Source organism: Gallinula chloropus (genome assembly GCF_964237585.1).
Source record: "Gallinula chloropus genome assembly, chromosome: 3".
Lineage (NCBI taxonomy): Eukaryota > Metazoa > Chordata > Aves > Gruiformes > Rallidae > Gallinula > Gallinula chloropus.
The window spans coordinates 42,740,887-42,858,623 of NC_140087.1; the positions used below are offsets into that span (position 1 = coordinate 42,740,887).

A 117,737-nucleotide genomic window follows, 5' to 3' on the forward strand; every position below is an offset into this window, starting at 1 on the left:
CGCCACGGTCCCGCCGCCCGCAGCGCTGCGGGGCGCAGTGCCCGGGGTGGATGACCCCACGCTGGGGTTCGCGGGCGGGAAGCATCGTTCCGCTGCCTGTGCCGCCCCTTCCAAAGTAACTTACCCTGAGACAGACCTCGGAGAAGGTTAGAAAATGCCGAGGGGAGAAGGGGTGCAAAAAGCGCCCAACCCAAACGATTCCCGTGACCTGTTCCTCTGGAAGAGGCAGCTTCGACGAGATGGGCTGTGAAAGAGCCCAGAGCCACAGGCAGGGAAGCAGTTGGCGCTTACACAGTCTCTAAGTTATCAGACCACCTGAGAGATGATCCCAAAGCATCACTTTGGGCAGTCTCCCTCTGGGATTTGTTGCACACGTACCTGGGATCTGCACCCAGCAGGCTTTTAAAGCATGTAAGGACTTACCAGAAGAAAAAAATCACCAAAACCCAGTACTTCTTTGGGGCGTTCAGGAACCTGTCCCCATGGGCTGCAGAAGAGGAGGAATAAACTGTACCTTTCCCCCCACAGCTGCTCTCTGCAGCCAGTGGATCACCTTGCTGCAGCAGCTGCGTGGCTGGGACTGGATAAGTGATCTAACTGGAAAAGACCCTTTTTTGTTAAGATTAACTTTCTGACTTTTTATTTGCCAGGCCACAGCATAGCGAGCACGCAAGTTTCATCTGTTAGTCTCTGAAATTGAGCACCTAACTGGGATCTGGTTTTAGGACTGCCTGTCCACAATGTAATTTTAAGTGCTAGGTGATGAGAATTGGAAAGGCAACAGGAAATTTCACAGCATGATGGAAACCACACAGTTAAATACAAATGTCGGTGGAGGCTCTAGATAAGGGGAGTGGGGAGTAACACGCACAGCCTCCAAGCAAGGCAGGCGTTCCCTCAGCATGTGTGGATAGTCTTACACTCAGGGCTGTTCTCACCACCATCTATGCAGAGACAGGCAAAACAGAGCGAAGGTGTAAGGGACACAGGAAGGGCAGTTTGTCTCGCTCTGCCTTTCAGGTCAAGGCCCGATCAGGGAGACTGCCTCAGCTGCAGGCACGGTGTGCCTGCCAGGCAGGGCCCACAGCCACGTTTAAAGCTGCATCACAGTGTGTTACCTGAAAAGCAGCTGGGATTTGGCTCCCTGGAAATGGGATAAAGCTGCCTGGCTAACAGTTTGCTGAAGGTACCCTCCTTTGTCCCCACAGGGACACAAGTAACATGAACCTGGAGAGGACCACGCACAGACACACTTCACAGAAGAGGTGCAATATAAAACATCCAGAACAGATTTTTTTTTTTGACTAGTTGCTTAACTGCATGAGCAGTACAACAAAAAATAAATGATCTCTGTATTAAACAGCAGCAAAAATCCTGTTTATGGTAAGTTTGGGAGTGGGGAGGTGACTAAACAAGTAAACATACAAGTCCTCTCATAGAACATGAGAGCCAGCAATAGCGACATCAGGGGAAAAATGCTGGCATTGAAAAGGGAGGGCTGATCAGGAACTAGTAGTAAGTGGAAAGAGGAATTTGCTCTTGTTTGTCCTGCTGCAGGTCTCAGTTACATCAGTACCAGTTACACCTACTGAGCCTGAAAGGCAGAACTGTTCTACAACTTGGATTCTGCTAAATTTAAACATACGTAAGTATCCTCCGAGTAGCCCTGGTGGAATTGTTAAAAGTCCTTCTGTCAGTCTCAGATCATTGACAATTATTAACACAGTCAGTGCTTCCAAGGCTAATAGGCTGCCCAGGGAGGTGGTGGAATCTCCTTCTCTGGAGATATTCAAGACCCATCTGGACGCCTATCTGTGCAATATGAGCTGGGGAGCTGCTTTGGCAGGGGGGTTGGACCCGATGATCTCTCGAGGTCCCTTCCAACGCCGTCTATCATTTTGCAGGTGTGGCAGCATTTTGGTCAACTGCACTAGAGCCAGACGTGTGCACAGACAACACTAAAACTTTATTCCAGCTGCACTTCCACTAAGTCTGAACTTGAGGCAGTCCGCGTCAGAAGTCAGCAAACGTCTTCAGGATTTGTGTCTACGTTTTCACTACCTGAATTAACGCCAACCAGAATTGGTCTTTACTTCAGCCGGCGCCGCTTTAAAGATCTCAGGGAGCCAGCCTTTCTCTTTCTGCTGAAAAAGAGGACAAATTCGGTTTAATGGCTAAGAGGAAAACTAGACCAGTGTATCTGCTCTAAGCTTATCTCCATATGCCTATTAGATCATTTGCTAAACTGATTCTGCAGCTCGATGTCATTTTAAACGAAGACACTATGGTTGCTTAATTAAACTGTTAGAAACAAAATCAGGGATTCACAAACTATGGCATTTTATTTCAGAGGCCTTTGCTTACATTTGTACAATATATTACATAATTCTCCATTTTCTGCAGAACCTAATATATATTTTATAGCTTTTTCTCTATAAGCTTTTCCTTCAATGTTTGTCAACAAATTTTTACAGTCCTGTACAACTCTGAATACTTTGAAACCATTTTCAATAAAATCAGTTAACCTTAAGCACACACTACGAAGACTGAAAATGCTTTTCTTAGAAAAGTCAAATGTAAAGGATTCCGACACTCTAGCATCTACAAACAAAATGCTTCGAATTCTTACATGTCGTATTGCCAGAAAACAAAGGAAAACATGCCAGCCCCTATTCCCCCAGGCAAAAGAAGTACACGGAACTACAATTAAAACAGTAAAACAATCTGTACAATAAAGTACTGTGTATTAACAGTGCCAGGTATTAAATAGCTTGAATGAACACTTCCGCAATATACAAATGTCTTACAAAGGTATATAATTAACAGGAGAGAGCTTGGGATCCATACAACATAAAATCAATACAAGTGAAAACAGTTTGAAGTTGGTTTTGGAATTTGTACAAGGCATTTAAAAAATTAAATGTCTACCACTCAGCTAGCTATTTATTTTAAAAACAACTACCCTTTTGTGGCAGTGTTCATACCAGCAACCACAAATTATAGCCTCACACCTTACTCCGTCCAGAAGTCCTCTCCTTGAAGCTCGTAATAAAATAAGCATTACAAATGAAATATTTGTTGCTTTAAGGGAAAAGAAACATTTACAAGAAAACACAAAAATATAACTGTTATAATCCATTATGAATAAATATACACTTTAAACTGGCTAAATACAATCTTTATACATTAAGATTTAATACAGTTTGTTAGCCATTTTCTTCCTTTTTCATAATGTATTTTATCAAAATTAAAAAAAAAATACTGTTTTATAGAAAAATGGCAAAGTACAGTAGTTTCGTTCCAATTAATGGGTTCTTAAAACCCAGAGTAACCTATTTATGCCTAATTCAAACCTGTAAACATTAGTCAGTCTTTTTTTGTTGTTGTTTAAAGGAATCCTCATTTGGTTATCAGGACTGATGTCAAACATCCTACTAACTGCAGGTTTTGAATTGAATACATGTGCTTGACGTATACAATTAAAGCCACTATAAGGTGACTTAGCAGTTAAAAAACAATTAGCTTGTACAAAGGAAAATAGGTTCAATATTTGTCATAAATAAATGGAAAAATATCAAATGTTCCAGCTTTAACAAAATACCAGGGAATACAGTAAGCCTTACCACATTTGTTTAGATCAACCCAACAACTATATGCTTATCGTACTGTCTCTACAGGCAGTGAACAGCCTCCATTTGCCACAGTGGAAGGCCTTCGAGTCACCGGACTTACAATTCCCAGACAAGTTGGAAACAATTATTGCTTGAGGAAAAGCAGTTTGTTGTACTTTTTCTTCATAAAAGTGCACTTAAGTGCAAAGTTAGCTTGTCAAGAAACAACTTTAAATACAAAATAGTGCTTGTCTGAATTTTGTGCCACTGTGCAGTATAAAAAAAAAAAGAAAAAAGAAAAACAAAAAAAAGAGTGGCCCTCAGCAGCCATTAAGTGCAAAGTGCTTTGGCAAGTCCTGCTGTCACCTGCACTCAACTGACATTCCATTCTGTGATGAGCTTGACATTGATGGCTCTGCTAAAGTTAACATAACTGCAGCCGTAATGGAACTAGAGGAAGGTGATGAGGAAGAAGATGATGTAGTAGCAGCACCTGCAGAGGAAGAGGAAAACACAGGTTACCAAAATTTACCAATTAAGCAATGAAAATTTTTTCCTGTTCAACAACAAGCACTGGTAGATGCCAACTCCAGCAACTGATGTCAAGAAATAAAGAAGAAAAAAGGTGCCATTCCCTGTTTTTTGTGGGAAACACTCCAGGAGACACAGCAGCACGGCACTGCCCCTCGCGGCCCTGCTTCACTGACCGCCCAGGACAAGGGCCCAGCCTGAGGACACCAGGTTCACTCCTCACTCACAAGCAAGGGCAACTCTTCCCCCTCTTTCCTGGGGGCACAGCATGGGTAGGACCTTGTCCCAGCCCTGAATCTGCACACACGCCCTGCTCTGGCAGCCAAGAAGCAACTGCAGTTCCCGTGTCACGGCTGCAGCCATAAAGCCTTACTACACATGGCATTTCAGCCTCTCACACTCGGTGAACTCTTACATGTGCGTTTGTTTCCACAAGGCATGGAGAAAATAATTCCTTTAATGCTGCTAGGAGTGGGCATGCTAGAGCATTCCCTACAACAATAAGTAAAGCAGCTTTGGGGAAGTGAGAGATTTCACTGGTGGTCGCCCTTATACTCATAAAAATAAACCACTTACCGTGAGGGGGAAGCACTAACTAGACACAAGCAAAACTACAGTAAGTTACCATGACAGCTGAAGAAAAGTCATGAGTCATCAATAACCTTGCTTTGCTAACTGCTCCAAAACAGAACAGGCTGCATGCCTTTTTATGTTTTTCCCCTGGCACAGTCACTAGGTACCTGAACCATACCTTCTGAAGATCATAAGTTAACTCTATACAGTGTTTAAAGAAAACCAAACCCAAACCCCAAACAAAACCACCCTGCCAATGACACACATCATGACCCAGTAAAAGTGACCCAATTCTTGTTAACCCCTTAACATAATATGCAATTTAGGCCTCTAAAAGCAGAATTCAGTTTGCAGCACTTACTTTCCCGCTCTTTTTTCTTTAAGCGCTTTCTCCTCCGGTCAATGGAAGCCACCTCAGATTTCAAGGACAGGTAATGTTTCCTGATTTCCTGCAGTTTCTCTTGGAGAACTGTGATGCGCTCAGCGCTAGTCAAATTTTCCAAGTCGGCTGCAAGTTAAACAATCTCTGTTAACTATTGTATTGCAGCATTTCCAAAACTTCTGAACTCCAGTGAAGTTGGAAGTACTCAAATCTTAGTGATGTGCTTTGAGGTAGCAGACAGCAAAACCAAGAATCACAGCAACAGCAGCTGCTGTTTGTCATCACAAACTTTGTTAATTTTTAATTCTTTTTTTACAGATACCACCTACACTTTTTTTTTTTTAAAAAAAAGGACATGGGAAAGGAAGAAAATAGATGCATTCCCCTGTCTGTAGACAGAAAAGAACAAACAAATAATATTAAGACAACTGGTGGAAAACCAAAGGGCCAAAACTAGCCTTGAGCCTGCTGTTTTCAGTCCTTGCTAGAGCTCAGTTAGGACTAATTGACCAGGAAGGTCAATCTTGTCTCTGCTATACAAAACAAGCAGGTTACAACAGGCACCTGAATACCTGCAGGGTCCTTCTAATCAAGTCCATGGCATATGGGCCATACGGTGCAGCTATACAGGACCTTCTCACTGGCATCTCACACTGAGGTGTCGATGAGCAGGGCCAGCACAGGAACTGCCCCACCAGCTGGGACCATTCCACAGCATCGCACGCAGCTCTGGGGCACACAGGCAGGAAGAGACTATTTTGGTTCAGTCCCTTTCAGCCCCAGGTAAGCCACGCTGGAGACATTCCCTTCAAAGACATTTAAGAATCATTTAAACTACTGCAGGGTGCAGAATGCACTTCATCAGCTATAACGAAGGTAGCACCAAAGGACCAACTACATTAGGCTGTGGGAAGCTGAGGAAAGCTCAGAGAGGTTGCAAGTGTCTTAATCCTCTGAAGTGGCAGGAAAGGTGTTAAAAAACACTCCAAAGCCCAAACTTTTGCCAAGCAAATTTAGCATGCACAGCATATCCATGGTAGAAAGGAAGAATTAAAAACTCTTTAAAAAATGTCTCTCACAGGAAATCTGCCCAATGAACCTCAGCATGGGAGTAAGTGACAGTAAAGGCCCATTACATCACACCATCCCAAAAAGCAGCAGAAAGTAAGTTGACAGTGAAGAAGTAATAGGAGAAAAAATACTTCTAAAGCAGAGTAACACTGAGATTCAGGGCTGAAGTGGAACACTGAATACTATGGATTACTTTAAGAAGTAATTTAAATCAGCCACACCACACAGTTTCAGCTTTACCTTTTCAAAGAGAAAGCAACTCATGCAATGCTATATAGCCATGGTCAGTACTAAGACCAACAACTTATTGCTGACTAGACAAATACCCAGATGTTTGTTTGCTTAATGTTATATTGATTAAGAAGGCTTCCGTCACCTAATATTTTATCTTACTCCTTTTTTCTCCCTGCTGCAAGTAACACTGCAATAGCATACACACAGAGAAGCAACTAAGAGGTTATATTAACACTGATGCATTAATAAGCTACTGAACTGTTGTTATTCAGACAAGCAAATGCCTGATCCCTTCACCACTGCTCACCCCTAGCCACATATGTTCCTGTAAGCCTACTGACACAACCATACTTCAGGTTCTTACTGCTGGAAATAATAAGCACGTCCTGGTTTGCTAAGGTAACACAGAAGGGGAAAAAGTTGCAAATCAATCGTGTAAGTGCCTGAGAAATAGCTAGAGAATAAGGAGTAAACCAGCAAGAAAGTGTCAGCATAAGAAGCAGGTAACAGTGGATATCATTTGTGCTAGAGTGACTTGGATGGGAAGAACAGCAAGTCAGCACAGAAGCCGTATCTAAGAGCAGTACTGGAAGAGTGCAATATAGGCTGCTTCCTGCACTGCAATTAAAAAAAAAAAAAAAAAAACAGAAAAAGATTTTAAAAAAAATAGGATTTATCACTTAATTAAGCAAACTGAGGATGGAATAATTTTATGGGAAAAAAATAAATCAAGACACACAAAAAGCCTTCTTATACTATACTGCAAGACCACACTAGGCATGTTTTGAAGAAAATACTTACACATTTGAAAACTCCATTTGTAAACTTTGGGCAAACGATTATTCTGTTCTTTGAGATCAGACTCCTTCTCTCCATTTTTCCCACATTTCCCTGGAGACTGTGTTCTTGCAGGCGATTTGGTTTGGTGAGATTTCATGCCAGTAGAAACCGATTTTGCTGACTGAGACTTGGTCACGCTCTCACCAGCAGATAGTTCTTCACTGTCACTGCTGTTTGCTGAAGAAACAAGAAGATAATTTTTTAAAAAACAAAGCAGCCTTCCTGCCCAAAATGAAGCTCAGCAGAAGTGCTGCATTTTCACTTAACAAGAGCTTATGCGACCCAACTCCTTTTACTCTAAAATTGCATCATCTGTCCTGGTGTAGAAGCTTAGCACACAGCTGTCTGCACCACTAGTGCCTAAAGATTGGACCAAACCCCGCATATGTGATGGGGTCCCACTAATTCTGGCATGCTGTGAAAGGGAAACCTTGTACTGGAAACACTGTCCAGTTAGTTGCTGTGGAGGTAGATTCACACCTGAGGGACACACTCCTTGTAAGGAGATTTCTGAATGCAATCCAGCTGCTCAAGGTCTGTATAGGGAACGTGCACTCTACTCTCCAAACAGCCCAAGACAGCATCACACTTCTTGCTTTAGAACCATATCCATAAGTAAATGTGTCAGTGCACCTACACTTATTTACTTATGTAAATGTATCACTGTAGGTGCACTTCCTGGGGTCAGGGACAGAATAAGGATTATGGAAGAGATCAGTAAAATGGAAATAAAAAGGATGAAAGAATGTGAAGAGGAGATCAATGCACAAAAAGGACAGGTAAGGTTAAAGCAAGTACCAGACCAGAAAGTAGAGACTTTTAGTAAAAGCTGTTAAAAAGAAAGAGAAAGGGGATGGGTGGGGAGAGAAGGCAGGAAGAAGAATGAGGTAAAGTGTCTTAGCATATGCTTTCTCCCCTTGCTTTAACTGTGGGATGGTTTTTTTTACAGCTATCCACCCAGCTTCACTCTCCAGCTGACTGTTCCTTGTTTGTTTGGGTTTTTTTAAACAGTGAGATGAGGCAGTAATTGATCTTGCTGTCTCCTGAGCACACGTGCATATATGGGTCTAATACACCTCTGCTTTAAGTTTCTCTTCCCCAGTACAGTGGTTTCTATTCCAATTAGATTCTACAACTAGAAAAATACTGCAAAAGCTGCATTATTTACTAAAGACATAACAGATGATAAAGGAAGAAAATAGAGCCTATATTTTTCTGGAATTATTCTCGTATTTGCTATTGGAAGAGATATGGACCTCTAAAAATTCATGATGCAGAAAACACAAAGTATAATTTTATTCAGGTCCCCTCCCAAACATGCAGCTATCCTGCCACAGATTCCCATCCCAATTCTACCAAGTGTGAAACACTCACTTTTTGGTCTTCTACACATTATTAAGGACCTCTTAGAAATAGGCTCAGCAGTAACACAAGACATTTAAAACCACTTTGGCATTCAGCAAGAGTAGTTTCTTCCTTTAAACAGTACTAAGGATTCCCCAGCGGGAACATTTTGTCTAATACATTTTTATTTCCAGACTTCATCTCCTACAACTCTTCAAACAAATGACATTGAGCTGCTGTACTTACTAGTTTTACTCTTCTTTTTGTTGTTCACAGATGTTTTGTGGCTTCTTTTCTGCTTTTTTGAGGAGCTGCCTCCTCCCTGAGCATCTTTAAGTCTTTTTTGGCCTGTACAGACTGTAATTGGAGAAAGGAAAAAAAAAAAAAAAGAAAAAAGGGAGAAACAGAAATTAAATATTTGCATTCTGTGTCTTTTTCTCAAAGTCTCAAAAAAACACTTCAGAGCTTAAGTTTGTAGACAACAGTGTGACTGTTCCTGCCTTTCCTTAATAGAGCTCAGCTTCCTACTTATGTTGGCAAGAGGTGGTGAAGGAGGGTGGAAGGCAGACAAAGCTTGTTGGTTAAGAGTGCACATCTAAGATGACTGCAAGTAACTTTCCCATATGCATCATCAGAATTTCTCTTCAACCACGTGGATTTTTATTTTTTTAATACTGTAAATAAGAATATATTTATTTGAAAAACTTAGTAACTACTGGAACTGAAAAATGTTTAAAAAAGCCTGTCACATTTGGAAGCTGTGAGAAAAAAAACCTGAAATCATCAGTTGTGATCAGTAATTACATTAATTGAAAGTACTAAAAAAAACAACCCCAACCCTTAGATCATGTTAAAAAAAGAAGGCAACAATAAGAAGAAAAAAGGCAGCAAACAAAAAGCCAAGGGAAAGTGTCTTCTGGCATTTACGACTACAAGGGGAAAAAGTAGAAAAGGAAGAATTCTAGCACACTTGTTAAAAGAGCAGGTTTTAGGAGTTGTTCAAGCGTTGTTCCACAACCACCTGACTTACAGATTAAAAACGACTCCTGTAACAAAGCCATTTAAATGAAGAAACCCAATTTTCTGAAACAGGTAGCATGCCAACACAATCAGAGCAGAAGTTAAAGTCTAATGCATGTAGAAGTAATATTGTACAATAGTGGAAAACTCTGTCATGTGCCAATAATTTCCTCATATAAAAAAGCAAACAAAGTAAGTTCTAAACCTAGACATCTGTAATTAAGAAAGCAATGCAGGTGTGTCACTGAGGGCTACATATTCACCTCTTCCAAACTCCCTCCTTTGTTTAAGGCATTGAGAAAACTCAGTTAATAATTAACTGAAAACTGTTGAGATTAAACAAACACTTCTGTTATCTCAGGATTATATTCTGACATGTGGGGTTTTTCCCTTTGTATTAGTCTTTTATGCACTTTAACACAGTGCCAGTAGCTGTACTTTCGACGGAACTATGGAAGAGCCAGTGACTTTCACAAAAGCTTTTGGACCCAGCCTTGGAAACAGCTAAATAGGCAGCAGTACACTGACATCACGTGAACAAGTGTTGGCAGTGCTTATTATCCACTGTTCTTTAGTGGTCACAGGATAGGAACTTCCATGTGCAAAATCATAGCTGAAAGCAAAACATAGCTAATAAGTCAGTGTTTGTTATCAGTTTGACTTGGGGGTTTCATAAAACACAAGTTTGAAATGTTTGCCTAAGCATGCACTAATGTGAACTTTCTTCTCTCCAAATAAAGAGATTACAGAGAATCAAAATTTTCTGCAATAAACAGTTATCTTCTACTTGTAAGCAAGGTACTAAAAATGTATCTGTCTTGCTACAACAATCATTCCTTATACAATGCATTACAATTTGCACTGGGCTTACTTGCTGGTCCAGTATAAACTTTATTCTTATATATTTTATTCCTCATTGAAATTATCATGATTCCTAATGAAAAGCCAAGAAACTTCCTGGCAGATATTTTATTTGCTATATGATTGTGGTATTTCCACACATTTGAAGTAGACAGCAGGCTATTACTTCCTCCAACAACTAATTTTCCAGCAGTGTAACTATAACAGAACAAAAATACATGAACAATGCTAAAATGGGAGCTGGTCATATTGAAATCAGCTCTCTTTACCCTTTCCTTTACCTTTTTCAGTATGCTCTGGCTCTGGTTGATTACTACTACTGGAGCTGACGCTGGCATCAAAACCTGTTGGAGAAATATTTCCCTCTGACTGGAGGTCTTGCAACTCCCCCGCAACACTGTCCACCTCTATTGTGCTATCTGTTTCGCTTTTAATGCTTCGTATCTCTTCTTGATTCGGTGGCAGCGTCTCCGAGACAGTGACACTGGACTGATGTCTACTGGACTCCGTTACGGTTACAGATGAAGGCGACTCAGGAGTTGTAGGTGGAGTATTTAGCACTGAATTGCTGCCACTGCTTGGAAAGTCAACTTTCTTTTCACCCACTTCAGTTGGTTTCTCCTCAGTGGGTTTAACGTCCACACTAGCCGGCAAAGATTTTTCAAGTTCAGAGCTAGGCAAAGAAATGTCTTCTTCTGCTAGAGTCTGAAGCTGCTCCTCTGCTGCAGCATCCTCAGGAGCAGCATGTGGAGGGGAGGCAGCAGCTTCAGTGTCAGAGTCAGAGAACAGTTCCTTCAGTGTTTTCTTCGGCCACTGCCCCTGAATACTTGACCAGACATCTTTTCGATCCTTTGCTCTGGTGTTCTGAAGTCTTTCATCAGAGTTATTTAGAAGCTTTATTCTTTTCTCTCCCACTTCAGAAAATCCTGAGTAGAAAGTACTTGTCCGTAAAGACTTCCTTTTCTCCTCTAGGCCATTGTACTTTTTCGTTGGAGTGATTTTCAGTTTAGATTTGTCTTCCTCATCATCATCTGAGGAGCTGTTACTGCTGTTTTCTAAACTAAGGGTGTCTTTGTTTTTGGACTTCTCGTCCTTTCTGTTAGGTGACACAGTCTTTAAAGTTTCCTCTGCAACACCGTATCTTCGTTTACCACGTTTTACCTGTGGTTTTGCTGTTTTATCCACTACCTCTTTTTTTACATCCTTTCTCTTCTTTGTGGCTTCGTCTTCTCCATCAGAATCAGTATCTTCAGATAACTCTTCCATCTCTTTTCGCAATCTTTCAGGAGACTTGGATCCAGACTTGGGCACTACTCCATCTGTCAGAGCTTTAGTTTCTTCTGGAAGGGATGAACCACTCTGTTCTTCTTTTAGACAGAGTTCATTTTTATCTTGGCTTACAGCTTCATGTTGAGATTCCTCTTTGCCATCAGTATGTACATTCAGGGCACTTTGGTCATCTTCCTGCTCACTATCATCAGAACTTTCAGAAGCTAATTAAAAATAAATAAATAAAAAAAAGTTTGTCTTGATTTTGGTCACAAAGAATTCTTAAGAAACCCCCACAACTAAACTCTACAGACACGAACACAGGCTACAGGAATCTCTAGTATTATATATTTTAAATGGCACCCCCTGAAGACTTGAAAAACTTATTTGGTGTTATAGTAGAAGGTATCAAGCCTAGGAACTAGGAAAATTCTGTATTAAGCAGTGCATCTCCAGGAATTTTTGAAGAGGTGGAGAAATCACGGAGTGCATCAATCCATAAAATACCAACTTATGCATAATTTACCAAAACAGAAGACGTGCTTAGCAAAAACCTTTAAACATTCCTTATGGGTTAGAAATACTACCATTATCCACCCTGTTTTCCAAAGCTCAGAACAGAGACAGTATTTTCTGTGGAGAATCCACAGTCTAAAAGTGACAGGACAAGAAAAATGCCCCTGGGTAATCTCTAACAAACCAACCCGATGACCACCCTGGAAAAAGAAATTGAAAGCAACAGTGAAAGGCACTTGGAGGAACACTGAAAGTGTAGGACAACGCTAAGAAATTTCAGGTTCAGGAATAAAGAAACTGTGAAAAGAAGAGCAAAGATGCAACAAAGAAGTAATTAACAAACCCATTCAATGGGAAAAGATAGGTATACAAGGGGAAACAACGAGAATTGGCTCAAATATAGTAGAGGCAACTCCTTGATTTGTAACTCCTCCATTTTTGTTGGCATAACTAGTTTAACTCTTCCTATCTCATTCTCATTTCCTCACTAGCTCACCACCTCTTTAAAAGCTGCTAATGTAACTAATGACAGAGAAGAAAAGCAACACTGTCAACAAAATTCACAAGATTATTTGAAATAACTTATGTTTAAAAGGTTTAGTAAAATACAATGAACTCAGAGAAGAGCACTGTAACAGAGAGAAAAGGTGTACACAACAAAAATACCTCGAGACATGTCACCTCAGGTATTTTTCTTGTTTGTTTCTTTTTTGTTTGTAGGGGTTTTTTGTTTGCTTGTTTTTTTAAGATAGGCAGAATCTTAAATTCTACTCTAAGATTCAATACACAACACTTTCAGTGCTGTTTGTTTTTCCTAATTAAACATTTATGGTAGACGTTCTGCCCTAAAGTTCCAAGCACTCTGTGACTTAAAATGGACTTGCCCTTCTCATGCCTTACAGGATCAAAACTATGCTACTGAGAGGTATAAAAGTTTGCCATTTGAAGTAAGAGCCAAGAACAGCACATTTAAAAAAACAACAAAAAATCAGTCAGGTCCAACAACTCTTCCTCTCAACCTATTTACTTGGCTGTACCCTTCAAATGAAAGTTGAATACAATTCCATTAATAATTCCAGTTCAGTTTAGGAAGAGAAAAAAAAAAACAAAACACCAAAAAAACAACCTGTAAAATATTTTGAGCAAGCAGCTCTGAAATTGGAGGGAAAATAAATAGTAAAACATTAAAGCATTTCATACTCAAAACCCCAAAACCACAAGTAATAAAAAAGTTAAATCCCCAGCATGAATCCATGTAGACTTAAATGACAAAAGAATGGCATACGATTAAAAGCATTTCTGGAAATTAATTATGTAATATGGAAAGCATTTAGCTTTCCAAAATATTAGAGGGTGCGTTGCAAATTGTGCTTTTGTAATCAGAAGTTAATTACAGAGTAATTATAGCGCTAATAATAGTGTCATTATCATCACCACTAATTGCTTTTTTGTTTCTCATTTCCTAAGGAAACGAAGCTTAATAGATTATATTGACTGTTATTCTACCAACAAATTTGGAACCCAGTTGCCAGTGTCATCCAAGTCTGAAAGATTATTAAATTCATACAACTTTCGCAAAAAACTGGTGGTTACCCAAACTACCTACTTTATGTTTGATGGCCAAACAAAGGATGCAATTCTGAAGGCTGTTAAGATACACCGAAACCACACCACCAGTTTTCAGAAACTACAAATATTGCTTTGGTTCAAGGTTTTTTTCTGAAGATGATACAATTATCCAGACCCAAGCATACAGTTCCATCAGTTGTTTTACATTATCATTTCCTACTGTTTAAAGGCGATTTGTAGAATTAGAAAAAGTTGAAGTACAATACCTTGTAGCCCATTAATGATAGAAGTAATTTCTATCGATTTAACTGGAGCTTGTTCAGCATTTTTGGCTTCAGTGCTGTCAAGTTTGGACCCAGTCTCTGGCGATGTGCTGGTGTGAAAGGGTGGTTTTGACAAACGTCGCAATTTACAGTTTTTAGGGGAATACTTCTCTTCCTTCTCTTTGTCAGTTTTATTCTGTGTGAAATAAGATCAAAAAACTCTCCTCATTCAAGCATTCATCTTAACATAGATTACAACTGAGCAATGCTTACAGCTGTCTTAAACATTTTAACCTGAAAAGGAAAGCTCTTCCCCTTTAAAAGATTATAAATACCTGTTCCATCCCAGAACATTTATACTGAACACAGGAACTTCTGTCAACACTACAACAAGCAGGAAAGCAAACACAGCCAGCATTCTAGGAGCAGTGGTATTGCAGGACACCAGACTGAGCAGTGGCAGGGCACTGGCACCAACGCCCTGTGCTGTAACCACAACGGATATGGAGCCCTAGAACAAAGCTCAGGTTCTAGTCCTGGATATGGGTGCTGAGATCTGTGGCAGAACGAAAAGCCTCCGTGCACCCCACTGCCTAAGGAATATATCATAACCTATGTCTCAATATTGGTTTTAAAATAATGAACTTTGAAAGAAATGATATGAAATAAGAACCATGAGAGTCACATATACATGGACTAGGCGTAGGTTTGCTCTTCAGAATTAGCAGATGGAGCTCCCTAATTTCATGCCCCAGACCTGGTTCCCACCACTGATAAAAATTGATCCTTCCCATTTATTTGGGATAAGTGTATACGTAAGTTCCACAAAAAATAAAGGGAAGTAGGAAAGAGAAGCTTGTCCTACTCACCCCAAAGTGGAATAACAAAACCTTGATGAAAAAGGTTCTAGTTTCTAAAAGGACAGGAAGTCGCTTTTACTGTTAAGCATTTGGAGGCCATTCAAAAGGTTACAACAGGGTGTCCTTAATATACTAAACTATATTTGGGGGGAGCAAGGGATAAAAAGGGAGAGAACTTACCTTTATTTTCTTTCGATGCTTAATTTTTGGGACATTTTTATCAGCTGGTCTCACTATCTTGTCTGCTTTTATCCATTCATCATACCTAGAAGCACAAAAAAGGGTACACGTTTATGGTTAAAACCAGATAACCACAAAATCTTAAGAGATAATATCAATGGAGGAAAAATAAAAGTATTAGCCATATAAAAACTGAATTGGAATGTAAATAAAGTAGTCATTGGTGTCCTTTTCAGTATCTGGAGTTTCAGCTAAGGTTCAATTCTTCATATGCTGGGACATACAGGACAAAGTTTTCTAACACTGGTGAGTGAAAGCTGGTATTTTTCCCGTCCTCCCTGAAGAGCGGGGAGTCCATATATACAGGTAAAACAAACTACAAGAAGGATAATTCTGTGTGGATCTTCAAGATCTATACAAATACAACTGTTTGCATACAGTTGTATATAAACTGTAAAACCTTGACATTAAAATAAATTCTTACAGCTACATAAAATGTGACCAGTTAACAAAAATAAACTTTTCTGAGCCAGAGTGTCAGCGAAGTGGTATTTGGAATGACTAACACTTAGGAGTCACTACCTTTTGAGTCAGTAACTTATCACTAAACACTTTTCAGCTCAAAGTCTTCTATTTTATATCAGAATGATACTAAACAAAAACCATACTAAATAGCACCAACATATTAACAACAGGTGTCTTATTATCGAAAGCTGGACATAGTAAATAGAAAACTAGAGAAGTATGTTCTTAGTAAGAATACACTGTAACTGTGGTACTGCACTTTCTAGTTTCACTATACATTTCTGAAGAACCACAAGAATAGATTTAAACAACTTTTTTTTTTCTCCGTCTAAGTATAATCTGTTGTCCTACTTCAACCATGAATTCCAGAACCCTCTGAGTAAGAAATAGGTCAGTTAAAAATGAGTATGTATTAACTTTTGCCCCAACGTACAACTGCACAAAATTCTGCCTCCCCTAAGCTAAACATGAAAACAGAGGGGAAGAAACCAATTTATTAAAAGACCAACAAAACAAAACACAACCACAAGCTACAAAACAAACCAAACACCCCCCCCAACCCAAGAACCCCCACTAAACAAAAAGCATCACACCCCCAGAGAATGAGTAAAAGATGGAGCTGAGTGTGAGGGTGGCAGTGCACTGGATCAAGCTGTCTGGAGAGGCTGTGGAGTCTCCTCCGGAGACGGTCAAAACCCACCAGGACACTGTCCTGTGCAACCTGCTCTAGGTGATCCTGCTCTAGCAGGGAGCCTGGACTACATGATCTCCAGAGGTCCCTTCCAACCCCTGCCATTCTGTGACTCTGAGTGCAAAGCACTCATGTCTGTGCTGGCTTTCTAGTGGGCTTACTTGACCACCATTTTCCCGTATATAATAGCTGATACAGTCCTAATTCAGCTTCTTCACAACTACTGTCCGTTATATCTACAATACTGGCAAATTGAAAAGGTTTAGAGAAAATATGCAAGTTTCCAACTTGCTTTCTGGTATACTCTGTTAAGATCTACACAAGGGATTCTAGAAGCTAAATACTCTATCCTATTAACTTACATTTCACATGATACAATGAAAAACGAAGTAGCAGTAAATAGCCTCTGGTAAATAGTTTTCCAAAACAATTTTGAGTTGTTTTTTCTTCCCCTCCATACGACAAAAAAAAAAAATCATCACAAAATCTATCAGCAGGCCACACAGGCTACAACATCCCAACGTTACTTATACCATTGCCAACACAGCAGTAATTGTACTGTTACCAGGTGACACATAGGGTGAACAGGCTCAGATTTCTCTCCAAAACCAAAATACAACTCTGCAGAGTACTTTCCAGTATGGAAAAATCCCATATTCTGTGAGACTCTGAGAAACCCTATTTGAAGTAACCATTCTTCAAGTCAAAGATATGTTTTCCAGAAGGAATACTGCTAAGTAGACTTCCAAATGGACTTTTCAACCCACAGAAATGAAAGAATATTTCATTAGGTCTAAATGCATGAAGAAAAACAGCACTGGGGCTGGACAAACACATGCTGGAAAGTAATTGTTCTGACAGTGTCCCTTCTGCCTCCACCATGTTGCTGTAATACAGAATTTATATTCACTCATTCTATGCCCTTCCAATAAGAACACAATCTTTTCCCTATCTAAAGTCTGTGCACTGCACATACAGTCTGTGATGCAAGGTAACTCTAAGTGCCTGTCAGGGTGACAGCTGACAGACTAAGGGGCATACTGAAGCACAGGACAGAGCAAATGTGGAACCTTAAAAGAGTATCTGTAAACCCTACAGGGTCTTAAGTGTTAAGAATTAGAAGCAGTGGTCACAACTCCCCATATCTCAAGGAGGACAAACTGAAAACCTATATGTGACAGCCACAGATCCTGGACAGAGCACATACTGCTCTACTCCGGACTGCACCCAGAACAGCAGTTAGATCCTGCAAGGAGACTCAGGTGTTCACACTTCACCCCTTTGAATGGCACAGCTGAGACAGATTCTCCCAAAGGGACACATCCTGAGCCACAGCTGACTACCAGACCCTAAATTACATACTCCTCTTCTGCACAAAGAAGCCCCTGAAGGCTGTACAGTGCACCAGATGCCAAGCTGCATCTGCATGGTGTGTGTGTGACTCAGACCAGAGCCTTTCTCTACAGAACTGCACCTTATTAAAATAGGAAAAAAAACTTACTTCATCACTAATCTTGCTTTAGACAGCATGTTCACAAAACAAAAGAAAACCAAAATCATTATCAAACAACTTCTTTAGCTCTCCTTGTAAGTAGTACATGCTTCCAGAAGACCTGGGTTCTTTTGCTGCAGTCCTGCCTTCCACATTTGCTTACCTAAACTCCCTAAAGTGGGTGGGGAGAGGATGGGGAGGTGCTCCTAAGAGTCTGCACAGACTTGAGTACCAAAAGGAGGAACTGTAAAAGATTTCCCTCCACCTTTAAATACGGTTTCCTATCAACACCTGGAATGCCTTCAGAAGAAATGTCCCATTTGCCTTACAAAAACGAAGACAAAGAGGAGCCAAGAAAGCAAAGAAGCTTTCCTGCCTTGCTGGTTAAAATGAGTGCCTGCCAAAGGGTAGGGTTGAACAGGAAGTAAAGAAAAAAGGAAGAAGGAAACAGCAGAAAAAAAATTGGCATTTTGCATAAGAGTATATGCTGATTCTATTACATCCACATATACTTACTGCACAGTAAAATAAACCACAGCATATTCTCAAGATTGTATAGTTGATCTTCCACAGAAAACACTAGAGGGGAAGTCAAGAAGAAAGCCTACTTTTCGAGCCTCTAGATTTATACTAGCAAAGGTGCTGCTTTCTCAGGAAGACAAGTGACCTCAAGGAACTCACATGCCTTGGCAAAATCACTGAAAAGTTCTCATATACTGTCTGTTAACAATGAAGAGTCAAATGTTGTCTTTGTGATTGAAGAAAGGTGGAAATTTAATCTTATAACTAAATACTGGAGTGTTACATGAGGAGTCTGATTTTTTTAGTTTTATATATTTTTTAATAACCACCCCCCCCCCCCCCCACGAGACACACTACTTTCAAGAACCTGAAGTGTGGCTACACATGTTCCTTTCACTTCAGGGGTTCACTGCTAATACACAAAATTTGTATATTGTTAACACTTCAACAAACCGATACAGAAAATGGCACTTTCAGATTTCTGAAGGGCAGAAAGAAACATTGAAAATAGTAAGTCTTTGTTTGAAACACTTGAAATATTCAAGGATAACATCTTGTGGTATTGTACCATACGACACACAGAGTTAAAACAACCTGAACTTATTTTTTAATGTACACCCTCTGTCTTCGATTACTGGGAACAGACTCCAGAAGAAATTCACCTCAAAACACACACTTAACTTTTCTTTGCACTGGCAGATGAAAATTAAAACTATGACAGAAGGAGCTGGCACTATAGGCCCCAGGGAAGTTTAAGTTCCCCATAAAGCATATATAATTCAGAACATGACTGGCCTGATAGAAGAAATAGAGTTTCTCTCATAAGCTTTTTCTGGTTAACACGTGATAATGTAAGCAGTTTTCTCTAAGAGGGTAGAGATTTTTACCATTCCCTTTCATTACACATCACACTCTACTGAACTCTACAATTCTTCATCAGAAACACTTATCACCTGAATCTCAGGTGCTAACAAGATCCTTTATCATAAAGTACGGCAGCTGTACAACACTGTATATTGTACACAACACTGTTAAGCTATATTCCATTTCTGTATTTTCTATTAAAAAAAAATCCACAGTGGTTAGTCACTGGTTCCAAAGAATTTAAAAAAACAATAACAAAGCTGAATACTAAGTTTACCAAATTCCATTCCAATTACAAACCCCCCCCCCCACACACACACACTTGTTCTGAGTCCCTGAAGTAACTGAAGTTACCTCATGATAAGAAATGTAAGTGGCTATTTAGGATTTCTGCTCAGACTTCTGTGTTTGAAGTACAGGCCATTAAACAGCTTACTGACCAAAAGGGGAAACAGGGAAGTTGACTTTAAGGGGAATGGCAGAATTAAACAAATCCTGGACAGTTAGAAAATTCTAATTCAGTACTTCCCCTGACCTAGTGTTACAAGACTTGTAACACTAACCTAGAGTACTTGTACTAAACACTAAATGTAAGGACTGTAGTTACAATGAATAAGAGGAGGGAATTGACACCTATTCAAGTATAGGGGTTATTTTTCTAGGTTGCGACTGACTAAAAGCCAAATCAAGTTCTTAAATCAAACAAGTATCATCTTCACAATACTAAGTATCAAGGATGCTGCCTTAAGCTCAGGTTTACCGACTCATACTGTCAAATCCAAAAATTTAGACTAATTTAATTGAATAAATTATCCACATTTAGCAGAGTCCATGCACAGTCCCATAGCTAAATCTCTATGACCAATGTATTTTTCAATGAAAAACCCTACTCTCCCAGATCCTTTTAGAGGGCTCTTTTGAAATCCCAGGTAAAACTACAAGTCCTGCTGCCAGAGACATCAAACAACTCCCCTCACCTCTCAAATGACTGCAAGTATACTAAAAATGCTTTTCTGATTAAATATATCCTACTCACAGAAATAATGCCTCTGATACCAATCCACGTATTTGTTTAAAATTGCTTTAAAAAAAAACAACAAAAAAACCCAACCCCCCCCTCCCCCCAAAAAAATAACCCCCCAGAATCTTGATTGCTCCTTTAATAACCAGGGTTCTGGGATCACCATGATGAAGGCTCATTTTTGGCTTCTCAGCAGATTTAAAGTGGTACTGCTCAAATAAAACACTGATGATCATCTCACCTCATAACATGTATGATAGCATAGTATTTACTCAAAAAGAGAAAACAGCTCCTATGTTTCCACACGAATTCCACAAGAAGAGTTTAAAAGCCAGACACCTTTTTGAATGGTACACAGTAATCCTCAGCAAGTAGGATGCAAGTTTCAGCAACTCATCCTCCTGAGGCAAGTCCTCCCCAGTTACGACCAAAACGCTAGTCGCATTCCAAATTCCACCCTGAGCAGGTTGCATCTGCCCCCAAACATCCTGATTTCATAGCTAACCATGCTTGCAAATGTTGCCTGAAGACAGTTTATGTGAAAGATCATATTCTGTAGATCAGTACATAAGTAGATCAAAATTTTACAGAAGATTGGTATGAAAACCGACAGTATCAAGGTGCTTCTCCTCAGCAGTGGCTTAAGTGGTCCTGGAAATCACCAGGCCTAGATAGGAAGAGGTGTATTCATGGGAGAAAGAGAAGCATCATGCTTCTGTAATTGTGACCTTTGCTAGCAGATCTTGCTAGCACTGAAAAAATAAGATTTGTCCTGCCCTCTTGGTCAGAGGTAGGATGGTAATCAAAGTCCAGATGACAGAAGAAGGTCACAAGAGCCTCAATTTTCCAGAAGAGGAAAGATAAATAAAAAGCACAGCAGATTTGCCTCAGACTCGGTTTCTTTGTTTGTTTTTAACAGATCTATAAATACAGTAAAGTTTAAAAGATGATAGCTAAGGACCATGAACAGATAGGCTGAAACTGAGGAAAAAAGCAGGAGAGTTGGTAATTGGCTTAAGAGCCACTCAGAAGCTTTAATTTTCTCTACTGTTTTCAAAGTTGCTTTAGTTGTAATGGGAAAAAAAATGTTCTGAAATAGCAGAAAGTATTAACACTTCAACTTATTTTTATTAATGCTATATTAAAGAAAATAAAAAGCACATACTCCTGCATATTTTAAGAAAAGCCTAAGAATCCACTAGGCTAAGAAGAATCTCATTTGGAAGCTTGAGGCTGCCAAGGGGGAAGGAGGGGTGGAAATCAGATCTGAATGAAATGCAATTGCATGTATTTGCTGTGCAGTGATTTATCACTAAGAACCTTGTACTTCTCTTGTTAAATATCATACTGCCAGTGTACTCACTGCTTCACTGAGAAGAGTGTGTATACAGACTCAGCTAAGAGCACTATTCAAATATTGTATGAGATAAAATTGGCTTAAGAGAGCCAAAGGAGGAATTTGTGAAAGAGCGAGCTGTCACCTTTTGCAGGGAGAGATCTAAAAATAAGATGGGGAACGAAGGAAGACTTCTTTGAACAAGTCATTTAAAGATGATTTTTAAAGTAACTAAAGTACTGCATCTATTTAGTGTTAAAATCCTAATAGTTTCATACAGTACAATGACCTTCACAGAACACCAATACTGAAAGTTTAGGACTTCAGGCGTCTATTAATTTAGTTTTTAAAATACACGAGTGTATTTTAGAAGTAATTCAAGAAGTAATCACTAACTAAAACTCAAGTTACCTCACGTTCCATCCACAGTAGTGCACCAAGTAAAGGACTTCTCCACCTTCGATGTCAGAATCTTTAATACTAGCTTCATACATTTTTTGATTTTTCCCTCTTCCATACCGCACTTGGACTTTCATGCCTGGTGGATAGCATTCAAACTCTTCTTCCTCATTGTTATTGTTGTCTTCTTCCTCCTCCTCCTCCTCTTCCTCCTCCTCTGCTTCTTCTTCATCTTCATCTTCTTCCTTATTCGTGTCATCTCTTGAAAGGTTTAAAAAATTGTAGAGTTAATATGAGATACTTCATAAGCTTTTCAGTTCCAAACCACATATATTGATAAATATTGTGGATGCATTAGAGACTGGGAAACAGCAGGCTCCAAATACGTGAAATTGCACTATGGCTGAGTAATATCACCAAAATAGGATATAGCAATACACACAAAATCCAGTGACTGTAAGGTGCAAAAAAATGACTTGACTAAAAGAAAAATAAAAAATAATAAAAAAAATCCATCAAAATCTGTATGAGCAGAAGTTGTTCAAACTCATCTGTATATGTTTCTTTCATGCAGTCCCCTTTGATTAAATATTGCTTTTTTCACAGTTCAAACTCATCCTTCTCAATACAGAGAAAGTTTCCTAAATTCCATTTCCATTTTTCAACAAACAAGTTTCACAAGTGCTTCTTGAAATTTGCTTCCCCAAAAGATCCTTGCTTTACTATAATAAATAATCTCTATCTCAACACCTTGAGGTGACCGCATCCAAAACCAGACTTTCGGGGGATAAAAAAAATTATGCAAGATTATTTAGCAAATCAAGCAACCTGTGCTAATTTATGACCCTGTCACTCCTTGCCAATTATGCTAAAAGTCTTCTAAATATAAGCTGAACTGGTATTTAATTATTATATAAATACACAAGCAGGTGTTCACTGTTTTCGAAAGTAAGCTGTTTTCGAATACATTTGAACTCATTTTCAGGAGCACTAAGAACCCACAAATCTTGCTAGCCTCAGCCCACGGCATATATGGGATACACTAAAAATTATCCCCAACTAGCTCAGAGAGGTAGAATACATTACAAAAATTAATGGGGAAAAATATCTTTTAAATAGCTTTACAACACAATGCTATTTGCCCTCACTCATTCTAATCCCACACTCTCTGCAATACAGAACCGCTAAGGGCTGCTTAGTAAATTCACAATAACCACAGATGACTAACAATTTATTATTTCCCAGTATTATGGATTGGGAAAGAAAAATGCTGATACAAGTCTGATTCACACCAATGTTTAAGTTAACTTCACAAACACCGAAGTCACTATTACTTATCTAAGTATTTTCATGAAATCTTCATCAGAGAATCCTCAGATAAGCCAAGCTACTCTCCCTCCAAGAAAGGACCAAATAGCATTTTAATTATTCAAAGGTTTCTTTGTAGAAGTAAAACTACAGTATTATTACCTAACTAGCTGGCAAAAGAAAATTCAGACAAACTACACTCAACTTTAGTGTAACCACACCGATTTAATGAAATTATTTGAGAAATTAGTGTTGCCACATATACACACACAGATATATAAATCCATATATGCGGATGCGCATACACCACAAGACAAATGCTAAAAATAAATATCTCTGTTGGTGTATTAACTAAATCAAATCATGCAAGGTGCATCTATTCAGGTACACATGGCAAAGACCAGACAGCTTTGTTCTGGAAGGCCAAGATTTTCAATGTACTTTCAGTGGGCTACTTGGCTAGTGAAGTTAAAACCAGCAGAGTTAAAAAGCAACACAAACGAATGAGCTTTGAAAGCTCACTTCATGTCCAGTACACATCATATGGCAAAATCCACTTCCCAAAGAAATCACAAATAAAGGTCACCAAAGACTCAGACGAAAAGTTCCTGAACAGAATTCCACCAACCAGCAATTTAAATGCTGTTAAATTATACCCTCTGCTACACTGAATCAAAAAATTCTAGCTAATTTCAGGATAACAGTTATTATCATATAAAAGCTAAAGATAGCTTGGTGTTCGGAGCATAACCACCACTGCTCCAAGAACAAGATGAGCTTGTGATTCCCCGTTACTAACAAGACTTTTCAAAGTTGTAACAAACCTAATTTTGCCAGAATTCTCCCCCACACCCCCCAGCCAAGATCTAGTGGCACAATCCTTGAGTGCTGTCTGCAGAGATAAGCACGTCTACGAGGGAGATTCAGCATTTTCCAGACTGGCAATTATGGTGCCGTGCCAGTGGCTCTTCAGAAGCCGCACAAGTTTGGAGTCTCTCTCACCTCAATTACCCTATGGTTTTCTTGGTGTCCCAACAGATATTCTACAAAGACTCCATGACTGTACCAGAACTTCTCTGGAAGACTGTATGAAGAAACCCTCATTGTGAAGTTGAGTAACCTGGATGGTCTAGTAGATGTGAAGAACAGACTGTACATAGGTGGAGGGAATGTCAGGAAGCAAAAGCATGATGGAAGCAGAGATGGCTGCAATTAAAAAGCATTCTAAGGAGTGATTTGGTTAGCGATCATAAACTGGAGGTTTTAGGAAACCAAACACCATTCATCATTTTGGAGCTGAAAAAATGGTGTACTCTTATAGCTCCTGGAACAGAAAAGAACAAACTCAAAACATACTCCAATGGTTGCAAGGAAGAAAAGATATCACAAAAAAGATATTACAAGGCCATATGAAGCTCAAACCCGGCAGTGCAGATGAAGAAGCAGCATAACTGCCATGAAACAGAGGTTTGTAAGAGATAATTGTGTTTGTTGCCATCCAGCATGCACAGTCATCATCTCATTTGTCCAGATATATATGCTTGAGAACACTGTATTTCTTTTAATGCTGTTTAGTCAAAATCCTATTTGGAGAGGGAAGGAAAAAAAAATAATAAAAAGGGGGAGGGGGGAGGCAGGGAGGGCGGGGAAGAAACAAACAAGCCTCTTGGCAGCAGACAGTAATTGTCAACTTAAAACCAGTCCAAAGCAATATTTGCCACAAAGCTGTAACAATGTGAACAACCCAAGCAGCAACTGATGAAACAAAGCAGCAGCAGATGTGCATGCACACTGTCAAGAGACATGGCAATACAAATATAACTGTGTTCCAGAAACCAAGCAACACCAGAAAGCTTATAAGGAGGACTCAAAAGCATTTCCAATTACAGCTGCAGACTAAAGAATACCCTCACTCCACCTTCCATGGAATGGGAATATAAACCTTCAGAAGCAGGAAATTAATGAATTAAAATGCAAAAATATTTGCTAATAAAGTAAAACCATTAAACCATTTAGATTACACAAATATTGCATATCATTAGTTCCAAAGCACATTGTGAAATTGTTAAAAGGCTACTGCAAGTGTTCAAAAACACACACGTGGCAGGTAACTCTCTGCCAATACCAAGATTTAACACCACCAAGCCCGTAACCAGGGTAAGCATACCAACAATACATGTTGTTAATAGGTAAAACAGCACATGCTATTACACCACTAAAGGAACAGCAATATGATGCAGATCTCTCAGCCCACAGTCTCTGGCACTAAACCCACCTATGAGACAGAGTGTGATTTGGAGCACTAGATCTGTCTCTTAGGATCCCCATTTTGCAGCAATCCTAACCCAATACACTTCCCCCGACACACCGTGCTGGCACACACAACAGGCGATACAGCAAATTCAAGACTTATCCCCACCCTCCCCCCGGTTATTCTAAAAATTGGGGAAGCAAGATTATTTCAATTATTGGTTCAATTAAGTCATTACAGTTAATTGAACCACTAGCAGAAATAAACTCCAGTGTAATTGACACTTCAAGTTTAGCAATTAGCTTCTATTTTTGTTTCCCTCCTTTTTCCCCTTTTCTCATCCTAGAGCATTATTTAACCTCTACTTCACACAATACAAAGCTGGAAGACACTGAGCCTCCTTCATACTCTGATTTTCTCAAATCACAACTGTATTAAGATCCCCTTGAGTTTTAAGCCAGAGAGGCCATTAAGACCTGTACTTACACCACAACATTAGAGTCTCTCTCAACTTTAATCAAATAACAAAGCTCAAAAAATTAACTGGCATTTCTCTTCCCTCCAAAGTTGCAAAGAAAACATTAAAAGAAAAGCTCTGAAGTCTTCTGTCTACACACACAGAAACCCTGAGTAAACGCACAGTTATAGTCCATCACTCTGAGGGAAAGACACACCTGAGAGCTGTACAATACACTACAATGACGTGATCATGTACTCTGTAACCAGTGTTTTCCTCTGCTGCTACAGAGAAGACAAACGAAGGGACTTCTTGTTACCACTTTTAACCATTCAGCCAAGTTTGTGGGATTGCTAGGTATTTTGAAACATTCTTCAACAGGATAATGGATGGTTCAGAAATCTGGCTGAGGAGTACAGTGCTTTTCAGTTTTATGGCGCTGGTTCACACTCGGCTTGAAAACATCTAGGATCTGATGAATGTTTAAGGGCTCCCTCACACACATAAGTCTCAGTGACAGCTACTATGGTTAATAACGCCCGCAGTGACCATAAGCTGTGTAAAATGTGATGACAACCAATTTTTCCACATCAAAAAGACACCTCCCACCCATTCAATGCAATGCATACATAGGACTGGTACATTTATCCTGCCACTGCACACTTTATTGCTGTGTCATTAGCAGCTTACTGACGTATCAAAAGGAATTCTTATGAATATCTATTGGTACGTATTCTATATTAAGAAAAATACCCAAACAATTAGACTGTTTCTGAAAACATGACTATACAAAACTTTCCTTCCCAATATAAAGGCAGCTGGAATACAGAAATAGAAGACACATCACAAATAAGAGCATAGAAATATGTTCCTGTAAATGAAACTACTGAAGTATGCTTCTTAAAAATGTCCAAGATTCAGAGCAGATGTTCACACCAACTGTGCAATGAACACAACGCACTTCTTTCCCTTCTGCCAAGCTAATCAATTCCATATAAACCTAAATCAGCCTGGAGAAAGCTATCTCAATGTATAGTTCTTCGCACTAATCCAGAAGCGAGAAGATATGGTTTCTGTATCAAATATCCTTCACTTTAAAACATTATAACCTTCCTGCTACTATTTTAGATTCACTGCCATAAAGCTTTGATATGTCATTTTAACAGATAAAGAATTGAAGAAAACATTGCCTCTAACAATCTGCTGTCTCCTGTATGTGAAAGGGAGCTTCTGACTATTACATAATCCCATTGTAAATTGCGTTCAGAAAATCCCCATCAAGTGTTTCCAGAAAATTTAACTCTTGTACAAATAGAAGTCATCACCAGCACAGGCACAGCAGGTAGTCACCCTATCCCACAAGGGTAATAAAACCTACTAAAACCCTTCATGTGTAACAATGCCCATCGTAACCTAGTTTTCAACTACTGCTTTTATTACTCCTAGCTCCCTCCCACAGCTTATAGGAGAGGAAATGCTATCACTGCATGTAACAATGTATGTAACAGCTTTAAGATTAAGATTTTTCCCTTGCACGGGGATGAATGGTTTAACTCCATGCAAGACTACTAGCCAAAGCAGTTTAGCATTTTCTCCTTTTGATACTGTCAAAATATGACAGTATCAATTCCCAGAAAACCATGCCATGAAGACCTAAACTGGCAGCACGAGACAACCAGAAAGTGGTTTGGTTTGCTGAAGTATTCCTTTCACGCATTCCTTGGAGGAAATAGAAAAGCAGGCAGTTTTCAAGAAGTAGTAAAACCCCTACATCCAGTAAGTTTTATAAGAACACCTAAAAACTACCTGTGAGTACTGAAAGTGGCAGCCTGGTAAGAAAAGGTAAGTTAAGGATCCAGAGATGCAACCCCTCCTGATGTTAGTGTTAAGGCAACACCTCAGCCAAAAGACTTAAAACACAAGAAAAAAGCTACTTGCAATCTTTCTCTACTGTAACTGAGATTGCTTCCAAGAATCTTGCCTGGTCATTGCAGAAATCTAAGTCTTACCAATATACAAGCCTGATGCAAATTTTTGTTGGAAAAAATTATCATCTGGATTCCGAGCACTTAACCTGTAAGTTCAGTATAAAGTTATTGACAGTGGTCTGTCCCAGATGATTTATTTACAGAGCAAAGTGTCAACAGAACAAACAAAAACCCCTAAACCCAACAAACCAAACAAAAAGCCCTGGAGTTAAATTAATCACCAGGGGAAAAAATTCTTACTAATACTGGTTAATTAGCAATTGACCTAACACTTCAGTTCACAAACTGTATCTACTATGACATTTTTAAAGACTTGCTTTTTATTTTATTAGCTTATATTAAAGCCCAAACAACCTCACATCTTTTAAAAACTCTGCCAGGCTCCTGGCCCCAGTCTCTTGGGAACATATTCAATTGTCCACATTGTTCATTGTCTGGAAAACCCCCCTGGTTCTCAATTTGTTAGCTTTGACTCCAGTCTGAATAGCTGTTACAGTTAACGTTACATGCTACAAAGGAAAACTGCACCAACTATGCAAAGCTACATTTCAAGACCATTACTTTCCCAACCTGAAGTTAGCAGTAACTTCAAACTTTTAAACTTTGTTGTTTATTCATCATCTAAGAATGAGGGTTTTTTGTACATTAGGGAGAAGGATGGGTGTACAAAGCTGTTTTTGTAAAAAGACCTCTGTGACAGGCCCATGAGAAAACAACACTACTGGCCTTTTTTGACAAGATTTTTATCACTAGAAGTTGCACAAAACCATATTTAGTGCAAGCACCTTCCACTAGCCACACAAACTCAAGAAAAGCATGTGTAGAGTAAGGAATAAGCTGCCTTTGAATCTTTATTCTCAGCGTTCACAGACACACGGGTAAGGAAGGAACAGGCACTCTGGGGAAGAAAGGAAGAGAACCACATTCAGCCTTTCTTCCTCTTCATCATATGCAGAAGTGACCAGAGGATTCAGGAGGTAACAACCTCAAAGAGTTGAGACATGGGCTTGCAAAGAGAAATAAAAACAAACAGAGAAAACAAACAACCCTTGCTTCCAGTAATGCTTCCTGAAGTCTGGAAGCTGGGAATTAGATCCAGTCCACCCAACAGACCTTCAGCAAAAGAAATGCTGAAGTTTTTCTGTCCTCTTATTTCATTGTGTGTACCCACAAATAAGCTACATGAAGATGCTCAAAGTCCTTCAGACATAAATTCAAAAAGCAAACTCTACAAAATTGCCTTATATTAGATTTGTTTGGCTATTTGCTTAGGACCACCAAAGATATATTGTCCATAACTCAAAAAAGGTTTCAGGAATTCATTTTAAATACACCAACAAAGATTCCGACCACAGTGATCTGTCCTGATGACATTTCGGGTATTTTCTGCATGATTGGTTTCCACCTACAAAAATGTGGTTTTCATTTATTATTTCAGTTCAAGAAAGAACTTGAACCACAGCATTTTTCCCCTCTGTATAACCTTTGCCACTTCTAATCCGTAAGGTTGGGGACAGAAGAGTACAACCTCTAGTACAACATCCCCACCAGCATACCAGGCTCACAAAACCCCTTGATGGTATAAACACTGAAAACATCGTTTAACATGTAGGATGACAGTGGCATTTTTAAAAACTCTTCAAAGCTGAGAGAAATGCATTTTGTACTTCCTATCCATCTTTGAAGAAAGAAAACCACACTAACAGCACTACTGCTTATAAATGTTTACAGACTATTGACTGCTACACGTTTCATTTCTCCAAGTTATTCCTCCAAAGATATCCCTAGTAATGATCATATCACCACCTACATCTAGTTTTAGAGCTAGAGCTTCCTATTCTAAGCAACTCGTTACAATCTTTCATAGATCACAACAGCAAAATACTTGTTAGAAGATTGTTTAATGGATGAGTGAAGAGAAGCAGAGAGAAAAGAACTCAATTACAGTAATATTAATTGGGGAAAGCTAAGAGAAAATGGCATTTTCTACAGTTTTTTGTTGTTTCCATAAAGAAAGAATTAAGAAAACTCGTAACGCTTTTTAACGTCATAAATAACTCAGATGGACATGAATTAGGATAAAAAAACCCCAACAAACAAAATAAAAATTTTAAAAAATCAAAACCCCAATAAAGGATAAGGCAAATGTAAGCACTATGCTACTCTACTTTCCAAGTACATAAATACAAACTAGTATCACAAATGTACACACATATAAATACACACTTTAGGAATCTTTAAAAACTGCTATTCTCTAACCCCTGCAAAGCTTTTCATCTTGTTATATATTTTGAAAGTAGCATTGCAAACCTGTTACAGTACAACTCAACTAGTTTACCTTTAAAACAGCAAATGTAGCAATTCCAGCAATTTATCTTTTAAAAGAGAAAAACTGATACAGGGTACAAATAAAATCAAATTCACAGAGAAAAGGCTCTTCTAACCAAGTTCAGTTAAACTCAACTTTTCCTTATTGTGCATTTCTGAGTTACAGAAATTGCCAAAGTAAATCACACTGAAAACATTTAGGAAGACAAAAACTTTTTACAGAAAGATCCTTCCAGAATTTGTTATATGGAAATTAATGCCCTTAATAAAACAAAAAGAACTGTTACGAATTAATAAAAAATCAATATACTGAACTATGTCCTTCTGTTACAACCCTTAATAGACCAGAAAAAGCATTAAGAGTTAACAATACTTAGAAAATTAAGAGTTAATGATATTTAGACAGAAGATTAAAACAGCTGATCTACTAAATAGTGAAGATTGCTGGAATGAACAAGGGAATTACGGGTCAGGCAACAGCTGGTGTTAAGTACAAAAAAAAACCCATCCCCAATATACAGATTGCTATGAAAGTCTAAGGAGGTGTCATTAGCTGCTTTCCCTCTTGTAATAGCTTCTCCCTTAAGCATCTGTTACTGGTTTTTGTTGAAGACAAGATACTGTATTAAGAGAGACCTTTGACCTGACCTGTGATGGCCACTTTTATGTTCTTACCAGGTGAAATTTTACTGTCTGAGGGTCCTAATTACAAGAATATAACTTGTTAACACACTTGGTGTTAGAGAAGACTATATGCTGTTGTAAACTTCATTTTTTTGTGCAGCTGCCTAGAAAGGCTTGATTTTTATTTTTTTCACTGAAACAGGAAAACCTGCCCATTCCATAAAGGAAATGAGAGATCAACTGCACATATCCATTACTTACACAGCCTTGAGCATCACTATTACTTCAATCTTACTTCCAAAACTCTTGTCTGAAGTACTGCACAAGAGACTCCTGTCAGTGCCATGCCGATTCAATGACAAAACTGTTACTGAGCTATGCAAGGTACTTCCATTTTGGTGTTACCCATTAAGGCACCATTGTCCAACGGTAAAAGCTGAAATGGACAAATACTACTGGCAATCACTGCAATTTTTTGTCTTAAATCAAAAAAGTCACCTATACTTTATGTGTTTGTTCGCTTGCTCAGATTAAATTTTGGCCTGGACCCTGTAAAAACTTAAGCTGCTCTTTTCTTTCTTTCTTTCTTTCTTTTTCAAATTACATCCACTAACTTCAACAGCATTAACCACGGCAAATTTAAGAACACAGAGGTCTCCGGAAAATACAAGTCTAATTCACAACAGGGATGTCTGATCTGAAGTTCAAATTAGAAGAATAAAATTTAATGAGTACAGATCAGATGCCTTAGGTCATTACAAACAGAGTAACTTACCCTGATTTTTCTTTTTCTTCAGCATCTGCATTTACAGTAGGATTTTCCATTTCTTTAATCTTCTCCTCTTCTTTATCTTCTGGTTTGGTTTCGTCTTCAGTTTTGATTACACTTAAGTCCTTTTCTTGATCAGGTTGAGAACATGCAGAATCTGGCAAATTTTTTTTGTTTCCCTAGGATAATACAACCTTCAGTTAATTTACAATGTGAAATAAAGATACAAAAGAAAAGGCAGACAGAGCACACTGAAGTTATATGAGGGGCGAAAAAAAAAAATCTAGAGTCTGGGGTGTTCTAAAATTACAGCACCTCCACTGTTTTTTCTTCTGAAAATCTCAAGCCTGATATAAACTTGAAACCTGTAGCCAGTGTCCTAGCTAATTTCATCACAATAATACAAGCACACAGCGCTTAGACCTGAACTAGAAAGCAATCCCCAAGATGAACACTTCATGGGGTATTCTGTCATTTAGTACGCAGCAGTATCAGCACCAGCCCAGGTGGTATTCATCCCCGAGTTGGTACCAGCAGACAGACCAGGCTGTCACATGTCACAAGCACTACAGCTGTGTTGCACGCTGACTTGAGGTGCTACACTGCTTCCCAAGCAAACTGCTAAGCCTGCACTACGCAGCACTTTGGCTTATGCCTTGGACTTCCTTTGCTAGAACCACTGAGTCAACATTGGATTTTGAAGAGGTATAAACATGTAACACAGTGGAAGGGACACACACATTAGATCACTGTGTACATCATATGGCCCAGGTCTTTGTAGAGCTTCACAAGCAAGATTTATGAGGGCCTAATAAAGCATGGCTAAACGCAAAAGAAAAGTATCAGCACTGTAGTGAGTTGTGAGCATGCACTGCCCAGACTGAGATAAAGCTGCACACTAATTAGTCTCCATTTGACCTTGGAGGCCCCCAAAGAAGCGGAACATCGCAGCTGCTTCCTAACAAGTCAGACATTTTGACACTGTGAGTCCCTAAAACAGGCACCTAGAAATAAACGTGGCTCAAATGTGTTGTTCTGAATTCTGTTTACACCATGTTTTTGTTTCCTTTTAAATCTATTATGGAGATTTCAATCTCAACATGTATTCATGGTTATCAATACACCGCCTGACTTTACAAACAGGATATAACGTGAACATTAAAATATTTTACCAGGAGAGAGGGCTTATCATTTTCTTTACTTTCATTATCATTCTCAGCTAACTTTTTTTCTTCTTCTTGTACTATTGCTACTTCCTCCTGCTTGCGCTCCTCCTTATCCACTTTTATTTCTTTTACATCCTGCTCTGGTTCTTCACGCATCTTCAATTCTTTTTCTTTTTCACAGTCTTTACAAGGTTTGCTCGTCACTTTCTCTGGCAGTGCCATTTGAAATTCAATGTTAGCTGATGTACAATACTCTTCAAAACCATAGAGATATCTAAAAGAAAAAAATTGCTTGCGATAAGCAAGTTTGTTTCAAGAAAGAACAGGCTACCTAGCAGAAGCTAAAACATGAACAGTATGTTTACAGCCTAAAAAAGTGTATTATAACCAAAAAGTTACAGACTTAATCTATATTACCACTACTACACGATGACTTCAGTACTTTCTAATGCTATTTTAGAAGAAACTTCATAGTTTGGGGGTTTTTTTACTTACTTTTTGTATGCACATTTAACATTATATCCTGCAGCTGAATTCAATACAGGGATTCCAAGATCCTGATAAACCTGCTTCCACACTGCTCCACTTTCAATCTGTTAAAGAAAATGAAGTCATGGGTTTGGAATTAACTTTGGAAAAGAATTAATTTCCTCTGATCTACAAAATTACTATCTATCCCCCCCCCCCCAGTATTTCACTGTAATGCAAACTGTAGTCTAATGTAACTGCTTTAAACAAATACGCATTTCTGTGTTTCAGTAAGCCACAGCAGGCATTCCTCTCCAGGTGGTAATAAAACAAAGGAAAATTAAGCATCAGAAAAATGAGTACATCATTTTTATTTTATAATTTTAAGTCATTCTTGACTATCAGAGCTAGAATTTTAATTAAATTAGAAAGAAAAAATGCATTCAAAGCATTAACTATACTCAGCCCTAGCAGTACTGCACCAGCTACCGTGGCTACTGGTCTTTCATTACGTCCTTAATATGGCCTTTGGTGACAAAGTTTTGTGACAGTGTGATAAGCTCATTTCTAACCATCTGTGAAGGTAAAGCAGATGTACTGCAATACACAAGTACAAGATCCTCTCTCGTACATCAGAAAGGTGTCACTGCACAAACACACCTCCTCAGCACACAGGCAAAATTTATGGGAAGCCATCCAAAGCCGTAACAGAATCTGCTTGGCCATGAATTCCATATGCTTCAGTTACTACTCCAGGACTATCCCACTAATCCTGGTCAGCACATTCTTCTACATAATGCTCAGAATAGACAGGAATTTAAGGGCCTCACATCAAACCTTAAACTAGATTACTTGTCTTTGGGATTTTATTGAGCAGTAACTCTTTTCACTTTCTGAGCTAACAACTTTATTATCAGACAAACATTTCTTGAAATATTAGAAAACCACACATGCTCACTGATTTTAAGCAGCAATAGTTAAACACAGAATATAATTAGTTTCTGTTTCCTGTTAAAGCTTGTTTTTCAAAGCTGCAGAGTGTCTTACATAGCTGTAGTACACCATTTTCATATGTCTGAAGCTCCTGCATCAGACTCTTCTTTATCACTACTTCAACAAAACCAAACATCATACCCTCATTTCACAGCTCTGAAATACCCCTCATACTAATACTCACATTATCAAATCCTCCAAGCTTGTGTACAAGTCTGAATAGTTTGAAGAGATTCAAATTTCTGTATCCTAATACAGGGCGTTTGTTAATAGGAGTCCCTGTGAACAAAGAGAATTATTACAGTGTTTTGAAATCTATTTTTTCAGAATAACATGAAATCCACATCATATGCACTACTACGCTATTATATATGGTACTGTAAAAAAACCCCTCCCCCTCTGACCAGCTCACACATCTGGTACTTTCTCTTTATGAAACTAAACAAACTCAAGATTGTGTCTTTATAATTCATTTTCCCTGTAGTTCAGTAATGTAATTTAATTTGCACATATACATTCTTCCATATATTACTGAACATGCAGAAATGATGCAACTTTTCTTTTGCTACTTCTATTATACACATTTTTATTTCACCTACTGAAACAATTACATCTAAGAATAACAGCATAGTCCTTTCACTGCACTAATAATAATAAAAAAAATACTTCCCAGGAACAAGTCCCACAGTCCTTTAAAGAGCTGGAACTTCCTATGCCACTCTACTAGCAGTAGCTACCACACTGTCATCTCCTGTAAACAGGTCCTCAATTTATCTTCACATGTAATTAAAAAGACACTAACTTAACTATTTATAATACTAAGTTAAATAACACCTTCACCCTTGTCTCCACAGACATTGTACTCTTCTTGCAGTGTAAAAATACCCAGTACCGATTTAATATAATAAATGGCATTGGCTTTTAAAAGTGTTCCAATCTACCTTATTGACAATGCTCATGTGTTTAAGTGATCAGGATTCACAGGAGAAAACCAGCACAAAAGTAAATGCTTTTTTCTGTGATCCTAAGAAGTGGGGGTGGTTAAATTTTGTTCTATTGAAGTACTTTAAAGTTATTAAACCGAGAATATATATTAAGATGATTGAGGATACCGACTGCTTGATTATGCACACTGTAAGTACACAATACAAAACATACTAGGATATATGTGGTACTATCCATCTATTTCTAATAGCAGAAATAGGTGACTGTATTTTAAGCGTCAAGTGACAGACATTTTCTAAATAGCAGGGAAGCCAGGAGTGATGAATAGTCTTGCTGTTTCCAAAAGTGAACTGCAAAGCACTACTAGTTTACAGGCTCAAATTTTTACAGTATTGCTAAGCAATACATCTATCTTCAGCTTCTACAAGTGAAAACTTAAAATGCCTACCTCTGTCCTCCATGAACTTGTATAACTGCTGAAGAAAATTCTCTCGTTCTTCAGGAAATGGCTCAATTTCCTCCTGTTTAAAGTAACACACACAAGAAAATCATCACCATTTCGAGTTCCAGTCCTTCATTAAGAAACATAGGGCAGTGATAATTTAGGTTCAAGTCTGTTTTACTACTGTCAGCAACAGGGTACTATACAGGGAGACACATTCTCTGAAGTGCTATGCCACATGGAAGTAAGTTTCATAAACTATGAATAGTTTTTCAAAATATGTAATAACTGTAAAGACACATTTAAATTGGATTTGTGATTGATCACTGAAGTATCCTAAGTGATATAATCAATCAAGATGCATTCTCAATTTTTTGCATTAATGCAGAAAGTCTAGGAGACACCACTATTAATGACTAAGAGAGAATACCAGAAATGTCAGGTCTATTTCTACTTCAGTTAAGTGACTCTTTGATGTCTGGATACACTCTCACTTGCAGGGATGAAGTGAAGGCGAATAAGGTGCTTGCACTTTCTTAGGAGTTCTAACCCACAGCCAGTGGTGCTGTAAGCATGCTGCCAGGGGGAACCCATGGTGAGCGGATCAGCCCCAGAACTGAAATGACGATGGGTATTTGGGATAGTCAGTTCATCGCACTAATAAAACTTCTTAGCTTAAGACTTACATAGGTTAATAAACAGTGATGATTCATAACAAAGCACTCTGGCTTATTCTATAACACCTTATAATTTCCATAGGAAATGGAACTCGCTGCAACCAGTAGCAATAAGATGCTTATAGAAGTAGAATTCTTAGAAATTATGGTCATTAAGCTACTTCAAAACAGCATGCCAAATATAAACTGATTTCCTGCATACTTTTTTAATTTTACCTGTAAAGTTTCCAAAAAACTAATAAAAGTTATTCAGCAAATCTAAAATATTTTTTCAGTTTTCCGGTGTTTTTTCATTTCATGTTTATCTTTTCCATTCTTTAACAGTATCCTTGTACTAAATATTAAAGCTTCACCTACCCTGAAGCCAAGGAACAAAAAGTATCACCTTTAAAGTTATAGCAAGCCAGTTCAGAAATCAACAGAAACAGGTATCATTATTATACACATCAGGAAAAACAAAACAACACAAACATAAATACTCCCAACAACTTCTGATGAAGCTATGTAATAAAGAGATGGATGGCTGAAAATTAGGTCAAGGAAAGCTGTATCTATTACCAGTGAGTAGGGTTTTCTTCTTATTCATGGAGGACGTATCAGCAAATAGGTAAAAAATGAACCAATATTCACAACATGCTGAAACAATTGTCAATTAGGTACAATTCTTGATAGATGTGCAATGAAAATATTCAACAGCTTTGCAAAGAGAGTGCAAGAAGGCGGTCTCTGCCATGGGCATTACATGATGAGCATCTGGCTGATACCTAGGGGCCCAGTAGAGCCCAGAGCAGGCTACTTCAATGAGTGAGGACAGGCTGGGTAGAGACCTGCAACCAGTATAGTGAATACATCCTCAAAAAATCAGGTACGTGTACCAGTTCTTCACTGATAGGAATGACACAATGCTACAGCTCTGCCTACAGCACAGACAAACACCTGGTTAAGAACTTTCACTTTGCACAGGCAATGCTGGTGAAAGGAAACACTGATAGCAAGCAAGCTTGCACACAGAAAACCTGAAAGAAACAAAATTTAAAAAAAAAAAAAAAAGCCTCTGTTTTATAAATCCCCTAGTTCAGTAGGTGACTGAGACACTGGATACCTGATAAGGAAATATCACAGATATCACAGCAAATCCCAAAATATTTGCCCGAGATGAGAACTTCATGTCTAGCACATGGAAAGACTGGCTCAGAAAACATCACATGCAACTAAAAGGCGCTAGAGAGAAGGTGTACAAAGGTACAAGGTCAAATATTTACAAACAATGTAGATAAAGACTGAGTCTTTCACCTACAAGTGGTGAGGGAATGATCACTGTTCAAAGATAGTACGTCAACTTAAAACAGATAGAAACCTATGTACGTTCATCATGCCTGTGGCTGGACATGAACTTGCTCTGGAAGTTCAGGAATTGCGCTGAGCCCAATAAAGTACTCCTTGCTTTTCAAAACACTAAGCAGAGCACAGGTTCTTATAAACTGGGCTTTACAACTCTTGATCAGAACTAATCTCTTGTGCACTTAAATAAGAGGCCGAATGAATTCATCAGCATGGAGAGGTGGTGAAGTTTTTACTTCACAACTTTGACATCTCTAAACAAATCTTAAAATAAAGAAATGAATGAATAAAAGATGGAACACATCTTCTGGTACGCCGGAGCCACAATCTCCAGGGAAAATATATTGAAAGACCACAGCAGCCATTTAAAAGACCCAAGACAGTTCTGTTTCTCCTTTACAGTTCCACTACTGATGAGAATTTCAATTTACTGTGTTACTGGCAGATGCATAAACAAATTAGAGATCAATTCTCAAACCCTGGTAACAGAAAAGGTGATTTTGAGTACCACCAGAAGGTTCAGAGGAAGTAAGATTCAAAAGCTCCTCTTTCAGCCTCACAGCCATTCCCACAAATTTCCGTGTCAGCCAGCTGGCAGCGAAAAAGAGATTATTAAAGAAGCAAGCATGAGGTAGGACTCCATACTTCCAGGACAAGGAAAGAAGTGGAAGAGGAGTGCATGGGCTAATGCCTTGACTGACAGCTCTTTTGCTTCTTTACATCAGGGTAGCTAGAGAGAGTGAGCTTGTTGCAAACTAGTTCTTCAGCAGACCAGGATGAGAGAGGTCCCACTCAGATTTCTTGGTAATTATGTAATGGTTTCAAAATCTCAGTTTTCACCACTCCAAAACCAGTAAACTATTTTCTAAAGATAAGAAACAGTGAAACAACAGTGCAAACTCCTTGCAATACCTACTTTGCAAGAAGACCTAGGGCTGAAGGCCTAGCACAGCAATGTGCAGGCAGAAAAGGGTAAGGTAGAAGGGGAAAGAGGACAGGGTGCCAGAGACACAAGGAAGGAAGTGACAATAGCAAGGCCATGCCAGCTTTGCTTGGTTTTCTTTTTTGAGTATGCCAAGATTAAACCAGCCTCCTCGGAAGGAGCTCCTGTGTAAGAGGTAGAAAGCTTCGCTGCATCTTGGAACGCGTGGTAACTCATCACAAGTGCATACTGGGGGAACAGCTCTATAACCAGGAGAAAAGTTTATCATCGCTTATGCGAGCAGCTATTTACAGCTGCCTGATTTTAGCATCTGAGCCAGAGGATTATAGCCCAGGAATTAAGATCACCCTAAGAAATGTTAAGTTCTACATCAGTGGGAAAAACCCTCCTTTGCTTTCCACCACTAAAACAGTATGTGCAAAGAAAAGGCCAGTCTGGGTTTACATACAATTAAAAGACAGAATAGTTTACGTTTTCAAAGAAAACAGAAGATGTTTTTGTTTCAAAGTTATTAAAAAATAAAAATTAAGCACCACATATCCTCTATCAGAAATAGCATTTCTTTAGCTACACACATCTTCCCATTTAGAAGATAGCCAGACCTGTAGCAGCTAGCAGGTGGGTTCCATTCAGAAATACACACAAGTAAATAGAAGCTTTTTTCCTTTAGGAAAAAAACCCAATATGAACGTGACAGCAGACACCAATATCTACCTTTCTTCATCCTGCTCAGACTGTAGCAGGTATTGCAACCCCTTCTGCCACTGCATTAAGATCAGCATGGGAAAGATTCTAAAACAGGGTCTTCCTTTGAGTCTTAATTTATATTTTTCAGTAGTCCCTAATGACTCAGTCTTTTGACTACATGTTTTTTACTTAGTGAGTCAAAGATATTTTTTAGATTTTCAAGTTGATATTTCCACATTAACTGATCTTTGTTGAATAAAGATTCTGAAAGCTGATAAGCAGTAATGTTGCCTATAATGTGTTCCCACAGGTTTAAAAGATCTACTTAAATATTGAAGTCTTGCTAATTTTCATCAGGTGTGTATCTATACCCTTTACTGACTTCACTTGCCTCTTCCTCACTGCTGTTATCCTCTTTTTCTTTTTCATCCTCTTCTTCCTCTTCAGCTTCACTGCTGGAGCTGTCTTCTTTCAATTCTGTTTTCCAGTTACTGGGAACGGTTCTGTTTTTACGGAATTCAAGGGCTTGTTCAAAAGCTGTAAAAGGACCAGCATTTGTTAGCACTGCAGGAAGTATCAGTTTGACCAAATGTTTTAATCAAAAAAAGTTGTTGGAAGTGGGGGGGGGGGCAAGGGGAGAAGGAGGAAAGACTACTAATTAACAGTTCCACCCATAAATATAATGAACCTCACCTCACAACCATCCTGCATTATCCATCCTCATTTGTCTTACCCATCCAAAATGGCCTAGTGTCCCCTGAACATCAAATTATTCAGAGCTGTTACTAGGATTATTACCATGTTACTGTCTATAGACACAAATAAACATCTTCTGTATTAGGGCATATATGAAAACTTAACTGAGAGAACCCCTGTTCCAACAGCTTTACACTGTGGTTTATATATATATATTGAAAAGGGAGGAGCAGGAAGAAAAAATAAGCACCAGCTAATTCTAAGAATTTAATCACACCAACTTAAACTTTCAAACTAATCCACAATTTCCATTTCTTGAGAGCACATAAAGGAAAAACTTGTAACTATTATGGATATTATGGTGAACAAAGCAGGTGTGCTCTGCATGATTATAACCCTTTGCCATGTCTACATCCAAAACAAATGTGATAGAGTGGTGCTGAGGGGGTGTTGTTTGGGGTTATTTTGTTGGGTTCTTTTGGGTTTGTTTTAAAAAGATAAAATAAAAAAAGTTCCTCTAGATTGTCAGAAGTGTTCTTCAATATATTATGCTATGTGAATAGATCCTGTATTCTAGCATTTATAAGACATGAAGCAATCTACCATAAATTTGGCCCAATTTACGTGACTAAGTAAATAGATACGTGTTTTCTCATAGACAGTTATTTTTACCTTGTTTTAACAAAGCATCAGGCTTTGGTGAAGTTTCACTAATCTCACGAACATCTTTTCTTGGCACAGAAATGCTAGATAATTTAGAAAGTGTTAAAAATAAATATTTTAAAGTCAAATTAACAGCATAATACAGAGCTATCACTAAAACTATAACACAGTTACTAAACATACAGAACAAGCATATGAAGTATATCTTGATAATTCTATAGTGTTTGTCTGGTACTGTATTAGTGGATTAAACCAAAACTTCTACATAAATTTAGTCAGACCATCCAGGTGCATTCACTGCATAGTAAAGAAAGGCTTCTTCCACTAACAGGTAGTTTCTGGAATCTCCTAAATATATTTTACCTAACAAAAAACTCACATAAAGTTAGCAAATAACTACTCATCCACAAAAAAAACCCCACAAAACCTACCTCGACAAAAACATAAGTAAGTATTAGTATTAACTGTCAATATGAAGGACTTCCAAATTGAAAGAACAAAGCACTTTTTAATTTATACTGTGGCTACATGCAAGGAAGCAAATCTGCACTGCAGCTCTGGTGGTGGGATGGGATATGTGTGTACATGCTTACGTGTGTTTCTCCAGTGACATACACTGATGCCTGAATAACTAACAAATGCAACCAAAAAGTGATGGCTCTTAATTACTTAGTAATTAAACCACCATGAAACTCAAATATTTTTATATCCTTTCTGTAAAAGCATTGTTAAATTGAACCAAGCAGAATAAACAACTACAACCTAAACAAAACTGGAATCCTAGAAAAAAACAGTTCTATTGTCATCCATCAACCCCCCTTGCCTAACCAACATGAGCTTAAGAACATGGAGTTCCTTATTCTTTTGCAAATACCATACAGTCTGGTTTTCTAGGCTTCTCTATTTTCTTTCCTGCTTTGAGTAGTATCACAGCTCTCCCCAAAGCACATCAGAATATGCATTTGTAGTCTAGATTGAGATAAGAACATACCTGTGCAAATTATCTTTCTTTTTTGAGGTAGTGTGTGGTATATGTGTACACACACACACACACACACCCCCTTCACCCACCCCTTTGAGTAGCTGAGTAAGCTTATGGCTACCTCTCTGAAAAGCAGTGCTCTGCTCCAGCCTGAGCAGGAAAGTCTCTCAGGCCATTCTCCAAGTCATAAAATAGTGCTTTGTGTCCCACCGTTGTAACAATGAAATGAAAACTAATAATGAGATGAATAAATCTGTCTTAATAATGACAAAGTTCAAGGCTAATTTCATCACAATGTAGGCTGTCAACAGTTTTCTAAACACCTGAAAAATCTTGGCAAACAGTTACTGAGCTTACTGATGTTATTAGTACTTTACCCAACACATTTCAAATTACATTTCTCTTGACTGGTATGTTTTTCATTCAAATCTCAGCCTCTACATTCCTACTCACAATTTGCCATCCTTGAAAGAGCGAACCAGAATATTGTCTTTTTTCACTGCAATATCATCACTACAATCTGGACAAACCACCTGCAAAGATATTACAAATGCAAAGTTTAGAGAGAAAAAGGAGGGGAAAAGAGTAATAGTATATACTCAAAAACCTTTTGGGCTCATTTCTCTAGCAACACTGAGAATGAGAGCAACTGTGATCCCTCAAAACACAAGAGCGATGACCTCCTGAAACTACCGAATGCACAAGCTCATGCTGGCATCGTGGAGGAAACCGATGGCTGCTGCCAGAGACAGAACAGCTGCATTCTGACAAAAGTGAAGTACCTGTCATGCCACTGCACCTGATTCTACTCCTCACCCTAAAAGGGCAGAACTTCCACTACATGCTGCCACCTAAACTAGGGACATCTGAACAATTTCCAGAAATTGCAATGATGTAATCACCCACTGGTTCAAAACCAGAGTCAAACAAGATTTACAGTTATCTACCTAGAAGAGTGCCTCAAGTACAAGTATTATGATAGGTTCTTTAATTCAGTGAATAGACTAATCAAGTCTAGCACTGAGCAACAGCCTAATTATTTGTTGCAATTTTAAAAGATATTTAAGTTTTGTTAAATTAGTATACCGAATTGCTAATTAAAAAGCTTCCAAGAGTTTAATAAAATATATATTAGTGAATTTCCAGTGTTACAAAACAAAAAGCAGCCTTCTCCATCACTCACTTCTCTTCTCTCAAAACATCTCTAGATCCTTGAGAGTTAAGTTCTCTCTGAAAACCCCAAGGAGCAGCAAATGTCTGCAGCCCTAGTTTGGTTCTGGTAAATATGTCTCCTCTCTTACACCAACTGCTTTCAGTCCTACTTTTTTTCCACCAAACACACAAAGATACTGCATGACAAAAGTTTTCTTCTTCCTTGCATAGGTCAGCCATACAGCATTTCAGAAGCTAAAGTCAAAAAGCTCCATCTAATTTACAGAGTTGTGGATCCCAGAGTAAAATCTAAGAATGCTTCCCAAGAAGAAAAAAAAAAAAAAGTAACAGCTTAAGTCTCCAAATTCAATGCACTCTACAGTCTCCAAAGAAATTACTTTGCACAAACTGCAACTTCTTAACTGAAATGTGGTTTTTTAAGATACAGTTTGTAACAGTGTTTTAATATCAAAGCAAAAGACAGAGGCTGGAGAACAGCTTACCACAACCTCATCTAGTCTCTTTACATTAAGCAACATCATCTCAATTTTGCTTGAATCAAGCCTCCTTGATTTCCTCACAAAATAAACTCTACTGCAGTCACAGGAGGATGAGAAGAGATGATCTTATGTAAACTCAATTTTCTGAAAATGCTGCATGTAGATTTCCTCACTACACCTTCCAAAAACCTTTAAGCACATATTAAAACTAAGCAATGCCACTAAATCACACTATTTGCCATATGAAGCAACTGCCAGGCGTTTTTACAATTACAAGTAGCCATTGATCTCAACCCGCCTCACCCCCCAACCCAACAAAAAAACCCAAACCCACAACCCAAAAATCTCATGCATGCAGGGTTAAAACTATATAGTTAATCACTGAGACCTCTACCGTTTTACAGGCTATCTGGTTATAGGACTGATATCCAAAGTAATCAGTTTCTACTACTAATCTTAACTGTTATTTGCTGTAAAGGTTTAGACTAATCCCTGAACTTCTTTTCACATAATAAACTTGCACAATGTTCTCTGAGCTAATACACAAAATGTATCTGTACACAATATCATTAATAACAAAGTCATTCTGGGATACATATTCTTCAGCATATTAAACCTGAATTTTCATTTCATTATTCACATAATTACTATGAGCATAATATAAAGCTAAAGCAAAATTTATCAGTAATAAGATAAAATTACTTTGTTGATACAGTAGAGGTAACCTGCTTACAATAACTACAGGGGAGGGGATTAGAAAAAGCAGCAAGCTATTTGGGACATAAATCTATTCTTTGGCACAACTCTTCAGGTTAACTGCAATATGATGTTTATTTTCAAAGCTATAAACCTGATTACTAAAATAACAGTTAATCTAGGATAAACTATTTCAATTTTACGCAGCTCCACCCTCAAACTTTATCCTCCTATTGCTTCTCATTCATTGCAGGAAGCTTTCTAGTGAAGAATAAGCTATTCCAATCTCCAAGTGAAAGATAAAGAAATAAGAATATCTTTCATATACCTTGGGAGAGTAACTTTAGGGTCTGACCCACAGCTGTCCTGAGCAGCATGACATGAGCCATATGCCCACCTAGCACCTACCAGAGATGCTGCCACAGAAACTACCCTTTGTCATGCGCCTGATCAGAAGGGATAGCCCAAAAGTGGTACATAAAACAGCTTAAACCAGTTCAACCAACCACTTCTCAGGGTGCAACCATGAGGTATGTGATATTGCATTAATCTTGATGATGACTTTCAGTAAAGAAACAGCTCGATTTTCTCATCTATTACTGCAAACCTCTCAAAGCTTAATGTCATTCACATGGTATCTCCTTGCTGTATATTCTACCTTCTTCCTTGTTGTAAAGGACACTTTAATGACTCATTCCCTCACACCAACTTTTCCAAAGTAAGTCCTGCTGGTAAGTCTCTGGACTGTATTACAAGACACAGGAGGTAACAAGTAGAAAGTTGCAATTGAAAGCTATTGCACACACACTGAAAAAAAGAATTAAATGTTACTATATGGCTTCTTTTCAAAAACAGTGCAAGTCTTCCTGAAATTAAACTTTTGAGTTCATTGCCAGGGAGAAAGTATTCAAATATTTACAATTAAGAATAAAATAAAAATTCAAAAGCATTATACTAGAAGGTACCACACATGGAAAGACATTAGTTTACAAATATATCAGTCATCCTTAGAGTAACAGTGATATTTTATTAGAAGCTTATTTGTAAAAAAGTGTCTTCCAACGAAAATAAAGGAAGATAGAAAATATTTGTACTAGTGGCAATTCTCTACTACCTGCCATAGCAACAAAGGAAAAATATTCCATTCTATTATTCAATGTGTTTATATTGAACCTAGAAAAATAGTAACTATGTAAACACTAAACCCCCTCTTCACACTCCTTTTTATTTTCTTCCTTGATGAAACTTGGCAGTTCCAAAAAACAACATGCAATCGCCTAGGAAAAATAGCCCTGACATTTTAGTTCAGTAACTAAACATGCTGTTGAGCTGGATTTAGGTCAACTAGGTCTGACTTTTTGGAAAAAACTAAAGCCATGTGAACAATCGCTTTTTGTAAACAAAGATACTTATTTATACACTATTTCCTTAGACTTGTTATAATAGTCCCATTTGAAGAAACATATTAAGTTTCAATACAAATTCATCAAAAAAGAGAAACTCCACTTTTCTTTGATGCCTATAAAATATAACTTTACAAAATTAAAATAAAGATGAAACTCTTACCAAGGCTGGGAACCACAGAGCTTTCTTTTTATCCACACTGAAGCAGTCCACACACACAACTTTTCCTAATAACTCATCACTTTGTTTTCTATCATCTTCATCTTCATCGCTGGAAGAGGATGAAGATTCTTCTTCAGGACTAAACAACAGAAAAAGACTTAAAACTCAACTATTCAAAACTTGCCTATTATAATTACAGGAGATCCAAAGGTAACTGTCAAAGAGGCATAAGTAATAACGGACTTGAATTGCCTGTTAAATACTTTAAGATAAAACTGGAGAGTCATATTTAGAAGAACAGTGTAGTAACTTAAACCTTACAAATTCACATTTACATGTAATACATGCAAATGCCAAACAGAGCACACCACGCACCCGTACAGAGAATCCGTACGGAAATGCACTGTCAGGACATTCAGAATGAGAATTCTGCCCCAGTGAGGCACTGTTCAAAAATACTGTTGCAGTTTTGGACCAGCATTAAACTAAACTGGTTTGGTTTTCCTCTTAACTTCCTATGATTTTACTTTAACAGCCATACAGAATAAAAAGCTACTTTGAGAGAGTACAAATCTCTTCTGAAGAAGAAACATCAGCTATGAAGATGAATAGCAAAGAGAAAAAGTCGTCCATTTATCCTGAAACAGTTCTTTAAAGATGTGCAGTGAAGCATTTCAATGACTCTTTCAATTTCACATTGCATGAAGTGTTGTAAGTAAGTAGATGGGCAAAGGTGCAAATATATTTTGATTAAAAACAGTTCTGGCTCATTGTTTTGACTGATCCTGTACAAAGTTGCACCTGGTTTTAACCATATGGATAGTCTAAATGTACAAAACTACTCCAACCAAAACTACCTGCCAAAGATTTAAAAAATAATAATGAGCTATTCTGACTTTCTAGATTTATATTTTTTTCCTAGTCAGTCTTGAAGGTTAATGCTCAGAAAATACAGTGTGTTCAGTGAGCACAACAGGCAGAATTTTAAAGGCTATTTGCTGCTTTTTACATAACTACTTTTGAGTATGAAGTTCAGTATTAACAGAAGAATCACAGTTAGTATTTGTGTAACAGAAGACAAATGGTGTACAACCTAAGGCGAACAACGATGTTTCATTTTCCACACCCTAATTTTATGTTGTCATTTGCAGTGCTGAAAAGCATTGGTGGGTTTTTTTTACCCAAACACCCTTTTTTAAAGTAAAGATTTCTTTAAAAATACAATAGGAAACCCTTACAGACAGTCTTTTGGGGTTTGAGAATCTCTTCTGGGAAGAGAACAAAGTCAAGGACTATTTTAGAGAGATTACCACTTCACTCAGTTATACCACTATGTGTGCAATCTGGTTTTTTTACACAGATTAGTCAATATTAATCGTAAGATAAAGATAACTGTGTTGTCTCTGCCATAATCATGTCCTGTACAGTTAGGAAAACAGAGAAGATAATGCAGGGATGTTGCAATCACATTCTCTGTGATATATGCCAGCTTGTTCCTTCAAAACAAATTAGTAAATCAATAATTGAGTGAGTTTATAGTACCTCTACATAACACAGGGCAATATTTATTTCAAGCTATCAAAAAAAACAGTGCAGGAAAGCGTAATTCAAGCATGAAAATTCCCCTCCCACCCCAGCCACCACCACTTCAAAATTTTAAAAACAAAAACGAAACATCAAAAAAAGCCACAAAGGAAACCACCCGCAAACAACAAAGAACAGTCAGTGGTGTGTTTCACATTGGTTTTCACAATCAGAACTACCAAGAATTTTGGCACACAGGAAATCAAGTCACTACTCTCAAATTTGCTTTTCTATCAGTAAGATTTGCTGCAAACCATAACAGTGTTCACCTATTTCTAAAAGCCCTTCAGAAACCGTGTAATGAGAAACCAAAGGCCTCCACAAGGATTCTAGTACCTTCTACAAAGACTTCATGTCAGCTGGACAAAGACTGCATTGTAATAGCTTCAGTTTGAGTCCAACACTTTTATAATACACTTTTATAATTCTACTACAGAGAGGCTTCTGAGTATAGCTTAAGAACACATTTCCTCTTAGTATCCCACTTTCTTTTCTTACTTAAATAACAAAACAAAAAAAAAACCCTCTTGCCTATATGTGGTAGTATTTCAAATACCGATTACATGAAGACTACTTGTAATTCTTCAATGCAAGAGTCACTTGAATGAGAAAAGCCTAGACATATAACTAGTAAAACTCCACATCAACTGAAAGCTTCAGAACTGAGTAACAGCACAGATATAAAGGTGTTAAACTTACATATGATTGGATCTCCTCCCTCTGTTTGTTTTCTTCCCTATAACAGGAGTCCCAAAGTGTTCCGGGTTTGTGAGTGGAAGCTGATCTAATGTCTATTGAAATGAACAGATGCAGATACATATAAATATAGAAAAACTAGCGTAAACTATTCACCAAACCATACTTTTGTATAAACTGGTTACAGAAAATTTTGTCAATAAAGAGACTTTTTTCATTACATAGGATTGCATGTAATGACAACAGAACCGGCGTTTTCAATATTAAAAGTAAAGGCACGATCATGTTTGAGGGAAGAGGACACACTAAAAGATCCCACACTCTTGGGAAGTCAGACTAAGCTAAATGTACATCAGAAGATTATAATCATGTGGCACTAGTCTAATTACAAAATAAACCAAAAATGCTGTTCTCCCTGCTGAGGAGCTATGCAATCATGAGATAATTATTAGAAATGCACAACATGAGTTTCATTGAGGGCTGGTGACAATGAGTTGCATGTCAGTGACTTTTGGAAAACCATCGAAAGCTAAGAGAGTAAGAGCAATGCTAAAATAAAAGGTAGGAGTCACCTGAACATAAAGTTTCTTCAAGTCTAACAAAATAATCTGAAAATACTCTCATTCAGCCTAACTGCTGCAAAGCAAAATATAAAGACAAAAATTTCCAACCTGCTTACTACAAAGTAATACTCCTAAAACCATATTAAAATAGTATTTATGGAACAGAAGCAAACTAATTTTCAGAAGTGCTGATCATTAATAACAAAGAGCTAATCAAAGGAACTACACAATCTTTAAAATTACAGCATTTATTTCTGAATCCAGATGTAGGCATCTAATTAGGCCCTCTTCTTTATATGTGCTTAATCCTGACTTAGGATTCTAGGAGGTCTCTGAACATTCACAAGAATGCAGTAAGCAGACAACAAGATCAGCTATGCAATAAGAAATACTTATGTAGAGCAAAAAGACCCTTGTAGCCTTCCAGTAAGTTAACGTGGTTACACAGATCTGCCCATCAGTCCGACTGTCTTAGTAAAAGGAATAACCCTCATTCTGAAATTTCAGCTCTTTGAAATTTGCTCCAAATGTCTGACTATTTTGGCTCATCTCCTTTAAGACATGGAACAGCTTCAAAACACTGGTAAGTGTCTTCAAATGAACAGCAACTTATAATTTGGCTTTTAAAAGAAAAGTATTATCTTTTAAGTTTATTAGCTATTACAAAATAGACTCGATCATCTACCTAAAATCCTACAGAAGATAATTGTATCCAAAAAGGTACATTATTTTTTCATGTAACATATTTTGATTTTTTTTCCACAATAAATATTTACAGGGTTTTTTTGATATAAAGCAAAGTAGTGTGATTGCAGACTTTAGTGTGACCTACAATCTATATAACATTAATAATATAAAATATGCAAAATATAAAATGCTGAATTGCATTTCCTAACTTACACAATTTGGAGAAATGTAATTGTATTTCTTGATTTAATAAAGGTTAGGCCAGACTGTGTAGACTGTGTTTTATATAATTCCCTTTTTCAGTATCACTGGTGCATACTGAAGAGTGAGGTACTAAAAATATCATGACTAAATTTTTCTAAATAAAAAGTTGCCATATAGAAATTCTTCAATTACCTCGCTTTCAGCAAAATGTCTTTCTCCTTTCAAACACAGGGAAGAGCGTCTGAGAGTCTTCTCATCACCATCATCAAATACTGTCACCAGGCAAGTAGTGAGACAAGAAAAAACAGTTTAAAATCAAGTATTTACATCTCAGAAAGCATGAGATCCATATTCCTTTAGCCAGTCCTTAAAGCAAAGCTGTACTGGGATACTGCTGCATATCCAGTAAAGCACTCACACAGATTGAACACATACATAGCTGCTGTCTCACCATAGCTACTCCAGGCTTGCATACATTAAATGGAATCTTAAGTGATCTGTAGTTGAGCAGACTATTCATGGATCATGACACAAAATTAAAAATCAATGCTAGCTAGAACTGTTCTTCAAGCATTTTCAGTTTTTACAGAACTCCATTACATAACCAGAACTCCCTTTCAAATGGAAGCTACGCTGACCATGGAGGAACACAAATAGGTATCTTGAGGAACAAGTTAATTTAATGTTACATGAGAGTTCAACTTCTTTGTCCACTGACTCCATTCAACCATGCTGCAAGACAATAGTGATATCAGCTTAAGGATGATGACAATCATTAAAGTGCACACAACCATCAAAAACCAGCTGTAGTGACAGAATGTGATGCTCCTTGTTTTTAGGCTTTGCACCACCTCTCCCATCACTGATATCAACTGAAAACACATTCATAATACATCTGACTTCAGCTGCATACTTTTGGATGCTTTTGAATCCTGAAATACACTGCACACATTCAAGGTGGGATCTTCAGTAGCTGATAAACTGTCCATATAAAAAGCAAACTTTGTCAAATCTTCTACAGGTACAACAGATGAAAACTTGGTGACAGGTTTGAACCCTTGGCCTATTCTGGCAATGTTCAGTGAGACAAGAACTGCCCTCCTCTTCCCTACCCAACAGGGGCAACAAATACATTCTTGTCCCCACACTGCAGTGACTTTAATTTTTGTGGGCACAGTAACTACCAAGATTAGATTAAAATACTATATTAGAAGTGAAGCATTTCAGCAATTTCTTAACATGACTTTCACCTTCAGTAACTGTTGAGTACTGTTTGGTGATAAAAGTATTGGTTATAGATGCACATCTGTCACCTCAAAATTTGTTGAAAAGTATTGAGAGCAAGAACTGCATGAGAGGGCAGTTGGAGCTGCAGAGAGAGACTTAGAGCTGCATCTTAAAATGGTCAACGCGTAACTAAGCCTCCCTCCTTGGTTAAGTGAAGTAAAAGACAGCAGGTCCCTAATTTGTTTTGTGTTAATTAACCTAACAGTCTCCTTACATAATGAGAGATTAAAAAAATAAATAAATCTATCCACTTCAAGGGATAAGCTGACTACAACAGAGGTAAACCTATTCAGAGCTAGGTAGGTAGCCATATTATGTATCCTATGTGGTAATCTGCTTGTGGCCTCTTCCCTGCCAGAGGGATTCTTAAGCTTGTTCCATAACCTGAACACACTCAAAGGAAAAGCTTCACCTCCCTGAGAGACCTGTGTGGCCAGCACAGCATATCTGGCTGTAACACATGACATTCCAAATTCTTGGAACATCCTCAAAACAATCATCAAATTATATGAACAGCAAAATAGTATCAAGTTACCAGGGTTGGAACACCTTAAGCTTTTTGAAGAGTTTTTATAGGACAGACAAAAAACAATGGACATGTGATGTGTTTGTATAGCCTTTTAAAATTAGTATAGCATAGTTATACCAGTTGGGTTTTTGTTTAGGTTGGTTTGTTTGCCTGGGTTGGCTGGTGATGAGGTTATTTTCTCTTTTTTAAAAATTTAATTTAGTTCTTATCTTCCTTTAGAAGGAAAGCAGTAATACAAAAAAAAAAAGTATAAAACTGACGTACAATTTCTATTCAGAAAACACCATACAAATATAAGACAGACTGGGATGCTCTTAATGCAACTCAGCCTGTACTTTAGAGCTAAAAGTTCTCAAGGAGCCCCCAGCCTGTAATTCCTCTACAATCCACATGCTACTGTTGCAGCAGCACAAATGGTCTAAGTAAAACCTTCTGGAAAGGTACTGTTTCAGACATATCTGTCCCTTCACAAAGTTTTTGACCAAATCATAGTACTTGTATTCACAAAATTATTAACAATGCAAGTAATTAGATACTTCTCAACAAGTGCTAGGACAACAATAGATAACTCTGCTAGTTAAGATATATGCTAGTTCTGAAATCTGGTGAACTGAAGCTATCCCTTGAAGCAGGACTTTCACTCAGATCTGCAAAGTCATCATTGTCTGTGAAGATAATTTCAGTCTCATTCTACTCACTCTCCTGACAAAGATTATTCTAATCATCCACTGCTAGAGTCACTTGTCTCTCAAAGTGCATTACACAGCCAGCAGCTGTGCTACTTTTACTGATTCTGCAAGGTCAACATGCTTTTATCTACAATATATGGTTTTCACTCAACTCTTACATCTCATCTTCCTATTCTTCAAGTTCAAGATTCTTCACATCTATTTTGATTTACAGACTGCAACTATGTGACATTTACCTTCAAAATTTATTCTGCATGGACTCCTATCTTCTTGCTGAACTGCTCACCTCACACTTTCTCAGAATCATAAACATATATATACACAACATAGGTTTGACACCAGCCATACCATTTTGTTCTTAAAAAGGTCTCATATCTGATCCACTTTTATAATAATTACCAAAACATTATCTATAGTGTTAATTCTTGTTATTCTTGAACCTCCTATTTCACCCCATCCTAATCTGATACTTCAATAAGACAACAGATAATATTTTCTGCCACACTTACATGGAAGGTCTTATCTTAACATAACAGCTCTATTCCTGTCTAGAAGGACTAAGGCTAGGGCAAGTTAGTTGTTAAACATCACTTCATTAATAACAACCCTTAACATCTCAAACCAAGGAAATCTTGATAAAGTTCTTTCAAGACCTGGGCTTCACCTTCTTGTGTTACATGCCAAGGAGAGAAATACGTACTTTCTAAAGAATCAACACATTTCATGCAATACCCTTAAGACTACCAGTGCACAGATGGAATATATGCTATCATTCTGTAGTTGACCAGTTTTCCTCAAGACAGAAATAAATACTGGGACATAGCATCAAAGAGAAAACCCATATATATAAACCCTTTAAAATATTTAAAGGGAAAGAAAAAGGCAACTATATTTCCTTATGGGTATGTGGATACATCACCTAAAGTCTGAAATGTCACATTAGAAAACGGTGAACAAAAAAGAAAATGCTTTTTTAGAAAAGAAACTGTTTTTATAGCACCTAAGTCTCAAAATAAGCAAAAACGAATATTTCAACTTGTGTTTTAAAAGCAATTATTTTCCTTTTTTAAGGAAGCATGACAGCATATTTTCATTCAGAATGTGTAACAACAGTATATTAAATATTTAAGAAGCAGTTACCAATTAGAGAGCAATTCATTATTTCCTCATTTAGGGACTCAATTTCACATTGTGTTGGGTACAGTTTCTTATAAAAACCCCAAATAACAAGTTGGGGGAGGAAGGGGGAAGTTGTGTGTCTTTGTTTGAATACAAACTTTAAATACCTAAGCATGTCCAAAAAATTTCTCCTTCATCACGTCCAGGTCACAGGCACAAGTGAGTCATGTAAGTCATAAGTTTTGTTCAAATCTGTAACTATTTCTCTTACCTACAGTGTACCAACTGGCATCTGTTAATTTGTTGATAACAGCTTCCTGGTAAGTTCCATCTGGATTCTTCACTTCCACAACAGTTCCTACCTAAAATATAAAAGCCACTTAGCACCAGAGAGCCTCTAAAACAGTCAATAAAGTTAACACTTCTGTATTTATCAGTTAATTTCTAACCTATTTCTACAATAAATATACCATGCTTTTCCACTTTCACTTGAACATATTTGTACTCCTGAAAACTTTCATTCCCCTAAAATAAGCCAACTAACTGAGCTGATTATTTCCTGCCAGCAGGTGGGGAACAAGAACCAATTTGAGTGATGTCATTCTCTTGTATAAGAGCTTGCCCATCAAATCCTCCAGCTGAGTTTTCCAAAGCAACAGTGACTAAAAATCAGAGCCAGCCAAGCTTCTTCGTTTTAAAGCCAAAAAGAATAAAGAGGCTTGCATCAGCCTATGTGCTGCATAGCCTTGAACTACAAAGGAAATAGTTAACACAAAGAGTATACTAACTCCAGCTTCACAGCATTACCTTTTGCACTTCATGACCCCATCTGGCTTGTATATAAATTAAACCTTCCACTTTCACATTTATGTCAAATACTGAAAAAGAATGCTTTTCAAAGTGTTAGCAAAATATAAAACAAATCTATTACCTTTAAGGGACCCTTTATGTGGTCATCCTGCACTTCCACCGTTGAAGAATCATGTCTAAAAGTTACCTAAAAAACATAATTCAACTGACAATCACTTGATACAATTGAGCAGCATAAGCACATGCAGATGTCAATAGCCCTTCTCCTACTCTCTTTTTACAGTTAGCTGTCAATCATTCTACTTGCTGAAACCCGTTTTCATTCATGTACTTTAGAAATGAGACTACTACTTCGTTTGCAAAGCTTCTGAACTATTTTTTTATCTTTCAGAACAGAACCATTACCTCTAAAATGAAAAATAAGTTTACCAACAATGATTAATGGCACAAAACAATCTCTGCGGTCCTCTTTATGACTTGAGTACTGCTCTGGTACCACACAAAGACAATATTTCAAGAGTTCTATGCATAAATAATTTTTAGAAAACCATTATATTTCAAACACTTCTAATACCTATATCTACCCCCACAGCAGGTGGGTTTTGCTGTTGCTAATTCAAGTGCATTTCCCTGCCTCACAGTTAAAAGTCACACATAAAAGTAGTTCAGGGCACTGCTGCCAACTAACCAAATTGAGCAACCCAAACAGCCTTTACAGTTAATGTCAGCCTAGACTGCCCACTGCTAGTTAACTGGAAGCAAACGCACCAACAGCTAACTTGTCAATCTTTCAAAACCGGAATAAGTAAATCCTGGAAGTATTTCCAAGGGTTTTTCCCACATATTGGTTGTGTCTTTAATCCTACACATACTGTCCTCAGAATGAAAACTGTCTATGTTATCTGTATCAGATGCTACAGATGTTCAGCATTCATTTCACTCAAAAATGAACTTGGTCACATTGAAAGTCACAAGATTCTCCTATCAATTACACCTGTAATTTTATTTCTACTCTGGTCTTCAGATTCAAGGGAACCAAGAAAATTCTAGCATTGCATTTCATGTACATGTGTACATTTTATCAATACACACAACTGACGTTCTGATGTTCAGCAGAACATACTCATTTGCTGTAAGTATATGATGGGTTATTTAGCATTCACAGTAAGTAAGAACGTAACATGAGATTCTGCCATGTAATACAACCTCTCAACTACAGCAACCCTTCATTTTATCTGAGGACTTGGTTCATGAGTATACTTGAGGTTATCTTCTCACTATTGTTGAGTTTCCCTGTAGCACACAGCAAAAGCAAGATTTCATTTGTAACAACAGTGTTGTCTGACACCTATTCTCCTACTTAGCCTCCTCAGGAAAAGAGTTCGAAGAGTTTTGTAAACTTTAAAATAAGCAAACATCTGAGAATGGAACCTACAGCCAGGACTGAGCTAATTAGAAAACAAATGCACTAAAATACTTCATTTAACTGCCTTGCCTTCCAGGTGCTACTTCAGTCATTTGGTCCACCTCTGTCAGAGCCACAGCAAACTGTTGTGAAAGTGTGCTCTTTTTAGAGCTGCATCATCTCACCTACTGACAGTGAATGCTCTCTATTCACCAGACAGACAAAATTATACTTTGTAACCTGAAAGCTGAAAGATTCGGGCTAGGAATTAATTGAACAAAGACTACCCTTCCGAACTTAAGCCTGAACAGGTAACAGTATTTTATCCTCTCTTTTGGAGGATCTATTTAGAAATCAAAAGTTCAGCAAAGGAATCTGAAATCTGTGGTCATTACTGACTCATATGAAATACCCAGAATATCACTTCTGATTTAGACACATCTGTTACTTACCTTATGTAATTAACTCTAAATGTATTTTATAACAAAAAGTAACTCTATGCAAAACCATGAGCCAGCCACAATGCATTATGCTGAAAGGTAAACAAACCAAATTGCTATTGTGTATTCTAAAATGTTTTTTTCCTTTTAGAGATGCCTTGGAGCTTTGACTCTTTTGGGGGAGATTTTTGATATAAATTATCGTTTCTTGAGATATTCATACATAATAAAAAGATTACTGGTTATCAACAGAAATATTCAAACTCCAAACTGTGCGACACCACTGTTCTTTCCTGAAGCTGAGAAAAGCGATGTCAGAATTTGTTAGCTTAGGTTTTAATTCCCACAGGATTTGTCAGCATGAATCCTTTCCGTCTTGGGCAAAAAGATGGAGACATCCAGCACACCATCAACTTGTTTAGATTCAGTTGGAATTTCCCTTTTCTTCACCATCCTGAAGAGACAGTCCTGGTAGTATCTACACAGTAAATGCTTCCCTAGTTTCTGTTTAACAGAGACCGGCACTGAAAACAATTTCTGCTGAAACTTCTGTGGAGGGTACCCAAATAGAAGTGGGTGTGGATGACAGTGCTAATTGTTTAACAAAACTCTTGTCAAAATACACTGGCTTAAATAGCTCTCTAAAGCAAACTATGACAGATCCCACGGACTACCACTCTTCTAACTCAGGAAGTCTTGCCCTTAAGTTGTATTCATACTGCCTTTAACACTTTTCACAAGTACAGACTAATCTTAAATTTTACTGCTTTCCATGACAAAGTGTGTAATGCAGTTACATTGTTAATGTAAAATTCTGTACCATGTACAGAACCTGTCAAAGAGTGCTAAACTGTGAAATACTGTACCTACTGATACTGAAATGATAACTACATAGCCCTTGCATTAAATTGAATAAAGTTATTAAATAATACTGGTGATAGAATATTTATTAACAAGGTATCCCTAAAAATAATCTAGGAAGCAGAATTCGACAGAGCAAGAAAACAGGTAAAAGGAGATGCAATTAAGTGTATTTTACTTGCTTGAAGATGACATATGGCATATTGAAAAAAAACTTGTTGCCATCCTCCTTTCTCAACAGTGCATCTAGTTATATATAAAAAAAAAAGCATCAAACTAAAATGGACGTTATGAAGTTAACTGGCTGTCCTTTTCCTCTAGCAGGTCTAGAAGACTAGGGTATAAAATGTATTGGAGCCAGAAGAAATTGTTAAACAACTGGAAGATAAATGCAGCAGACAAAGTACACCTGCTAATAATAAACTTGGTTAGCACTAATACTGGAACAAGTCTTCATGTGCCAGAAAGAGCTGAAAAGATTCTTAGAGAAAATCAAGGGGTCACTGCTAAATTTAGGCAATATATGTTTCTGGTGGAGTAAAGACAATGTAAGCAGACCTTCTTACTGCACTCATACACAAAAAAAATCCCCACTCAACCACAAATCACATTACAAACCAACAACAGTACTGGGGCTTAACTGCCCTAAGCTATACAGTAACAGCAAAGGCACACACACGCGCTAACTGGAATCCACAGGGCTTTAGGCATAGCCTCCATAACCGACTTACAGTAAAAATTCTATTCCATTTCATTTTCTCTCCATGAAACATCAGAGACCAAACTGCAAGTAATAAACCCATAAGAAGATATTTATCAACAAATAAGTGCAAGTGGCCACCTAAGAAGGTGGGCTGAAAGCCCTCTGAAGAGCTGAAAAGAGTTAAGATTTCAGTGATCTAGGCACAACAGCAATTCCTCTACTTAAATACTAATACTTAACAGCTTAAATACCAGTACTTAGTCACTTCAACTCAATGGTGCTTGTAGCAATGCATTTTGAGAGGAACAGGGTTTTTGGCCCATCCAGATTTATTTCTGACTCCCATAAAATCAGGCCTGGGGGTCGAGCGAAGATATGTTAAGGCACAATTGGAATGCAGTAGGAGAAGAGCAGAAGTCTGAGAATGAGATAACAAACTACAAGAATGCTAACAACTGCCTTAAAATGGAACAATGTGACTGTATAGCCTTAACCAATTATTAGCAATAGTGAGACACGTGTAAGGTGGGTGAACAGAGTATCTAACCAATAGAAATGTAATGCAACTCATGTACTGATACAGAAACCTATATAAGCCCTGTGTGTGTTTCAATGAAGGAGCTCAGCACTTGATCACATTGATCCGAGTTGAGTCCGCAACACTCTGGCTCTGGCAAATCAGCGCTAGGCCCTGGGGTAGCAGCTGCTGCTGTGTTAAAGAAACTAACAAAACTTAGGCTGTTGGCTGAGTAAACAAACCAATGCTACATCTCTTGCTCTAGTGGCCTGCTTACTGATGTAGATAGTGTGAGACATGCTACTTTGCAAAACAGCAGCAGTCTTGAGTAAAGTGAAGTGATTGCTTTTAACCACATTGGTTTGCATTCATTTCCTAGCGCCTCTCTGCACTTCCAAAGACCCCAGAATATAAAATCTTTCCTAAGATCTGGATTTTGGACAAGGAAAGTCCCTGCAGATGCTGTAAAGCATAGACCAGCTGATGCTGTTAAGAATTATGACTAATGAAAAGACCACTAATTTGCTCTAAAGGCTTTTTAAAGATGTCAGATTTAAGACTAACAACTTCTCATTATAGTTAACATTATTACCAAATAAGTGACAATAACCCTGCCCACCAGGGCTTTTGGAGACAGCCTGTTTTCTCCCTCAAACACTCTACAGGCAACAATCAGCCATAGCATGAGTGTAGATTCAAGCAATGCATGACAGTTTGTAATGGAGCCTCTTCTGTAACACGTTATCACCTCTTACAACTCACGCATTTTCACTTATATTTACAGTACATCGAAGAAAAATATTCTGCCACTGTAACTTGGTTGCAGAGCAACAATCTAATTTATTCTTTGTAAGTGCTTTTGATCCTTGCTCTGTTATATTTCTGTATGAGGTTAAGAGGCAGACCAGAAAAAAAGAGTACCTGCTCCCAGATCAGAAGCTTTTAGGGCAACATTATCTGAACAGAATTGTACACCCACTTTGCAGCGTAGACTTGCTGTATAATAAGAACAAGCCCAAACATTGTTCTCTTTATTTCTAGAAATGGTACTTTACATTTCTAAGGGATGTTAAGATGTATCTCTCGTATTCCCCTTCCTCAATTTTTATTTGTGCTGCATGTGGCTTATATTGATTCATTCAGTCATTAACTAGTCATCATAAAGATAGGTGAGATCCCCTGCTTGCTATTCTGTAGGACTCAATATGCCAACTCTTTGTTGGATGACAGCAGGGTTTCGCCTTATTTCTGAAGCATTATCTAGTTGCTACTGCTAAATGGTAGTGACCTGTGCTCCTGAAGTAAAAGAAACCATATTAAACCTATTTTTGAGGAGTTTTAGCTACTTTCTGATAACATTCTCTCATACTTATGCCTACATATGTCATATTTTGAGCAATTACTTTAAGGTCAGCCTATAGCATTGAAGGCCACTAATACTGGATACAAGCAGATGACAAAGCAGTGAAATAAACAGGACTTATTTAGTTGCTTAGGGGTGGGGGGAACCCCTCCCAACAAAAATAAGCTTATTGTTAACACAAATACTGTACTACCAGTGTCCAAAGAGCAGTTTCTTCGGAGTCTTGGTACTACAAAGAAATTTCAAGTTATGCTGCTTTGAACATCAATGACTATTCCCACCACCCCAAAAACAAAGTGTGTGCAGGAAAACCACATACCTTGACTTTGACAAGTCTTTTTGCTGTCTTGATCTTGGCTTCACAGAAGGCTCCTCTATACTTTGCACTCACATCAGTGCCCACTGTGAGATAGGGAGGCTCATCAATGGCCTGGAACAGAAAGGAAAACAACTGGGTTTTAATGCTGCCCACTGGCAATGTAGCTGTCTCACTAGCTTTTGTGGACAGAGAGATACAAAACAGCCCCAAAAAATTTAACAACATATGTATATCACAGCAGTAGAAACACAGAACATGACAGAAAGTACATACGATGATATAACAAACTGATACCACAGCTGTCTGTAACAAGCACCACATAAGCCTCCAACCACTGCACCGTGTGAAAACGCACCAGATGGCTGGTTCTGCTGCAATGGTGAAGGACCAACCATGTGTTCTACCTTCTCCTTTTAACTGCCTCAGGTTCTGATGAGTCTCACAAAGACACCGATGTTTATTTCCCTTAAATAATTAAGACTAATTTTTCATTAGTAAATCAAACAACTCTGAAGATACTTTGCTTTTTAACTTTTGAATGAAGTAAACTATATAGGTAGGCACTCATCAGGATAGCAGCCTGAGTGATTGAGTACAGCAGAAGAAAAATGGTAGGCTAAATGCAAAAGGAAGGTGAGGGGCCCAGGCAGAAGACAAGGTTTTATAACAACCAACAGAGGAACAGGTGACACCCAAACAGGGAAATAAGAAATAGGAGGGAATTGGTTCTGGGGATAGGAGAACATGGGTCCAATTACTATGTGGAGTAAGCTCATGAAGGCTCTCTTCTTTCAAAGGAGGTCTACCTTCTCTCACCCAAGCTCTCCTAGTGTAATCTGGGGGGAAGAGATTCTAGATAACTGAACCACCTCACTATCAGTTCATAGAGTGTGGGCCAGCAGCATAAGCAGAAGGTGACAAGCAATAGGAGTGAGGTATGATTCCAAGAGCTGCAAGCCCCCATGAAGCCCCAAATAAGAGCTGGGATGAGATATCTAAGCCCTTGTCTAACCATGAAGTTTCTGCAGTCCTACAAACACAGCTTTTTTTGAGTGTATCCAAAGAAGTGCAATGAAACAGGTGAAGGGTCTAGAAAACAAGTCTTACAAGGAGCAGCTGAAGGAACTGGGATTGTTTAGCCTGAAGAAAAGGTGGCTGAGGGGGGACCCTATGGCTCTCTACAACTACCTGAAAGGAGGGTATAGACAGGTTAACAGTTGGACTTTATGATCTTGAAAGTCTTTTCCAAACATTGATTCTATTACAAACAGCAACTTCGGAACATCCAGGCTCTCCATGGAAAGCACATAAAGATCATCTCCTTCACAGGTCTCAGAGCTACTAGTCAATATTCATGTGCTTGCTCTTAGCATCAGGTAATTCCCACTGGCTGTTTCCAGCAGTAATGGTATGTAAGTATGTACCTGAATGCTTCAACGAATGATTTTACAGAAATTTACATTTTGCAAAACTTGAAATTGAGAGACAGTGTTAACTGTGTATTAATGAACGTTTTTACCTTGACTCTGTTCAAGCCTACCTCTCATTTTCAGGTAACAGAATATATTACAGAATACTAGAAAACATTAATCAGTCTTCACTTGATTGATCATCAGAAACATAAATGCTCTGATGAATCCCTCCCTCTCTTAGTCTGCATGCAGAGTAGTAGGATACACTACTCTGGTAGAAGGGTATCCATGAACACATATTCATTCCTATTGTGGACTTAATAACAATAAAATTCAGCTGAGATTAATAAGGTTTCTATGAAGAGTGTTAGGATTCTGAAATTCATTTTCTCCTCGCTTGTCTAACATTGTAAATGTACTTGCCTCCGAGGCAGGCTGCAATGCTTTGCTTTTACTCCACTTGGAAAGATACAGAAACAAGGACTCATCAGATAGCGCTAACTTGGGTTTGCCTAGTACTCTCAGTAGAGTGCATTAATTAGTCACTGCTCCACACAATGTAAATGTGAACAGTGGAAAGCAGTAATGTGTTCTCTCACAAAGTCAGTAAAGCTCCAAGAGGGGAACATCCCTCCTACTCTCCTCCCACTCCTTAGTGAAGAAACTGTTTCAGCATTACAATGTTGGTAGTCTTTCATTCCAGTTGATCTTCTAAACTTAAAGCATGGAGTCCTGAGATTACTTTAACAAGACAGACAGATCCCAGATGGGTCCACACAGATGCACATAGCTAGAATTCTCCTATAAACAAATATTTCAAGATCTGGTTGTGTCATTATCAGTCTATACCTCCCTACGAGGCCAAGCAAATTATCTCAAAGATCAACTCATAATGTTAACTTAGAGGAAAATAAAGAATGCTTTTTCTTTGCTAGTACTGAACATCAACTTTAAAAAATATCGATGACAGTTGGAAACAAGACAATTCAAAGCTCTGGTCTTTGTTAGGAAGTTTATGACAGAGGAACAGGCAAGCCAACCATCAAACTCTAAAACATGATTGTCAATTCTTATTGAATATCACCAATAGTAGTGATTGCTTTATCACTAGTCTGGCTTATTTTAAAGAGTTTCTTTCCAAAAGAATATTTATTTGAAGAACAAACGTCTCTAAGAATCAATTTCTGTTACCAGCAGATGAATTCATTTCAATCCCTAACCTAAATCTTTTACAATAGCTAACACCTTTCACTAGAATTAGTTAATATTTACCATTGTAAATGGAGTAATTTCAAAGAATAACAAACACATGGACCATTTCTTTACCACTGTAGGTACGTTTACTAAAAAACACATTACTGGAGTGGCTTTCAAGGGGAAAATTTATACTGATTCAATGCATTTCTTAGGTACCCCTATGAATCATTATGCATTTTAAAATAACTATGTGAAATCTTTAGTGGATACATATAGTAAATTTTTCTACAACTTTATTAGTCCACTGAAACATAATTTATGTGTACTTCCTCCCAAATCACTTAAATGAAATTTTCAAAATACTCCCTTCATCCTGACTGATAGTATTAGGTGAAAGTGACAAGTTAAAACAACTAGCAAGTTGCAATGCATCAGAGAAAATGAAAACTAGAAAGTAAACAGTAATGATCAAAGTCTGGCATTAATTTCAGATAATCCTTACCACTACTTTGTCACTTTCACCAACTCTGAATGAGTCACCTGTTTTGAATCAGGTTTTATTCAATTCCTCCAAAATTAGATAGAGATTAAAAGTAAGTATACAGCTATTTTTACCTTTCTGTTATCCCTTTGTGCTTACATCATTTAATAGACATCACTCTGAGTGAATGTATCTCTGCCTATTTATTTTTACATGCTTTGGCAGGATTTGTTTTTATTCTTTCTTTGCTTTTCACTGCAGGTTACCAAGAAGAAGAAGAAGAAGAAAAAAATATGTTAAAATGCAGCTATAATCCGAAAACACAATTCAATAATCCTGCAAAAAGTTATTACAAGCATATTGAAATTATCTTAGTAAGAAGCACTGCAACAGTTAAGTGGAAGGGGCACCCTATAAGAATTTCTGAGCTTCATTTTGAGACAACTCTACCATGCTCATACACTGCTGTCTCCAAATCTCTGGGCTTCAGTCTCAGCCCTCATTTTATTTTAAAACATTTCAGTTACACTTTATAATTTGTAGAAAAGAATCATCTTTTCAGTACCATATCATAAAACCATCAATAAACTTTTGCTCAACAGGAAAACTGAAAAGTATGCCCAGCACACACACTTCATTCAGAACAGCTTCAATATACACCCCAAATTCCCTCTCTCAACCTCTCCATGTCTCTGTAATCTCAAAACATCGTTCAAATCACACAGGAAGAAAACGAATAAAGGGGAAAGTCAACCTAACAGTCATCCCTAAATTGGCCTCTTCTTTTCTCCACCCCCCCACCCAGCAGATGACTAGTATTTAAGACCCTCATCAAAGCCACCCACCAACCAGGTGCTTACATGAGGGATCACTACTTCATTTGCATCATGAATGACTGAGGCCGAGCTGTCAGAAGGGGAGCAGTCTCTGCTGGGTGACAGTAGGAGATGGACACCCTTCTCCAGACCGAAGCCGGTGGAGGGCTGCATCCCAGGGCTCGTGTCCCCGGGAGCGCGGGGCTACAGCCAGGAAGGGGAAAGAGATTGGGGCGAGGGGTGTGGGGGGAGAGCGGTGCTGGCTACTCAATGCAGAACGTCACCAGAGTGGTTAGAGCAGCTCCGCAACGAAATGCGGACAGCAGGTTCAATGCTCTTAGTTGCCGGAGGAAAACTGAGGCCGGGTCACGTTGCTTAGCCCGTTAGGGATGGCAAAAGAGACGCCGGCACTTGCCCGGGCCCTGCCTCCGAGCCGCGGGGTGCAGGTGCGGAGGCGGCGCCGCGCCGGGCCCTGCCGCTTTAAGAGGAGGGGCCCCAGCCGGGAAGCTGCCAGAAGTTTCTGGCTGCCCGAGCCCGGGCCGAGTGCTGCCGCCCGCGCTCCCCGAAGGCGCCCGGGGCTCCGGCAGATTAAGCGCGGATTGCCGTTTAAATTTGTCCCCTTAAGGCGATTGCCGGGTAAAGCTGCACGCAGGGCTCCGCGGGAGCCGGCCGCTCCTGGAGACGTGCCCCGCCGCCACCGAGCCCAGGCTCCCGAGGTCCTACCAGCACCTAGGCCCGGTGAAACCTGAGCGTGCTGGGCGGGTACAGGCGGTAACGGCCAACGGCCGCAGCCGCCTTCCGCGCGGCGGCCCCAGCCGCGCTGCCCGGCCGGAGCTGCCGTTAGGACGTTCAGGCCCGTGTCCTGTGGCTGCAGATGCCGCGGCTCCGAGAAGAGCTAAAACGCGAATTACATTGTACATCAAGAGTTAAAAAAGCCCAAACACCTACTTCAGTGATTTCTGGCGTTCTCTTGCGTGAGCAATGGATACAAAATAGACTTCTGTGCTTCTAGGAAAGCCAAACTGATGGGCAACCACCATACTACTAGTACTTAATTTTGTTTCGTTAATGGAAACGGGATGAATAGTTTCTTTGCTATCTCAGCTCACAACTGCTGTGGACAGACAGGATTTTCTATATGCAGCAGAGGCTGCTGCCGCAGCTGAAAAGCTGGTTTACCACTTAAATAAGGAGCAGTCTCTAGGTGACCAGTCAGCAATTTCCACCAATTCAGTGGCTGAATTTTCTTTGGCAGGCAAAGCAGGCTGCTGGAAGGGTTCCCCCTCCAGCCTTCGAGCTGATTATACTTGGAAGGACTGATAAACGGCTACATGCCCACATCATAAAACAACCTGCACATCTTCTGAATTTGCACACTGACACGGGTAGTGATAGTTCTGGCCTTCCCAAGGGTGAGGGAGGAAACATGGGACATGCACCCACTCCCACACACATTTCAACATTGCAGTCTAGAATGGTAGCATCGTGCTTCTACATAGCTTTTAGAGCCGTTAAAGAGGTCAGTTTCCCAGTTTTTCTAGACATTGAGATAATTTTCCAACTACGTGGGATGAAATCATCCTCACACCACCTCTTTCAACTGTGCTGCACCAGTATATTCAAATACCTTTGTAAAGTCTGCCATGCTGTACAGCAGCTGATAAAATTGCTTTACATTGTCCTTTGCCTACAAGCACATCTAATACAGAGTGTGTGAATATATTATTTCTATCTCCTAATCTGTATTCCTCTGCACCACACACACAATGTTCCAACTAAACCACATGAAAACAAGATTAAGCATTCAATCTAGAAACATAGCAGACATGCTTAGTAGGAAAGCCTGCAGGACTGCTTTCAGATTCATATGCGAAGAGAAAACTGGGTCTATACCTTCCCTTTGTCTTTCATGTATACAAAGTTTTAAAAGCCAGGATTTCAGCTTCTATTAATTCAAAATTCCTCATTTATCTACTCTACAAGACTCCTAAGTCAAGAAACCAGTGAAACATTTTCAAAGAGCTGAAAAAAAAACCACCAACAACTATCACACAACTACCGAAAAAGACTGGTTCTAGTTTTTAAATGGAAATTTTAACACTTGTTTCTTTTCAATAACCAAGGTTGAGGAAAAGCCTGTTAAAGATCCAAGACCCTTTCCTACCCCACATCCAAATTAATTCTTGAGTTTTAAAAATCAAAACATCACAGGGCTCAACATCTAATATTTTTCTCATCCATATTAAGGAAGAGTAACAGTGACAAAACTTTATTTTCTACTGTCTGTGGTATTTTGAAGCTATCATTCCAAAGGAAGTATTTTCTCATGGTTTGTATATCTTACCTAATTTAGGACGGAAGCACCCGGTTTGCAAGTGGAACCATCACATACATACTTGACGATTCCAACTGCAGTCATTCTCAGTCCCACAAATTAGTGGGGAAAACCACCAGTCATACCCCACTACTTCAACCTGAAACCCAGCCAGGTCCTTACATCCTCTAATGCAGGGGGAAAGTTTCACATAGCTGGTAACTCCAACTCCCATTCCATCCCGCAGAATTAGCAGCCATCCCAAAATAATTCAGCAAGGTTTCAGAAACTTTTGGGAGAATGAAAGCTTGCAAAGACTACATTTTAAAAAAAAAAAAACAAACTTCTTTTTTTTCAGAAGAAAAGAGTAAATCCAGCATCTAAACAATTTCTGAAGAGCTGTTTTCACTCAAACAGGCAAAAACCCCCACATTGAAACCATTAAAAAAACTTTCTCCCCAATTACTAAGGTATTTAATTTAAATAAAAGCTATTACCTTAAAGATTTTCAGACTGCAGTAAGTTCCACCCAATAGGAGACATCTGCCCACACACTGCAGAATCAGTCTCTTAATAAACAAAATTACTGAGTGTAATTAAGAGTGCAAGGTTCTGCCTACAGCTCAACCTGCTGTGATTAGGCAGACACTCAGCTTTACAGTAATAGACAACTTCAGGAAAATCTATTACTACAGCAAATTTAATACATAATCTGCCAAATTGAGTATATTGTAGTTGATTTCAAATACATTCCTCATGTATTTTCAGAGTGACAAAGATGAGAAACTTCTAAAACCTTTCTACAAATGTTATGTTACCGAGCTGTGTAACTCCTCAGAGACAAGTGTGGTATCTGAACCAAAGACTGAAGCCCAGAAGATAAAAAACTCCTTTAAATAAAAGTAAATCCATTGTCCCATCTTCCCCGCCTCCCAGAAACAAGAACACTGCAACAGGAAACCAGGAGGAATTTTTCTGGAAGCTTGCAAAGTACAGCATAGAACAAAGGGCAGTGATGTTTTGCACATGAAAATGCTACTACACGACAGCCCAAGAGTAAGAGTGTGCTTTAGGCAAATTTTCTTCGGGCTGAAAAATCAGATTTTGGCCTGTTTTTTTTTATTATTTTTATTTTAACTGTTGTAAATTTCAGAGGAAGGCAAAGCTTTATGAATTTCTGGAATTTGAAATTTCTGAAGCAAAATGGTTCAATACCATCAACATTTTGCCCACAAATAGTAATCCAATTATGGTAGAGGCATCATGATCAAAGTGAACATTTCTAAATTAAGAGGGGAGAAAGGTGTCTTGTAATGAGACCTATTTCAAGTTTCAATGGAAAAATCTACAGGATTTCAAGTCACACCTCACCAGTCTTGTAAACAAGCATTATACAGCATATAATTGTGTCAAAAAGGTGTTCTTCCTCCCTTTTTTTCTCTTTTCCCCCTCCCTTCCCCAAAGTTGGAAGCTACCAGAACCTAGTGGATAGAAGTCTGGAAATACTAAACCAACTTCTGACAGATTTAGCCTTCTCCACATGTGCAAAGGGGATATTTTCTTTATTTCAAATTATTCAGTTAGTTCAATGCCTAGCTTATTTAACATTCTTAAATATTTCAAAAGGTGCAAAAGCTGATTTTCTTCTCTGAATAAAAATGAGCTGTGTGGAAAGGATTTAAAGATTCTAAGATCACGAAGGACCAAGTGACCAAAACAAGAGGTTCAATTCAGTAACCATAGGTAATATTTCCTCTATTTAATGTACCCTTTTAAAATGAGAAATGGATTTTCATTATTTTACTTATCTGTGTAAAGACCAATTTGCGTGGAACTAGTAATCCCATTACTTTTTGGTTTTGAAGTTACACTAAGTTGATGGATAGAGAATTGTAAAAGTACTTTAATCAGAAATTGAGAAAGATTTCAAAGAAAAAAATTTAAAAGACGATCTATCCTAATTATTGTAAAAGAGCTACTTGATTCTCCATCCAGAATGTAGAGAGTAGCATCATTTTTAAACATTCATTTCCTATTCAAAGTAGTGAATCCAGAGCGTGACTATTCTTAGGAAAAAATTCAGTAGGTTTGGAGGGCTTCTTGTTGTGGGGTTTGTGTTTTTTATGGTTTGGGGTGGGCTTTTTTGGTTGGGGGGGGGGGGAAGGGGGGGGTGTTTGTTTCGGTTTTGTTGTTATTGTTAGGTTGTTTGGGTGTTTTTTTCCTACCACACTGAATAAAACCCACTGAATTCTGATTCTGTTCCTAATTTGGTCACAGATTTCCTGCACAACAATGTGACCCAGCCTGCTTGTACCCACTTGCAAGTATGCAGGATGGGGCTATTGCAGATCTGCTCAAAGGTGAGTAAGCATTTTATGTATCTCTAGTAATTCTATACAATTCTGTACAATTGCTTCTGTCCATCTCTTCTCTTGTCCTGTATTGCTCAAAGAGCACATGAAGGAAAGATGTGTTGAATGCCTGCTCTCGCTGTTTACTACCCTGAATATAAAAGTTTTTGGAAGTTAATCATTGCCATAGATTACATACCAGATTACATTTTTTTCAGTAAGGTTTAACCAAATATTCAAACTATTTAGCATTATTATTTAGTACTGAAATGGTGCAGCTTTGTTAATTTTGGTTAGATTTTTTTGAACATTCCAAGTGAAACGTGAACATTGTTTCTACATAAGTACAGGTAAAAAAAGGGTATAATTAACTTCTATAATTAAGAGCTTCTCAATTAAGACTTCTCTTTCAGTCACAGATATTTGAAATACTTCTTTCGGATTTAGTGTGTTTAGTGCAAGAACCAAAATGCATTCAAGAATGAAGAATTTGAAGTCTAAAAAGAAAGACATTAATAATGTTTTTGTTATTAGAGGATAAAATCATTTTTTAAAACGGATGTCTTTGCTACCTGTTTTGCACTTGAAAATAAGTTAGATTAAATCTTTCCCTTGACAAACACTTGTTTTCCAACTAAAAGCTTCAGATGATGCTTAGGAGCTTTATTTAAATTGTAAGGTCTGGATAACTTGCCTCAGTTTAAAAAACGTGCCACAGCTCCTGTGTAGAGATGCTGCTTATGCCGTGAAAAACTCGGGATGTTTCAAAGCACTGAAAAGAATGATATGATAATGATATGCTTGTGTTCCAAATGGATTGGAACAAAGATTATTTGATAGTTTAATGAAACAAACCAGTCCAGGCTGTTCCTGAGCAAAATAATGAAGTGACTAATGCAGGACTACGTGAAGCCTGAAAAATCAACAGTCAATGAAATCTCAAGAGAAAAACACCACACTGTTTTTAAAACAATTTGATAATTCTTTGGCAATATTTCTAATTCCAGCAAAAGATAATTTAATCATTTTTTTTCATTTTAATAAGTGAGTTCTAAAAAAACCCAATTCAGTATAGTAGTGTATAGAATGGGAAAATCTATATACATTAATGGATTTGTTCGTATTCCACAGCAAATCTGGCTATCTGGTAAAAATACCGTCATTTTGGTTGACAGAAAAAGATCATCTTTTTAGATACTAAAACTGATAGAAGAGTAGGAATGGTGAAGAGATTAAAATCAGATCATTATCACAGAATGTTGGGGTTTTTCACTGAAATTGTAGCACATTAAGCTTCTGTTTATTATAACCTATTTTTAAAACTATTTTCTAATGTGTAAATCTTTAGAAGCAGATTCATATGAAGTTGAGAAACTGAACCTTAAAAAAAAAAAAAAGCCAAAATACCCCACCATAAACCATGACTGCCTTTTTTTGCACATACAAAAGAAACGTTCCTGCCTTGATTTATTTACATCTTAGTACAACACTTTCTAAACTAAATATTGGGAAAGAAAAGGGGGAAGGATTTGTATTCCTAGATTAGAACAGAAATGAAAAGCGGAAGGGATGACATACTAATTCAGAATCCCCCAGCAGAATGAGATTTCTCAAATGTTGAGTCAAGTCAGTTCACTAAGTACAGCTATGACTTGCTTAGTCTTACATTTTTTTTAATATGTATCGATAAAATTATATTCTGAAATTCTAACCATTTAAGATGTTGTTTTGTATATTAAGTTACATAATTATTCCAGTAAAAAAAAATCGTGTAGCCATTGGATTTGTTTTTTCACCACTGTTACGAGCTCAGAGAATGATGGGGGAGTACCAAAATTAATGCTGAATTCACACGTAACTGTCAACAAATATGAAACAAAAAACCATAAATACGATACAAAGTGAAAAATACAGCATCTTTGTCATTGATTAAGAATCAATCCCTCCTAAAAGCAGATTAGATGGTAAATTTAGCACAGCTGATGTACACATCAAACCCATGCACAAATCCAGCCATGCTGGAACTAAGTGTGTGCTGTGGTTCCGGAGGCAAAACATGTCTGTAGCAGATAGCCAGCTGTACACAAGAGTCAACCAAAAGCACAGTAGCATGAAGTGGCTAACCCCACACAGCAGCACGAGGCATTTGAGACAGGAAAGGGGATTTTGTAACTCTGTAATCCTCCCTCAACTGCCGCCTAGTCATTCAGTGTAAAACTGTGGGCCAGGGGCAAGACATTCAAAACAAACTATGAAAATAAGTTTAGAAAATACCTGCAGAGAGACTGAAATAACTTAATCTAATCATTTTATTAAGGATTCAATTAGGATGAATGAGATTCCTGGGAAAAACAAACAAAAACTTAATTACACATAAAAGGTGATCAAGGCCATTCCTCTCAGTAGGATCCTTTTAGCTGCATTATTCATAACAGATGCCTGACATGTCTATTCTTAAATTCAGGAGTGAACATTCCACCCTGTCTGTATACGACATATTCCAGTGCTTGCAGAGTTTTCCATATCTCCTCTAAATATTCCTTGCTGCTATTATTTCTTGTCTTATGTATACTGTGCAAGGAGACCACCATGCGTCTGCTTTACAGCTATCAAGAGATGCAACTCCTCAGAGTAATCTCATCTCTAAAAGGAAAAGAACCCCCCCTGCCAAAACCCCCCCAAAACCCCACCAAAAAGCCAAACAAGCTGTGTAAATTTTACTGATAGGTCATATTTTTTTAAGACGTCCTGTCTTTCTAATGGTTTTCCTCTGGAGTTTGATTTAATTACCTCACATACTACTTCCAGTCAGTGCCCAAAACCAGACACAGGTATGGCCTAATTGACAGCAAGGGAAGCAAACAGCTTATTTCAGACAATTTTCAAGTGATCAATATTACAGCGTGACATTTACCGTTTTGGCACGACCATGACACTGGCTCATGTTCTGTTTAATTTTGGATTTTTCTCCCCCAGAACTGACCCCCCCGGGCAGGAGGAAGTAACATGCAGCATGTTCCTTTTTCAATAGTAGCAAACTGTTAATGTGGGACATGCCATACCATGAAACTCTAGCAAGTGTGCTGACTGTTGAAGGCTTCCCCTGCTTAGCCTGTTAGCTGTCTTCAAACCCAGATGCTAAAACCTTAGATTAAAGGGCAGATAATACAGAGTCCCCTATTCTGTGTCCTGGAAATCGAGGCTTATTGAATAAAGCACCTGTCTCACCCCTCCAGAGGTCCTGGACCACTGCAAATCTGTAACATGAACCACCCTAAAGGAAACAGGATGCCTGAACGAGTCATAGGTGCTTGCAGGTAGGTCCTGTGCTAAGCATCCAACAGATTCTACCCAGCTTCATAAAACACTCTTACCTAACTAATTCTCTTTCTGCCCTGCAGACACAGCATCCAGTGCCACATGCCTGCATGTTCATAATACAAAGTAGACTTCTGCAGTGCCACCACTTGTACTGAGAAGTATCGCAAACACCCGCAGGTTAGCTGGCTAACTACAGCCCTTCACTGGATTTGGCCAAAGTGCTCTTTGATTGCATAGAAAGGAGCAATACTGCAAGATTCTTTAATCTTGCAGTCTAGGGCATTAAAAAATCCCGTGGCTTCAGGATGAACAGAGCTTTTTAGATTTCAAAAAAGGATATTAATATTCTGTGTAACTAGTTACTTGAAGAGATCATAAGGGTAGAAATAAATATTCCATCTCTTGGAGGCTTTAAATCAACAGTCTTACTAAATACACATTAAAGGAATGATCAAGCAAAGTTTCAAGTAGTAGTTCAGACTCAGCCTAATCTGGCTGTAGGTATTCACACTCAAATTCTGAATCAACAAAGAAGTCCCACAATTAAAACACTGTGATAAAGGCAGCTACAGAACAGGAAAGACTTCTGAGGAGTTACCTGTGCTTTTCAAGATTCTGTGAATTACCCTTGAACCAAACAGCCAATCGAAGTGGTCAGGAAAACCACTCTAGCCTTTTCCAGCAAAAGAAATACCAGATTTACCACTTCTGATATGCACTGATGTGTGTCAAAACTTATTCTTCCACCCCCAGGCACTTGTGCGATGTCTGAGACAGACAGGAAGTATGCACATGGTTTCATCTCTGGTTAGAGCTCAACTTACTGTTCATAATACTAATTTTAAAAATACACTGTACACAATTCCACTCAGAAACAATCTGTTCACTTCTTTAGTTTTAAAAGCTCAACTGTTACAGTCAGTCCCCACTTCCTCTCACAAAATATCTAGGCCAAAGCTGGCTGTCTTGTCCTCATATTCCTCGCTCTGAAATCCTGCAATCTTGTGGCTATTACAGCTGTGGGTTTTTTAGCCTCAGAGGCATCCCATTATAATGGATTAGAATTTCATAATGCATTTTTCTTAGTACTTACAAAAAAACCTGGTAACGTAGCTTGTAGTTAATACAGATGCTTCTTAGATTTCTGAAATGGAAGTATTCATAATGCTTTATCTGTTAAAAGGAACAGCTGGAGTAGGTACTTTAGTTAAATTTGGGAGGGGACAAAAAATGGAGGCTATTTAAAGAAAAAGGAATCTGTTTTTAAGTGAGAAATTGCTAATATACAGTTTGTGCCGTATTCACAACCCAAAATAAACCACTATTTGTATAAGAAAAATATGAATTTGTCTTTTGCAAAACTGCTGACAAAATTAATAGCAATAAGCAAAGCCTCACAACAGCTCTGAATGCTCCAGAACTGACAGAAAACTTACAAAAAACTTGGTGATTTAAGACCAAACTAGTACCAAAATAAGTATATGGGTTCTTTATGCTAGCAATCTAATCTAACAGAATTGTTCTAAATGCAAGTCACGTTTATTTATTTGGTGTTTTTCCTGGCAACTTGAAATGATCCTCATGCAAAGTTAGAAAACCAGTCTAGTATAAAGGTTTGAATCAATTCAGTCCTTTAAGAATAAAACCAGGAATACTAGACTAAATATTCTAAGATCACTATCTACCTGCAGAAAACAAACAAAAAAATGTAACCATCAAAAATAAATAAAAGTTGGTGACAGACACTACTTACTGGCATCAGTAGTTTGCTTCTCAAACAGGATGGGAAGGTGGGGGTGGGTGTGCTACAGGATTGGTACCAACAGTTGAGATGATGTCTTCTTCCATCTTTCTTTTGTGAGTTGAATTAACAACTTACAAGCGTAAAAAGTAGAGGCCTCGACCCTCCAGACTCTGATCTACATGCGTGATGCCTGTCCCTGTCCATCCTCCCTTTTTGCATCAGTTCTGGTATGCCTTTAATTAAAGGCTAAAGTGATTCAACTCACCGATTCAACAAATAGCTATTTGCTTCTGTTACTTTTGCTGAACTACTTTTCTTCCACTTTAGTGAGTTGAATCATTTCACTGAAAGAACAAACACCAGAGTTAACAAAGTAGAAGAAAAGAAATCAATTGGTAAACTGGCAGCCTGCCTCAAATGGCAACATGAAGTAGCATTTTCTAGAATTTGTACGATTCTTGCCAATAATAATAAAAATACAATAATCTCAAATAATAATAATACAAAATAATAATAATACAAAAATCTCAAAACCTTAAAAATATTCCTCTTTGCCACCATTTCATATGTGTGTGTGTTAGCATTTTATGTATTTACCTGTTCACTGAACACTCTAGGTTTCTAACTTCTTTTTCCAAATTCTAAAACTTACACGTTTGAAGCCCCTAGCTGGATAAGGAAGATGACATTCACTGTGCTACTCTATTTATTTATTTAGTAGCTAAGTGTGTCTTCTTCAAATGATCCTCCAAACTGGTTTTCATCCCTGGATGCAAGTCAGAGATCTGGGCATGTAACAAGTGGCTTTCAGTCCAACATCACCACTAAATTCCTGAAGTGGCTTTAAACTGGCTGAAAGCACTTCACTACTGAAGTATATGCAAGGTCAAATGCAAGTTTGTATTCAAAGTCTAATCTACTTGGATAGCACTCAAAAGCCAGTTTATGTTAAGTTTTGTATCTGCTCCACAGTATTTGCAGACAAAGCAGGTATTAGCTTTTCCAGTGAAACTTTTTTCCTTCAGATGAAAAAATATTGATTCAACTGAGCATTCTGTAGGAATAGACTGTGTTGACTTTTATAGGAAACTAGCAAAGCACCACTGCCACTATATTACAGAACCAAACAAAATATTTTTTATTACTTTGTTTTTGTAAAATACAAACTTGAATCACAAACTGAGAATTAACTTTAAGATGAATTTCAGTATTTCCCACAAAATAGAAACTTGGCTTAATTCAATTTATAAATGGGATCAGTCCTGTCAAAAATAACACTATGCATGGTTTAACATTTCAGAAAGTGTGACATTTAATGAGTGACTAGAGAGATCTTGTACCAAGACCCAGTGTTAAGACATTTTTTAGAAGGCCTGTAAGTAGCAGAGATCTACAGTAGAACAAGAAAACACTCCAGACCCATACAGCTAGACAGAAATGCCACTGCCTTGCACAGGGAAGGATAAACCTTAACTCCATCGAGTTTATCAGCAGTGGTAGACACGAAAGCCCACTGGATCCAGAAAACCTGAGTTTCAGGTCCATAATGGCAAAGAGACAAGACATCAGGAAACATTCTTTCAATAGTCTCATGGACTTGTAGGGATGTAACCTGGGGAGCCCATCAGCACCATCTGGCACAGCACATGCACTCAAAGACACACTACAGTTACTGGAATATGACTATGCAGACTTCCTTGCCCCTTCACAGAGACTGACATTGCTATTAAAAATATTAAACTAGAGGAAGGCTAAATATAACCACTAACAGAATTACTGGCATCTAGTTTCTTCTGCAAAAATCAGACTTGGTGGTGATACAGTCATCTAAGTCCCTGTTTCAGACTATATTACCTTAAAAGCATATAGCACAAAGATATTTTACCTACAGAAAAAAGTTCTGTTCTCTCTGCCAACTTTCCTTTTGCTTTTCCAAGCAGGTTGTTTTCATCTCAGATAAAAGCCTAAGTCTCAGATTCACTGAGATCCAAACACAAGTAACAGAAATTGAAGATGCACTTCAGAACAGTCAAACCAGGCTCTCCTCTGCTTTCCAGTCACTTGCTGTGCAAAGCCATCCTCAAATTTCTCTGCTGGATTCAGCACACACAGACCAATGGTCTTTCTTCCATTTTAGCTCATTGCCAGCAATAACTTTTAAGATTCTCATTTTGTAATCCAGCCAAACTCAAATATTTTTTCATTTGTTTGGGGTTTTGGACGATCTTTGAATTCAACTAGATACACATTAATCCCCAGACTTTTCCTTAGGTTTTAGTGTAAGCAAATCCTTATTTGGAACATTTTGGCAGATCTTCACTCCTGGTATAAACTAGCCTTTTATTCCTAGTCAGTAACCTGCTATTCTTTAGTCTCATGGGGAAAACATTACACAAGAGCTAACAAAACACCTCTCATTTGGATAAAACAACTAATACACTAAGAGTGCAATATTTTGGCTTAAAAATAGTTAGCCCTTACATTTGGCTTTCCTGGAATTCCCTGTGCCACAATTACACATTTGAAACAGCTAATGTAACAGAATAAAACTGGGATCAAATTCAAAGGCAAGCTAGCCAACAAACTGAACCTTTTAAAGAACTATAGATAATTTTGAGATACTAAAATATATACATATGTGTTTGGGACCGTGCATGTACAAGTGTCACTCTGACCACTGTTACTTTTACAGCATAAATTTTGGAAAGTAGAGATTTAAAGTATTACACTTTATAGGTATGCCTCTACTGGTCTCTTTGCAATATATTTGGCATGATACATTCTAGATACAGTTCTTAGTGTCCTGCAGATTATCCTTTCCTATGTTTTGGGGTTTTTTTTTTCCCTTTTACATTTAGCAAATACTGATTTTTCTTTCCAAGCTTCCAATTACGAGAATTCATCCAAATAAAAAAAAAATATTTAAGATTACATTTGCTAAGATAAAAAGAACATACAATAACTATACACATTCAAATCATCAGTAGTACTTGAGGCTTAGTCCAGCACAGGTTATCTTTTTATGACATCTGGACTACAGTCTTACCACCCTTGAACTGCCTACAGTAGTCCTACTACAATACAAATATATAGCTGCATAGTATGTTTCTTTATAGATATAACTTTATATAAAGATAGTACATCTTTATAATAGTAAAGTAACTCTTCAGCCTCCTCTCCCCGTAAAAAGAGGGGAGGGGAAAACAAACTGGAATTTAAGGTACCTACTACTGTACCTGTGCAAAGAAAGGGAAATGCGCATGTGCAAACAAGTAGAATTACAAGAGGATGGTTTCATAAGACAAAGGGGTTGGTGTTTTTTTAGCTTTTCAAGTGTACTGATTTTCAAAAAACAATTCTAGTGGAGCTATAGGTCCCTGAATGAGGAATTGACCTACCAACAACCAACCTGGCATCTCTTAATTATACCTTCAGATCTCCTTCGAAGCAGGCTACAGAACCCACCATACCTACAGATTGCTGGTTGAAAACCACTGCATTATAGACACTCAGAAGACAGCATTTAGAGCCAGACAAAAGCAAGGTTAAAGAAGTGAAGCATTAGCATGACTACATACATACTTGTACTTGCAGAGGCATCCAAGCAGCACTGAAACAGATTCAAATTAACTTTATTCTGCCATTACTATAAAATGTTTGGTTAAGACTACAGAAAGCTCCCAGTCAAGAGGAGCAGAGAGTAGATTGGTTAAAACTCTTGCTATATAATCCATATAGTCAGCTATCTGAGCCTGGCAGAGAAAAGAACATTATTTTCTGTTAAATCTACTGGTGTTTTCTTACCAGCAACTATTGGGCCACTGTTAACATATGTTACATCTACATCCTTGCAGAATATGGATGCCTTAGCTAAGTTGGTCACAGGATGGCTAGGGAAGCACAAAAGTTTGTACAGCAAGTAATTTACTGAAAGAAATACAGTAAATAATAGGTCATGCTGAGCTTTGTACTCTGACAAGCAGACTAGTTTCATGTTGGCACAGGCATCTCTGCACAACATTGCACTGTAAACTTCCCAAGAGAAGCAGCAGGTAAGTGAACCTGAAGTTATCCCAGCAAAAAACCCAATGCTGCTTTCCCAAAGAACAGCAGAAGGCAGCCCATACCTCAAGGATCGACTGCTGGTTGAGCTACTGCAGCTCAGAGTTAAATGTAAAGACCATTGCTGTGCCAGAATATTCTATTGAATTCCCTTTCTTTTAGCTAATGTAATCTAGCAAAAAAAAAAAAACAGAGACAATTATTTTTCAGTACATTTCAGTGTACTTTTCTTTCAGATGGACAGGTCTTTAAACTGTTAATAAAAGTGTAACTCCTCCTCCCACCCCCCAAGTTGTGAAAAGCCAACAAGTTATCTGTATATCCCAGTGTGGTGGTTTAGCCCTGGCTGGAGGCCAGACGCCCACCAAAATCAGTCTATTACTGCCCTTCTTAGTTGGACAGGGGAGAAAATATATATTAAGAGGCTCAGGAGTCAAAATAAGGACAGGGAGAGATCATCCTGTCATAGAATGATATGGGCAAAACAGACTCAACACAGAGTGAAGGAAAGAAAACTACCTAATTTATTACACTGCACTACAAAGAACAGTAAAACCGGAGTCAGGAGTGTGACCAGATCTTAAAACAAACGCAACCAGATCTGAAAACACTTTTCCCCCACCACTCCCTTCTCAGCAGACTCTAGTCAGAATTTTGCTCCCTTCTTCCTCCTGCTCGCAGTACAGGGGGGCAGGGACTGGGAACAAATGGGGTTCTCGGTTACTTCTTCATGAGCTGTTTTCCTTTTCCAAATCTTAAAACACCTCTAACCTCCCCCCCAGCTCCCTTCTTAGCAGACTTCACTCTAGTCATGATTTCACTCCCTTCTTCCCCCTGCTCGCAGCACAGGGGGGCAGGGACTGGGAGAGGGGGGCTTTGGTCAGTCCCTTGCAAGTTGGTTTCCTTCTCGGCGGGGTGGGGGGTGGGGAAGGGCCTTCATTCCACACCCTCCCCCTGCTGCATCCCTGGGGTCTCACCCACAGGAGACAGTCTTCCACGAACTTCTCCAACATGAATCCTTTCCCAGAGGGCTTTATCTCTTCATCACAATGTCTCTCAGTCCCAGTCCTCCACCGGGTTATAAGCCTCCCCCAGCAAACCTGTTCCAACGCAAAACTCTCTCACTCATCTCTGCATCTCTGATTCTCCTCATGACTGCAAGTGCTGGCAGGGGCTTGTTGCAACGTAGGGTCACAGCATCTTCTCTATCTCTCCACCTGCTCCATCCAGTGTGGAGCCCCTCCAGGGGCTGCAGGTGGGGTCTCAACCTTTTCCATGGGTTTTTCCAGGGGCTGCAGGGGCATCTTTCTCTCTGGCACCTGGGCCGCCTCCTCCCCCACCCTTCCCTGACCTTGGTGTCTGCACAGCTCGTTACATCTTCTCGCTCCCTCTTCCCGTGGCAAAATGCAGCTGCTTCTGGGTTTTTTTCTCCTATATGTGATTCTCAGAGACGCTATGATTATCTCTAGCCACGACTTTGGCCTTGAATTGTCCAAAGTTTACACTGAGGCTGGCAGAAAACTGTAACTGCTGCTTACAAAAACTGTCTCAGAAGCACAGTGTCGCAAAACTGCAACACCCACTTTCCCCAAATGAACAGAAAAACATGCCAGGACTATGCCTGCTGAAGGAAGACACACATAACTCACTACAATTGCACATGGGTAAAAAAAAAAATTACAACTAAAATCTTATGTCCATAATTTTAATTTTTGCCTGTTCTTCCTCATAAAAATTAGTGTTCCTTGGAGACTACTCTTCTGTGACCAAGTTTCACAAGGTTCCTAACTTGTAGGAACACAATTCATAACTAGGAGTCTAATAAGTACAAGCAGACATACAAACTCCTCTCCCATCCCAACACATGTTTCAGAGAATACTACAGACCAAATATTTCTGCATGGTCAGTAAAAGGGATATTAAAAGAAAATTGACATTTCTCTCTTTTATCCCCTCCACAACAGCATTTATCCAAAGTTCTCCCCTACCTAAACGTGAGAGTTCAGTATTTAAGCTTTAGTTTTGTGGAAGGACGCTTTGGGGAAAAGGCTAAATATAATCAATCTGCCAATTACCGAAAGCAGAGACCTGAGCTTTTCCTATTCAACTGAGTTCTGATATTTGAAAACCCTTGCAAGAACTTTTCATCAGAAAATACCTGCAGCAATCCAAGAAAGCAAGCATTAAAAGTAACACAGATACTAGGAAAAGAGGAATAACCAGTTGAAGACAAGTTTAAGAGATTTGTCAAGCACTGTGTAATTATGAATAGTTTTAACGTATTTTAGATGTGTGCTACACAGAAAATAAGTGCCACCATACTAGCATAGGCAATAAGAACTAGGAGCTAATATTCAGCTAGGTTACCTTTGAAAAATCAAGGAATTAAAGGACCCAAACTACTTTTTTCCATACCTTTTGTCCAATTTAGCTACCCAGAATGCTTCTGTTTCTTTGGCTACTCATCACTGCACCTGTTTCCAAAACATCTTCAGCTGGCTTAGCTTGTGACTAAGGGCAGCCATTTCCTGGGAGTGGTTATTTAAGGAAAGATCCTTGCTCTGATTCCACAAATTCTCTTCAATACATTAAAGAGAAGAGTAAAATTTTTGAAGTTGCATAAGTGATAGAAGACTCTATTCACTGCTTTCAAGCGTGCTGAAGCTATTCTGTAAAGCCATGCTTTTTTTCTTAAAAGTCTTTAAACCTCTTATACTAAAATCTTCTCTTTTTTTAGCCTCTTTTTTAAAAAGTAACATTTAGGATTACTAAAGTGAAAAAGCATACCCAAATTTTGTTAGTCTTCTATACATCAATAATTCTACTGTTACTTTCCATGAGAAACCTTGTTCTGTTCTCAAAAGCTCGAGGCATCCCATGAGCTCTTCGATACCTAAGACAATGCAGCATTCTCCTGATTCCTATCAATAAAATACAAGTGTCTCTGTCAAATCAGCAGGTTACAGTATCAACTACATTTGTCAATGAAATTTTAATTATTTCCATGATCAACTCTTCCCCTCCTCCAAAGTCTAAGGCAATTGAAGATAAATTCTGAAATGCACAACTTAAAGAATAAACCTAATCTGCCAACACTACCACAGGATTAAACAGCCCTCTGTAATATTTGCTTTCAGAGAAATACTGTGTGTTACCCTGCTAAAAGCAGAATACCCAGCTAAAGAGTTCACACTAGCCCTTCTAAGCGAGTGATGTGTGCCCACATACTCATCCGTGTACTTGCCTGGAATGTTGTTTCAGCGGGTACACAAGCTGTATTGAGAAACTGCCAGACAAAAGATGTTGCAGTTCCTTTATGACTAAGGAGTTTTCTTGTAAATACAGGGTAGTTCCATTTGCAGGTGGCGTTCAAATACTGCTGTGTATTTTTTTTTTCTCAAGTTTAATTCTGAGCAAGCATAGCAAGGATATCCAGCTACAGCAGTAAGACAGAAAAGTTCGGGAACTGTATCTAGATATGTCTGGAATCAAGCACCTGAAGTTTACTGTTTTCTTTCTTTTGTTGGTTTTTTTCATCTCTTTGTTTTGTTGTTGTGGTTTTTTCCTTTTTTTTTTATATTTCTACGAAGATCATGAAAGCTGATTTGTTTCCTCAAAATTCCAATTAAGTAAATATGATATACACAACTAGAGAAACTTGATCATCCCAGCTTAAGTATAAAGAATGATTTTTATTCCACAAAATAAATGCTATGTTTGATATTTATTGTCAGACCGTAATTAAGATTTTATTACACCATTTCAGATGATCAATTAAGTGCTGTTGCACAATTGAGTTAGTCCAAACAGAAGCAGGTAGGATTGTTTTCTATTTTAATGCAAAGTAGACAAAGTATAATTTTGCTAACCTGAAATCAGTACTACTAAAGAGATATAAATAAAAACATTGCACTTGTTTAAAGCTGACCTACTAACATTTGAGTTGCTATCTATATCTAGATGCTACCAATGCCATGTACATTACCAGTGAAAAAAAAGTCTGTCACAGGGGGACATACACCCATCTCTCTATCACTGATATACTATTATTATGTCATCACCAAAAGAGATTATTTCTTACTATACAGAATATAACAAAAGCAAGACATTCGCTTTACTTGCCTCTAAAAACCCTGAATTACCCTACAATAGTAAGTGTCCATATAAATATATACTCTGTATTATCCAAGAAATGTCAATATATGAAATAAGAGATTTCTTTTAATACAATGAAATATGTTTAACTTACTGATCCAAACATTTTGTCTAGCATCGGGCAATTTAAACTGAAATCAGAATATTAGCTCAACACCCAAGGAATTACCAACAAAGAAAAACTGAAGTATTGCAGACAGATATCTAATACACATACTAATACTTTCTGGAACTAAATGTTAAATTATCCCAGGGAACAGTTAAAACAGCAACCTCAGCAGCCAATTCTAAAATGGATCAAGAATAGTAGAATATATTTGAAGTGCAATTCTTTGCAGGTTCCAGCCCATGTACTCAATACAGTCCATCATCAGGTGACATCATCTTTTATACTACTTAATTTTTAGCAGTGTCAAAGCTGCACTAGTAATCTGTAAGTAAAGAAATGAATCAAAGCTTTAATGTCTTTTAAATTGCCCAACATTGCAGGAAAATAGGCACAAAATTCTGCAAAGGAGACAAAGACACTGCAGTTACCCAAATCATGTTCTATGGATAAACATATGTGGACTATCATTACCAAGTTCTGGAAGAGCACCTCGGAATAAATCTGCATTCACAAAATGGAAATTACTTAAAGTTGAATTACTGCCTCCACTTTTGTCTCTGTACCCAGCAGCAAGGTATTGGTATGTATCATACTCTAGTTTTTAAACTGTAGCTCACTTAAGCATAAGTACTTCACTTTCTCCCTTGTTGCACATCTAGCATGACAACCTCCTAAAGAAATTACAGTGGAAATAAAAAAAAATTTGCTGAATTTTCCAAAACATTTTGTATTTATAAGAGCACAGAGATTAAGAATTAGATATATTTCATTTCTAAGTTTAGTGATGTATTTGTTGTAACATTCATTTAAGATTACAGCAATGTCTATCTTTCAGTGAACAGTGCAGCAAAAGAATTTAAAAAGTCAAAACGTATTCCATTAGAATTTCCTGGATTCTGAAATGTTGGTATAACATACACACATTTCCAGGAAGAGAAGTTACATTAACTGAAGTGTCACGTCACTAAACAAAAAACATTGTTACCACTCTTTCATTTAAATGCTTATACAGAATATTGAAAAGTCTATCTTCCACCATTACAAATTAATTTAAAGCATCTTGGAAGAATGCATTCTACATTTATCTTTAAGAAAACACGAAGTGGACTATTTCAAATGTACAAATAAGCTATTCTTCACTTGTGATGTGCTGTTGAGAGGACAGCTAAAAATCTGAAGAGAAAAAAAAAACCCAACAACAAACAAAAAACCTACAGTGGATCAGGTTGCCCTGCCACAAACGGAAACACTTTTTTTTCAGATCAGAAGAGAATGTGGAAAAACAAACAAAAAAGTACTCCTTATGGTATAATTTATTACCAGCTGAAACCTTGCATCAGATACGCTTGGTTCTGAACTTCACTGAAGTCAAATCCCATTTCCCTGCCCTTAGTAAACACTGAGCAATAATGAGTTAGAAGGGTGTCTAAGAGGGAAAAGGTAAAGGATCCCAGACAAAACCTCAGTGAAAACCCCAGCTCTTGGAATGGAACAAAGGTCATCTACATTTTTGCACTAAGTTTCTGGTAATAAGCAGAAAGTATCATATGCCAAACATACCTGTTGTCAGAATACATTAACATAAGTGTTAGTTATGTGAAGACTGTCACCTGTACAAGATAGAAAAATACTTACAAATATTAGATTTCTACAGAGAACCATAATACCAACTGTTTTGCTAGTTTGGAGGGGAAAGATCATTATTAATGGTGTTCTTTCCAAGTACTAAGAACTTGGGGAAAGCACGGGAACAAGCTTATGGTCGCTTCCTTAAAAAAGTACTTAAAATACTTTCTGGTTTTCCGCCTAACACCATCACTTCTTTAAAACTTTTCCATCTTTTGAACTTTAAATCACTGTTTATCATAATTTTTTTTTTTTTGTCCTCTTCAAGGCACACCATTGATTCCATTAAATCTTTTTACACAACACCTTCTAGAAAACATGGACTTCAAACCTTACAGGAAAGTTCATTGTGCTAGTTAGTAAGCAAGCCCAGAAAAACCTCTTATGGCAATTTCATGTGTAGACAGTTTACAAAATGTTTAGCTTAATGACTGCAAACTGCTAACTCAACAGAGGGATGGGGAACAATGTGTATTCATGAGCAGTTTAAACCAATCTAAATCTAAATCAGTCTTGCTACACTTCTACCTTCCTTTTCTTTCTTCTTCCACCCCAATGGTAGAAAGCAGCCAAGTCATGCACTGGCTGCAACTCAAGAGGATATATATGATTGTTGTTGAGTTAATTTCAGTTTGATTCAGTCCACCCTGGGACCACACAAATGGGCTGCTGGCACAAGAGACAAGAAGAATAAACAGCCAGGAGTGGAAGAAGGGGATGAGACTGCCTTCTTCCATGACTATACAGGCCTAATTTGACAAACTGCTTATAAAACTGAATCCTTTGCCCAAGAACAGTGTTATTCAGCAGTTAGTCCAGCCTGGGTAATCTGCTCTGCAACAGAGCCCTATAGAGGTTTGCATTCATGCTTAACTAAAATGACAACTTATGAATGCTGTATCTAAATAGTGTACTCCTGAAGGTGATCTGCAGAAGTCATCATCAAAAGCTATGACAATGGGGAGTTCTGGATGCTTAAAGGTCTTTTCCTTGGTGTACTGACTACACTCTTCACTCCAGAGCACACACAGACTCAAAGACAACAAACAGCAATGGGAGCAAGTAGCTCCAGGTTAACTGGAGAGGACTGCTGCTTTTGCTCACAGTAAGAAAAATGCTTTCTTGTAGTTAGGCAATACAATGTTTATGCTTAGGTCATAAGGAAAATCATCTTCATAGTGCTCCCCACAGGTTTGGGAAACCCCATAATAGTACTCCACATTCAATTAATTAATATAGACTCATTCAGGAAAGTCACTGTCACACACAGGAAAGGCAGTGGTCGCAGATAAAGCAGGTAGGTCACCTCAGCCCTAGTTTTCTACAGGTAACTCAGCAACACCCTTCACCGCCCTGCTCTTCCACCACCCTACTCTGACAGCCTCACAGCTGCCTTTCCAGTGCTTGCTTACAAACACTTCTTGCTAAACAGGTCATGACTGCTTTATATGCTGCCTTCCAAGTAAAAAAAAAAAAAAAAAAAAGAAAGAAAAAAAAGCACAATAGTGCTTTATTGAATTTCTTCCCTGGTTCAAACTAATCTTCAGAAGGAAAATAGATGTCTTGTCAAGTATAGAATATCAAAGTGGCTTGCTGTTTTGCCATACTTGAATTCCCTGAAATATCCTCTCATCTGGTCACCCCATATTAACAAAACAAAGCAAACCACAAAAAAAACCCAGATTTATGACTTCCCATCAAAACCTTTCAAGATAATTATTCTAACACTTATTAAATCACTAACATTTAGTTTCTGCATAGGGCTAAACCATTTTCCTTAGTTCTCTGGAGGTCTTTTGAAAATTAGTCTTTAAAAATCCATTCCATGCACACACCAGGAAAAAAAAATCCAGTGAGTGGTAGTAAGCCCAGTAACTGGACAATACTGGAAGTGTTAAATAGGAAAGGTGGAAAAAGAAGCATTTGCTACTGAAGCACGGCAACTACAAAGCAATCGGCCATACAAGCCCTGACTTACCAACATTTCTCAACTGTGACCAGAATCATATTTAAGGCAAAACTAGCCCAAGATCCATGATTATTCAGATTTGTACATTTCTGTAAGAACTGCTGAAGTGCCTATTATGGTAAACAGAATTGCAGAGAACCTACTATTGAGTTTCACAACAGGTTAGCTACTTTCAATTAAGAACAAACTTATAAATAATCTAGCATTCGGGTGCCTCTATCACATTAGGGTGCCACGTAAATTCAAACTCAACACTTCTGTATAAAATGTGTTACCTTTTTGAAATAAGGAAATTTTAAACTCCCTTTATTTTTATTATTCAGTCTATTATTAAAGCATATATTTCTAAGGAAAATCTGTGTATCTGTAGGATTTACACAAAAGTTTGAAACCGGTTTGCAACAACATTATAATTTCCACCTTTCTTTAAGTTAGCGCTTTTTTTCCCAGTTTACGTGACCAGCGAAGCATTCAGATTAAGTAGCTGACAGTGACTGTAAAGCTTAATACCTTAAAACCATTGCATTTTGTTTCAAAAGGCTTCTCAACGAGAGCGCAGAACTCCTTTGAAAACAGAGCCGCGGTGTGTATCACAGCGGGCTTCTGCACGACATGTACACAATACTTGTTTCAGATTACAAAGTGAGCTGAATAACCATCTCCAAGTGTTCTGGTGAAGACATGCATATTCATTATTCTGTCTACTAACATTTTTCCTGATACAACAGTCACGCTGCTGTGAGAGCGCTGATCCAAAAAACCTTCCCCAACTTTGAGAGTTGTAATACAGGCAACGTAACTTTCCCCGTACTCCTAGTTCATTACAACTCTAGCCTTCTCAGACTAACACGAGTCTTTTTTCCACTAGGTGGTCTAATTAACTTGGAGTCCTTATCAACACGTTCAACTACTGGATAGTCACATGGTAAACATGCAGATTTAAGTTCAAGGCTTCCATGTTGTTTAGCCACTGTAAAATATACTATGATTGGCAGTTCAAAAGTGCAAACAACCAATTTCAAAATAGCATGGATTATTCCAACATAGCTTGTAATTGCTTGGTGCAAGTGGTGTTTACTTTCCTTTCTACATAATTATGCAAGCATGAGGAAGTCAATAACAGCTTCTGATCACTTGTTCAAACTGGAACACGAGGACAGATTTAAGAAAACCATTTTTTGTTTTTTTGGCAAATGACAGGGGAAAACCACCTCTTAAGACTTACCTGTTCTCCTACCTCCAGCACAACAACTACTCTAATGTTAATCTTCCTCTATAAATCTCCATTTCTGCTGCAATTCAAACAGTTAACTAGAAAGTGAAAGGTCACTACATTCCATGACTGGTTTCCAGCCTGCATAAGAGCAATAGGACTTTCAGCTGATTTATGCTCAAAGTTAAATTAGTGACTGAAAAGTTTACTAGATATTTCACTTTTGTCCTCTGTCATACTGGCAGAGAATAGGAGCAACAGCCTGACTGGCTTTAAGGGAAAGCAGTTACAGCACCAGTGTGCACCAGTTTTATGTGTGGACAGCTAGACAGATCACTAGGGAAAGACTACGGAAACCAAAATGTAAATTCAGAATTAATTAAGAACAAAACAAAAATCCACCATAAACTGTACACGTGCCTTCCTTATTTGTGAGTATAGCACCTTTGAGCAAGCAAATCAGGAACATCTAGGGCTACCAAATAAAAATACCCACAACTATTAAATATTTAATATTTTACTGACTGAAAAAAACAAACAAACGTGCAAATAGCATCAAAACATTTAAACAATCATTTCAGACCACTTAATTCATAGTGCATTGCTCTAGCTTCTAGGACATCCACTATTTTTATCTCTTATCAGCAGCAAACTTTTTAACTATAGTGGCTATATTACCCTCACCCACATATTAAAATATCAAGCAAATGTCGCAATACATATTAAAAATCTCAAGAGCATTTACAACAGTTCTTAATTCAAATCATTGGTGAAACCAAGCTTGTGTTTCTTTCTTTCTTTAAAAGCAGACTCCGCTTTCCTGAAGTTTATTTTCTGACTTTGAGGAAAAAATAAAAACAAACTATAATAATGTTTTTCTATATATTACTACCTACTTAGTAGGTAGCAATTTGATGGCATGCAATTAGTTTTTAAATAATCAAACAGATTCTACATGCTTCTGAAGCATACTGAATGCAGAAAGACCTTATGCAGAAGGAGCCTATGTTAAACAAACTAAAAAGCTTCGTTACAACATACTGATCATCCTAGCCTTATCTATACAGCCGTATTACTTGCTATCAGAGGTCACTCAACACAGGAAAAAGCCTGATTTAGTAGAACATCACAATAATGAGCACAATTATGTCAAGGCTCAAACACTTCTTCTAAGACATATTTGAAGATATTTCAAGACTGCCTTCAAGTGGTCTTTGCAGTCCATGGGAAACTACTTAATAGGCTAAAGTTACTAGTTTATACAAGGGACTTTATTTACTTGGATTAAGTTGGGTTACTGCAGGGAGAACAATTACGCCAACAGCTTTGGAGGTGGTAATCTCCTCGCAGGCAGCACACCTCTCTTGTCTCAGAGGTTTCCAAAACACAAGAGCATGAGTGACTTACAGCTTTCTATCAATACGACTTGGTGCTATTCCTAAATATACCTCACTGTGTTTTACAAAGAATGATAAACATTCTCTCCACACTATACAGATGGGAAAAACGAGCCAGCGAAGCCAAATTAATTGTTCAAGTTCACCCAAAGAGGCAAAAATAGGGACAGGGAATCCAGTTCTAATGCACTATGCACCAGAATACACAACCCTCTGCACCTGAAAGAATGACCAAGACATAAATCAAAACGGAGGCCTCAATCGTGCAGTCAGCAGGCTCAAAGTAAGTCTAGGCCTTAAAGCATTAAATCCTGTGCATCCTCTACAGTGTCCTTGAGGCATACTCTTTCAATAACTTAGAAAATAAATGCACACTAATATACTGGCATACTTAAACAGTATCTCGATCTAGTATGGTCAATGTTACTTTGTGGTGATACTAACAGAAATCTAATCATTCTCTTAGGCACTCTCCCTTACTGCTTCTCAGTGGACTAACTTGTATCCTTGTAAACTTTGAAAAACTACAAGTTTAAGCTGAGCAGAAAGACCGATACACTGTATTACCAGACTTGGTTAGACTGGTGAATCTTAGAAATTTCTGTTGAGCTACAATTGTTAGAAGTTTCACTGTAATATCTAAAGCTTCAATGTAATGACTTACAGATTAACCTCACTTAACATTAAGGGCATAGTAAATAAAGTACTGAGAGTCCTCTCAAGCATATATAAGTTTAATGCTACACACACACACACACACACACACACACACACAAAGCGCAAAAGCTGCAGACTTAAACTTAGCATTTGAACACCCTGGCAGAATTAATCCAGATTTTGAAAAATAAATAAAAATGCAACAGTAGCACAAACCTTATCAAATACCATTAAATAGGGCTCTATTAACAGGTTTCTGCATTTGCTACTTTAAATTTAAGCATTTGTTAGACATTCAATTCAGCCTAAAGTGGATCTCTATCACTATTTCACAGAACACTTTGCATTCCACTTGTGATCCGACCTCCTCATCCTCCCAACTGCCTATCTACATATTTATATGGCTCTATAACCACAGTATCCGAACCTGATCTCTATGGTAACTGTAAGATTTGTTTACATGGAAAAAGAATATTAGAAATGTATGTAAATTTCAATAAGTGTTTTTCTTTCTGGGGAAAAAAAAAAATCTCCCTATACTGCCTCCTATTTGTCTTGCTTCCATATCCTGAATACCCACCAGACAACATGCCACATTTGGAAAGCTTCTCATCGTACAACCTCAACAGCCTGTTGTTGTAAATTCATAAATAGTTTACTTTTAATGAGAAAGATGCGTGCAGTGTTTTAGATCTTAACAGTTGTTAAAGATCACAGAGAGGGCAATTAAAACATGATTTTTTTAAAGATACTGTCATTAAGTCACCAAAATAAAAGCCCCACATGCTAAACCTTTAACAACTACACAATAAGCCTTAAGTTTGCTGCTCTGAAACTCAGATCAATTAGAAGTCTGTATTGTTTATCGTTTCCAGCAGTGAATATAGTACTAGGTACACTTTTTACATAATACTCATTCACAGACAGTAGGCACAACCCTGGTGGCGCAAGACCCCACATACAGACTGCTCTTTCCTATTAATAAATACCAAAGAGATTATGTATCACGGGTCTGTAACAATTATTTTTGTAAGATTTGCAGTATTTTGAAATGAGATTTACTGCAGCCCAGCAGGACCAGAAGCTGAATTACATGGGGGTCATGGTAACATAAACGGCAGTTTGAGCGCGACACATCAGCAAAATGATTTAAAAAACCTAACTACTTTTTGGTACACAGATTCTTGCCACACGCAGAAGAAATCATACTGTTCTACCAATACGATTTTTTTTTCTATAGAATCCGTATAATATATTTAAAATAAATAGTCTAGAAAGGCAGAAGATAAGAAAAATGAGTAACAATGAGGTACGTGAATACTACTTAGCACTGGGAAGAAAACTGGAACCTGTTCGAAAACCTTTCTGCACCTTACAGCAATCATTTCACTGCAGAGATTCTCTCACATGCACCCTCCTTGATCATACCATTATCCATTCAACGAAACTCCTATTAACAAATCGAAAGTAAGCAAATCTACCATTTATCCCCTATTCAAGTAAACACGGCTGTACAACCAGCTCGTGCCCTGCAACGTTACTTTCTCAAGCAGGGTGACTGTCCCCTGCTCCTCCATGAAGCAGGCTCAGCCCAGGCAGCCATGTCCTTATTCTCCTACAAACAATGTTTCTGAAGGAGAACAACCCCCACTCTGCGAACTTAACAGTTTCCCCCAGCAGAACGCTGCGGAGCAAAGCCTGCCCCACGGTCAGCAAACGAGCTGAGGCACCAAAACACAGCAGGGAGGGCACGGCAGCCCCGCAGCCTGGATCTGCACCAGCACCGAGCCTCGCACCGGGCTCGGGACAGATGGACTGACAGATAGGACAGCATTGCTTCATGCAAACCTCCCTTCTTTCCCCTCCCCAGCACACAAGCGAGTGTTTTACCTTCATGATGAGCTCAGGCTGCGGTAAAAGCCTCGACAGGGACTGAGCGGCCGAGGCTGGACCTGGAATTTAAAACAAAGCGCTAAGGCACCGCACCAGCCGCTCGCACCGGGCGGGGGGAGGGGAGGCAGGGATCGGGGTGGGGGCACCGAGCTCCTCCCGAAACTCCCCCTTTACTTCCACGGATCCCCCCTTTCTCCCCGATTAACCCCCTCCCCGCTTTCCTCGGCCGCTGCTTCCCTCCCCCGCTCCACACACCCCCCCCCCCGCCCCCAGCTCCCACAGACCGCGGCTTCCCCTACACTCGCTGCCATTGACGCCATTTCTGTCAGAGGAGGAGAAACTTGCCACAACAACAACCCACCCCCAGCCTCCTCGGCTGCCGCGGGGGGGGCGCGGAGACGAGGCGTCCCCGGCTGCCTCTCCGGGGAGTAGCGCCCCCTCCCCAGGCATCAAGCGGCGGGAAGGGACCTGCGGGAGTCCCAGCCCTGGGACACCCCCCCACTCCCCACTTTACCGCGGGGAGTCGGAGGGAGGGAAGGAGGAGAGAGGAAGGGAGGCTCTTCCTCCATTGTACGAGGAAGAGTGCCCGTGTGCGCGACGGGGGAGTAGGGTGTCTGTAGCAGCCCCCCCCCGACACATACACGCTTTTGTAGGGGCTGCGGCTCCGGATCGCGGCGGCTCCTCCTCCTCCTCTCTCCCCCCCCCCCCTCCCCCCCCCCGCCTCCCGCCCCCCCAAATAAAGGAAAGCGCTGACTCCGCGGCAGGAGTTTCAGCAGCAACAGCCGCAACTCCCCGGCTCGGCGCAGCGGGTCCTGGCGGGGGGGAGGGCGGGAGGCGACGGGGGGAAGAAAAGGAAGAAGAAAAGAAGGGAGTGGGGACGAGGAGGGAGGGGGGCGGGGAGAAAGGGGCCCGACCTGCTCGGCGGGGACACGGAACGTGTGTGTGTGGAGGAGGGGGCTCCGTTGCCTCCCGGCGGAGGGGGCTGAAGAAGCCTCCGGTCCCTCCCGCACGCAGGCGGCACCCCGATCTCCCTCACCCCCGCCCCGCCGCTGGGTGTTCGGGGCGGGGGGGGAGGGGGGGAAGAAGGAGGATCGCCGAGTCCCGCCGCAGTCTCGCTACGAGGAGAAAAACAACCGCCCCCCTCCCCCCCGCACGCACGCCCCGCTGCCGCCGCCGCCCGGCCCCGCGCCTTCCCCCCCCCCCCAAGCCCCCCCCGGCCACCGCACCGCCTCCCCATCCGCCGAAGGCAGGACCGGGGGGGGCTCCTTCTCCGACTCGGCGCCGTTACCTTTGTTCCACGGCGCCCGCCCGCCCGCTACTCCCCCGAGCTGAGGCGGGGGGGAGGCAAGGGAACGGGGCGAAGCCTCCTCTCTGCTCCAGGCCCCCTTAGCCGGCCTCTGCTCCCGCTCAATCCTCCGGCAACAGTTCTGCTTGCGGCGGCTCTGCGCGGCGTGCGGCGCGGCCGATCCGTCCTGCGCGGACCCGGCGGTGGCGGCGGTGACTGCTCGGCTCCGAGCCTCTCGGTCCCCTCCCCCTCCCACACCGACCGACTGACTGACTGACGGACGGGCTAAGGCACGCCCCTCTCCCCGCCTCCTCCATTGGGCCCCGGCCTGCAGAGCCCGCCCCTCCCTCAGCCCCATTGGTCGCTGCATCGGAAATACTGACATCATTTTTCTCTACTTCTATGGAAACTGAGACTCGGCGCCGAGGAGGTTGATGGGTGATGTCGTTCTCGTTCGCCGCTCGTAGCGCTTAGACGAGCGGCGCGGGGCGGCGGGCGGACTACATCTCCCAGGGCGCACTGCGCGCGGCCAGCGCGAGGGGACGGCGCCCTCACCGAATGCTAATGAGCCGAGGGGGCAAGGCTGGCGCCTGCGCAGTGAGGCGCTGGTGGCGCATTTTCCCCCGAGAGGGGAAGGTGGCGCCTGGTGGAGCGGAAGGGGGCGGCGCTCCCTTTCCCGAGCGCCGTCGCCGACAGCGCTGCTGCCACTTCTGGCGCGGAGGCTGCTCGCGGGAGCGGCGCGTAGCTCCGGCTGGCGGCGGAGGCGAGGTGAGCGGCGGCCGCTGCCTGGGCTGAGGCTGGCCGCGCGGGGCTGCCCCGTGCCCCCTGTCCGTCAGCCGGCCTTTGTTGGCGGGAGGCGTTGTCGCTGCCGCCTGGCGTGGGGTCCGGATGGGGGAGGGAGGTGCGCTCCTCAGAGGAACCGGTCCTACCCCTCTGCGTGCCGTCGGGCGGCGAGGGCTGAGCGTGTCTGCGGGGGGAGCGGGTCCCGCGGCTGCCCCGCCCAGGCGGGGCTGGCGGGCTGCCCGGAAGGGGGCCGGGAAGGGGCTCAGGGGGAGGGGGGGCCGGAGCCGGCGGCCGCCGTTAGTGCTGGGCGGCGCCGGCGGGTAGCGGCGCTGTCACCGGGGCGGGCTGCCTGAGCGCTCGGGGGTTGGGGCTGCGGCGGGCGGCGCTTCCTTCCCCGGCGGCTGAGCCCGGCTGCCGGCAGCGCAGATCAGAAAATGGGGGTGAGCGGCGGGTAGGGGGAGCGAGGAGTCCCCGGCTCTCGGTCTCGCTTGATCTAAAATGGCGCTGGTGGGAGGCTGGGTTGCTCAGGAGCAGCCAGCGAGGCTCCGCCGCCTCCCTCGCGGGCGCGTCGCACTCCAGAAAAGCGAACCTTGTTTCCTCCGGTTTAACTGATGCTTTGAGCACCTGTAAGCCGGGCGACAGCGTCACGTTCTTTGTGAGGTGTGGTGAGCTTCTTGTTTCTGAGGAGCGATTCGGTAGCTCCTGCTGACTGGTTTTCTGCCTGCGGGCCAGCCTGCAGCCGGCAATCCCTTCCTGTCCGTCTGCTCTCACAGCCCGCGGAGCGCGGTCCGGCTCTTGTGAGCGTTCATGCTCAATTAGGTCTGGAAATCCTGTTAAAACTGAAGCCCTGGAGTTGGGCAGCAGTATCTTCGTGCCGTTCTGGTGTTGGTGTTGGAACTGCAGCTGTGAGAAGCCGCTTGTTTACTTAGCGCGTCTTCGGGGAAGGCGCGGGGCTGCCCTGCTGCCTGTGGGGAGCTGCCGAGCCTGAAGCGGAAAGCCAGGTTTTATTCCTTATCAGCCTGGGGGTGGGGTTTGTAAGGAGCACTCTGCTAATTACAATGAGAATGTGGATTAGGGTGACAAGCATCCTGTTCAAATTACATTTGGATTAAGAGCCTTGATAGCCTCTCTGAAACAATGCGCAGTCACAACAGTTTCTGTGTCTTCTTTCTGAAACAGGCCTTTTCACTCATCCATCCTCCTGTCTGGGACTTTTTTCTTTTTTTCTTTTAACTGGTTACAATGAAACCAGTGTCTTGGTGCACTAAATTCTGTGATGAAGCCGATTTAGTAAGTTTCTGGATGATTCCTTTTACACTACAGCTCTCTAATCCTGTGGTTAGTGTCTCCTGTTTTCTTTGTAACTACCGTAATTTGAACCACTGAGGGAAAAAATGCCTTTTAGAATATCATCTGTATATTTTAATGTGCATTACTTTGGCGATCATATTTCCCCCAATCTTCAGAGGCAGGATGGGAAGCTGTTCTATGAAGCTCTAAAGTGAACAAATCACAGCTTCAAGTATAGTTTTAGAGTAGTTCAAACTTAGCCAAATCCAAGTCTCTACCTTATTCTAGGGTATTGTGTGTTTTCAGAGATCACCAAAGAAAAGGTTTGTTGCAGTCCAAAAGACAGTTTTGTGGGCTCTCTGTTAGAATTGCATGGCCTGTGCCCATAACACCTGTTCTGTATGCTTATGTGGGGGCACTGAAAAGTAGCTGGAAAAATAACTTAGTCATGCATGAATTGAAATCCAGCAAGCCTGTGTACTGGTTTAAAAGGAAACTGTTTCAAAAGGCAAACTGGCCTTGCCTACTTTAATCCTTTGAATAAGTGTACACGTAATCAATTTTTGCACTTTCACTGAAAAAGGCTTTGCATTCCCTTTTGTTCATTGTTTGACTCTGGCAATTTTACTTTTTATTAGGAGCTGCTGACTGAGGTCTGGTGTCTCAATGGGAAGACTTTCTGCACCAGTGCAACTTCCAAAGTAAATTAGTCGCCTAGGCAGGAAACCCTTAATAACAAGCGTTTCCCACATCTGTCAAATGTGATAGCTTTGTGCAGAAGGCAGTAATATTACAAGTCTCATGTATTCTTGCTTACAAGCCTTAAAGCAACTTCATTTACATGTTTCTTTATCAAGTGCCTCCTTGTATAAATTAGGGGGAGGTGTTCTGCTCACTCTTCTTGCTTCTGTGCATGTGTTAGACATGTAGCTGAATAATCAGCCTCTTTCTCTTTTCATCAGCAGAGGCTACCTATCACTTCATTTAAAGGTAGCATAGCAGTCTAGGAAAGTTTCACTGTAGAGACTTAAGCTAAGCTACTATCTGCCTCTGTCTTTTGGAGCTTTTTTGCCTCCTTCTTAATTAAAGTAAAAAAGTTGGCATTTGTGGGAGAAGAGCCTGACCAGTCTTCTGCTTATGAGCAGCATTGCAGGTGGACTCCTATTAGTTTTGTGTTAAAAGAGGCAAATATTTAATTTGATGCTCTCTACTACTAGTGCATTTCAGGTTAGTTGGGGATTTTGAATATTGTCTTAGTGTCCTACAGACAGACAAGAAACCTCCTAATCCCTTGAGGGGAGAACAACAGCTTTAACATTTACTTCGAAGTAGAAGCTCTTGCATAGAAGCAATACCAACCCTAACATCTTTTCCCAGCTCTTTTGGATAGCTGGGCACTTTCAGTTGTAAACCATCTGTGTGGCTCTTTCACAGGAATAGTTGCAGGAGAGGTAAATTGATAGCGTGTCCTTATATCCATCTCTACCTGTTTCTTTCTGCTTAAAACATCTGGAGTGGACTGTGATAATATTTTTGATTTCACTTCCTCACTGAAGTCCTTTGAGACTAATCTGTGATGTGTAAGGGTGCAGTTTTGACAGCTGACTCATTGGCAGTGCTGGTTTAAAAGTGGTTCCTATCCCTTCTGTTACACCACCAAGCTGAAAACAACAGAGCGAGTTGAGGGTGTCAAATCTGATTGGCCTGACTGCTCCTGTGCTGGCTGGCACACCATGGGATAGGATGGAAAGGCTGCACTGTTGATTGTGGCAGTATTGCTAAGAAATCCCACAAAGCTTTCCCAAAAGGTGCAGTCTTATGAGCATGTTGTTGGCAACTGTTTGCTTAAATACCCTTTCTTGCCCCTGAAATGCTGACACATTTGATTAACATATGCAGTGAAGCAAATAAAGGAACCGATCCAAACCTAAGCTTGGAAAATAGTTATTAATGCAGATCAGTTCCCCAGTTTGGACTGCTGCAAATGCTTATGGGTGTGGAGGGTGGGAATGGGAGTAGTCAGGAACTGACTGAGCTGTGCTGAAAGAGAAAGGTCCTGAGTGTGGAGGAATACCAGTTTGCCCGGGTAGCTTAAGAGGAAGCAGTGTTGCTAATGCTGATCATCTGACCTTTTGGTGGGAAAGTATTGCTGGACTGTTTTGAGCAAGTGTGGAACATAGTTTATTCCACTCAAGTTAACTGCTTTCCTTAATGTAACTTACATTACATAAAAATGCATCACTCTAGGCTTATCCATAGAACTATTTTTAAAGTTTTATTTATAACTTCTATGACTATTCAGTTGCACCAGGTGAAAATAGTACATCCTTTCCAGGATGCAAGCTAAGTAGCTGAGAAATGATGCTGAAGTAGCACAAGACTTTATGCTAGTGCTGCAGTTCCTGTCTTAAAATGACATTAGAAGATTTCTTTTGAGCTGCTGCATCTGCAGTGCAGCAAGAAAGGCTAGAGGTGAAAGGACAGAAAATCTATTGTAGAAAACAGTCTGGGGAAGAAAATGCGGATATAGATGATCAGAGGTATTTGAACTGAATCATAATCAATAAAAAACTGTTGAGCTATGTAGGGAATAGATCCTAAAAGATTTATCACAAGAGTTTGATCCGTGTAGGATATGGGAAAGTGTGTAAAGATGTCTCTATGGTTAAACAGAAGTAAGAAGGTATATTCCTGTTCTGCCTTCTAAAACAGGACTGAAGAGTTCTTATCAGAAGGCTGAAGTTAGTGTTGTTTAAGATGCCTTGGTGTGAGGTGTAACTTCCGCTCTTGGGCATCTCCACTTCTGTCAGAAGGTGGCATTTAGGGAGGTCTAATCAGATGAGTCATTCAAGTTTTCGTATGTGCTGAGCGTCTTCTCTAAAGACTTAGTGGAGCTGCATTGTTGTGAACACTAATGTATTAAATACTTCATCTGATTCATCTAGCAAAGTCTAGGAGTTTGTTTAGACTATTAATGAATAATTAAAATTGTATTTAGTGTATATGCTTGCTTCTTTTCTAAATGGCATCCAGAAAACTTTTTTATGTCATGAAGGTAGTATAAACCATGCCATGTTAAAAATTGGAGTATTTGCATCTAACCTTGAAGTCAGCTGACTTTTTATTTGTGTGCATCTATTTTTTTACTTCCCTGATTTTTGATCTAAACAGTGTTAACACTTTCTTTAACAGTGAACTACCTCTTATGAAATAAAGAAATGGATGGGATGGATGAAACATCTAAAAGAATCCTAGAGCCGTACCAGTATTTACTTCAACTACCAGGCAAGTTTCTTAGTACTGTGTTGGGTTTGAATATCAAAATTCTTTTTATAGCAACTTTTCTCTTGAGAAATATAAGCCAAAAGTTTATTCATTCTTGCTTTGTTGATTTAAGAGTAATTAAAGTAACACTTTTCACTATCTGTTCTCTTCTGTTAGAACTACACATTTGGTGCAATTAGTACAATAGCTCTTGAGTCTGTTGCAGTGTGTTTCAGTTACTCTGCTCTCAGTTCAGAGTAACTTGCTGCTTTTTAAAACTGAGAAGGGAAAGTACTGAAGACTTGATCCCATTCTTAAAGACCTAAACATCATCAGCCCTGATTTTATCTGCTTGCTGCACTGGAGTGGGTTGTTTTGTGTGCTTGTGGGTTTTTAATAGGCTGTTTCCTTTGTGTAACTTTTTTCCTTGGTATGTGTAGAGCCAGGCATCCTTATGGCAAACTTCAGCTGCCCCTGGATTGCTTCACTTGCCAGATTGATTCACCCAGAAACTAGTAGTCGGGTGGTATTGGGTCACTAGCAACACATTCAGATGAAGTGTTCAGTCTTGAACAATACCTATTTTAGCAGAATTCAGGAGGCAGTTACAGGGAAGAGATAAGAAACTAATGTATGGATATACCTCTCAGAAGCCTCGTTGACTAGTCAGATTGTTTGCTGTGGACCATACAAGCTATCAAAGTGAGTAACTTTGACAAAATAGTTCCACCACTATTTTTACATCAGGACTGTTGTAGGATTGCATCCTACTTATCTTTCTTAACCAGTATGCAATATAAAATATAGTAAACAATAAGTAAAATCAATCTGACCAGAAGTATATCTGACCAGGGTAGAAGACCTATCTAGACAAATAGCATAATGAATCACAGGCACAGTACTAAGTAGCTTTTGCAGATTTGCATCAAGGCCTGTGTATCAGCAGGTAGGTCCTGTTCATCCTAATACACCATACTTGTGTATAATGAATTTCAATATTAATCTCTACAAATACCCAGGATTGTCTTATCTACATTAGTGTTTTCATTTGACTTGGCAGCACTACTTCAGTTGAAAAATAAGAGAGTTCTTAGCATACCTCTTTAATGCCAGAAGGCTTGTTTCTCATTTCCTCATGGTATATTCCATTTGGATATATTGAACTGGGTGGTTGTTTTGCTAGAGAATTAACCTTGAGAATAAGTCTACAATAGTTCAGAGAGCTTTTTGAGAGCTAGTCCTGAAGAAATTTACTTCTCCCCAGCACCATCTTTGAGCGCGCTTTGGTTAGATTATCTTGTGTAACCAAGGTGTATTTTTAACACTGCTGCATCTTTAGCTGCTAATTACTTCAAGGTGTAGCTACCAGTAAAAAACCCACAAATGCTTAGCTTCCTATTGGAAAGTACACAACAGACAAAGTGCCCAAAAAGCTCCCATAAGCAGAAGTGCTTGATTAATAGCTCTTGGGTTAACTCTCACTTTTATATAATGCATCTAGGATATACACTTAGTCTTCCCACTGTGACTCCTGTCAGTAAATTCGTATAGTTCATGAGTTTAACCCTGATTGCTCTATTCTGATGGCTTTTACATAAAGTTGTACCTACTGGCATTGTAAGCATTTTATATCCTATCTGGCTAAAGTCTCCTAAGTCTGATTGTCTGCTTCAACACATTGATCTCTTGTCTCACCTTCTCCAAAATATAAACTAAATTAACAAGATGCACTTCTCTCTATGCAGAAATGGTGGCATGATTCAAAAGGGAAGGTTTCTCTTAAGCTAGGTATGTAAGAGTGGTGTACCTGTGGAGAGCCTGCACTGAGTAACAGTGGAAGCAGGGAGGGTTCGCTATCATACAGCTGCGTGCTTGCTGGTTTTGAAACACTGGCATGCCCCGAAGTCAGCTATGTCATGTACTGATCAGTTGGAGGAAGTTACATGGGTGAACCTTTGAATTGATGCTTGGTGAGATTGGGGGGCGGGGGGGAGGGAATGGGCATATGCTAGCTGTTCATGATTCAGCTGGAGCCCAAAAGAGATGCCTGAGCTAATCTAACAAGCTCATGCTGGAAGAGGCAGTTGCATTCTGTCTTCATGCTTCTGGCAGTATTCTGCTTCTTAACTTGTGCCAGTTCTCAGCTTGCTAACCAAATGATTAGGTAGTATCAATTACCTAACCTGTTAAAAATTGGCCTAGTTAATAGTTTCTTGTCATGTTAGTCAGCTGGCACAATGGTGGGGACAAGGACCTGTTTCTGTGTTGGGTCAGTTTGAGCTCCAGGGCTTTTGCAGAAAGCTGGCTGTGTCTCAAATATGTACACTTACAGTCCCAAAGTAGTCCAGTTACTTATCTTTTAAGATTAGTTAGGGAAACAAACTCTCCAAATGGTTTAGTAATGTAGGGAAACTTGAATGAATTTAGATACATATCAAGCTTTATAAAAAGGGTTTCTTTAAGGGTGTTAAGGTTAGGGGCCGGGCGGGGAGGAGGAGGAGGAGGTGCCTGCTTATGTTGCCTGTGGTACAGAAATACAAATGCGTATACATTCTGCTGCATTAGTGAAAGGAGTTTTTAATGGTAATGGTTTGGGGGTTATACTTAAACTAAGCTTGTCTATTTCTAACTTTAGCACTAGGATAGAGAAGCTACTAGGCTTAGCATTTTTTACTATGTTGCTATTTTAACTGCTAGTATTTTAATTGATGTTTATTCCTTCAGTAGCAGAATTTAGTGCTTGGGATGACATACATTCTGAAACAGTAACTCTTCTGTGAAGTCTCATTATAGAAGAACATTGTCATACTAGTTTATAGCAGTGTTCTACTAAATCTAGTATTCTGTCCTTTAGTTTCATTAACACTGTTTGTTGCACTTTGTTTGCTTTCAGAAATTTCAATGTGGCCAAATGGCCTGATTCATATATGATGAATCTTTCACCTGTGAGTGGCTGAGTCAACAGCAGTAGTGGCTTTTGGAGTGCTAATTAGTACATAGAGCTTTGGTTGCAGTAAAACTGATATAGTCAACAGCTTGATACTAAAAGGGGTAGATTCTGATCCTATTCATGGTTGCATCTTCCCTTTCATGTGTATTGCTCTGGTCTTGGCTACAGATTTTCCTGGGCTTGTTCACCAAGCTAAACAATCAAGACTGGGAGGTGTTTTTTCAGCTTTTTCTGCCGGGTTGTTGATCTTTACCAGCTCGGTGAAGGAGTTAAGCACACAGGGCATGATCCCTACCACTGGCACAACTACACTTGGCACATCAGAAGCCTCAACTTGGGCCAAGTTCTTGAGGAAGGCTGCAGTGTTTTCAGACTACTTAACCCTGCAGCTCTTCCACTTGAGCATTAATGTGGGTTTTTTGAATGAGGGCCAGGGGCATAGAAAGCCAGGTGGCTTTTCTCAATGATCCTCAACCCCTTTCCCAGGAACAGATGGATCTTTCCTGTCAACAAGAAGTGAGTTGCACAGCTGATACTGATAAAGATTTGGGTTTTATGACCATGGTCTGTCGTAGTTCAAGGGCTGCCAGGAAAAGATAGCATCCACCTACCCAAGTCAGGGCAAAAGTGTCTCTGCCAACAGGCTGAGCAACCTGATGAGAAGGAAGTTAAATTAGAAATTGCAATAGAGGGGAATGATTATACACCATCAAGTAAAGGAAATGGTAAACTTGTCCACAGCAGCCTACACCCTTTGTTTGCAAGAGACACCTTGCAATCAGCAGAGCAGAAGGCAGCCCATCCTGGGTGTCTGCACCCAAACAAGGAAGTGAAAATAGGACAGCGAAGTGGGGGGAAGCACTCTCTCTCTCTGGGGAATCTGCAGGACTGGGTGCCTCTACACAAATGCATACAGCATGGGGAATGAGCAGGAGGAGTTAGAAGTCTACATGCAGATGCAGGGCTGAAGTGTTATTGTGAGGTCTGATGTGAAGTAGCTCACACAGCTGGAGTCCTGCAGTAGCTGGCTATGAACTGCCTAGGAAGGCAATCTGGGATAGCAAGGAATAGAAGTTGCCTTTTATGTGAAAGAGCAGCTCAACTGCATGGAGCTCTGTCTTCAGTTAGACAAGCCTGTTGAGAACTTATGGGTTAAGATTAAAGGACAGATCAATGGGGTGATGCTATAGTGGATCTTTGCTACAGACCACCTGAGCAGGAAGAGACCTTCAGGCAACAGAAAGATGCCTCACTTACAGTCTCTGGTTGTCACCAGAGAGGCTTCATCTACCTCACTATCTGGTAGAAGAAGCAACATGGCAGGGCACAGGCAATCCAGGAGGTTTCTGGAATGTATTGATGAACACTTGCTAGCACAAGTTATAAACAACCTGATGAAGAACAGCATTATGCTGGATCTCACACTTAGAAGCAAGGAAGACTTGTTTAGTATGTGAAGACTGGGCACAACCTTGGCTGCAGTGACAATGAGATGGTGGCACTTAGGACCCAAGAAGAAGGAACAAGGCAAAAATCAGGATTGAAACCCTGGAATAGCTAACCTTGATTTGAATAGGGGACTCAAACTAGACAATGCTACAGTGACCTAAATCTGTCACAAGTGGCTGCCAGCTTTAAAAGTGTATATGCCTGCTGTCTTTGCTTGTCCTGCAGTTTACTTATGCTGGCTGTAGCATTCTTGTAGCTGTGTGGGGAGGTCTTCCTGGAGAACTTACCTGTTTAGCCCTAATCCATCAGAGGACAGAGCTAAACGTAAAAGTGTACAGTATAGCTGAGGTGGTGAAGTAGCTTGCCTTCTCCAGAAGGGCAATGCCCCCTTCCCCTGGCTCTCAGCATCTGCTGCTTGCCCTGTGCTAACTCTGGCAGACCCACTTCATAAGCTGACTCAGTACATAAAGGTGGTAGAAAGCTAACCTAGCAAAAACCAGACAGTTTTCTGCTGGGGTAATGATTTGAATTAGCTTAGCGAGGCTCTAATGAGGGCTAGGTTAATAGTCCCTCTGCTCTTTCCCATGCTGTTCTAGCCCTTTTATGTACCCTCACTGTAAGTGGGGTGCTGCCCTAAGGACATAATTTGTGGCCTCTTTAATGCAGCAAAAAGAAAGAAACAGTAATCAGGAGCATGTCCAGAGCTGGAGGTCTGTGGATTTTGTCCGTACCCTGTCACAAGAACAATTGTGTATATAAAGTAAATCAAGCTGTTTTCCTTTAAGAGAAACGTCTCATCTGTCTGAGGCAGAAGGGGTTGTACTCAGTACATCTCTAATCTAACTAGATCTTTGTTTCAAGGATAAGAGTTTTACATTCTTATCTGTAGAAGGAATTTCATCACAGTGAATATGTTGTGATACAAATATTTATTTCTCACCTTTTCCACCCAGCATTACTAAGGAGAAAAGCTTTCCACAGTTGCTGTTTGATTTGGCTAATGTTAGGATCTTATGCTAAATGCATTTGGCTTAATCTGCTTAACTTTGATAAGATCTTGGTGCAGTAATGTCTGTTATTATAGCTCCATACAGTAGATAAAGCTTCTAATTTTGGAAGTTAGACCTCCGTATGTTCTTCAGTTTTACAATAGCCTGCTTAGAATAATTAACATGACAGTGAAGAAACTGGATTTTACTCCTTAAAATTTTGTCCTAGTGTTCCTGGATTGTTGTCTTGTGTAGTCTGGGGAGAAGAGAGGTATGACAAGGAGCAAAGACTGCTGTATCTGGGCTTTTGAGACCAGTATTAGAGAGGTTTGGTCTTCTGCTACCATATCATGGCTGTAGGCACAAAACATAGGTACAGAAAATTGCTGTAATATCACATAGGCTGGGTAGGATTAACTTCAGAACAAGATAAAATAGCATTTATATAGCAATAATGTTCCTTTAAAACAGCTCACACAAGCAAATCTGCACCTCTAAAAGGAAAAATGAATACTTCAATATACAGATGGTGTGTTTTCCTTGATTAGTCAGTGTCTAGACAGCCTTGCTAGTCAAGGTAGACAAGTATAACAATTCAAATGCTGTCTGTACTAGGGAACCAAAGGGGATAAAGCCATTGTGCATATTAATAATCCATTTACAGTGTGTGCTAGTAGTTATGTTCCTCATGATGAAATAGCACTTGTTGCTAAACATGTCACATTCTGTGAGTATTCTTTCTAGGAAACACACTCAAACAGAGTTAGCTGCCTAATTTGAAAGTGTTGTCTGTATCAATGCAATATAGAAGTGAATAAGCAGCTATAAATAAGGTATGCTTCCTCAGTGTAGCATTATCTGAGTAGTTTTCTTTATGGATACACTGAAATATTTGTTATTACCTAACTGGCAAGCCATAGAGTTTGGCAGATGTTTGTAGCAGTTAGTTATTCTCAATGTTTTTGAGCTATTTTTTTCTTCTCAGCTAACTTATGCAATTTAAAATAAAATATTAAACCTTTGATGTAGGGCATCTTGATGCTCCCTTGTGCACAAGTGTGTGGTGAGTCAGATCCAGGAACTGATCTGGTCAAAATCTGATCTAACCACATGGGGGAAGTCTGAGTATTTGAAGTGTTTCAGATCTGTAGTATCTGCAGATGCTGTCAGAAAGAAGTCTAGCTTGAATTAGTGGTAGTGCTTAGTAAACATAATAGGTTTTTAACCTCTTGGGTACTACTGTAATTTTGTATTGAAGTTGGAGCTCTGGTTACCTGTGTTAAAATAGTGAACTTGTGCCAGAAAATTACAGATTTAAATAAGATTTCAAAAATAAGTAACTTAAAACCAGCTATGTACTCTCCTGACAAGGAAAGACAAGCCTGATATGGGGATGTTAAAATACCTCTTCTGCTGCCTGAGACAAAACAATCCTTTCCTCCTGCAGAAAGCTGTTAATGTTTAAAACTGAGCATAGAAAACAAAAATTGAGAACCCAAGCCAATGCAGTGGATGTCCAGGTCAGAGTCCTCCTTCATGCAATACAGAGCCAGAGGGCAAAGCTGCTAGGGCACAAAAGAAGCACCTTTCTTTTTTTTTCAGTCTATTCTAATGAAAACCAAATGATAGCAGTGATGGGCAGCAGTTCTTTGAGAACTGAGGCAAATATTGAAGCCCTCTGAGCCAGGGAGGAAGGTCATGACCCTTGCTACAGAGCCCAAACCACAAAGCTATTGCTTACCTGGTGGTGACTTAATTAGAAAATGAAAAATCCTCAGTCCAGTTTCTCCAGGGTATATATGGCTGAAAGTGAATCTACCTGTTTTTATTACCCTGTTCTGTCTGTGCTGGTCACGCAGCAGCAGAGAAGCCTTAGGGAGAGATTCAAATGTTGAAATGTCTTCAGTGCTATGGGCAAGGTGGCATCATCGACATGAGGACTAATATTGAAGAATCATTGTGTCAGTAGATCTTGCAAGTAATACAGAGCTCAGTGTTCCAGGTTGCACTGCTTTGAAGCTTAAGATTTTTTTCCAAAGGCCTTGCTAATATGAGCTACACATGCAGAGCTGTTTGTCTAAACCTGTCTTCAGTTAGTTGAAGTTCTTAGAGCTCAACTTCTCGAAGTTCGGAGCAGCAATTTTCTCAGTGTGGGTAGGGGGCAACTTTATTGCATATTGAAATAAAGTAGACACTGAATAAATATTTGTACGTGACTCCTAGCCATTTATTAGAGAGCTGACATCTATAATTTACAGGCACATAGATTAATTTCAGTTACATTTTACATGACTTAATTTATCTGTATGGAATAGTAATACTTATTTTAACACTAAGCTTGGACTTTCAATCTTGTCTTTCATTTCAACAAAACAGAGCAACTGCTTGGCCCCACCAAACCAGATTTAGCCAAGCAGAACAAATCCTATTGTTTTTAGGTAGACTTCTTGGCTATAAGATAAATGTCTGAATTCTTGGAAAGTTCTCTTCAGAATGTTCTGTTCAGATTTTTGTTTAGCTATTTAGCAACTGTATTAAATGTCACCTTCCTGTTTTATAAACTGTCAGTAGCAACTGAAGCATACTACAGGAGAAAGTCCTAAAAATAGAGAGAAATAAATATTCAATATACCAGTCTTTAACTGATAATGAATCCTAACTGAAACTACTTAATATTTTGCATACACAAAATCAACATGCTTGGCAAACTAAGGCTTACTTTCAAAAGTAGTCTGACTGTACAGGTTACCCACGTAACTAAGGATAACTTCCTAATTAAACTGTCAAAACTGAATAAGGTAACTTGTAAAATATATACTTTGCATATTACTGTGAAATGTTTAAAACTGAAGTTGCCAATAACTTATCATAGTGTGTAGCTTGTTTCCTCATAGTATGTTTTCTGCTTTCAGGTGATCACACTGATCAGTTTACTGGTCTCGAATCAGCTGTAGTTAAGACAAACATCCCTAATAGTGTATTTTATGTGATTATTTTTTTATAATTGCCTGTAACATTTTTATTGTAGGTAAACAAGTGAGAACCAAACTGTCACAAGCCTTTAATCATTGGCTGAATGTTCCAGAAGATAAAATACAGGTACTGGAGAATTATTTTTAAAGGGTTGTTACCTTTCTTCCAAGATTACTATGATTCTCTTGCATAACAATTAATCAGAAGTCTTAAATGCAGTAATTTCTGAATATATTAACATAAACTCCCAGGAGAACAATTGTAATGCAAAGCTTTTACTGTGATGTAACATTAAAGAAATTGCTTCTATAACTTATTTAGAATAGTCTTTCCAAATCTGTTCAATCTCTTAAGTTGTAGATAAGCTGCTGCCACTGTCACCCACTTAACTCCTTTATTAACACTGAGTTTTCAGTGACTTTTGAAAGAAGCCTAGACAGTTACCTCATAAACTGCACAAATATAGTGCTTGAAAATAAAATCTTATTATCAGAGACAGTAGTTAAATTAACTTTATAAACAACTTCTTGTTCTGTGTTTAAAACTATGGACAATGTAGGGTCCTTACTCTCTAATGAGTCATTAAGCCAAGAATTATCCTTCCACTTTGCTTTCTGTTGGACAAATCTGTGCAAGATGCATGGTTGTGTATATAAACACTGTGGCTTGTCAAAGGAAAAATTATACTCTTGGTGTAAACTACTTTTTGCTGAACTGTATATAGAGTGCAAAAGATTCTCTATGTCCAAGACCATGTAAGGAATAAACCAATTATGGTTTCTGACAGTTAGTCTCAAGTTAATTATGTTAATTGGTGCTAGAAGAACCTTTAGAGTTGTGAAGGTGGCTTCAGAGTGACACTTCAGAGACCTCAAATAACAAAATGGTTTAAATGATTCAAACAATGATGGAAGAGGCTGTGTTCAACATCTAGTAACTCTTCTATTTTTCCAACCTGTCTGTATAACTTACTGGCTGGATTTATCCTGGCTTCCAGCTAGACACATCTTACCCTTTGTGCTCAGCTATGTATTCAATTAAAATGTATTACATAGCAGCTTCTGTGTTGTGTGATATTGGACTAAACCTGTGCATACATCAGACTTCAAGCAAGGAAAAGCCTCTGGAAGGTATCTAGGACAGCCTCTGTTCAAAGCAGAGCTGCTTTAGGCTTCTGGGGGCCTGGTGGAGTAGTGGAAATCTGAGGACATAAATTCTGCAGCCTGTCTAGGCCTGTCTTCCCATGCTGAACTCCTTCAGTGATAACAAACTCTTCATTCTAACTGGGATTTCTTATACTGCAGTCTGACTATCGCCTCCTGTCCTTTTGCTTAGCTCCTGTGACAGTATGGGTCTATCTTCTCTCATGTACTCCAGTAAACTAAAGCTGCAGTGCCTGTGTATGAGGAGATGCTGCCAGTTCTACTTAACAATTTTAAACTGATAAGCATGTAACCATTATTGAAAACATATGTCACTTTTGGGTATCTTCATTAAAAAAGCCCCAAACTTTAATGTCTCTTTTGCCCCTTAAGCTCTTTGTAGTGGAAGTTAATATTTTTATTCTTGAGGACAAATACAAGATCCTGTCATCTTTTGATCTGCCTCCTGATGCAATTACTGGTGCTTTTGTGCATGCTTGTGCTTTTAGGTTACACCTGTTGAAGTATGGGCAACCACCTCTTGTCATCTTTTTGACATATCTCAACCTTAAGATGTCCTGGGTATCTAGCAGCCTGATTCCCCTCCAGCTATTTTTACTACTTTTATTATTAAATATATGAATTCTGTCACTCTTGAGATACGTTTACCCAAGAGAAACTATAAAGCAACAAATTATGTAGATGATACAGTTGAGACTACTGTTCCTTGGTATGTGATTTTACTATTGGCTGACACCATTTTACTTTTTTTCACAGCCAAGTGGTTTCTTTTTCCCTCCCCTTACTGCATCTCTAGAACCCATCCCATGCTGCACTGAGACATTTAGGCTTGCTGAATTAGAGAATACTGGGTTTCTCAGATGAACTTTCTTCTAGGAAGGCACTGAAGTGGCCTGTCACAGGGCCAAGCAAATTTGCAAGCTATTGCAGGTAAGGAGGTAGAAATCTCTGTGTTGGAGTGATTGTTGCAGCCACTGATTGGACAGGCTTATGTTATAAGAAAGCATAACAATCTGTACTGGTTCTTCAGCTTTCAGTGTGAAAAGCAGTTTTTTCACTTCCTCAGGCTACTTCCCGATATCTCCTGAAATAACCTTTTTCGGCTGTTTGAGCTGTTTTGCTCCTTGTTTTCAACTTTGAAGCATTTTTGACACTGTCTTCTTTTAAATTCACAAGATAACTTAGTTCAAACATAGTGACATGAGGCACTGTGTCAATTAAATCTTAAATGTTTAGAAGCTGCAAAAGTTCATGAAACTGACAGTGATATAGAATAGGCCAGCCAGAGAGGTGCTAGAATAGGCTGATCCAAGGAGTTCACAGAATACAGGGAGACTTTCCTGGTACTACTGATAGTGACATAATGGACTAAAATATTCAGGCAAATTGATGTGCAAAGTTGCTTTCAGCAAGTACTCTTGTCCTCTGATCTAAAGTCAGTGAGCAACAATGTATCTTTAGAGGTCAAAGTAGGGCTCACCTCAAACTGGTAGATGAGTCATTGGTGCTTTAACTAGGTCGTCCTTGGAGCCCTATCTGGGACACAGATTGCAAGGGTTTGGGTTTTAATAGTAATGGTCACTGAACACTAGGTGGCTTGGTGCTCTAAGTGCTTGCAGTAAAGTCCCTCCTAATTGGGTGCTACAAGAAAATAGGACCAAACTGTGCGCTTGCCACTATTTAATGATGGACTTAGTATTTTTAGAGCAGTTGTTTTGATAAATGATGACTGAGTACAAATGTAACTCTTTCATTAGTTCTAAAGTCATACCTTAATCAGGTGTGTTTTGCAGTGAGTTTATATACTATGCAGCTTTACATGCTTAAACATATTTCCATTTGACCAGGTGCCGAATATACTTGTTCCATGCATAGCAGCTGTGCAATAAAGACAGTGTGTAGTGTTGAAACTCTTCATTTCTTGTTGAATTGAATCTGCTTTGGAATTACTAAGGTTTGCTTTTAGTCAAATGTAGTCAGCTACAAGCTTGAACTGTTAGGTAACTCAGGTGGTAGGTGATATTGGTCTATCTAGTAACAAGTAATAAGCATGTAGGAAACTTCCTAAAAAAGTTGTAGCTGTTGCTTTTATGCCAAGTATTTTCCAAATTATGTTTCAGAGAGAATAGTCCTTAACGAGCTTAGGACTGAAAATACATACACAGTGCAGGGAGAGAAAGGTGAACTCTCTTCTCTTATCAAAACCAAGTTTACCAGATAAATACATTAATGGATGATACCTGACACTCTCCAGAACTGACTCTTAGATCTCAGGTTACTGAATCTAAATTTATCACAACATCATGTTGCTTTTCTTTTCCTCTATTCATGTTTCTAATAGAAGTTACTGCATGGCTCCTAGAGAATGGCATACTGTAGAACTATAGCACTCAATGAAGAGGAGCATGAACATGGAAACACTTCAGAGAGTAAGCTCACTTTGAATCGGAAAACATTACACAACAGACCACACAATCCAGGGCTTAGAGCAAACTGGCTAATGAAGAGAATCAGAAATCTGTATCAACAGTAAAAGCAAATGGTCTAAAGGGGAATCTCAGTGCTAATGAATATTATTCTTTAAAACTTTGTCCATTTTAAATAAGGTCTTGCAAAGCCATAGGTTAAATGACAGTGGGAACTTAATATTTTTCTCTTCTTGTAATAGGTTATCATTGAAGTGACAGAGATGTTGCACAATGCCAGCCTACTTGTGGATGATATTGAAGATAACTCAAAGCTGCGACGGGGCTTTCCAGTGGCACACAGTATCTATGGAATTCCATCTGTAATCAACTGTGCTAATTATGTTTATTTCCTTGGCTTAGAGAAGGTTTTAACCCTTGATCATCCAGATGCTGTTAAAGTTTTTACCCGTCAACTTCTAGAACTCCATAAAGGTCAAGGCTTGGATATTTACTGGAGGGATACTTACACCTGTCCTACGGAAGCTGAATATAAAGCTATGGTACTGCAGAAGACGGGTGGTCTCTTTGGATTAGCTGTAGGCCTCATGCAGCTGTTCTCCAGTTATAAGAAAGACTTAAAGCCACTTCTTAACACACTCGGCCTCTTCTTTCAGATACGAGATGACTATGCCAATTTGCACTCCAAAGAATATAGTGAAAACAAGAGTTTTTGTGAAGACTTAACTGAGGGCAAGTTCTCATTCCCAACCATTCATGCAATTTGGTCAAGACCTGAAAGTACTCAGGTGCAAAACATTTTACGTCAAAGGACAGAGAACATAGATATAAAAAAATATTGTGTACATTACCTTGAAAACGTGGGTTCCTTTGAGTACACTCGGAATACATTGAAAGAGCTTGAGTCTGAAGCCTATAAACAAATTGAATCACTTGGGGGAAACCCTGAGCTTGTGGTACTAGTTGAACAGCTGAGCAAAATGTTCAAAGAAACTGAAAATTAAAACACTTTTTAAAATGGGGAAAACAAATGCTGAGAGGTGTGATAATCATTCTCACTTAAATTCTCTTGCCACCATGTTACTGAAATTACTGTTAAAATTTGTCATTGAGTATTGAAAAGTATACCCTATTATCTATACAGGCTTGACAGTAGCTGCTTTGTTAAAACGAGTTTTGAATCTAAATGTGATCATCTTTACCCAATACTTAGCATTATTTTAGGCATAAAGCTCTCAGATCTTTAATCAGAGTACTGTAGGTTTCTGGCTGAAACTGTGTTGAATTAAATCGTATTGACCTGATTGTATTGTGCATTTTCAAACAATGCTCTGGTAAACCAAATTGTAGAATGATAAATAACAAACGAAAGTACTTGCAACTATGATGTACATAACTGTTTGGTATCTCTAAGAGCTGTGAAGATCAGGTGGATTGGCTTACTAAATTCCTAAAGATCACCTAGTTCCAACCCCTCCCCCCTGGACCAGATTGCCTAAACCCAGTGTCTTGCCACCCCCACAGTCAAGTATTTCTTCCTCATATCTAATATAAGCCTTCCCTCCTTCACCTTAAGACCACCAGCTCTTGTTCTATTGCAAACTCCTTTGTAAACAGCCCCTCTCCAGCTTTTCCTGTAGGCCCCCTTCAAGAACTGGAAGGCTGCTAAAAGGTCTTCCCAGAGCCTTCTCTTCTTCAAACTGGACAAGCCCAGCTCTTTCTGCATGTCTTCACAGGAGGGGTGCTCAATCTCTCTGGTCATTTCTCTGTCCCTCCTCTGGCCTCATTCTGACAGCTGTTGTGCTGGGGCCCCCAGACCTGGGGGTCTCATGAAAGCACAGTAGAGAGGCAGAATCCCCTCCCTCAGCCTGCTTGTCATGCTGCTTTGGAGGCAGCCCAGGATATAGTTGGCTTTCTGGGATACAAGTGCATGTGGCTAGGTCATGTTGAGCTTCTCATCCACAAACAGCTGCAGGTCCTCCTCAGAGCTGCTCTGAAACCATTCTTCTCCCAGCGTCTCTTGTGCTTTGGATTGTAGAAATAACAAATTTCCTATTCAGCTTCTGGGTATATTTTCAGGGGTATGTGATTTATGGAAGTATTTTATATGCAAGTAAGCCTAATGCTTAGTCTGAAACTGTAGCTTTCTGAAGATTTTGAAGTATATTAAAGACACCATTGCATCAGCAAAGCATTCATTTGCCACTGATTCCAGCTCTGCAGTGAGTAACTCTGATCACCTAGTTTTAGATTTTGAAACTGCCAAATATTTTGTAGCAAGGGACTTAAATTATGCATTTAAGCTGTAAATAGCAACACAGTATGCTGCTACTGAAAAAGGAATGGGGTTCACACCAGGTAACTTCAGGATACCATAATTGGCTTAGGTCTCTTTAATCTCTGCTTATAATTGAGAGGGGCTTCTGCAGGAGTTGATTCATAATTCATGCTGCATTCCCATTCTGAATTGCTATTGGAGGCATGTTATAGGTCTCTCCAAAGAGAGGAGTTGTGTAATTTTGAGCTGTAACAAAGTACAGTATCTTGTTCTGCATGCTAGAATACCCCTTCAGTTCTGTTAATTGCTGAAACAGTCCTTTAAGATTCTGTCTGCAGACAACTGAAGTAAAACTGGAGCTAAGTGAGATTGAGAGGGGAGGCCTCATAAGTGACAGTACTGTTGTATGTGTACATAACTATGTATATGTAGATAAAGGTAAAACATAAACTGAGATGTTTGTTGCTTTTTGGCTGATCTGGCTTTAATAAGATATGGTTCCCTTAGTCTTCACACACACCCCCACCCCCATAAAGCTTTGCTTTGTTGTAGGGAGATAAACATTTTGAGCACAGGCAGGGCTGGCGCTCTCAGCGGTGATGTTAGCTCAAGCATACTCTGAAGCATTCAGCCAGAAGTACTTGGCTTCTGGCAGCTGAAGGATGGTTTTATGCAGGTGTTCATTTACTGTACCTGGAAAGCAGGGAGAGTCATGGTCTCAATCCACTGAGAGAAGGAACTGAAGGAGGTTGCTGTAATGTCTTCCCTAGGCAGCTTTAAGATTCTTCTGAAAGTGATCAAGCATGAAGAAACTGGGGATGACTGCTTTCAGTCAGAGACATTATGTAGTTACGGATGACAGTCTATCCCTCTAATCTGTGTGCTGAGGAGGAATCTGTCTGCTGTGTGGTTAGATGCAGAATAATAGTCTCTTCACTGGATGGACCTGGTGCCCAGGAGCAAATAGCATAAAGTCGGTGAGAAATGTCTTTTCTTTAATGTTAATGACAGCAAATTGTAATTATTTTTTTATACCTGCGGTGCTTAGTAGTAAGCCTTTTAAATCTTTTATGTTTTATGAGAAAATACTATCTGCAGCAAAGTGCAACGTTTATTTTGGGATGTCTCTTGGGAGTTTCTACATACTGTTGCAGCTGATGTTGAATGGAGGGGGGCACTAGAATACTGTTATCAGAAGAATCTCCTGGTCTTACTGTAAAATATATCCCTGTGCCTATTAGGATATTGTAACTACCATACATGAAGTGCACTTAATGCCATTTCACATCTGCACAGTTGCTGGATTTTAAGAGTTCTGTGTAATCATACTTTCCTAGTGAGGTAGCTTTCCTTATTTTTGCAAAAAACTTCTTCAGTGCCACCTGAGACTTCTGCAATGTTGTCATTTCTTTGGTTCATTCTGTCAACTCACCTCAGCATTTATTCTAACAATGTATCTTGTAGAAAGTGCCTCCATTAACTTAGGGGTAAGTACACTGGAAGTTTTCCAGCAACAGACCATTTACACCACAGATGGGTAAGAAGGGAAAAGTATCTTGGGAAAAGAAAGTTGGACCGCCAAGAAACCATATAGTTCTGTTTCACTCCTCTGCCTTCACAGTATTTAAAGCATATTCCTGAAGGTACATCTGAAAAGGCCCAGAAGCACATATTCTTGCTTTTCACTGGTAAGGATGCACTGAGGCCTCTGGGGCTTTTTGTTATATTCAGGAATTGGAAGAGGCTGGGATCTTTCCCCTTCATCTGCTAAGCAGGTAGAGCATCTTTAAGTTTTAAGCATCCGCAGTGATGATGCTCCATCATCAAAGTAGATTTTCTGTTTGGTGCCATGAGACTGTGCAACCCTATCAGTGTTCTCCAGTATTACTGGCTCTGACACAGGCTCCTGGTGTTAAGCCATGTTAGGAAAATCAGGTCCTTAAAGCAGCATGAGAGTTCTTGTGCCTGCAGAATTAGTTTAGTTGTGTTAGCACCGCGCTCTGTTGCTGTGCCTCCCACAACACCGGGAGTGGGGCTTTTTCCTGATCTGCACAAAAGAGATGAGGAATGGAAATGTGAGTTCATATGGAAAACGTGCCTGGGGCAACAAATGGGATGTTGGTTTTAGTGTCACTCCCTTTGAGCCAAAAGTGTTGCCCTTACTATCTTTCTACCATTGCCAACAAGTTCTACTTTGATTAGGTTTAGCAGTGCATTGTTTGGGGATTTAGTTCTTGAGAGAAATGCAAATAGTAATTAGTCTCCAGCATTTTCCCCTACCTCAGTCTGATTGTGGGCTTGCTTGGATGTAAATGCATGTTGGATGTAAATGCTGTCACCAGTAGCTGGCCATTGGATGGTACATGTGTGTCTGTTCTTTCAAAGGGTGATGTTATCCCCATGGATTCCAGTGAAAATTGCATTGTTTCAGGACCTTCCTGAGCAGACAGCTTGTCTTCTGCCTCTGCCTTTGAGTTCAGGATGTTCAGGTACCCACTAAGAGCAACTTTGTACATATTGGCCAGTTGTTGATATAGACAGCCTAAAAAGTCTAATGGCAGTGGAAAAGTGTCTGTTTCTTCATGGTTGACTTTGCTAATTACTAAATGCCTCCATGTGCTATGGGAATCTCCTATATAAATGGCTTCTTTCCCCAGTTACTGTTAAAACACTAATATGGTATAAAAACATGGCATTTGTAAGTGGTTGTTTTTGTTGTTGGATTTTGCAGGTTTGGGGTTTTTCTTGCACCTTCTAGTATAAAACTAGTTTGAACTCTAGTATCTTTAGCACTGAACCAGGGTTAGGCTTTTATTCATGTTCAAGAGCTATATAGGCAACTGTTGCTCTTCTTGATTCTGTCTTAATGTTATCAGTTTACATTTCAGGTTTGATATTTACTGTGTTCTTTGTATTATTTGCTCAGTACTTCCATTGTAATTCTTTTCTCAGCTATATTTCTATTCTGCTACTAATACCATGGCACATACAATACCATCAAACTTTTTTTTTTCTTTTTTGATCCTGGACAAACAAAATAGTCTGCATCTGCCTCTGAAATGGCAAATCTTGTCTCCTTGTATGCCTTCACCAAAGTAATCCAAGATTTTCTGCAATCTTGAAATGCCTGAAAATTTTTCCTAAGAAGCTAAAGCCTGTAACATATTTTATACTGCCATAAATTATTTTTGTCCCATATAGCTTTAGCTTATTTCCCTCTCCTACCTGTTTTCTTCCAACACCTATTTTGCTTTGGTGATAATGCTCCTTAGGCCTTTTTGTGAAAGAACTTGAACTCACTAGCCCTGGGGGAGAGCAGTTAATTTTTGTTGGGATTAATGATTAATACTTGAAAGAGTCCAGACCAGGGTCACAAAGATGATTAAGGGAGTGGAATATTCCTTATGAGGAAAGACTGAGGGAGCTGGGCCTCTTTACCTTGGAGGAAACTGAGGGGTGACCTCATTAATGCTTATAAATATGTAAAGGGTGAGTGTCAGCATGACAGAGCCAGGCTTTTCTCAGTGATGTCCAATGACAGGACAAGGGCCAATGGGTGCAAGTTGGAGCACAGGAAGTTCCATGTGAACATAAGGAAAACCTTTATCACAGCGAGGGTGACAGAGCACTGGGACAGGCTGCCCAGAGAGGTTGTGGAATCTCCTTCTCTGGAGATATTCAAAACCCACCTGGATGCATTCCTGTGTGATCTACTCTGTGTGATCCTGCTCTGGCCAGTGGGTTGGACTAGATGATCTCCAGAGGTCCCTTCCAACCCCTAACATTCTGCGACTTATCCCACTGAGCAGAGGCCTGATGAATGTCAGAGCTGGCAGGTGGACAGAGTCAAGAACAGACACAAGAGAAAGGATTTGAAGGAGTAAACAACCCATTTTAGGTTCCACGGTGGCCTCTTGTAATTTGATCTAATTTTACAGTCTCTCCTTCAAGTTCCTTAGGAAAGGCTAAAGAATGTAATTACTTTCCCTGAGCTTCCCTTCTTGCTTTGAAAACAGAACATAAGAGATAATCGAGTTAAAAATTATTTATTCTGATAGCTATTTAAAGAACTCACATATAATAAGTTTTGGAGTAAACTTAGAGCTAAACCAGAGTACACTGGTTTGTTATTGTATTTAACAGTTTTTCTATTCTCAAAGCCAGGGAAACAATCTGCTACATGCCTACTTGACTTGTTACCTCACATAAACATCCTTCCTGCATAGCTTTCATTAGAGCCGAGCATCAGTGTTCACTTTTTCTGTGGCACCTTTTCTTTTTAAAAAAAGTAATTACTTCAGAGGGCACTTTGTGAGGTGTGGCTAGGGATAATCCATGATTCATTCACTTTCATGGAAGTGTATTATCTGCAAAATTCATAGTGAAGATTCAGGTTAAACCACATGAGTAGTGCTAAGTTTACTACAGCATAGATAACCATGAGATACCCCAAGGCAGCCTAACATGACACTTCCAGGGAGAGAACTGTAAAATCTGGCTTGACTTTGTGGAGAAGAACAAGTCTGATGTGAAGGGAAAACACAGATAGCTTTCTGCTTTTGAACTCCATAAAAATACTCTCTGCTGGTATATGAATTATATGCCATCAGTAAGCAGTTGCATCTTTTCTTGATCACAGTAGATTATTTTCCCTGTCTTCATAATGTTTCAAGTGTTATTCCTGGAGCACGTGGTGTAAGTTAAGTAATCAGTAATTATTGAAGCCTGTAAAAAGGAAAAATGGCAAATACATACATTATTGGTTATGCTTTTTTGAAATATACGTGAAAACTGGCCGGTGCTCTTGCTGTAATCTAGTATATTTATTCTGTAGTGAACTTAATTAGCTGAGGGAGGAACAACAACCTTTCACCAACTTAAGTTATTAAAATCAGGCTGATACCATGCCCTATGGAAAGAAAAAAACTAAAAGGGAAAAAAGTGCTTGCAAGGAAAAATGACATAGTTCTTTAGAAACAGAATTTCAAATAATTGCAGAGGTATTACATAAAGCATGGAACGAGCTCCTACAGTTTCTCTGTGGCTTTAACTGAAGAACCTATTGCTATTTACACTCTCTTAATTTTGGGAGTGGGATGGGGTTGAACAGGTCAAAGTAAAAAACATATGGAAGAATTGTCATTGCTATTTCCAGAAATGTAAAAACTGAGCTAAAAATCTAATCTCTTACATCTTACACTAACCACAATGAATGTTCAGTAAATTCTGAAGTTAAATCCTTTTTTATGTTGGTCCATACAAGCACAGAAGCTGCAATGCTAGGTAACGAGGTGAAAAGGTTAAAATGGTCTAGTTGTTTTATTGGCACTGGGGCTGTCCTGTTTCTTGTCAGGTACATCAGCTGAACTGTACCTGTTTGTTGATTACAGTGCTACCACAGATGAAACAAGAAATTCAAAGAAAACAAACAGTAAGTTATGCTATTATCAAGATAATTTTAGAAATAATAAATAAATTTAACATGTGCTTCTAGATTCTGAAAACAGCTGAATTCCCTGTCAGACATACTGCAGTGGTCAGAAAAATAGTGGAAAGATATTATCTTCAACAACTCTTCTGACTTGTAGTCAAAACAGAGTGTGCTCTCAGGTTTGTACTCTGGAACACTGAATGAGTCAGGAAAGGAAAGCGAGAGGGCCTAGTGCCATTGTTTCTGCTGTCATACTCGCGCTGCTCTCTGTGTAGCTTCAGCATGGTTTAAAAGGAACAGATCGTTCAAAGGGTGCCCTCTGCGGGAGATTAAATGGACACCGGGACACAGAAGAGACAGCACCACCACCAAAGATGTGGAAGAACTAGAGTACTTCGGTTTTTTCCTCCAAAGACATTATTTATCCTAATGTCCTGGTTTTAGTCAGGATGGAGTTCATTACCTTTGGCAAAGGAAGGCTCACAAAGGTCAAGGCACAGAGATCTTCATGGGAATGCCCCTTGGGGGAGCAGACAGTAAAATGCACCCTCAGAGCCTGTTACTTGAAGATGCAACCTGTCACTGTGCTGAAGAATTTACATGTTATCCAGATTATTTTGATTGGAATATACTAGTGTTACCAAATGCCTGTATTTGATTGCTGTAATTGCTGTCTTCGAATCAAAGTACTAATGTACTGTCTGCCAAGAATGTGTGGAATTAAATGCTGTAGAAGCAGAGCACAGCACCAAAACAGCTTCTTGATTACTGAAGTGTCGTGATTGTTTCAGTTGTCTTGGTCCTGAAATTCAAGCAGTATTGTCTGGGTTTCTATGAAACACATCAGATGAACAAGGAAAATGTCAACAAGGATGCTGTGGTTTTATAACCACAGAATTGTGTGAAAGCTCTTACCTCTTGCCTCACGAAGGAGCTTTTACTAACTTTCTGTTCCCTAGCTGCTTGGAGAGTACAGCCTGGGCTCTCAGCTTTTGCTGATAACCTACACCTATTGGATGCCAATTGTTACAGCTCTTCTCTCCATCCCCTTCCCCGTAATTGATCTTTTTCTTCAACTGCGGATGTTGAAATAAACGCACCGCTAACCGCAGCAGTGCCCAGAGCTGAGCTGATGCCGCCTCCCTGACCTGGTGCTGAACCAAGCGCCAGGGCCTCTCGCCGCCGCTTCCCGAGCGTCCCGCGCTTTCGGGCGCTGCCTCCCAGAAGCGCCTGTAGCTGCGGGCTGGCTCAGGCGGGCCGGGCTGCGTGGGGTGACCCCGAAGAGGCCCAGCCTGGCGAAGCGAGGCCTCCTGACTCCCGCCCATGCGGAGCCCGTTGCTTTCTGTAG

General features: G+C 39.3%; 2 protein-coding genes across 4 annotated transcripts; one reads left to right on the top strand and one right to left on the bottom strand.

The window, feature by feature from the left end:
• Window positions 1–2,323: 2,323 nt before the first annotated feature.
• Window positions 2,324–91,636, bottom strand: ARID4B (AT-rich interaction domain 4B). 3 transcript variants are annotated; one of them, XM_084261882.1, is made up of 24 exons: window positions 91,397–91,636; window positions 90,106–90,167; window positions 59,393–59,503; window positions 53,906–53,971; window positions 53,246–53,336; window positions 49,543–49,622; window positions 47,900–47,991; window positions 45,617–45,755; window positions 42,156–42,235; window positions 40,730–40,803; window positions 39,753–39,898; window positions 35,720–35,792; window positions 34,511–34,605; window positions 33,361–33,458; window positions 32,872–33,139; window positions 31,706–31,878; window positions 21,987–22,235; window positions 15,125–15,209; window positions 14,088–14,280; window positions 10,749–11,960; window positions 8,833–8,943; window positions 7,204–7,419; window positions 5,077–5,223; window positions 2,324–4,104 (listed from the first exon to the last, which is right to left on the bottom strand). In XM_084261882.1, exons 2-24 carry the CDS (start codon window positions 90,109–90,111, stop codon window positions 3,974–3,976), a joined length of 3,936 nt encoding a protein of 1,311 aa, XP_084118008.1. In that variant the 5' UTR covers window positions 90,112–90,167; window positions 91,397–91,636; the 3' UTR covers window positions 2,324–3,973. The 3 variants fall into 3 exon arrangements, with proteins under 3 accessions (XP_084118008.1, XP_084118009.1, XP_084118010.1); XM_084261883.1 differs by lacking the exon at window positions 21,987–22,235; XM_084261884.1 differs by lacking the exon at window positions 10,749–11,960.
• Window positions 91,637–105,184: 13,548 nt separating this feature from the next.
• Window positions 105,185–109,907, top strand: GGPS1 (geranylgeranyl diphosphate synthase 1). The gene is made up of 2 exons (XM_084261963.1): window positions 105,185–105,217; window positions 108,923–109,907. The coding sequence occupies exon 2, from the start codon at window positions 108,944–108,946 to the stop codon at window positions 109,682–109,684; it is 741 nt and encodes a 246-aa protein (XP_084118089.1). The 5' UTR covers window positions 105,185–105,217; window positions 108,923–108,943; the 3' UTR covers window positions 109,685–109,907.
• Window positions 109,908–117,737: the final 7,830 nt, after the last annotated feature.

Bases quoted from the DNA above. Each gene is read 5' to 3' on its own strand.
- ARID4B (XM_084261882.1), bottom strand. The intron at 47,992-49,542 runs GTAATTGAAGAA...TCATTTCAATAG, and splicing joins GACATTTTGCTGAAAGCGAG to ACATTAGATCAGCTTCCACT. The intron at 39,899-40,729 runs GTAAAAATAACT...GTCCTTTTACAG, and splicing joins TGATGCTTTGTTAAAACAAG to CTTTTGAACAAGCCCTTGAA.
- GGPS1 (XM_084261963.1), top strand. From the start codon at position 108,944: ATGTTGCACAATGCCAGCCTACTTGTGGATGATATTGAAGATAACTCA.